Source organism: Pseudonaja textilis, chromosome 17 (assembly GCF_049901715.1).
Source record: "Pseudonaja textilis isolate UNSWEBS1 chromosome 17, rPseTex1.2, whole genome shotgun sequence".
Taxonomy (NCBI): domain Eukaryota; kingdom Metazoa; phylum Chordata; class Lepidosauria; order Squamata; family Elapidae; genus Pseudonaja; species Pseudonaja textilis.
The window spans coordinates 9,659,313-9,798,832 of NC_142006.1; the positions used below are offsets into that span (position 1 = coordinate 9,659,313).

At 48.9% G+C, this 139,520-nt stretch overlaps 4 protein-coding genes across 17 annotated transcripts in view; all 4 read left to right on the forward strand.

Annotated features, from left to right (window-relative positions):
* Positions 1–1,537: 1,537 nt before the first annotated feature.
* LOC113443951 (glutamine synthetase-like) lies at positions 1,538–9,590 on the forward strand. Its single transcript, XM_026712477.2, has 7 exons — positions 1,538–1,879; positions 4,546–4,720; positions 5,413–5,574; positions 6,393–6,539; positions 7,950–8,077; positions 8,540–8,739; positions 9,156–9,590. Exons 2-7 carry the CDS (start codon positions 4,555–4,557, stop codon positions 9,505–9,507), a joined length of 1,155 nt encoding a protein of 384 aa, XP_026568262.1. The 5' UTR covers positions 1,538–1,879; positions 4,546–4,554; the 3' UTR covers positions 9,508–9,590.
* A 3,229-nt stretch (positions 9,591–12,819) lies between these two features.
* Positions 12,820–34,036, forward strand: ARRDC1 (arrestin domain containing 1). The gene is made up of 8 exons (XM_026712507.2): positions 12,820–13,412; positions 21,750–21,860; positions 27,759–27,809; positions 28,794–28,948; positions 29,788–29,970; positions 30,599–30,775; positions 31,178–31,592; positions 32,457–34,036. The coding sequence occupies exons 1-8, from the start codon at positions 13,295–13,297 to the stop codon at positions 32,519–32,521; spliced, it is 1,275 nt and encodes a 424-aa protein (XP_026568292.1). The 5' UTR covers positions 12,820–13,294; the 3' UTR covers positions 32,522–34,036.
* Positions 34,037–37,735: 3,699 nt separating this feature from the next.
* On the forward strand, positions 37,736–106,800 carry EHMT1 (euchromatic histone lysine methyltransferase 1). Of its 14 annotated transcripts, none has more exons than XM_026712498.2 (28): positions 37,736–37,807; positions 68,626–68,713; positions 69,772–70,322; positions 70,737–70,896; positions 71,385–71,518; positions 72,685–72,870; positions 74,225–74,305; positions 74,539–74,685; positions 79,143–79,263; positions 81,222–81,353; positions 83,259–83,404; positions 84,739–84,882; positions 87,117–87,346; positions 88,089–88,262; positions 88,499–88,581; positions 89,494–89,600; positions 90,693–90,815; positions 92,026–92,127; positions 93,905–94,009; positions 95,669–95,823; positions 96,659–96,826; positions 97,277–97,421; positions 97,728–97,805; positions 99,184–99,299; positions 100,372–100,458; positions 102,254–102,332; positions 104,266–104,441; positions 105,205–106,800. In XM_026712498.2, the coding sequence occupies exons 1-28, from the start codon at positions 37,787–37,789 to the stop codon at positions 106,085–106,087; spliced, it is 4,722 nt and encodes a 1,573-aa protein (XP_026568283.2). In that variant the 5' UTR covers positions 37,736–37,786; the 3' UTR covers positions 106,088–106,800. The 14 variants fall into 14 exon arrangements, with proteins under 14 accessions (XP_026568283.2, XP_026568289.2, XP_026568290.2 ...); XM_026712502.2 differs by lacking the exon at positions 37,736–37,807 and adding an exon at positions 40,169–40,253; XM_087914642.1 differs by lacking the exon at positions 37,736–37,807 and adding an exon at positions 47,609–47,898.
* Positions 106,801–110,588: 3,788 nt separating this feature from the next.
* Positions 110,589–139,520, forward strand: part of CACNA1B (calcium voltage-gated channel subunit alpha1 B) — a 123,051-nt gene continuing 94,119 nt past the window's right edge. The window contains exons 1-4 of the mRNA XM_087914652.1: positions 110,589–111,594; positions 115,728–115,833; positions 116,445–116,584; positions 139,481–139,520. The exon at positions 139,481–139,520 is cut by the window's right edge and continues 52 nt beyond it. Of these exons, the coding sequence (XP_087770778.1) occupies positions 111,308–111,594; positions 115,728–115,833; positions 116,445–116,584; positions 139,481–139,520 (573 nt within the window). The 5' untranslated portion in view covers positions 110,589–111,307. The remainder of the gene's footprint in view (positions 111,595–115,727; positions 115,834–116,444; positions 116,585–139,480) is intronic.

The following is a 139,520-nucleotide window of genomic DNA, read 5'->3' on the forward strand; positions in this document are numbered from 1 at the left end:
GAATCAGCATCACACCTGCCTCCTCATTTTACCGACCTCGGAAGGATGGAAAGTCTCAACCTTGAGCTGGTCAGGATCGAACTGTCGGCAGTGGGCAGAATCAGCCTGCGATGCAGCATTCTAACCACTGTGCCACCCCAGCTCTCGTGGGAACTCAAGCTAAGGCTTGGTTCAAGCATGCAAAGCAAGCGGTCCACTTTATAATCCGTCCTACGGATGGGCCGAAGATCACTTAGGGATAGATGCAGAACAGCCGGTTTGGAAGGGACCGTGGAGGTCATCTAGTCCAATCCCCTGCTCAAGCAGCAGGCCCTATCCCATTGCAGACAAATGGCTGTCTCCAACCTCCTCTTAAAACCCTCCAGTCATGGAGCCCCCACAACTTCTGGAGGCAGGTGGTTCCACCAGTTAATTGTTCTCCCTGTTGATCAAACTTTGGCCAAAGACGGTCAGACTCAACTCTTTCGGGGAGATCAACTGCTCCGACGGACTGAAAGGGCAGCCGAGGAAGCAGCACTCCTTGCTGGCGCAGGCACCTGGGTCTGGCCATTGTTTCGTTGAACAATTCCTTCGGAATCCAAGCATCTGTGATGTCATTGGTGCCCAGCCTTTTGCCCTTGCTCTCTCTGCTCACCATCTGAGCCACAAGTTGACCAGACATCCATCCTAACACCACCCCACTACCATGAGGGAAGCTGATTAGAAACCCTGGTTGTCTGAACAACTGCCCCTTTGTTGGCAAGGAACATTCCCCCCCACCCCACCCCGGATTTCGGACCGTGTGAACAAAAGTGAGTCGGTTTGTGGGTGAGGTTGGGCGAGGAAGGGCGGGGTCTAGGGGAATATCTTTGTGAAAGAAAGATGCCTGAAAAGGTGTTTTAAAGGCCATTTGGGAGGGGCAGTTACCCGCCGAGCTCCGTGGGTAAGGGAGAGTTACTGACGGGACAGGATCTTTGTAGCTGAAGGTGGGGCTCTTTTGGTGATTTCAGAGACGTTTCACGACCCAACTAGGGAATATCATCAGTCGTAGAAGGGAGGATGTCTGCAGAGTGGAGGAGAACGAGAAGCAGGAGGGGGAGGACTCTTATTCTTATATACTAGTGGCTTGATGGTTCCTGGCTGCAACTGTACCCCTTCTTCAGTTTGGATAGAACCTCGTTTCCAGGTGGCCCCTTAGTGGCCCCGGCCCCTCAACTGCATTGCCAGAGTCTAACCTTGAAGTGGGCAGAACTGGACTCCCCGTGCCTGGTGTCATTTGGTAAACCAAACAAACAGGCTGGGCATCCTGGCTGTCCCCATTTCCGAGCCCATAGCGACCGCCGGTTTTGGCTATAGCTGGCAAGCCAAAAGGTTCACACACACACACACACACACACACCCCGCCTGAGAACTTGGTTGTCAGGTGCCTTATCAGCACCCAAGGTGCCACAGCCAAGGTGGGTGAGGCGCCATCTCCCATCACCCCAGGTCAGCATAGCCACGGCAGCGTCCCCTGACCGGACAGAGGTAGCAAGATCTGGAAAAGGGGTTCCCGGCAGAGGGAACTCTGTCGCTTTCCTCTTTCCACGCGTCGTAACGACTTCCTCTGGGCATGTCTAAAGCGCCTTTGCCTTCCTTAGAACTGAGGGCGCCCGGGGGGATTCCGAGCAGGGATTCCCCCTTCGCCTCTTGTTCAGGCGGGTCTAACCCAAGCGACGGCTCCGCCTTGCCTTCCTCCACGCTCCTCCTCCTCTTCCTCCTCCTCCGGGCGCGAGTGCCCTGGGTAGGCGGGAATCCCGCCCTATAAGAGAGGCAGCCGGTGCCGGGAACCGGCCGCTGCTCCGGACCTGGGCCCCGAGATCGCACCGCAGGGACAGCCAAAGGTGCCCTCGCCAAACAGGTAGGCGCATCACGCCGGGACGCGCGGGGTCTTGGCGCTCGGTCCCGGGGCGGAAAGAAGCGCTGGGCGGGTGCGCGACCCCCCCGCCCACATCCCCATCCTTAGCAAAGCGTTGGGGGTGGGGGTTAAACTCCGCGCAGGAGCGCGCGGTGAAGCCCTTGGAGAGAGGATCGCGCGCTTCCCTTCTGTCTTTTTCCCTCCACCTCTCCAAGTTAGAGCTTGCGTCCCATCGGGAGGGCAGGGCCCCCGCCACCCCTTCGCCAAAACCCGGGGGGCTTGCCAGCTTAAGAAGAACAGGGGAGGGAACGGGGGGCGGGGGGCTTCCCTCGTCCAGGTTCCTGCTTAGCCGGCCTCTCTGCCCGGCCTGAGCCTTTACGCAAATACCTTTGCTTTACTCTTTGCTCCACGTGGCTCCGGATGCCCGGAACTGTTTTCCCTCCAGCCTTTGGCCCACTCCATCCTAAAGAGCCCCCGGGCCGCCTCTTCAAAAAGATCGGTAGCCCCAATTGCCATGATGAGCAAACAGGTTACAATCCTGCTTTTCAGAGGAGTAAGAAAACGGAGCTAGGGAACTATGTTTAACCTGCAACAAAAGCCCATTTTTTAAAACACTTGCTTCTATCTAACAATATTGTTCCTTGCAGTAGCACTGATGATGTTACCTGGTCAGGTCATAAAAGGTCTGCAAGAAAATAAGCCAGCTCAAGAGAACGCCCACCCTCCCTTCCACCCCAGCTACAAATATTCTCCTTTATTAACTCTGTTCCTAATCTGTATCCTATTCCCTCCAGGGAGGGAGAGAGGGAGTCAGATAGCTTTTGGCATATGCTAAACAGGGTTCTCTTTCTTTCTTCTTCATTCTTGCATTCTCTCTTCATTCCTGCAAAATGAAAAAAAAAAAGGTTTTTTTGCAGCATTGCCAACCCGATGGTTAATTTTGTAGGAGCTCCAAGCTTGTTGATTTGCTCTGGGCTATTCCTATTGATTCTGACTTTTCTTGGCACAGCCGTTTGCCTCTCAAACAGATAATACTTACTGTTTGTTTTTCCACTTCCTGGTGCCGGCTGAATCACAAACCGCATCGCCTGGAATCCGAAGCAATAAATTTTGGGCTGGTTAACGTATATCTAACACGTCTGTCTGCCCATTTAAAAACGGCTGGGTTTGTACAACATGCTTATCCAAATCAGCCATGATTTTATCCCGGCTGGGATTTCTTTTCAAATATTCTTCGGCTTTGAACAGCTGGAGGCTTTGGAAATCGAACTACTGTAAGCCTCTTCGCCCAGAATGAAACTTCCATTCTGATGCAAAGTTGACAGATGTCTCTCTCTGCTTCTCTCTCTGTGTGTCTTTTTCTTCTTCCTCCCTTCCTTTCCTCTCTCTTCTCTCTCCCCCCTCTCTTTCTCTGTCTCTCTTCCTTTCTTCCTTTCCTTCTTCCTTTCATCTTTCTTTCTCTATTTCTCTTCCCCTCTCTCTCACACACACACTGGTATGCATTCCTTTCTTCTCCATTTATTTCTCTAGGCCAGTATCTAAAGGCTACTTCCTGAAACCTTCAGGCACATATTTTCTGCCTAATCTCTTCAAACTTAATAAGGTGGAGAAGGAAGCAACTCCTCCAAAGACAGGATTTTGTCCCCTGCCTGTCCCTGCCCACCCACCAACCCCCTTTGTTTAGAGTAATACTTGTAGTTTCAGTTCCTTAAGAGGCCTGCATAGCAGGGTATTCGGTTTGAAGAGCTTCTATAGCAATGCGTATTCCGTCTGATATCCAGAGCTATTTGTAGTAAGTGTCTGGGGTAAGGGATTTAGATAAGCTTCGATTAGAACCATGGGAGGCTGGCACAACAGGAACTGAAGGGCCGTTTATTTATTCTTTATTAAAGAAATTTATCATTCCAAGTGACTTGCATTACTTGAAGAACTCTGTTCTGGACCCACCTACAAATTCTCTCCATTCAGTCCGTCAATAAACCCCTTATACTGGTGCAAATTATACTGATATTGGTTTAATGGGAGGCCCGATGCTTATTTCCTTTTTAAAAAAAAGGGTTCTATTTTTAAAGAAGCAATTTAGGAAAACTCCACGCCAGGCATTTTCTTGAGAAAGGACATTTTGATTTCTAGAACGGGGGTAGACTTTGAGGAAAATTAGATTTGAAGCTTCGTGTCATCCCAAAGCTTTCCCAGGCTGACCTACTTCACTGGGTTGTTGTGAAAATAAGGCTGGGGAGAGGAAAGGGATTCCTGTCCAGCCTCAGCGTGACAAAGCCACCTCTTGAGTTAATGTGTGTTACCAGATTGTGTTGAAGGTCAAACTTGAGTAGATTGTCACCTTGCAGAAAAGCTGGTCAACCCTGAAGCTGGCCTGACTGAGGCCATTTTGAGACTCCAGTGCTCATACACCGGGGAAAGAGGGGCAGGGAGGGGCGGGGGACTAGAAATAGTTGGGGATTTGTAGCCAAAACACTTTCTTGTGGGAACCAAGGACATCCCTGCAGGTGCTCGGAAGGAGGGGACTGGAGTCACCTAGCAACTGCACATTATCCTGATTGGACCACGTGACCGATTGTTTTGGGAAAGCGACCTGATTCCTTGGAAGCCTGACATCTTCCTTGCCACGATCCTGACTTTCAAGGGGGGTCTTGTCTTTTCTTCTCCAGGTTGCCACCATGTCTGTGTCACACAGTTCCAAGCTCAACAAAGGGGTCAGAGACCAGTACATGAAGCTGCCCCAAGGGAAAAAGGCCTTGGCCACATACATTTGGATCGACGGAAGCGGGGAGGGCCTTCGCTCTAAAACCAGAACCTTACACCAGGAACCAAACTGTGTTGAAGGTGAGGTTGAACACGGTCCACCCTCATAGAACAGCACAGAATAAGGAACAGAATGGAATGGAATAAAGTAGAATAGGAATTCTTTATTGGCCAAGTGGGATTGGACACCCAAGGAGTTTGTCTTGGTGCAAAGGCTCTCCGGGTCCATAAAGGAAAAGGTACATTCTTCAAGTGTCAAGAATCATCAGGTACAACCCTTAATGACGGGGCCATAGGGTATGATGATCATCCTTCTCTTCATCCATTCTTGCGCATCTCTCGTTCTCCGAGGGGCGGGAACTTTCCCGAGTGCTCAAAACCCTTTTTCAGGAAGTTGTTTCAGGCAAACAGAGGCCGTCCTTGGCTTACGACCACAATTGACCCCAAAATGTACATTGCTAAGTGAGACAATTGTGAGAAAGCAGGGCCCCATGGGGTTTGAACAAATAATGTTGGCAAACCCTCTTGGGATTCTTTGGGTTAACATGTCGGCCCTCTCTTACAAAGTCATTCCTTTCTCTACAGTTAGAATAATAATCCTTCCCTCCAGAGAAGTTGTGAGTGCTTCAGTGCTGGAGGTTTTTAAGGGAGGGATTGGACAGCCGTTTGTCAGGAATGGTGAAGGGTTTCCTGCCTGAGCAGGGGGTTGGACTAGATGACCTCCAAGGCCCCATCCAGCTCTCTTATTCTGGTATTCTTCAACCCTCCTGCAGAGCTACCAGAATGGAACTTCGATGGCTCCAGCACGGGACAATCTGAAGGCTCCAACAGCGACATGTTCTTAATCCCTGTGAAGATGTTCCGAGATCCGTTTTGCTTGGACCCCAACAAGCTGGTATTGTGTGAGGTTCTTAAGTACAACCGGACACCGGCGGGTGAGTATTTTCTCTTGAACCTTCCTCCCTTCCTCCCTCTTTCTCTCCCAAGGGAGAGCGCCCAGGCCACCGGCATACCTGCTTTGCTTAAATAGATGGAACGAAATCTAGCCCTGATGAGGTTCCCTGGTCGGGTCATGGAACGTCTGCAGGGAAACCACCAAGCTCAGAGAGCCCCAAGGACTACAACTATTCTGCAGGGGTGTGGGGCCCTGGGTGCTCTCTGAGCTTGGTGGTTTCCCTGCAGACGTTTCATGACCCGACTAGAGAACATCATCAGGGCTAGAAGGGAGTGGGATTTGTGAGAGGAGGAGGAGGAGGGAGACTGGGGGGCCCTGGGTGCTCTCTGAGCTTGGTGGTTTCCCTGCAGACGTTTCATGACCCGACTAGGGAGCGTTGTCAGTGCTAGAAGGAGAGATGTGTAGCCATTGCAGATTGAACACCAGATTGTGTACGGCCTCGGGCCTCCTTTCCAGTTCTGTTATTCTGTCCTCTTATTCGGCTGGTCTTTCTTTGATCACCTGAATCCGCCCCGTAAAGGCCAAAGAATGTTGTAAGATCCCCTTCCATGGACAGAGGGGTGGGCTAGAAGGCCTCCAAGGTCCCTTCCAACCCTCTTATTCCACCTTCTGTAGGGAACAGCAGGACGGTCCTGAACGGTCTTAGTGGGGACCTTCCCATTTTAATTTTTTAATTTTTTCCCATTGGGGGCTGTTCAGTGCTTAAAGCTGCCCGCACAACCGGCTGGATTTTGGCCTTAAGGGAGGGTTCTCCAGCCTGTTCCAGGTTCAAATTCTGCATTTTCTCCCCTCCCACAGAGACCAATAATAGGTACACCTGTAAGCAAGTCATGGATTTGGTGAAGGACAGCCAGCCTTGGTTTGGCATGGAGCAGGAATACACCTTGCTGGGCATGGATGGGCGTCCATATGGCTGGCCCGACAACGGATTTCCGGGCCCACAAGGTAAGAGGCCGCCACGAAGAACGGCCGGCCGACCAGCCCCAAAGGCAGTGCTCCTCAACTTACGACCACAGCCGAGTCCAACGTTGCAAAGCGAGACCCTTGTCAAGGGAGCTTTGCCTTGTTTTACAACCTCTCTTGCCACCATTGTGGACAGAGGATCCCCGCAGTCGTCCAGTTTGTCCCATGGTCATTAAGCGAATCGGGCTTCCCTCATCGATGTTGCTGGTCAGAAGGCGGCCAGAAGGGAGTCATTCATCAAACACCGTGGCCATCCTAAATTACGAGCCAGCAGCCAAGAGTCCATATTTTGATCAGGTGGCCCTGGGGAATGCGGCCGTGGTCGTAAGGGGAGGACAAACGGCCGTCAGTCCCTTTTTCCAGTGCCATTGTCACTTCGAACAGTCACTAAATGAAGTGTTGTTGGTCAAGGACTGTCTGTATTTCTGGAAGACTTAGTTGGATTCCCTTCCCTGCTCTTCCTCCCTTCCTTCCTTCCTTCCTTCCTTCCTTCCTTCCTTCCTCTCTCTCTCCCTCCCTGACCAAAGTCCAGAAAGTAATGGAAAATTCTCATGCAAAATCCTTCAAGGACATTTACTTGTCCCCAGCATTGCACAAAAATGTGCTGCCAGAGAACTGGTTTGGTTGTGCAATCTTTTCTTCCTGGTTCTTTTTTTTTTCTTTTTTCCTTTGCTACGCATATTTTGATCCTGGCTTATTTTGTTTTAAACTGCCAGCAATGGGAAAACAAGAAGTAAATGCAGGTTAGAGTTGATAACATCCTGGGGGAAGAATGAACCCAGGTGATTGCGGGGACGGCAGGAATAGGTTTAAATCAAGGGATTCCTTTCCAGGAAGAAAGGAAAAAATCTGGAATCAATAATAACAAATGGTCTTTCTTTTTTGTTTCCTTCTTTCCTTCCCTTCCTCCCTTTCTCTCTCTGAATCTTTCCTTTTTCCCTCCCTCCCTATGAATCCTCCCTTACTTTCTCCCTCCCTTCTCTTTTTCTTTCCTTCTTTCCTTTTCCTCCTTCCCTCCCTCCCTTCTCTACAGTATTCTACTCTACTCTATCCTAACCCTTCCCTCCCTCTCCCTCCCTCTCTTCTCCTTTCTTCTTGAGTAACTCGTGTCATTGTAAAGGCGGGTGTAGGAACCAATACTTTATAGCCAGCTCTGAATGCTAAAAATACATTTCCGCTTGCTGCTCACTCATCACGGACGAGCCAGCTCAGCAAAAGAAGTCGAAACCCTGGTGTGACCCAGATCCCCAACCCTGCACAATCCAAACGGGCTGCAGGAGGACTCAGAAATCTCTGTGCAGATAAACAGCAGAGAGCTCACAGGTCTCAGGCAAGGCCCCAGAGGCACCTGGGAGCCTTTACTAACAGATGCAATCCTGCCTTTTCTCCCAGGACCCTATTACTGTGGGGTTGGTGCAAACAAAGTGTATGGACGTGATATTGTGGAAGCACACTACAAAGCTTGCCTGTACGCCGGCGTGGACATCGGTGGCACCAACGCTGAAGTCATGCCATCTCAGGTATTTGACAAGAATGCTTCCAGGGAAGATGTGAGGAGAGGGTTTGCCTTGTCATCTCTCACCCTGCCCGTTCCCTCTGGCATACCCTTTGCTGCATCACGGTGCATTGATGATGTTACCTAGCTGGGTAATGAAATGTCCGCAAGAGGGAAACCAACCTCACAGCTCCTATGTATAAATAGGAAGCAAGCCGTGTTTACTAGCACTGATGATGTTGCCTAGTTGGGTCATGAAATGTCTGCAAGAAAACCACCAAGCTCAGAGAGCACCCAGGACCCCACAATTTAACTTTGAGTTACAAATCCCTTCCGTTGATAATTAACCGGATCTAATTGAAGAGAGCAACTGCGGTTGAGTTTGCTGCAACTAGTTGCTTCCCCGGGTCTGATTTGTTGGGTTGAAGGGTTACTCAGGAGATACACCACAAAAACCATGTTTTTAATACCAGTTTTCTCCTTGCAGTGGGAATTTCAAGTGGGACCCTGTATCGGCATTGACATGGGCGACCACCTGTGGATGGCGAGATACATTTTACATCGGGTCTGTGAAGATTTTGGTGTTGTGGCTACCCTGGATCCTAAGCCGATGACCGGCAACTGGAACGGGGCGGGATGTCATACTAACGTCAGCACCATAGAAACAAGGCAGAAGGGGGGTATCAAGTGAGTAATTGGACTCGCAACGCTCGAGAACGACGAAAGTGGTTTCTTTTGTCTGGTTTAAAAGAAAAGGTGGAATAGGATTCATCTCCTAATACAGAAGATTCTCAAAAGTGAACACAAAGATAAAACCAGAAGCGTTTCTTTTGGGCTTAATGGAAAAAGACATTGTGTGTGTGTGTGTGTGTGTGTGTGTGTGTGTGTGTGTAATCTGGAACTTTTGTGTGCACATAGAACAGGGAGGGAAACGTTTGGAACCCCAGGACTGGTTGAGTCCCCTGGCAACTGGGTTTATCATCAAACCAACCAGAAATCCAGTCCAGTTGTCAGGACTCAACTTCCAGACCAGATAATATTAAATTGGTGCCACCTCCCTCGCTGTTGCCTGCTCTTCTCTTACGCTTTCTTGTCCTTCCCAGGGCCATCGAAGCCGCCATCGAAAGGCTGAGCAAACGCCACAAGTACCACATCCGGATGTACGATCCCCGAGGAGGCCAGGACAACCTCAGAAGGCTCACCGGCCAGCACGAGACCTCCAGCATCACAGAGTTCTCGGCCGGAGTGGCCAACCGGGGCGCTAGCATCCGCATCCCTCGCCAAGTAGGGCAAGATGGCTATGGCTACTTTGAAGACCGACGGCCGTCCGCGAACTGTGACCCCTACGCAGTCACGGAAGCCATTATGCGGACCACCATACTTGGGGAAACGGGAGATGGACTTGTAGATGAAACGGATGAAACGCGGCTGCTAAGGGCCACTCTCAAGGACTGAGCACCCCACGAACCACGGCCAACCAACCCCCCCCCCTTTTCCCAATTCATTCTGTACCTGTTAGTAAACATCTGGCAACTTTGGGTTCCGTGTTGACTTCCACATTCTACCTTTGAGAGACCGAATTGTGTTCTCCTCACCTAGCAGACATCACAAAGTGCTAAGATCATTCTAGTGAGGTTCCCCAAATTAGAGCTGCTTAGAAAATTGAGTTGGTGGGACAAACAGAGAGAAAACTTTCAAACTATAGATATATCAGAATAGAACTGGAAGGGACCTTGGAGGTCTTCTAGTCCAACCCTCTGCTCAGGCAGGAGACCTTAAACCATCCTGGACAGATGGCTATCTAATCTCTTCTAGAAAACCTCCAGGAAATTGGGACACCCACAACTTCAAGTTGATTTTGTAACAAGTTTGTGTGTGTGCGTGTGTGTGTGAGAGAGAGAAAGAGAAGTGGGGGGAGAGCTAAATGTCCGAAATGGTGCAGGGTCTCCTGCTAGGGCAGGGAGTTCGACTAGATGGCCTACAGGGTCCCTTCCCTCTGTTAATCTGTTAAAGATCAATGTTGGCGTCTCCTGAATGCAGCTGCAATCGTTCTCTCTTGCCACAGGAGGGAGACAGGTGTGCCTTGCTTCTTCCTGCATCTTGCCAGCTAACACCATCCTTTTGAAGACACTATAATGTGAATTATATATATATATATATATATATATATATATATATATATATATATATATATATATATATATATATATATAAATCAATCAGGGGATCTTGTTTCTGGGTATCAGGCAAGATTAGGAATGGTTGAAACTGGGAGTACGGCGTTTTCAAGGCAGCTGCAAAGCCAAGCCAAGTAGGAGTTTGCAGTCTGGTACCTCCAGATATCGGGAATCCAAGTGTTTGGACTGTGATGGTCTTGATGGAGGACATGACCAGCCCTCCTGGTATCCAAAGAGCTGTTTCCAGATAGACTACAAACACCTGGAGGCTGGGGTGGGACTATTCTCAATGTTGACTGCTAGTTAAAGCTATTTGAGTGAAAAGGCTTTGGAGCAGTGGTGGGATTCAATTTTCTTTTACTCCCGGTTCTGTGGGGGGCGTGGCTTGGTGGGCGTGGTAGGGGAAGGATGCTGCAAAATCCCCCTTCCGCCCCCACCCCACCCACCTGCTTTCCAGCTCCGTTCTCCTGGGCAGGGCAACCCAAGGAGACCCAGCTGACCAGCTGGGACTCAATGGGAGGCAGAGAAGAGATGAGGTTGGCAGGGCCAGTCAGAGGTGGGATTGGCCGGTTCTCCGAACGACTCAAAATTTCTGCTACCGGTTCTCCGGAACCAGTCCAAACTGGCTGAATCCCCACCTCTGCTTTGCAGGCACCCAACAGCTTCTCCTGAACGTCTTTCAGAATCTTCTTCTTGATGGTCTTCTGCGGCCAGTAGGTCTTCCTGAGTCACCCAGAAGGTGGTGGATTCCTTGCGTGTTCACGAGGGTGGCTTTGGGTCTCTCTTTTCTGGAATCCGATGCCACGAGCAGATCACGACACCGGACACCTGTCGGTGCTGCTCAGCACCTTGAATCACCAGACTGGATTGGCCGAGAGCTCCAGCTGCTTGACAACTTTTGTCTTCCCACCTGTGAAATGGGCATAGAAATATTTGCCTGTTTCGTAATGAAGAGCTGATTCACTGCTGGCCTTCCCAGTTTCTTACTCACAAATAGTATTTGATGACTTTTTCTTAAGAAAACCTGGGCTGACGCATTCCCCTTCTGGCCTTCCCTGCAGAGCCTTTTAAAAACACGAGTTTCATTTTATTTGGACAGGAAGTACAGATAGTTACTGAATCAGAGAGTTGAGCAATTTGTAGTTTAAACGAAGCACCTGTCAAGAATGTTGCTTCTAGGGCGAAGAATAAGATTTACAATCAGCAAAGGTACAAATATTGCTGGCTGGTCTTGAACTTCCCACCTAAGCTCAGACTTGGTTAGCTGTGTTTGAAAAGAACCAGGCCAAGCAAAACTCTTTTCCAGCGGGCCTCAACCCTGTGAATTGCAAAGCTTTCGTCCATCTCCTCTTCCTTCCCTTCCCTTCCCAATTAGAAGAACTGGTTTTCCGCAGCCTTGATTCCAGGCAGCCAATTAAATCAGCTGTTATTCCCCCTTACTTAATAATGGCTTCCACGGTGAAGTAATTTTAGACTTTGGACTGAAGGTTTGGCGGAAGTTCCCCTGGCGAGACAGCGAGAGGCCTATTCGCTCACAGGCGTGTGTCGTTTCCAGCTGCAAATGGGCAACCACACTTTCCCCTTATTCTGGGATGGATGCTGGGGGGGGGGCAAGAATGGAGAATAGGGCCGGGAGTCAGAGCTTCACAAACTGCGGGAGCATCTTCTTGGCTCCTGGAGAGACTGGCGTGTCTTCAAAACATTCACCCCCTTTGGCCTAGAAGAGCCATGGGGGGGAAAAGTCTCGGGGGGGGAGGCAAAAAAAAGGACACCACCTGCCATCCTCGCCAGGCCTTCTGAGCCGGCTACAAAACACTCCTTTCCCAACTCCTCCTTCCCTCCAAAGAACTTTCGAAAGACGGTGGGGAGGTGCCAACGGCAAACCATGGGGCGTAAGGGCAGCCTCTGCTGTCTCTCTTGGTGGGGATTTTCACCCCTTCCTTGGCTACCGAAGCTATTTATTCCCCCCACCCACCCCGTCACTGCAACCAAACACAGTCCATTTGGCTGAATTTCACCCTTGTTCAGTGTTTTCGCTCCTGGCGACCACCGATGGATTCCAGGAAAATGAGTCAGAGTTTGTAGCACATCACATTTTCAGTCTTGCAACGGCGGTATCCCGTCCTTTTTAAGTATACATCGTGTTGTACACCCTGGTTGTAATCTGTATTCTCTTAGTCATGCATTTATAGCCTCTTAACTGCATATTGTTGTACTTCATAGTTATAACCTTTATTTTCATACTTATACCATAACATTCTATATATTTATCTCACTCCTTTTCGGGTGTGACTCCAATCGAAGGGATCCCCAAAAATTTTTGCCTCTCCTTTTTAAGCATTAGCCTGCTCCGATCTGTTGGCCCAGCAGGTAGGAATTCAACCGATCAAGCTTCACTCCGGGCTAGGAAAAGGTATAAAATGTGCCATTTCTTGCCCTGATTAAGTCCCTTGAGCAGCCCACTGCTTTTTCCATGCGTTGTCTTGAGCGCGGCTGGGGATGATGGATCCCCGTCGCTCGGATCCACCTGGAAATCTCCACTTGGGGGCGATGGCCACGTTGGTTCGCCTTTCCAAGTTGAGCAAGCCTCAGTCTTATATCTACTGGTATAAACCTCCCTTCCTCCCCTCGAAACCGGGAGCTTCAACCCCCTTCTCAATCCGACAGCGGGGATGATGGGAACTGGAATCCGAAGCGTCAGGTTGGGAGAGGCTGATCCAAGCGCGCACCTCCAGCCTAGCCAAGCGCAGGACAGCTGGCACCGCTGATTCCGCCCCCCACCCCCGCCCCCCGAAGCGGTTGGGGCTGGAGGGGGGTTAAAGGGGCGGGGACAGGGGTGGCCCTTGGAAGGGGGCGGTGCCCTCGATGCCCCGCCCCGAGGCCGCAGGTAGAGCGAAGGAAGCGAAGCTGCGGATTCCGCAATCCAGGTCGGGCAGGAGCGAGAGAGCGCGGCGCGTAAAAACGCAGCCGCAGGAAAAGCCAAGACGCAACGGAGCCCGGAGCGACCCGGCTAAGGCAGGCCCTTCTCTCTCTGCCCCGCTCCCACTTCCCCTCTCGGCCCGGCCATGGGGAAGGTCCAGCTCTTCGAGATCCGCTTGAGCGACAGCCGGGTGGTCTACAGCCCCGGCGAGCCGCTGGTGGGAAGCGTCACCGTCCGCTTAGCCGGAGCTCTCCAATATCGCGGTAAGCCTGGATGGAGGAAGGCGGGGGGACCTGGCTCTCGTTGCACCTGGCCGAGGGGGCGTTCAGGGGGGTCGGCTCCTGATGGAGACCGGGGGGTTCCTTCCTCTCCTCCTCCCCCGGCCAAGGGTTCAGATGTTGCAGCTTCGGATTGGGACCCCAAGGAAGGCAGGGAGCGCCTCGAAGTCTTCCTACGGGGAGGGGGGGTCATCTTCCCCCACTGGGGAGGGGGATGGATGGGCGCCCCGAGACCTGCCTTCTTCTGGAACCCTGGAGCGGAGCTTCTCCTGGCCCCGAAGAAGGCCTTCCGTCTGCTAAAGCAGAAACTTCGAACCTGTTTCCTGTCTGAAGCAAGCCAGGGAGAAGCTCCTGCCAAAAAGGAAAAGAAAAACCTCATTTTAGCTAAAAGGGGTGTGTGTGTGTGTGTGTGTGTGTTTCTCCCAGGAAATCAAGGCGTAGGGAGGGTTCTTGGCTGGGGGGGGGGCAACCCTGTAACGCAGGGGACCCACCCTGGCCGAGGGGGTCAGACTGGAGCCTTTGATAGGAGTCTGTGAACCGCAGTTGCTTCCTTTTGTTGGACTGAAGCTCGGTTGCCATCCCAAGGGACAGCTGGGGGGTATGGCAATGAGTGGCTTCCCCACAACCTGTTGAGCACGGGGGGAGGGGAGAGAAACACCGGATTCCGTGGAGAGAGTTTTTTTCAGTGGCCCGGAGGGGGGCGTGGTCTCATGGCCTGCCTGCACCCCACCGATAGGGCCTTGCTGGGTTGTGTGGTTGGGATCTCTGGTTTCCAGACTGCCGTAAAGAGTCGCCTCTTCTGAGATAAGCCCTGGTCAAGCTACAGAGAGAGAGAGAGAGAGAGAGAGAGAGAGAGAGTCAGTCCTTGGCTTACAACCCCAAATGTCTCCTGCTAAGCGAAAAAGGGGGTTCACTGAGTTGTGCCTCATTGATGCCCACCTGTCCCACCCCCTCCCCCATTGTTAAGTGAATCACTGCACCCCAAGAAGTAAATTTTGGCTTCCCCAGAGCTTGTCCAAAGGTTCCCAAAGGGGATCGTGTGACCCCGGGATGCTGCGACTGTCGTAAATGTGAGCCAGTTGTCCAAGCACCTGAATGTTGGTCCTCTGATCGCGGGGAGGCTGCAATGGTCGTCCCTGTGAGAAACGGTTGTCAGCCCCTTTTTTTCAGCGCTGTTGTAACGTGGAACACACTGTTGTCAGTCGAGAACTGTCTGTGCATTACTGGCCCGCCAATTTCTGGAAGAGCCAAGGGCCGGGATGGCGAACCTGTGGCACGCAGAACCCTCTCTCTGGCCAGGCGCATCATCGCCAGCTGCTCTTCGGTTTCAGGCGCTGTGGGTGCGTTCTGGTTTGGCCACGATTTGCTAAAAAGGTGCGCCCTCCCTGGTCTAGGGCAAGAGACCGTTGGATGAGAAGAGAAGGTCCTCCCATGAGGCAATTGGGGTGGAAGCCCCAGACTTTCCTCGTCCTGTTTGGTATTTTTTTTCACAGGCAAGGCGGGGGGCGGGGGAGGGGGGCTTGAGTAGAAGGAGGACTGGGAAGAGAACTGGTTGACTCAACTGTTGTTAGAACCGTTGGAACCCCTGCAAAAACTCACCCCTGTCTGTCTCTTTTGGAGGAAAGAGGAGCTGGGACGTGCCGTTCCCTGTTCCTGCAGGTTCCCCACCGAGGAAGGGAGTTTGTGTTTGGGGTGAGTGTGATGGTTTTCTCGGCCCGTGTGAGGCATCGGGACCTGTGGATTGCCGGTTGTGGAGTCCCGATGAGCTCTTACGGTTTGCTGTGTCTTCTCAGGGTGGTGTGGAGTCAGCCACGAAGGAGAGAGCACAGTTTCTTCTCAGAGCTCTCTGACACTTTTGAAGTTCTCCGCTGGGTCCTTCAGTCCTAGAGATCAGATCTATGGATCCGCTTGAGCGAAGGGCACCCAGAGTGTGTTGGAAGACAACGGCTCTCGGAACGGAGTGCCATTTTCCAACAAGGGAGAATATTTGTAGCTCAGGGTTGACCCGAGGGGTCCTTGGTGCTCTCTGAGCTTGGTTGGTTCCTTGCCGACGTTTCCTTGCCCAACTAAGTAGCGCCGTCGGTGCTAGGAGTTCAGAGAGCACCCGGGACCCTTCACAAGTGCATTTGACACAACCTTCTGGCTGACCTGGCATCTGCTTGGCAGATTCTTTTCCTGGGCACCACTGAACACAAAGGGGTGTTTTGGAAAGAATGGGTGTGTGAACTGGCCAAGCAGACACTACTTCAAGACCTCTGCCAAGAATTCTTCAGGCGCCTTTGAATAAGAAGCGATTGGCAGCCAGTTAGCTGGTGCTGGACCTTTTTTCCCCCTTTCTCCTCACCATGAATCTGATTTTGATCTCTGGCCTCTCAGCTTCATTCACCCTAATGTTTCTGAAGTGAGAATTTGCATGGCAGGTAGAACATTTGGATGAACTTGGAAAGCTGGTTTAGGCCTTACCTGGATTTGGATGAGACACTAGAAGACCCTGGGGCTGCAACCTAGACAGAGAGCTGTAAACAAAAGAGACAATGGCAACTATTTCTGGGGGGGGAAAAAACTCACCAAGAAAACTTCAGGGCTTGGACCAAGCCTTCTCCAAAAACTGGACACAAATGAATCCTTTGAAAAAGTTTCTTCAAAGGACCATGAAACCTGATACGAAAAAAAACAACAACTGGTAAGATATTAGCCGGTTCCTAATGAGTCAGGCCTCTCTTGCTGTCTGTCTCTGTCCAAGAATGGGCTCGTGACCGAGGTCCTTCCAATCATGACGGGCCTTCAAGGCATCTGGCTGAGCAAAGCTCCCGTCGGCATTTTCATCCCCTTCTTACTCACCTGTTTGGGGTTTTTTTTTGCTAGTGGAAGAGATGCCAAATGGATGATAGCTATCAAAGGACTTGAGGGTGACAGGATAGCAGCCTCCCAGTATCTCAGGGGCTGCCCCCAAGAAGGGAAGGGGGTCACGCTGTTTTCCAAAGCCCCTGAAGGCAGGACAAGAAACACGGGATGGAAACTCGAGGAGAGAAGCAACCTGGAGCTAGGGAGAAACTTCCTGATATTGAGAATAATGAACCAGTGGAACCCCTTGCCTCCAGAAGTTGTGAATGCTCCAACACTGGGAGTTTCTAAGAAGAGATTGGGCAGCCATCGGTCTGCAGTGGGACCGGCCAGGTTTCCTGCCGAGGCCTCCAAGGTCCCTTCCCACTCGGTTCTTTTCGTTAGGCACCTTCAGCTCAAACAGAAGGTCTTTTCAACCTGACAGCAAATTCTCTGCTCTAGAAGGAAAAAGTGTGCCGGCCTGCGCATTTTGACGACGCAGTTAGGGTGGATTTGACGGACCATCTTGCGGTGGTTTGCATTCTGGCGTGGCCTGATAAAAACCTGGCATACTGTAGAAAACACAAATATCAGCCTGATTTATTCCTGGCTGTTTAGATGATTCAAACGTTGAAATTTCTTAGTGATCTTTTATTTCTACCACGTTCTCTGCTGGTTTGCTGTTTCAGGGTGACTTTTTTTAATTGTTGTTCGTTTTGTTTTGCTGCGAGTCGCTGGTCGAACTTTCTTTCCAGAGCAGAATTTAGCAAACGGGGTTTTGGGAAAAGGATGAATTCAGCCACTTCAGACCATACAGGGGGTTCGGCAGCTTATGACTAACATTGGGAGAAGAATTTACGTTGCTCGTCAAGGCGTTAAGTGAGTCTCATCCGATTTCCCCCCCCCCCCCCATTGCTATAGCTGTTAAGCCCCAGTTGTTAAGTGAATCCTTCGTTCATTAAAGAAATCTGACGTTCCCCATTGACTTTGCTTGTTGGGAGCCGGCTTGGAAGATCCCAAATGGCCATCACAGAACCCTGAGAGGCTGCCACCATTGTAAACACAGGTAGTCCTCGACTTACAGCGGCTCAGTTAGTGATGGTTCAACGGAAAAAGTGACTTATGACCATTTTTTCACTCTTACAAACATTGAAGCATCCCTACGGTCATGTGACCAGGATCAATTCTCCATCTCCCTCCATTACGGTACAGCGCCTAAGCAGGGGTTGGACTAGAGGACCTACAAGGTCCCTGTTATTCTACAACAAGAAGTACAGGTACGGTCCTTGACTTGTAACCACAATTAAAGACCCAACTTTTCTGTGGTTTAAGCATTTGTTCAGTGAGTTCCGCCCCATTTTACAACTTTTTCTCACCACGGTTGTTAAGTAAATCACGGCAGCCGTTCTGTTAGTGACGAGGTGAAGCCCCGCAGAGCCAGCCTTTTCCGTGCTGCTTCGTCAATCCCTCGGCCACCGGAAGGCGGGCAAAGTGCGGCCCGTTGATCCCACTTTTTCGGTGCAGAGCAGGAAATTTCCTGAAAAGCACTCAGAGAAGAAAAGCGGGACCCCCACCCCCCCATCCCCGGGGAAGCAGCAGCCGCGAATAATTCCCCCCCTACCACACACACACCCCTCCACTTGCACGCTCTCCCGCTCCCTCCCCAAGCACAGCCAAAGGCTAAAAGCACACCCACCCTGGCAAACCTCCAAGAAGCCACAGAAACCGGCCACGCCTCGGCCGAGTGTGCAACTAGATCGGTTTTTCCTTTTTCTTTTTTTTGCAAAAGGGTGGATCTGATTCCCGAAGCCGTTCTGAGAGGCTTGTGAAGGTGGCTTTCTGCCCAGGTTTGGGCTTAATGCCGTGTTTTTGTTTTGTTTGCGGGGGTGCACACTGCTCTGTCCTGTTTTATTGTGTTTGTTTTTAAATCTTGTTTTGTCTACCTTTTTAACTCTTCCAAGCGCGTATGAGGCGCGGCATGCTGCCTAGAATCCGTCGGAGTGGGCAGCCACACCACACAGAATGAAAAAAAAATATTATTATTATTATTATTATTATTATTATTGGGGTTGCAAGGATGGCAATTAGCCCGAACAGGCCCTGGGCCGCCTCCCTGCCTCCCCCTCCTTCCAACCTGACTTACTAGACAGGGGAGGTTAGCGCCCTTGAATGGCTGCCTGCTCGTCTTTCGCTCACAAGGCGAGCTCGTTTGCCCTGATTAAAATGCGAACTTGGTTTTCGAGGGCTGTGCACCCAGGCTATTAATACGATGCTTTGTTATTTGGGTTTGAAAAAGATGCCTGAGCTTCTGGGAACAGAAGCTGCCCCCCCCCTCTCTCTCTGTTTCTCTCCCTCTCTCTCTTTCACTCTCTCCCTCTCTTCCCCCCCCGTCTTTCCCTCCCTCTCTGTCTCTGTCTCTCCCTCACTTCTCAGTCATCCCAAAGGTGCTTTTTGAAAAAGGCAACTGGATGTTGTTTTTTCTTGAAGAGGTTTCACTTCTCACCTAAGAAGCTTCCTCAGTTCTGTCTGAAGACTGAGTCAGAACTGAAGAAGCTTCTTGGATGAGAAGGGAAATATCTTCAAGGAAAAATAAAGTCCAGCTGCCTTTTTCAAAAAGCTCCTTTGGGACAGTCTTCATCTGGAATGGGCCAACTCGCTGCAGGACAATTCAACCCATCAATGTAATTATTTAAAATACTTTAAAAATTCATTTAACAGTTGTCATTCACATTTCATTCTCTCTCTCCTTTTGCCTCCTTTCTTTGGTGGCTCTATTCCTCAATTTCTCCCATATTAGGGCAACTCTTGTCCCTTGGCAAGTTGGCCGTGGCAAGTTGTGGTTCTAACTCGAGGAGTCCCTGTGCTGTGTTTCTTCAACCCCTTGCGTTGCATTCTGCTTCCTCGCCCTCTGTGAAAAGCTCCCACCACCCAGCGCGCAGGGCGTCCCACCTAAGGAGAGTTCAATTGTCGTGCTGTCAAAACGGGCTTTGCTCCTGGAGCGTGGCGTGAACTTCCTTGATTGGGGCTGGTTCAGTAAACCCTGGTTAGCTCCAGCGGGCTGCAACGTGCAAACCGCATTGTGTGAGGCTCATCTTCAATCCCCAGAACTAGATTTATTTCATTTATTTTTGCTGACAGAACCGTCTGTGATTTGATGGCCCTGGGAATTGAAATACAATTCCTCTTAGTTGCTGCCTTGACGGATCGTAGAAGCATAAATCTCAGGCTCCAACCTTCGATGGGAGAAAAGGTTTAAAAATGAGGTTTCCGGATATAATTTACTCTGCTCTTTGCTTAAAAAGCAGCTTCTCTGGGATCGGCAGTGCCATTCTCCGTCTGTCAACAGCGGCCGGGGTCAACATTGTGGATTGCAGGGCTAAGGCCCCACCCGGAATACTGCATCCAGTTTTGGTCACCAAGGGTGCAGAGAAGAGCAACAAAGTTGATTTGGGACTGGAGGATAAAACATATAAATAATGATTGCTGGAATTGGGTATGTCTGGTTTAATGATAAGAAGGACTAGAGGTGACATGGTAGCAGTCTTCCAGGGGCTGCCCCAAAGAAGAGGGAGTCAAACTATTCTCCAAAGCCCCTGAATGGAGGCAAGAAGCAACGGATGGAAACTGATCAAGGGGAGAAGCAACCCAGAACGAAGGAGACATTTCCTGACTCTGAGAATAATTGATCAGTGGAACCACTTTCCTCCAGAGGTTGTGGCTGCTCCAACATTGGATGTTTTTAAGAAGATTTTGGATAATCATTTGTCTGAAATGGTAGAGGGTTTCCTGCCTCAGCGCAGGGGGTTGGACTAGAAGACCTCCAAGGTCCCTTCCAACTCTCCTCTCCTCTCCTCTCCTCTCCTCTCTTCTCTTCTGTTCTATTGAGTCTATAAAGCTGAAAACCAGAAGGAGGAAATAGAATGAAACTGGATTGCAACAGAAAGAACAGAGAAAGAGAAAGCAAGCGGCCAAACTGCAGTCAGTAAAACTCAGGAGATCCACAAGGAACATTACATTTTTTTTTTTAATGGCTGAGGAGCTTCCCATAGGGTGACGGGGGTTGTAGCTCAGGTGTGTAGCCCATGGTCATCTTTTTCCCTCCAAGGAGGAGACCCTCATTTAGCCCTTGAATGATGTGCTGAGATAGATATTCCAGAAGAGACTGGCTGGAGCCTGGACGAAGACTTAAATCTGATTTAATTTCCTTTCTATTGCAAGGCCATTAAAAACTAAGTAGAAGAAATCGCAGTTCCGCTCATGCATTAAATGTGGATGTTCCCCTTCGATCAGAGGAAAGATGGACAGTTTTAAGATCCCCCAATCTTTCGTCCAGGGGCACGCTCCGTACGTGGCTTGATTTTGGCTAACGCAGAGTAGAGGGTTCCCCCGTTAACTGTATTTTTAAAAAATTGGAGAAGCAGCCTGTAAGGGAAGTGTTAGCAGTTTCTTAATTTCCTGCCTAGTCAAAAGGACAGGAAACAAGAAGAGTTTGGCCTAATGATTAAGGCACCAGGCTAGAAAGCAAGAATCTGTGAGTTCTAGTCCTGCCTTAGCCACGAAAGCCGGCAGGGTGATTTGGGGCCAATCCTTCACTCTCGGCTCAACTTACCTCACAAGGTGGTGGTTGTGGAGAAAATTGGAAGGAAGTATGTTGGATAGGTTCCCCACCTTCAGTTATTTATAAAAATAATAAAGGTGGAAAACAAACGCATAATTTGAAAAAAATAAAAATGAAAAAGCCTAAAACATAAGCAGAGGATTCTGCTCCTGGGAAGAGACAATGCCATCTTGAACCAGAAATCTGCGTTTAGAATGACGAGCCATTGAGGAATCCTGGCTTAAGTGACATGCGATTTGCTCTGTATCTGACGCCTTATAACCAAAGTAACAAAATAACAGAGTTGGAAGGGACCTTGGAGGTCTTCTAGTCTGACCCCCTGCTTAGGAAGGAAACCCTACACCACTTCAGACAAATGGTTGTCCAAGCTCTTCCTTAAAACTCCCAGGGTTGGAGCATGTACAACTTCTGGAGTCAAGGGGTTCCCCTGATTAGATGTTCTGGCTGTCAGGTTGCTCCTCTCCTTGATGGGTTTCCAGCGAGGTGCCTCTTGTCCTGCCCTGGGGGGCTTTGGGGAATGGGGGTCTGTGGAGATTCTCAGCCATCCAGGTCCTGGTTATCCCCAAGGGGCTTTTTTCAAGAGGCAACTGGACTCTCTGGTTTTTCTTAGAAGACATTTCGCTTCTCATCCAAGAAGCTTCTCCAGCTCTTCTTTTCTCTTCTCTCTTCTGAAGAAGATGAGAAGCGAAACATCTTCAAAGAAAGTCCAGTTGACTCTTTAAAAAAAAAGAAGGCACCTTTGAGACTTTGGAGAATAGCTGGACTGCCTCTTGCTCAGGCACAGCACGTTTCGGGCTTCTGCGTGGCCTGGAGATTGGTTTGTTTCTTCTGCCGATTAATGAGTCGGCCCCAACCATTCATCCTTCCTCTTTCTGCCCTAGCCATCAAAGTGAGCTGCGTGGGCTCCTGTGGCGTCTCCAACAAGATAAACGACACTGCGTGGACCGTGGAAGAGCAGTATTTCAACACGACGCTGTCCCTGGCCGATAAAGGTAAGAAAGAAGCAATTCTTTGGGAGAGGAAGCTAAAGAAGAAATACGGGTTAGGTGGCTGTCTTGTTTTTCAGGCTCTGCTTGAACCAGAAGTTGCTTAACTTCTCAGTTTTCTTCCTTTGGTTGGCCTGGCTGGCAGAAAGAGAATTATTGGATGGCGAGCTGAGAGTTTTGAGGTGATGGGGCCAAATCACCAGGAGATGGTGAGTTCTAGTGCTGGTTTAGGCATGCAAGCTGGCTAATCACCAGGAAACGGTGAGCTCTAGTTCCAGTTTAGGCATGAGTGGGTAACCTTGGGCTAATCGTGAAAAGACAGTGAGCTCTAGTTCCATCTTAGATATGAAAGTCAGCTGGGTGACTTTGAGCCAATCACCAGGCGACGGTGAGTTCTAGTCCTGCCTTAGCTACAATAGCCAGCTGGATGACTTTGGGCCAGTCGCTCTCCCTCAGGCCAGCCCTCCTGACAGGATTGTTGTTTCCTTGACAGGGTTGCACAATTTGTCGACTCAGCCGCCCTTGGGCTCCCCCAACCCTTGTAAGCCGTTGACAATGAGAGAGTTTCATACACTCTACCATTAACCAAAGAAGGCGGGTTAAGATTTAGCAGGAGCTGTGCGGGAGAGAAGAGGAGGAGGAGGAGGAGGGAGAGAAAGGAGGCTGTCCTTCAGGGAGATTATCTGAAAGAACCAGCACAGGGAAACTTTCCAATCCTCTACCCAGCCAAGCCTCCAGCTGCAGCTTCCTCACTGGAAGAAAAGCAGACAAATTCTCTGCATAAAGTTCAAGGTGCCGAGAAACAAACCGGCTATTGTGGGATTCTGAGCAGGAGGCTGGGAGGGAAATCCCACCCTGGACACAGTGACCTCGGCTTCTTCGGGATTTGCCACTCCTCTGCCTCCTAATCTCCAGAGCCCGTTTCTGCCTCCCTCCCCGCCCCAACAAAGCAGGGCGCATCAGGGGCTGGTTTGCAAAATTTAACTTACAGAAAAGGGAGAGGAATTTTAAGATTGCTTGGGAGGGGGAGGAAAAACAGGAAGGAGAGGATGAGGAGAAAGGAGAAGGAAGAGAAAGAAGGAGAGGAAGAGGAGGAGGAAGGAGAGGAAAGAGAAGAGGAGAAAGGAGAAGGAAGAGGAGGGGGAAGGAGAGGGGCAGGTTGCACTATACATTCTGTAAGGGTAATAAATGAAGACCACCTTCCCGCAGTCGAAGGAATTTGTCACACTGTCCTCGTGAAGCATGTGGCGGGAGGAGGTGGCTCCCCCAACCAACCAACCAAGAGATCCAACTGGTTGAGGTATGAATGATTTCAGGCTACAAAGACCAGCTTGAAGAAGAGGCGTCTATAACGTTACGTCCTCCCCCACTCCCCCCCCCACTCCCTTCCCTTCCCTAAACTACAAACATTCTCCTTTATTGGAAAGACCAACCAAAAAGCCTGAGGATCAAAAAAACAAAGAGCCCGCCCCAAGAATTCAGGGCCTTGACCTGGAGGCTGGAAGACCTCTTCCCCACCACACCCCCCAAGGATTTCAACTCTGGCCGATCTCCTGCACGCAGAGAGGGTTCCGCCTAACTAAGGCATCCAGGCCACTTGAGGTGTTTGAAGTTCCTGCCAGGGTCTTCTGCTGAACCGCCAGGGACCAGTGAGGCCGATGTCCTCCATTTTGCAACCCAGGTCTCCCGCAGAGAGCAAAGACGGCACTCCCCACTTCCTCCCTCCCCCCCTCCCCCAAGCAGGAAACCTAAAAGCCTGAGCGCCCTTCGGCCCACACCTGTCGCCTCCTGGCTCCTGTTTGTTCCACTTGACGTCACCTTCCTCCCCATTTGCGGTGAGCTGAAATGAATCATCCCCCTGGCAACCAGGACTTCTTGGCCGTAACAGGAGGAGACGGGATTCGGGTCAGCACTTCAGCCACCCTCAGTTAGGTGGCTTTACATGCTCCGAAAGTGGGGGCGAGTTCAGAGAGGGGTCCCCGTCCTTCTGGAGGACGCCAAGCACATATATGTACATATATATATATTTTAGTCCGGCAACATGTGTCTCTGCAAGAGGCTGGCCTTCTCTTAGCTCCACGTTTGGGAGCAAAGCAGAGTTAGAGCTTGTGGATCTGCGGAGATAAAGAAGGAATTTCAGAGACGAAACACTACTCCTCACTACCACTGATGAGGTTACCTAGTTTGGTAATGAAATGTCTGCAAGAAAACATCCATGTTCACATAGTGCCAAGGACTCCCCCAATCATCATCTCCTCCTCCTCCTCCTCCCTTTTCTTCCTTCCTCCTCCTCCTCCTCCTCCTCCTCCTCCTCCCTAGTTTGTAATGAAATGTCTGCAAGAAAACATCCATGTTCACCGAGCGCCAAGAACCCCACCATCCTCCTGGACAACTAACCTGGAACTAAGGAGACATTTCCTGACCGTGAGAACAAGCAGCCAGCGGAAGAGAAGTTGCCTTCAGAAGTGGTGGGAGCTTCATCGCTGGAAGCTTCCAAGAAGAGACTGTCAGAAATGGTGTAGGGTCTCCTGCTTGGGCAGAGGGGGAGTGGTTAGACTAGATGACCTATAAGGTCCCTTCCAACTCTGTTAATCTGCAAAGGCTAGAAAAAGGGATTTTATTTTATTTTATTTTATTAGGGAGCGTTTGATTGCTGCACCCAAATGCCTTCTAGGGGCGGGTGAGGAATGAGGTCCGACTCATTTTGCCGGCTGGTGGGTCCCACATACTCCTACTACCCCCCGGGGCTTTTTAGAAAGACAGGGGGCCCGATGGACTCAGAACAAACAGGCAGGTTTTCAGCGAGGAGACCAGACGCAAAAGGGAAAAACGGGGGGAAAGAAAGCCGGAGAGTGGAAGAAACGCACACCCGCCCCCACCCCCGGAGGTTAGAAAGTCTGGGGCGAAAAGTAGCTCGACCGGTTTCTCCCGTCCAATTCTCTCTCTCTCTCTCTCTCTCTCTTGCTCGCTTTTCTTTTTCCTCTGATGACTCAGCCCCAAATTCCTCTGCTTTACACACCCCACTCCCCTGGTTGCTGAATGACGGTTGCAAATCAAGGACTATTTGTCTGTGTCTGTCTATACCTATCATCTATCTATCTATCTATCATCTATCTATCTATCTATCTATCTATCTATCTATCTATCTATCTATCTATCTATCTATCTATCTATCTATCTCTCTCTCTCTCTCTCTCTCATCTATCTTTTCTGTGTTTGTCTATATCATCTATCATCCGTCCATCCATCCATCTATCTTTTGCAACCTTCTGACAATCAGAGTCAATGGGGAAGCCTGATTCACTTAACAACCGTGTTGCCGACTTAATCAACTGCAGTGATCCACTTAACGGCAGCAAGTAATGTTAACAACACGAACTTGGGCCTCCATTGGGATCATAAGTCAAGGACCACCTACCCCAGCTATTTCTAGGACCACAAACCCACCTTAATCCGCCAGCCCCAAGTCAAAGTGTCCGTCTTTCCAGCCAAAGGGCAAAAGGCAAAATCGGAAGAAAACGAGGCGCCTCCTTTTCTTTGAATTCTTTTCCGTCCATTGAGCCACCAGCTTTTGGTTCGCTTTTTGCTGCGGGAAATCATACATATTTCTGCTTACGCCTGTGAATGCGTTCCTGCTCTTTTCCATGGACTTTTACTTCAACTGTGAGAGGCAAATCTGCAAGTCATGCTGGGCCGAGCCAGAAACTTAGGCATTGTTTCTTGCTAACGGGAGAGGAAGAGAACGTATTGGAAAAAGGAGCAAAAATGTCTGTGTGTCTCTCTCTCTCTCTCTGTGTGTGTGTGTGTGTGTGTGTGTGTGTGTGTGTGTGTGTGTGTGTATTTTCCCCCCCCTGCAAGGTTTTGCAGCTTGATTTTCTTCTCTTTTGTGTGCTCGGCCCCACTTTGCAAGAAGCTGGCAGGGTGAAATGTGTTTTCCAGCCATTTGGAGAAGGAAGGCAGCGGCTTTTCGACATAATACCTGATATATTTTTTTCTTTCTTTCCTTCCCAGAGGTATTTTTAGCTGGGGGGCGGGGGGAACTTTTGTGAAATTCTTCTGTGCAGGAAGACACTGGGCCCTTTGTCCCAGGGAGAATGACGTGTGCTTGGACTGGAAGATGGATTTAAGGCTTCTCCTCCTGGGAGCAAACAATAATTTGGGGGAAAGGGTATAATTGGGGAAACTGGTCTGGCACCTCTGGTTTATGACCTTCGCCAAAGCAAACTCAACAGGTGGGAAGCTAAGGAGGATCGGCTCAGGCTCAGGTTTGGATGGGGGACGGCCCTAAAATACCACGGCTGTAGACTAGGCTAGGAAGTCAAAACAGGGTCCTGAGTCACAGCAGCGGAAGCTCCTCTTGACCTGTGGCCAAGCACAGGTAGTCCTCGAACTTACGGCCACAGTTTGAGCCCCAGATTTCCGTTGCTAAGCGAGATGGCTGTTAAGTGAATTTTGCCCCATTGTACGACCCTGCATGCCACCGTGGTTAAGTGAATCCCTGCAGTCGTTAAATTAGTACACTGTCGCTAAGTGAATCTGACTTTCCCATTGTCAAAAGGTCACCAAAAGGCATCACGTGACCCTGGGACACTGCGACCATCATGCACACAGGTAGTCCTCGACTTATAATGGTATAATGGTTCCCTTAGCAACTAGCGATAAACCCCACGTGTCCTTAGTTGCTCCAGAAAAGACCAAAAAAAAAAATTCTTTATTTGGCAAACAAGCCCCCACATTTAGCCACTCTTGGACGGGCTTCAGCATTTCTCATCTTCTTCCCACATTGATACAAGAAGCAGCTGCGAGTCATCAACGCAGGGTTGGAAACAAAACCAGATGGAAAATGACCAACTCCTTTTGGGGTTTTTTTTGCAAGCCTGGACCTTGGATTGCAGCCCATGGCTAATTGATCCCCCTCTGCAAAAGATGAGCGTACTTCTGAACGATAGACGGTCTTCCCGGATCCCGTAATATTCTTTGGGTCTTTGGTAGGAAGTTGCCCCTGAGTTTTGGGGTACCTGCTGTCTGTGCATCCTGTGCAATTCTCCCCTGAATCTTAAAAGGCTTTTTGGATCGATGGTTTTATTAGCGAGGCTGATGGAGCTCTTCTCTACTGTCTTTGAGTCCCTGAGGTCTGGATTAATCTGTCTCTGGCCATTCAGTTACTCTTGATCTCCACCTCTTGGCTCAATGGATTCATCACACCTGAACTATTGGGGTGGGGGTGGGGGTGGAGGAGACGAAATCGCAGTTTATTGGACTGGTTCTCTCATTCTCCATCATCCAGCAAGCTTTAAATACGGCTAAAGGAGAATATTTGTAGCTCCGGGTTGAAATGAGGGCTCCCTGGTGCTCTCTGAGCTTCCTTGGTTTTCTCGAAGATGTTTCATGACCCAACTAGGTAGCATCGTCAGTGCTAGAAGGGAGTGAGGAGGTGGAGGAGGAGGATTACGACTGTGGGGTCTGAGCTTGATGGTTTCCTGGAAGATGTTTCATGACCCAATGAGGTAGCAATGTCAGTGCTAGTGGGTAGAATGCTAATAAGCAACAAATCCCACACTCACTAGCACTGAAGATATTATCTAGTTGGGTCATGAAACGTCTGCAAGAAAACAACCAAGCTCAGAGATCATCAAGGACCCCACAGTCCTAGTCCTCCTCCTCCTCCTCCTCCTCCCTCCTAGCACTGATGATGTTGCCTAGTTTGGGTCACGAAACGTCTGCGAGGAAACCACCCAGCTCCCAGAGCACCAAGCCCCCCTCCGTAACCGTTTCCAAGCAGAATGAATCTTCCTCCATCATTTCTTGATCTAAAACACCCCCAACAAGATGGATGGTTTGCTCATCGGATGGCTGACCAAATATCTGACTTTTTCCTCTCTTTTTTGCTCTTCTGTTCTTCAGGGACGTTGACCACTGGCGAGCACACCTTTCCATTCCGTTTTTTGCTGCCAGGTACTTGGGACTTTTCTTCCTGTTCTCTGGTACAGGTTTGTGATTATCCTGCAACTCCACACTTCTCCCCTTAACTCTCCGCATGCGGCCTAGAGGTGGAGCTCTCGCCTTACCATCAGGAGGCTGTGAGTTCGATCCTGGATCTCTCTGGGCACAATGAGAATGAAATAATTACTCTAAACCCCAGTCTGAAGTTGGATCATTGCTTGGTCTTCTGTTATCTTTCTTTCTTTCTTTCTTTCTTTCTTTCTTTCTTTCTTTCTTTCTTTCTTTCTTTCTTTCTTTCTTTCTTTCTTTCTTTCTTTCCTTTCTTTCTTTCTTTCCCTTCCTTTCTCCTCTCTCCCTTTCTCTTCCCATCTCCTTCCTTCCTTCCTTCCTTCCTTCCTTCCTTCCTTCCTTCCTTCCTTCCTTCCTTCCTTCCTTCCTTCCTTCCTTCCTTCCTTCTTCTCTTCCTCTCCTGAATGATAAGCAACAGCAGGATAAATAGCTCCTTCTAAACCAGCAAGTTTGGGAACCACAAAGATTTGCAAGAAAAAAGTTGATAGGTAAATTTTTCTTTTAGTAGTATAGTGTACACTTGTCCAGAGCTCTGTGCCCTCCTCCATGCAACTTGCAGAAAAGGCAAAGAGGTTGGGCATTTTATCTTCCTAAGAATATTTGACTTCATTTAAAAAAAAACAAAGCAAAATTCTTGGCCTTTAAACCACAGCATGCCCTTCGTAACTTCTTGTTATGCCTCACAAGCCGGTGGAATTAGAATTAGTTACTTGTACATTGCACACCGACTTTTAACTTTTGCAAGATCGATGTCCCTCTGATTTTTGGTGCGGAGCATGGCTGGGTTTTGCTGCACACACTTTCAGTCCTCATTTTGTTCAGGCTAGGAGAAAATTGTATCTTGTTATTTTGTTTAGAACAGTACACACCTTCCTCACCTTTCTTCCTGAATATTTATTCTTTTTTCTCGCCTTTCTTGGAAACCAGCCTCGGCCCCCACCTCTTTTGAAGGTCCATTTGGCAAAGTGATGCATCAGGTGAAAGCTGTCATCGAGACACCACGGTTTTCCAAGGATCATAAGTGTCACAAGGTCTTCTACGTTCTGTGTCCGCTGAATCTGAACGATATCCCAGATATTGAGGCAAGTTTGGGGATGGAGGTTGCTGACCCCAAGAGCTAACCCACTTGGGTTCTTTCTCTCCTCCCCACCAAAAACATTCTTTTTTTATTGATAAATATAAAAGACTCAATAACTATAGGAGTGCAATTACTTTTGGAAAAACCACTCATGCATCATCACGAAATCTCCAGAACCGTAAAGCCTACAAACGTGAAATTTGGCACGTAGGTTCCTCTTGGCTTCTAGGTGCTTACTAAGAAAGGATTATTTTTCAAAATGACCCTCAGAGCATTTAGAGTATTTCCTATATTATTATTATTATTATTATTATTATTATTATTATTATTATTATTATTATTATTAACATGCTCTGATGCTAAGGAGTTCCACTCCCCCTCCCCACCTGAAAAGAAATCTCTTCCAAGTGCAAAACACAATTGTTTCCTTGGACACCCAAGGAAATTGTCTTTGGTGCATAAGCTCAGTGTACATAAAGAAAAAATAAAATACATTTGTCAAGAATCATAAGATACAACACTTAGTGATAGTCATAGGATACTAATACGCAAACACAACACACAAGGAAAACAAATAAAACATAAGTTGCAAAGATACAAGCAACATGGTTATAGTCATAAATGGGAAGAGATAGGGAATAGGAAGGATGAGAAGAAGAGTAAGGCAGTCTTGCTCAATAGTTGGACAGTTGGTTGTTTAGCAGAGAGGTGGCGTATGGGAACAAAACCGTCCTTGTGTCTAGTTGCTCTGTGTGTCACCACGCCAGGAGGCAGTGCTGGGTTTCTTCAGCTGATGTCCACTCAGCTGACCCAGCCGTCCTCTTTCTGTTTCCCGCCCTGCAGCAATGCAACACCAACTCCATCACCAAGAAGTTCAGCTACAAGCTTGTCAAAACAGGAAACGTGGTTTTGACGGCCACCACCGATCTCAAGGGTTACACCGTTGGGCAGGTCATCCAGTTGCGAACGGACATTGAGAACAAATCTGGCCGGGACACCAGCACCATTGTGGCAAGCCTCATCCAGGTAACCGCATCTCTTGAAAGACGGCATTGCGGTGCCAAGTTGGGTTGGTCTTGAGGTGTTTGGCCCTGTGCTCACCCTCTCAGCTGCCTCCTTGATTCATGCATTAGACGAACATTGACAGGGATGGAGGGGTGGATGGAGGAGTGAATGGATGGAAGGAAGGAGGGAGGGAGGGAGGGAGGGAGGGAGGGAAGGAAGGAAGGAAGGAAGGAAGGAAGGAAGGAAGGAAGGAAGGAAGGAAGGAAGGAAGGAAGGAAGGATAGCTTCATGGATGGATGGGTGGATGGCATGAGATTTTATCCTAAAACTGCAAAGGCTGAGGGACGATGCCTAGTCCTCCAATATCTCCCGCGCTTCCTGGAGCTAAACCAGCTCTCCCTCCAATCCCTAAATAAGCCACTACACCAAACTACCCTGGGTTAATTCTTCATGGCAACTTTCTTTGGCCTGTCTGGAACTTCCCTTGGGTTCAGCTTCACTGAAGTTGCCCCTTGTGAGAGGAAACACAATTTCTCCCACAGCCCTTTCGGCTGCTTCTCTAGGGTTGGGGTTTGGAGAAACTTATCCATTACTAAACTATGTTCTTCTCCCCTTGACCTCTCTTGTCTCCCTCCTCCCCGTCTGCCAGAAAGTGGCCTATAAATCCAGGCGGTGGATTTATGACTTGAGGAGCATAGCAGAAGTAGAAGGTTCGGTGGTGAAAGCGTGGAAGCACGCCGAGTGGAAAGAGCAGATTCTTGTCCCTGCGTTGCCACAGTCCATCCTGCAAGGCTGCAGTCTCATCCACATCGATTACTACATCCAGGTGAGATCAGGGACTTTCGGCTGGGCCCCCCTGGTGGATCAGAGGATAAATGGAAAAGGCCTCCTAGGTGCTCTCTGAGCTTGGTTTTCGTGTAGATGTTCAATGGCCATAGCCCTTGGACTTATATACCGCTTCACAGCGCTTTCCAGCCCTCTCTAAGCAGTCTATAGAGTCAGCCTCTTGCCCCCAACAATCTGGCTCCTCATTTGACCCACCTCAGAAGGACGGGAGGCTGAGTCAACCTGGAGCCAGTCAGGATTGAACTGCTGGCAGTCGGCAGTGTCAGCCTGCAATCCTGCCTTCTAACCACTGTGCCACCATGGCTCTTTATGAAGTGCTTTAAGCGGGTGACTCCCTGTATTAATGAGAATGCCCCCACCCTTATTTTTTGATCTTTCTCAGGTCTCCCTCAAGTCCCCCGACGTCTCCGTCGCCTTACCCATTTACATCGGCAACATTCCTGTGAACCGGATCCCCTTAAGCCCCGCCCACTTGGCCCCCAACGTTCCCTCCCCTGTGGTTCCGAGCGCACCCCCCGAAGAAGAGGAAGCAGCCGGGGGTTACTCCCACCCCATGGACAATATTTCAATCCCGACCAAGAGCCATTCCCAGCAGCAGCCCTTCAGCTATGCCCCGGGATTGAGCTTCCCGGAAGCCAGAGTGGACCCGGAACAGATCACCTCTCCCAACCGGCCCACGCTTTGCTTGTCCACGGGGTCAACGGTTCCGTATTATGCCGAGGGGGCCGTTGTTCCGGTGGCCACGGCCAGTTCTTTGATCCTACCGCCCGAGTATAGCACTTGGGGTTATCCATACGGTAAGCCACTGCAGGGGTTGGAAAGGAATTACCCACGGGTGACAGAGAGCTCTGTTGGGCCCCCAAATGTAAGAAAGACGGGTTGAGGGTCTCTGAAGGCAGGGGTGAACTCGATGTCATTGAGGGCCGCGTGAGGGTTGTGTTTGACCTTGGGGGGTGTTTGGCCAGGGTGGGCGTGGCTATCACGCATGTCGGGGGCAAGCGCTAAGGCAGGACTCCCCTCAGACCAGAGGTGGGATTCAGCCGGTTCTGACCAGTTCTAGAGAACTGGTAGCGGAAACTTTGAGTTTGGGAGAACCGGCCCATCCCACCTCTGACTGGCCCCGCCAACTCCATCCATTCCCTGCTCCCATCGAGTCCCAGTTGATTGGCTGGGTCTCCTTTGGTTGCCCTGCCCAGGAGAACAGAGCTGGAAAGCAGGTCGATGGGGTGGGGAGGGAAGGGGGATTTTGCAGCATCCTTCCCCTGCCCCACCCACCAAGCCACGCCCACAGAACCTGTTGTAAAAATGTTTGAATCCTGATAGAGCAATCAACCAGTGGAACTCCTTGCCTCCAGAAGTTGTGAATGCTCCAACACTGGAAATTTTTAAGAGGGGATTGGATAACTATTTGTCTGAAGTAGTGTAGGGTATCCTGCCTAAGCAGGGGGTTGGACTAGGAGATCTTCGAGGTCCCTTCCAACTCTGTTATGCTATTCTATAGGTCGTCCCTCTCTTCTTCGAGACAGACCCTCCATTATTGGCAGACTGCTGTCATGTCCCCCTTAGTCCTTCTCTTCCTTAGCCTAGACGCACCCAATTCACCTCCAAACGGTTCCCCACGTGAGGGATTACAATGTCTCTTCTGCTTCCTTTCTCGCCAGAGGCCCCTCCTTCGTACGAACAGAGTTGTAGCAGTGCAGCCTCCAGCTTGAGCAACGACCACTAGGCAACGACAAGGATCTAAAGACGACCAGAGTGAATTGGGAGGAAGGGACGGTACGCAGCGTTGCTCGGAAGAGGGAGCATCCCCTGGCTGCGGGCCTGCTGGCTGCCACTCACTCACTCACGCTAGGGAGGCCTGTTTACATCCCACCTGGGAACTGTGCCGTCCTGCCACCTCCGTTGGCTGCTGCTTTTTACTCTCCAAAACACCTGTGATGCCTTATCGGGAATGCAACCAGGATCCAAGAAGGTGGGGTGGACCACGCAAGCACCTCTGTTTTTGGAGTGCTGCTCTTGAATTCCCACCCTGGGATTGACTGTCTGGACAGTTCCATGTTGACCTCCTTCCTTCCTTCTCCTCTGACGTCCTAGGGACGTTTCTAGAGAGCAGGGCAAACATTCCCATGATCCACGGACATCCTTTTTGCAACGACATAACGGTGTCAACAGGTTATCGGCAGGAGTTCTGGCAGCCTTTCGAACTCAGTGCCTGTCTATTGGAGCTTTTCCAAGGTTGGAGGTCTGTTGCCACAGGAGAAAGAGGGAAGATGGACTTTTTTTGTAGTGCCGAGCCAGCCTTGGGTAGAAGAAAGATCTTCCTTGATGTCAGCATGGTCCCTGAGACCAATGAGGTCCTCATGTGTTCAAGCCACTCTGCTTGGCCAGGATTCATTCCAGATAACGTCTTCGGGAACTGGGTCTCTTGAGCACGAGTAGATCCTTAATTTCTCCTCCTGAATCCTCCAACGTTGACTTTCCATCTGGTTGGTAGCATCTGACAATCATGGTTTGTGTCCAACTTCTACCTCGGCCTTCCTGTTTCCCATGAAACAAGATGGAACCGCAAGAAGGGGTAGAGGGAGAGAGAGAGAGAGAGAGAGACGCGGCTAGAATTTAAAGTATCTATCTAATTTTGAAAAAAACAAAAAACAAAGACCTTATATCTCAAGGACCTTTTGACTACACAGGACTTGGTCCTGATTGTCCCCCTTGCCTGCACCCTCAGTTTCTCTGGCTGGTGAACCCTACCCAGTCATGGCTGGTTAGTTATTTTTAATCATTGTCATTATTATTATTTTAATTTTCTTCTTCCAATGGGAGCTTCCCAAGATCTGCTTCCCTGACCCCACTGCCTCAATCACCTGTCTTCTCCCAAACCATCAAGGTAGCTCCAGGGGATTTGTCTGAGGAGCAGTGAGCAGGTTCCCTGTAGATGCATTTCCTGGGACCTAAAACCTACCCCCCTCCCAACCAACAGTCTGATTTTCTTTTCCTTTCCTGTTGACTGTGAGTTACCCCAGGGCTAAAACCTCCCCACCTTTTCACAGAGCCTCAGTCGCATGGACGCAGCCCACCTGGATGCCTAAAATCAACTCCTTTTTACTTCTAAGGTGATTGAAACCTCTCTCTCCCTCTCTGTCTGTCTCTCTCGGTTTTTGATTGACCTGTTTTTATTGTGACATTTTTTTAAAAAAGCAATTTTAATGTATTTAATAAATTATTCTGAGAAAAGCTGTCAAAGGGTTTGTTTCGGTGCTCCTTCTCTTCCTCCTCTGATTCAGCTTGTGGTTTGGCAGGTCGTGATGTTCTTCCCCTTAAGTCAGTTGCATCTTGAGAACCTAAAACCTTGGCCAGGTTTCACTTAAAGGCACACCTTCCTTCCTCCAGCAACCCCCACCAGCTCTGGAGAGTTCGTGGGAAGAAGAAAAAAATATTAATTTCCTTCCACCTGTCGGAAACGGCAGAATCTTGGTAATATTGATATAATCCCTAGACTTACAACCAACTTCATTTAGGGACCATTCAAAGATACAAAGGGATTGAAAAAAAATGACTTGTGACCATTATTCACACTTAACGACCATTCCAGAAAGATCTGCAAAATCGGACAGTTATGGATATTCCTTTCTGGCAAGCTAAACCCACAAATTTCAAAGGATTTCAGATTCCTGACACAGGTCCAGATAACGTTCACCGAGATGGAGAGGGATGGAATTTGGCTGTTCTGCGGGTACTTTTCACTACAAGGCCGAGTTCACCCTGCACACTAAGGGATAATGGGCTCCAGTTTTGACTGAGTAAGTTTTGTGAAGCCAGCAAATACAGCTGGTCGAGCAGAGTTTATACATTTCTGAGCCGCGTGAACAAATTCAGCTGCGACGGATGAGATCACCTAAGTCCAAAGCTTGAAGTGGGCAGCAGATTGCTCAACTATAGAAATAACTCAAGAACGTCAGAATAACAAGAGTTGGAAGGGAACTTGGAGATCTTCTAGTCCAACCCTCCGCCCAAGCAGGAGACCCTACACCATTTCTGACAGAGGGCAGTCCAGTCTCTTCTTGAAAGCCTGCAGTGATGAAGCTCCCACAACTTCCAAAGGCAACTTCTGTTCCATCCGTTGATTGTTCTCACTGTCAGAAAGTTTCTCCTTATTTCCAGGTTGAATCTCTCCAGTTTCCATCCATTGTTCTTTGCCTGGCCTTGAGGCGTTTTGGAGAAGGCGACCCCCCTCCTCCTCTCTGGGGCAGCCCCTCAAGTGTTGGAACATTGCTCTCATGTCTCCTGCCTTTTTCATGTAAATATTCAGAATGGGTTCATTCTACAGCTGGATATATTCAACTCTCCCTTATTTTGCAATTGCAAAATTAAGCCTCATTGCATAATACATCCCCTTGAGTTTTCCTTCAAGCTTATGGACAAATCCCACGTAAACCTCATAGGCTTCCCCAGTCTAAACTCATTCAAAATTCATCAGGCATGACTTAATAAATACATATTCATTTAAGCTCCCGTCTGAACTCATGGCAGGAAATGTCTGGTTTTCCAGGGTGGCCTGGCCTTGCTCCCCATGGCTTTTGGGGAGGGAAAGGGGCGGGCTTCTAATCTGCAAAAGGCCACTTCAGTCTTTCTTGATGGCTGCCAGAAGCTACAAAGAACGGGCTTTTATTTTGGAGGAGTTTGGGAGATGAAAACCTGCGGAGAGATCCGTTGGGGGGCAGTAGCGTTTCATTCCTGTCTCCCTATTTTTTCCCTCCTCTGCAAAAAGATTGGGTTTAATGGCCTACTTTGGCGGAACAAAGCTAAGGTTTGCAGTCTTGTGTCTTTTATTTATTTATTTTTTCTTCTGGTGCACTCAAGGGTTGCTACTTAACAATCCTGCTTTTTTGCTGGAGCGATCCTGGCCTCCTGCATCTGTTGAGGCTTCCCAAGGCTGCTCTGGCTGATAGACAACCGGAGCTGCTTTTTTGACTTTTCACCTCCACGGCGGAACTATCTCTTTACCTTGGACCAAGAACCGTTTGGAGAAGCTTAAAGGGGTTTCACGGTTTGGACAGATCCGTGGGCTCAACTGCTTGGAGGGAGATGTGAAGTTATATTGGATACTGAAAGGGCTGATCCAAAACAAGCCCTCCTCGGAGAGGCTCAGCTAGCTCTTCCGATCCACCAGGAAGATTTTTTTGGCTTTCCATCCATTCAAAGCCTCCTTTTGCCACCCATGGAAATTAGATTTTGATCCACAGCAGTGAGGTGATTCTAAAATTCCCAACCAGAATGTTTGGAATTTAAATTTAGATTTCAGAGTTTGATGTGTTTACAGCCTTGCTTGCTTCTCTCAATAGTTGTATTGCTTCTTCCTCCTCCTCCTCCTCCTCCTCTAACTAGACAATTGGATGCATGTATTTCTAAGCAATCCAGTAGTCTATGAATATAATTTTTTTAAAAAAACTCTTGCTATCAAAGTACTGTAATTAGGACTATTATCTCAGAGAAAATGTATTATCGTTAGGGTGCCATGTTTGCAGTGACTATTCAGGGATGATGAAACCTTTCCTTAGCTAATAAGCTCAGAGAATAACCTTCCCACCCATCACCCTTGCGAAGCAACACAGGTAAAATGATGCAAGAATTGCATGGGGAAGAGAATGGAGTTCTTGAGAAAAGTTGCATTGTGAACAAAATCAGGGACAAGCAACGGGCACGCATAAAGCCCAACTCTTGTTATGGCTAGTTTGGTCTAGGTTGAGTCTTTGAATAAACCCAGCTATCTAGAGATCAGGGTTCGACTTTGCACACAGTATGTGAGCAGTGCTGTGGTTTATTCAACAAACCATGATTAAAATCCTACCATTTAAAGTCTGTGTTCCTTTTTTAACTTGGCTAAACCCTCCTTCATCTGATTAGGTTTTTCTGGAACAATCTCTGCCCCACCAAACTGTTTGGAAGATTTCTCTTTACACCAAAGTTTTCCCTGATTTTTTAAAAAACTTCTGGAAAAAGATCGGTTTTGCAGAACCTCTAAAACATCCCTCTTTTGCAGAGAAAGTGCCTGTTTTGGATCAAAACGGTGCTCCTCTCAAAAATAGGGACGCCATTAACAGACAGCTCAGTTTCTTCATTAGTTTCCTTTTTCGTCAGGTACAGAGTTGCCTTAATTGTTCATTTAGTTGAAAGATGTCGCACCTTTGAATTTGCAAAAGAGAAAACTTTGTAGGAAAAAAAAATCTCCTTTAGGATTTGAAAAGGTTGATCTGGGATGATGTTCAGGGCCAGAGACGAATGACGTTAGCAGGCCCAAACCTATTATAGAGCCCTGAAAAGCTTGGAAATTAAGAGTTTTAACAAACAGTCATTTTAATCTGTTTGTTGGTTTTGTATTGTACACGTTTTGTGTTGTACAACTGGAAGGAAAAACTGTCCCACTTTGCATGAGAAATTAATTGCTTCCTGCATTTTCCCGATTGCTTTAAAGTCAGGAGAGCTTTCACTCTAGCAGGGCAAGGAATCAAAGGCCAAACGTGTCCCAGTGTTTAAATAAATTTTAACTTTTAGCAGGGTAAAAGAAAACCAGACCCAGAAGCCAGATGTTTATTTTATGTCCTGATTTTATTTAAAAAAAAAAGTTTTCAAAAATGCATTTCTTTCTGCAAAGATGCAAATAGCCCAAGGAGCTCCAACTTATTTTTAAATACGATTATTATTTATTATAGAGAAACATGCAATTTCTAGGGTTTTTTTTCTCCTGACTGCCTTAGCCAAGCCCCGCCCATTCCATACGGCAGATTTTGCTGCTGCTGCTGCTGCTGCCGCTGGGCGCAGCCATGACAGCCGGCATGAAGCCCCGGTCGGCTCCATGGTTGGCGGCGCCCGCGCAGGCGTGCTTGCTCTCCCCTCCTGAGCGAATGAATGAAGAGGGGTGGGGCCGAGGGAGAGCCGCGCGCAGCGAGCTTTCGAAAAGTGGGCGGGGCTACGCTTCAGGGCTGCTCCGGCCATGGCCACTGTGGATGCTGAGGTAAGTTTGGGCACCGGGTGCGTCCACCTCCCTTGTAAGGCGCGGGGGGGGGGCGAAAGGAGGAGACTAGCCTTGAGGTGGGGAGGGCCTCCAACGGCCCTTCGGAAGCCGAGCCGACCTCCAGCGCTGCGCCGGTCCTCGCGTTCCCCCTCCTTTCTTCCTTAGACCCTCCCCCCCGCTATCGCATGGTTTAGCCCAGCCCTCCCAATAGAAAGCATGAGCGGGGACGCTCCCATTGTGTGTGGAAAAGGGGTGGGTGAAGGTGGCGCAGAGGGGGCGGGGGCAGGAGGAGGAGAAGGAGAACCCTGGAACCTGTATAGCCATCCAGCACTCCCTCACAGTTGCTCCCCGAGCGCGACAGCTATGCAGGTTCCCGGGTTCGCCAAGTGGTGGCCGCTACCCAGAGTCCGGGGTTCCGGCGTGGCCGCTCTCCAGCCCAGTTGGCGCTTCGCCATGCTCGGTCTGGGGCCCGGGCGGCGTGGGCGGGGCCAAGCCCGGCAGCAGGCGGAGAAGGAGCGCATTAAGGCAGGGCTGTTAATGTCTTATTCAGAGCCCGGGGCCCAGGGGCTGTTATGAATTGCCCAGCCGGCGGGGCCCTGCTTTCCCTTCTTGCAAAGCACTCATTCATTGCTTTTAACTTTGCAAACTGTGCAATGGTCGGGAGGTAAAATGCATATTCATTTCACTCCCCCCCATGCTGATTTTAGCGTTATTTTGTTTGGAGCTTGGTTGCTCTAAGTTGGTTCCCCTGGCTGGGGATGATGGGGCTTGTAGTCCAATGCACCCAGAAAGTTGGTGGTGGTATGCAAAAGGAATGGAAATTCTGTGATTTACATCTTGCACAGCAGAGGGTCGACGCTGAAGAGCAGGGCCTGCTTCTTTTGAAAGCCTTTGCAAATCAGAGTTTTAAATCCCGCTTTCCTGAATTTTTTTTTTGAAAACTTCAGTTGAAGCTTCAGGTGAGGCACAAAAGCTGGTTATATAGTTGCAGCTTTGGGTTATTTGCTCTCCCCATATAAACAATTTAAAAGTCAGGCTTAGAAACAAGACTGCCACCTTCCTTCAGGATTATTTACATTTTAACCCAATACTTGGGGAAAAAAATCAGTGTTCTTTTCCACCGGTTTCTCTAGAAAAATGTGTGTTATGCTTTGCTTTGCTTGCTACTAAGTCAGATCCGCCATCAAATAGAAATTTGGATTGCACTGGCCTCTTTCCAGGCCCCCTTATAAAAAAAAAAAGGGTGGGTTTGCAGAGGGGTTGGAACGGGGTCCAGTGTTTCAACACAGATTAAAATTGGAATTTGGGGAAAAGGTCCTCAAATATAACAGAATAAGAGAATTTAAAATAAAGAGAACCCCATTTTTAATTCTCTGTGGGATTGTGGCTAACTTCCTTTATCTGTGGCAGGAATGACAAACGGAACAAAAGTAGATAATTTAGGATGACGTTTGAATACGGGTCATTCTCGACTGTTTAGTAACCATTCAAAGTTACAACGGCAGTGAAAAAAAATGACCATTTTCCACACTTTTGGATGTTGCAACATCCTCACAGTCACACGGTCAAAATCCAGGCGCTTGGCAACTGACTCACATTTATGACGGCTGCAGGGTCCCGGGGGGATGCTTTTTTGGGGACCTTCCAACAGCCAAAGTTAACAAGGGGCAGCAGGATTCACTTAACAACCAGGTCACTAATGTAACAATGATTCACTTCAGGGAGGTCATAAGACGGGGCAGCATTTGCTGAACAAATATCTCGCTTAACAACACAAATTTTGGACTCCGCCGCGGTTGCAAGTTGAGGACTGCCTGTATTGCAAATTCCTGATAGATAAAGTAATTTTTATTTTTCTCCCAGAAATAATGGGAGGGACTTTGTTTGGTGGCAACTATAAAAGAATTTGAATAGCCCCTTTGTTGAAGAAATATACTTTGCAGACTGTCTGAATTTTGACTTAGGGGAGAAATCTAATGTTTTGTCTGGAGGGAGGCAGGAAATTGGCTGGCTGTGGAATTTGCGTCCTATTAACCCGTTTGCAAATTTCCTGTTTTGAGGAATTACGGGGCGCATGTATATGCTTTCTAAATGTTCCCACTTGTACCGGGAATGTTAAATATTCTAAATATTCCCATTTATACACTCTGATACTGGAGGAGCTATCTCCTCCTAAGTGCCAAACATTTTAGAAGAAAACGGTGTTTGCCAGCTTCCTGGAAGGCACAGTGGCAATTAGCTGTCATATTCATAATTCCGAACCTCTCCAGAGATGGAAAAGGCACAGCTCCGTTAACGCACCACTAGAGACACCGGACGTTCGCTGGACGGAACGGTGCCGTTTCAAACCCTGCCTTCTCGTTGAGCGGAAGGCCGGGCCCTTCTGCCTTCAAGAAACTCTTGGACTTCCTTTCCTGCCTTTAGCAACTCCGCTGCAATCAGGAAGGTGAGCTGCAAACGAAGGCTGTATAGACAACATTGTGGAGCTGTAAAAAATTTGTACAAACGGCTGCGCGCCCTCTGGCCCTCCAGAGTTGAAAAAGAAAGGATTCATCCCGTTTGCATTTAGTGGAAGACAAAAGGCGATAAACCTTCAATTTCCCCCATTTAAAAAGAGAGAGAGAGAGAGAGAAAAAGTTTGGTGTGGTGTTCCTAAGGCGAGCAAAGTAATAGGCAGTTTTTTAAAGACGGTAGCTTCACATTTTCAGGTCCCCCCTGAGACGCCTCCAGTTCCATAGAGGCGTCAAGAGATTCATTTTAGCAAGACAATTGAACGAACTTGGGTGAACGTAGGAAGGCGCCACCCTGATCCCAATGCCTGTCACATGGACCCATCTTTTATCATGCAGATATCCCTCGACTTATGGCCGCAACGGAGCCCAAAATGTCTGTGGCTGGGCGAGTTATTTGTGAAGTTAGTTTTGCCCCATTTTACGACCTGTCTTCCCACCATTGTTAAGTGAATCACTGCACTTGTTGAATTAGTAGCAGGGTTGTTGAGTGTATCTGGCTTCCCCATTGACTTCGCTTTTCAGGAGGTCGCAAAAGGGGATCTCGTGACCCCCCTGGACACATGGCAACCGTTGTAAATGCGAGTCAGAGGCCAAGCCCCTGAATTTGGATCACATGACTGCAGGGATGCTATGATGGTTGTAAGTGTGAAAAATGGTCCTATCGCTTTTTTCCACGATGATGTAACTTCGAACTGTCACTAAATGAACTGTTGTAAGTCGAGGACTCTGTGGATTTTACTCTGGTGGTCGTTGCCGACTTGAGGTGGTGCTCATTTCTGTTTCAAGGCCGTTGAGCCAACTCCATTTCAGGAAAGGAAAATATAGTAAAGAAAAAATATGTTTGGTCATCCATATATTAACAGCAGCTAGAATTGTATTTGCTCAAAATGAAAAAAATTCCGACAGAGGAGAAGGAGGAGGAGATTGTGAGAATATTGGAATGTGCAGAAATGAACAGATTAACATTGGCAATTAGAGAACAAGAAGAAGCGGAATATGGTATGATATGGGATTTATTTTATAAATGGTTGGAAAATGAAGAAGTTAAATGATATTGTTATAATGATATATAAGATTGAGAAGGTTGTAATGTGAATGTAATCTTAATAAGCAATGTATATAAAATACAAACATTTGCACAAGATATATGTACCCAGCCGACACACTGTATAACTGAAATATGGATTTGTTTTAAAATAAAAAATTAATTTGTTTTAAAAAAGTTAAGAAAAATATTGCTGTCCAGTGGCGGGATCAGATATTGCGGCTTGCATGGTGGTGAGGTTGTATACAACCAGGCAGAGGCAGGCATTGACGTGGTTTGGCTAGAGTGGGGCTGTAGCCACGTGGGGTGTTCGTTCTTTGTGCAGTCAGGGGATCTTGTGGGTTTGGGCGAAGCAAGGGTTCGAGTGTTTGACTGGCCCCGGATCCAGGAGCAGACAAGGGGGAGGTCTCCCCGTCTTTGAATATTGTATACAACAGCAGCCATTGCGGTAAATGCCAGAGCCCAATTCAGATTTCTGCTGGGAAGATGAAATACTAGTAGAGGCTGAAGACAGCAGCTGATCCTGGTGGACATGAACACAGAGAGATGTTTGGATGGTGTGATTCACAGACTGCATGTCGTGTCTTGCGTGGAGTTAGAAAAACGGGGTGGTTCTGTACAGCAAAATCTCAGTTCTGTGCGTCTTTGGATGCGGCGAACAAAAATTAGTTTGGATTTTACTCCACCCCGTCCCCAAATGTTGGACCAAAGACCTTTGTTCGTGAAGCAGCCCATATCATTTGCTGAGTCATGTTTGCCATCAGTTTCCCAGTCAAAAATGGTGTCGGTTACATAAGGAGGTGAATTAAGTCAATTACCTGAAATTGCATTTAATGGACTTGTGGCTCCCGTAAACACTTTTCCCCTCGATTCGTCTGGAAAAGTGACTATAATCGAGCTATTCTCAGAATCCAGCCGCTCTCCCTCTGAGTTCGTTTTTGCATCTTCAGGGCTACAGGGCATTTTGGGTGTTCAGGTCCCGGCTGGGCTCTCGCAGCGAACGAAAGCTGTTTGACTTGGATTTGGCAGAGTGAAGTGCAAGGGTCTCCCAGCGTGGCAAGTTTAAGGCCTGTGGACTTCAACTCCCAGGATTCCTGAGCTAACATGACTGGAGGAGGAGGAATTGTGGGAGTTGAAGTCCACAAGTCTTAAAGCTCTCAAGTTGGAAGACCCCTGCTGTAATGTGTGAACCTAGCCATTGATTCCTGCAAATCATGGTTTGGGCCTTAATGTGTTGTGTTGTACCAGCAAGTTGCAGTTCACTGCTGCGACAGTCATAAGGCACTTTTTCCAGTGCCGTTGCAACTTTGAACAGTCATTAAGTGAACTGTTGTAAGGACGACCTATGTTCCAAAGGAGGATCTCATTTAGGTCCAGTCAGCGGGGGACCTTTCTCCTTCCTCAGCAAAAGTCCACGTGGAGTCCAGGGGAGCCACTGGGCCAGGTTGGAGGTGTGGGCTGCGTGTTAAACCCACCCCGTGCCTCGATGGAGCAGGGGTTGGTTGGGAACATAGCGGGTGGGGGGAGCAAACCACTACAAGCCTTTTTCTCCTTTCCATCTCCTCGGGGCTCTTCCAGGGAAGATGAAGTCCGCCAAATCTGCTGAAGTTTTGGGCAGTTTGGGCCCGAGCGCAGTCGATAGCCCCAGTTTTATGATTTTCCTGCCCGGCAACATTGTGGCCTAGTTTTTTTTACTCCTTCCAAAATGGGGGAGCAGCATATTGCTATTTTCCTACGTGTCTTCGAGGCGTGGGTACTACCCAGGTGAATAACATCCCTGGTTATTTTGCAAAAGGGTCTGGCTTCACTGGCTTGAAAAGAGATATTTTTTTGCTTTGCTTTGCTTTGCTTTGCTTTTGCCGCGGATTAATCAAGCGTTTTGAACACCCCAGCAGGCGTAATCATTTTTCCAGTGCTTTATAGTCTGCCTGTTTTAGCAGGCTGCATCTCATCCTTTCTGACTGCCGGATGGGAAGAAAAACGTGCGTGATATTGGTGGAAATTCAACAGACATGGGTTCCTCCCCCCAGAGTTGCTTGGGGCTGGTTTTTTCTGATCTGTGATACATTATACAGCAATAGAAGTCGACATCTCCAGGTAGATCTTACCTGCAGACTTAATCATGTCTTTTTTTTAAAAAAAGGATATGTTTTATGAAATGTCAATTTCATAAAGAAGACAAAAAGCAGGATGGCAAAAGAGAAACAATATCTTAAACTCCCCGTCTCCTGGTGATTGGCCCAAAGAGCCCCGGCCGGCTTTCACTGCTAAGCGGGGAACTAGAAGTCCCGCTTTCTAGTCTATCTCCTTAACCGCTTGACCTCTCTATGTCATGGAATCACATTTAGACACCTAGTAGAGAACTAATTCAGTTGAGTTGCTAACACGCTAGGTTAATAAAGTTATTTAATGCGGTTTGACCACCGTTCCTTGGCTGCCCAGCCCCCAAAATCAATGCTGCTCCTTTCTCCTTTTCCAAAGAAACCAGTTTAATGTACATCTATCTCAACTGCAGACCTGGGAGCTATTTTTAAGTTTATCTCGGTGGCTTAATAAGCACAGAATGACCTTAAGAGTGCACCGAGGGTGACTGGGCATAAAACAACAGGCTTCTCTTCTGAAACTATAAAGGCCGGTGTTTATTATGGTTAGCTCCTGGGCCAGGCAAAATTCTCCATTTATGAGTGCATTATCCCTGCAAAAGAGTTAAGAGTGCATCCTTACGAAAGACAGAATTCTGGATCGGTGCATGAAAGCTAAAAAAGATCTGGATTTATATCCCAAGGATGCGATCTGTCCTTGACCGTTCTCTAAAAGGAATTAGATGTTCTTATTTGAAGGACCACCTCCCCAAATTCCCCCATGACCCCGAGCAAGAAGGGCCGGGGAAGGAGGGCTTTAATTTACTGTCAGTTGTCATTACTTGTCTAATAAGGGCGATTAAAAGCCTTTTCTGCAGTCCCTTAACTCTTTTAGCCGCTCATTACCCAGGAGCTGATAACTTTAAATCCCTACATTATGGCTCTAAGGATTGTAATTACCCCCCTGTGATAAATCTCCTGTTTGCCAGGCAGGTGTGTGGGGGAGTTACTGGTATTTTTTTTCCCTTCCTTTATTCCTCAAGTTTAGAGCCTGCTAGCAAAGCCGCCATTCCTCAAACTGCTTTCGTGGCTGGTTTACTACTTTTAAAATATTTTGAGGGGAGGTTAAAAACAACATACAAGAAAAGTTATGCCTTCCCTTCTTTCAAAAATAAAAAATAAGACCATCAGCTCTGGTTTTTAGCTGCTGTTTTGCTCCTCTGAAGGTTTTACCGTAAAGCAGTGGTGGTATTCTACTGGTTCTGCCCCGCTGGAAGTGCCAATGAGAGCAAACGGGTCCTCTCCACCGCTCTGCTGTTGGGCCCGCCTGCCCGCCAGCCCGCCCAGGCTCCCAGGCTCGCCTTTAGTCCCTGCTTTGGAAGCGCAGCTGCTTTGCGCGGCACAACGGGAGCGACCGGGAGAGGGCAGGCTGGCAGGAGGCGAGTCGGAACGCCTCTGCGCCTGCACAAAGTGGGTTTTTCTCGCGCTCGCGCCCATCAAGCCAGGCCCACCGAATGGCGGTAAAAATGTTGGAATTCCCACCACTGCCGTAAAGCAAAATAACCAGAGCGCTCAGTCTTAAGGATATTGAATATTTCAGACAGCTTGAATTTTTGATCTTGGGAGTGTAGAGGGAGTCCTTGACTTAAAACAGTTCATTTAGTGACTGTTTGAAGTCCCTCAGAAAAGCCGTGACCATTTTTTTCAGACTGTGGCAGCATCTCCATGGTCAGGTGATCGAAATCCGAAGGCTCGGCAACTGGCATGTACTTACGTCGGTTGCCGTGTTCTTGGGGTGTGTGTGTCATGCGATTTCCCCCTTTTCCAACCTGGAAAGTCAATGGGGAAAGCAGATTCCCTTAACTTCCCCGTGACCCACTTAACAACTGCAGCAATTCAGTTTGGGGGCAAGAAAGGTCGTAAAGCGAGACCACACACTCATTTAACGACCACCGTGCTTTGTTGATGAGCAAGACAGAAACTTTGAGACTCAATTGTCATAAGTCAAGGACTAAGCCTTTTTTTTGCCTTCCAACCTGTAACTTCTCAAGATGTCTTTGGGCCGGACGGTTGGGCAGAACGGGTTGTCGTTGCTTGGTTGTTGTTTTTGTGTGTGTCTGCAGCTCCCAGATCTTTGCAGATGACCAGGTTTGTCTGGAATAATAATTCAGTCTGGCAATAATAATCAAGATTTGGCTGGCTTCCCCTACACACTTCCTTGTGGGTAGACTCCAAAGGTTAGCTTCAGTTACAATGCTTAGCCTAGCCTAACAGTTGCTTATGGTGTGTGTGTGTGTGTGTGTGTGTGTGTGTTGTGCAAAATCCAGGTCAAACCTGTTTGAAATGGCCCTGTGCTTCCTGCTGTCATAGAGAGCTTTTTGTGTTTGACAACAGGCAGAGGCTCTGTGCCTCCGAATCCACCATTTCGTGTTCTTATGTAGCCTGCGAGTTGTGCAGTGGGGATCCCTTAGTGGTCCTCTCGGTTCTTCATATTTTGGGACCGTTTAGGGCGAGTCCTTCCCTAGAAGGGGTCCTGGGTGGTCTCTGAGCTTGGGGGTTTTCCTTGAAGACGTTTCATGACCCAAACTAGGTGACGTCATCAGGGTTAGAAGGGAGTTGGGTTTATGGGAGGAGGAGGAGGAGGAGGAGTGTGGGTGGGGTCCGTGGTGGTCTCTGAGCTTCGGGTTGTTCCCTGAAGACCCTTCATGACCCAAACCTAGCTTGCAAGAAAGCCATCAAGCTCAGAAAGCACCAAGGACCCCACCCACACTCCTCCCCCCGTAAACCCAACTCCCTTCTAGCCCTGATGATGTTTCCTAGTTGGGTCATGAAACATCTGCGAGGAAACCCCCGAGTTCAAGAGAGCACCTTCAAGGGCCCTTCGCTTGGGCTCCCGAGCTACCAATCCTCCTCCTGTATTGGTTCTTTTTTCTCTTGGGTGCACCTGTTTCAGGCCGAGGCTTCCCCGAAATAAATCATGGTGGGACGTTGGTCCAGTTTCTCACACACAAAAAAGCCCTCTTTATTGTTAGCAGGGGACATTTCCTAAAGGAGGGGGAGCTTCCCTCCTTTTTTTGTTTTTGTTTTTACATTTTATTTACAGGAGGGGTCCATTGAGGGCTTTGAAACAAAAATGGCGTGGAAGTGATAGGATGGATATGCAAACCGTTTCCCGTTCTTATCTTAAGCCTTCCCTTCCCTCTTCACAAAGACCCATAAATCCATGTTGTCATAGAAACAGAAAAAAAAAACCCCAATTGAAGCGTTAAAATTTCCACACACGAACGCACGCACACACACACACACACACACACACACACACACACACAGAGATGTGTAATATCCATGGTCTAGATTAAAAAAAATGGGGGGGGCTACATTTCTCCCCCCATCCTCCTCGCTTGGGGATCCCTCTGCAGATGTTGGGGCCGAGCCTTTGTGTCCCGCCGCCCCACCCCAAATGTCCTCAGCTGGTATGACAAGCGGTTGGGGTGGATGGGCTTCCTTTGAGGAGGGTAAAACGCCTGTGCTTGCCTTGGATCCCTCCTCCTCCTCCTCTCCAACCTCTCTCTCGTTTTGCTCCTTGGAAAGATCTGGCTGCCTTGGAAATAAACGGGGACAAAATGGCGCAAAAAGCCAAGAGGGGGATCAAGCCAGCCTTCTGGCGTGCAAAGGGGGTTTGTCTTTGGGACACCTTTTCCTCCTTCTCCTTCTACCCCTTCTCCTTTTTTCTCTCTTCCTTTTCATCTTTCTCCTTCTCCTCTTTCTACCCCACCTCTGCCCCGTCTCCTACTCCTCCTTCTCTCCCTTCTCCTCTCTTCCTTTTTCTCCGCCTTTCATTCTTCTCTTTCTCCTTTTCTTCCCTTTTCTCCTCCTTCTCCCTCTCCTTCTCTTTCTACTCTGCCCCCGCATCCTTCTCATCTTTCTTCTCTCATTCTCTTTTCTTCTTTATCTCCTCCTTTTCATCCTTTTCTTTCTCTTTTTCTCTTCTACCTCTCCCTCTCCTCCTCCGTCTCCTCCTCCTTGTCATCCTTCTCTTTCTCCTCCTTTTCCTCACCTTCTTTTTCTCTTTTTCTCTTCCTCCTCCTCCTTTCTCTCCTCCTTTTGCTTCTTCTCCTCCTTCCTCCCTTCCCTCTACTTCCTCTTTTCTTTCTCCGGCCTGCAATGCAACAGCTGGGCCTCTGGAGGCGTCACGAGAAAGCTGGCCGCTGAGCATGCTCTCCTCCACCATCTACCCGTGGGCTTAAACTCGTGGAGAGAGTAGGCCAGGCCTCTCCAAAAGCCTTCCATGAAAGCCCCCAAGGCCAGCGCAGAGAGGCTACGGAGGTACGACCCCTTCCAAGTTCCCTTTGCAACGTTTCTTCCAGCTGCAGGTCCTTCCTCAAGGGCCGTTTCCAGAAGACCCGTTGGAGAGAAAAGGCTCGGTCAACCAAAATAGCAAAGCAGAGCTGTGTATGTTTGTCTCTCTCTCTCTCTCTCTCTCTCTCTCTCTCTCTGTTCGATCCTTTTATCTGTTCTTCTGGAGGCCAGATTTGGAAGGCAGCTTGGATTTACCCCAAAGGAAGCAATCCATTTTTTGCGTGCTTTAGTTTTTGCAGGCTGAGTTGACTCAGCTCTGAATGAGGGAGCTTTCTCATTCTCTTCTACCATTTTTTTTCCCTCTCTCTCTTTCCCCTTCATTAAATGGTGGCCAGCTTTTCTATTTTTATTTAGAATTATTTGCAGGGAATCTACTGCAGGAGATGGATAATATTAATGCAGTAAGAAAAGAGATGAACGTGATTGTAATATTTCTGTCTTGAATTATTCTTTTTTGTCCTTCCCCCTTCCAGAAATGGAGAGTTAGAGATGGCAGGATTGGGTGGGGTAGGACATGGACCAAAAGGATTGCAGGAAGATAGGAGGGGGGGGGGGGAAATCAGCTTTCTGGTTTTGTTTTGTCTTTTAACTGGACCTTCTTTCTCCCCAGTTATTTCCTGGAAAATGGGAAGTTTCTGGAAAGTTAGGAGAAAAGGGGTTCTCTCTGCCAGTTTCAGTTCTCTTTTAAAAACAGTCATAAGTAAAATGCTTTCCAGGTTTCTAACATGGCGTCTGCTCACCAGGTAAGGTTATTAGGAGAGAGTTGTCAAGATAATTTTTGGGGTGTGTATATGTCACATTCTGATGGTTTTTAATCCAAGAAGCAAAAATGGATTCCTTTTCCAGAAAAAGGGAAAACCGGGAAGAGGATTAAAAACTCTGCAGTACCTAATCTCATATAGGCAGTCTTGATTTTCAAATGACAAATGTTTTATGTACCGTTTAGCCTATAAAATAATACTTGGTATGTTTTGTTCATTTTTTAAAAAAATATCAATCATTTTAGACAGACAACACCTATTGATAGAACCGGTGGTCTGAGTGGGGCATCAGGTTGCTTCTAAAGCATTAAATGCATCTTGGTATCATGTTGGTGTCATGACTGGCCCTGATGACCAGAATCATAGTTTTTGGAGAAGTGGGTGTGGGGTGAAAATGGAAAGTATTTTTGCTCTGATGGCATGCATATTGGGGGGGAAAGGGGCTTTCTGGAGATCTGGTTTGAATCAAGTGAGTCTTTTAAGTTGCCTGAAAAACCATAAGGTATAATTCTAATTGATTTCCGAAGGGATATTTGCTGCCAAAAACCAAAGGCATTTATATTTCGATACCTTTGGGAATACCATCAACTGCCCGCTCTGTTGTGCGTTACCAAGTTGTAAGACAGCATGTTTGAGCTACATCGAGACTGGATTAAAAATATTGGCAGTTCTTGACTTATGACTATAACTGAGCCCAAGAATTCTGTCACTAAACAAAGCAGTTTAGGTGAATTTTGTCCTGTTGTTTACAGATACAGATTAACAGAGTTGGAAGGGACCTTGTAGGTCATCTAGTCCACCCCCCCCAAGCAGGAGACCCTACACAATTTCTGACAGGGGGCAGTCCAGTCTCTTCTTGAAAGTCAAGCGGTGAAGCTCCCACAACTTCCCAGGGCAACTTCTGTTCCATGGGTTGATTGTTCTCCCTGTCAGAAAATTCCTCCTTATTTCTAGGTTGAATCTCTCCTTGTTCAGTTTCCATCCATTGTTCCTTGTCTGGACTTTGGGGGCCAGTTTGGAACGGGATGGATGTAATTACATGATGACACAGGATATTTTTTCCTAAGAAGAACGTCACAAGTCTTTAATTCGCTTGAGTGTTGGGAAAAGTGACAAATAACTCCTGGCGTTTCCAACCAAGCTGCTCTCCATAAAAACCACCCTTGGTTTACCGACCTTTAGTGAATATTCTTGCTGAGTCTCTACCAGCCTCTCCCACCACCGCCAAGAGATGTCAGCGCCTTCCTCGCTTTTCATTATGGGATGGGTTGAGTTCTCAGCGTTGCGAGCACAAATGTCTCTTCCCTGTTTGCAACTAGCAAGAGGAGGAAAAACAGTTACCATTTTTAGCCTGGCCTTGTTAACAAGAAGGTCATAGCGGAGCAGCACATGTCCCTAGCCGTCTTCTACTAAAACATGTGACTGTTGGGTGAGGTGGAGGGGAAACGGTGATGTTGGCCTACCACTGGGCATTTAACTTCGTCCCGACGTCTTCTGCAGTAGCACGATACAATCTTGGTCTTGAAGAACCATTTCTGGATCTCAGAGGCAGCTCTGGAAGGCCAACATCTGTGGAGATTCTCTGTCATCCATCATCATAGTTGTGTCAAAGGTGCTTTTTTGAAAGGCAAGTGGACTGTTTTCTCCTTGAGAAGGAACAAGAAGAGGAAGAAGAGGAGGAGGAAGAGAAAGGAGGAGGAGCTTCGCCAATTTCTGACTGGATAGTTAGGAGATGGAAGGATTTAGGTCTTCCCCCCCACCATCCTGTCAGAACTGATGAAGCTTCTTGGATGAGAAACAAAGGTCGCCTTCTCCTTCTTCAAGGAATAAAACAGCCCAGTTTCAAGAAAGCACCTTTGAGATATGGACGAAGAAGTTCATTTCTTAAAAGCTGCAGCATTTGACTGAAGTTCCTTAGTCACTTTGATAAACTGCCTTGGCTGTCCAGAAAGAACCTGATGGCCTAGATTTTTTTAAAAGCAAACGTAGAATTTTGTATTACTCAGCCAAAGTCTTTAGAAAGAAAGACCTACAACATGTTTTGAGCATCAACATGGAACTGAGCTTGTGATCCTTTGGTACCAAGAACTTATTTCTGATTATCCTCATAATTCTTCACTGCAATTCTGTAGAATTGCAAGTCCCAGGTATTAGGCATGTCTACCAGCCAGCCAGATCTCGACCTGCTCCGTTCTCCTCTTCATGAATCCAAAACAGGATCTCTTTCAAGAGGTTGAAAACAATTTCACAATTTTAAATTCTTTGGCCTAGCCTAGGCGTTTGAAGTCGTTCCGTTTCCATTTTGAGTGCCATATTCTATTTTACTGAAAGGAAGATGGAGTCCAGCTACATTTTTTTTAAGGGATAGTTATTGCTATTATCTGTGACCTATATTTCTAGGTTATTACTGCCTGGCATATTCTGTCTTTGAATATGCCACTCCTTGTTTATCTCACAATATCTCTTTTGACTGAGGTGTATGATTATTTAAAGAAATTTCCTCGATTGTTGGGAAAACAGCTCAATTTTCACAAAAAGTGTGTATCCTGCAGAAACACAACAGAGCAAAAAAAGAAAACAAAGCCAACTGTAGATTTTAAAGGTTTCATGTTTGAATTGTTTGCATGAAGGTGATTCAATGCAGGCGGAATACTAATTCTAATGTAAATCACTTCCACTTTGCTTTTAAGGCGGCATAGCTGCTGAAGAAAAAACAGCAGCAAGTTTTTGCTCAAGTCTGCAATTGTTAAATGTCCTAATTAAAATATGAAACTTGTTCCTGAGAGCAGCCACTGTGCTGAAAAACAGCCTCTGCAAAGGGGGGAAAAAAGAGAGTAAATTTGGGATCCCAGAAAGTTAACTTTCGGAATTGGTAGCAACATGCTTAATGATCCAAAAATGAAGGACGCAGAGACAGAGGTTTGTTGAAGAAGAATCGATGTCTTTTCCTAGCCAGGACAAATCTCTTGCAAATATGATAAAATAGAGGTCTTTATTGGCCAGGTGTAATTGGACACACTAAGAATTTGTCTTCGGTACACATGCTCTCAGTGTATATAAGAAAAAAATAGAACACCTTCATCAAGAATCATAAGATACAACACTTAGTGATAGTCATAGGTTACTATAAGCAATCAAATCATACATAGGTTGCTAATATGAAATCAAAACATACTAGGAAAAATAATAGAAATTGTAAAGATACAAGCAACACGGTTATAGTCATAAGTGGGAAGAGATAGGTACTAGGAAGGATGAGAAGAATAATAGTAATGCAAACTTAGTAAATAGTTTGACAATGTTGAGGGGATTATTCGTTTAGCAGAGTAATGGCATTTGGGAAGAAAACTCTCCTTGTGTCTAGTTGTTGTGGTGTGCAGGGCTCTATAGCGTCGTTTTGAGGGTAGAAGTTGAAACAGTTTATGTCCGAGATGTGAGGGGTCTGTAGATACTTTTAAAGCCCTCTTTGTGACTCATGCAGTATACAGGTCCTCGATGGAAGGCAGGTTGGTAGTAATTGTTTTTTCTGTAGCCTTAATTATTCTCTGAAGTCTATGTCTGTCTTGTTGGGTTGCAGAGCCAAACTAGACCGTTATAGAGGTGCAGATGCCAGACTCAGTCATTCCTCTGTAGACTTGAATCAGCAGCTCCTTGGGCAGTTTGAGCTTCCTGAGTTGGTGCAGGAAGAACGTAAGAGATGAGGTCTCCAAGAATCTTCCTTGAGATTCAACAATGTACTGAACTAGTTGACTTGTTCTAAGAAGTGTATTCATTATCACCTCCAGCATGATGTGTAAATGGATCCTTTGAACAGCTGTTGGGATGGAGTTCTAGGGCTAAGTTCCCTAAAAAACATCTGGTTGGTCTTTCTTGGAAATCGGGGGCTAGGCCTTTAGTTGGTTCCAGAAGAATAACTCCCTCTTCCACCCCAAAAATTACTTCCCAAGTTCAAACTTTTTTCCAAAGTTTGTTTATTTGTTTATTAAATTTCACCTAAACTTACCACCACTTCTATAAAGATCCCAATTCTGTTTTCTCTCCTAACGCCTCCCTAATAGGCTTTGCAACTTTTATGGCAATGGATGTAATAATAGCTCTTTGGTGGTGCCCAAACTTCCATTTAGAGGTTTGATCGTTTTGGTTCCATAGAGAAATAGAAGTTGAAATGTCTTGGGGTGAAGCTAAAAGTCAGGAAAATTTGTCCTGATTCTATATGCCTATTATTTTGATGAAGCAAATAAAGGGGTTTGCCTGCCCTTGAAAAGCTTTCTTATTACGTGGACCTTTTTTAAATAATTGTAAAGAAAACTGAAAAATTGTAAGGTAGATGCACTGCTTTCATTTGGAAACTCCAGAGTTTTAATAAGGGGTTGTGTGGGTCTCATTTTTTAACCTTGTTTGACTGTAGATACTATGTTCTCACGAAGACTCGGCTTATTCAGAATTCCTTTGAATTATATGTGGGAGATCAATTTCCCAAATAAAAACGTGCTGAGGTCTAATAAAAGGGAATATCATGGAGCTAAATTTATAGAAGCAGGGGGTGGGGGAAAAATCCCAACCAACCCAGAGTTCTCTGGACAAACGTGAATGCCTGAAGAACTTTGCAAAGCCAAGGGAAATTCCAAAAACACACCTGAAGTCAGAAAAGGATTTTGCAGACCTAAAATCCTTCCTCTTGAATCCAGATAAACTGGACCTGGAAAACCCGACCCAACATTTTGTTGCAAGGGGACACACTTGCTTGTGGAAATTATCCTGGAGTTTGCTGCCAGTCTTTTCAGAACCACGCAAATCAGAAAGGAAGACGGGACGGGGTTGGAAAACCCCCACGGCTGGAAACGAGGCCAGCCAAATGCAATGGGAGTCTGTGGCAGTTTGTGTGCTGCCTGCCTGCCTGCCTGCCCACCTATCTGCGTAAATAATTTTGTGTGTGCTTTGTGCCGAGGACCTGCGGCCAGCTTTCTGTTTCTCTTCAGGCAGAGCCCATCCATGGAATTGGAGAGGGCCTGTTTGGCCAGGGAGGGTGAATTGATTCGCTGTTTAGATCTCCTGTGACACGGAGGGGTGGGGGGAAAAAACCCCATGGCACCTGGCTCTTTAAATACCGCTGGCACGTTCGTTCGATGAATGCCATCTGGGGAAACGAGAAGGTTGGAGAAGGGAAATGTGGCTTTGGAAAGAAGGGAAAAGCCCCCCAACCAATCCTGGGGGTCGGGGGGAAGGCTTCTAGGTCTCTTCCCACCCAACTGTAGTGGCACTCTCTTGGTATTTTTATTTTTTTGCATTTTGAGGTCAGCTTTCTCTCTCTCTCTCCTTCCTGAGCAGAAACGTTGCCTTGGGCCTTGTGGCCAGACTTTCTCTCCTGGAATGGAGCGATGCCAGAGGAGAGAGAGGTGGGTTGAATCCCCTGCTCTTCCAGCTAATGACGCTTCCTTGTGCTTACGTTTCATTAAACCTCCGAAATGGCTGAAGAGGAGTCAGCAGTGAGCATGCTCGAGTTAACAAACTGCACCCATAGAGGGAGATGGTGATGTGAAGAAGGGAGGACTTAATGGATGGAAAATCATGGGTTGTTTCCTCCCCCTTTCAAGACAGGACCAGAGGTAGGCTGAGCTGCCTGTCCCCTTCTGGATTGGGTGGAGAGGCGTCAGGAAAGGGCTCTGGAGCTTCCTGGCCAAAGCTGGCATGGGCTTTGCAAGGGGTGGAGAGGACAAGCTCCCTGGGTTGGCCCTTCAGACTTGGAAACCTGTCGGCCTGAATTTTGGGGCAGGGGATTCACCGCCAAAGGGAACGGACGTGGCTGGTTGGGCTTTGCGCCGGATTGCGCTTCGCCCATGGAGCTCGGCTCCATTTTGCAAGAACTTGATTTAGCTTTCACACCCAAACTGCTGGCTGGGGAGAGGAATGCAGTATGCAGCCCGTTTTTCCACCTCCTCCTCCTTTCCTTCCTCCTTCCGCCTTTTGGTTCATTGATGTGATATCCTTTTTGTTTGTTTGCTTGTTTGTTTGTTTGTTTGTCATGCAGAGTAGGGAAAATTAATCCGTTCCAGAAATGGAAAGACTGGGGGTGGAGTGGGGGGGGTGCAGGAAAATGCCTGGTGTTTTGTTGGGATCGAGGGGGCCTGCCCAGAAGAAAGCAGCCCTTGGACCCTTGAAGGTGTCTTGGGGTTGGGAGGATTGTGGTAAGAAGGTGTGTGAAGAACAGAAATGCCCATTGTGGCTGCTGGAGGGAAGCTGTTGGGCGTTTTAGGCTGGCTGAGAGCGGAGCAATCCCACGGTAGCTTTTTAACCAACACATCTCTTCTTTTGGGGAATCCAAGCCTTCTTGCACCTAAAATCTTTCTTGACTTGACTTGGTTTTGCGGCCTGCTCTGGGTGTGTGGCTACTTTCGCACACGGGGAAGTCAAATAGACCAATATTGATCCCAATTTGAAGGATTAATAATTTGGAAGAAAGTCTCCATCCGTAGAGAAGATCCGCCGAGTGAAACTTCTTCCCTTTTTTGTCCTGACGTCAATCTTGCAACTAAAAGTCTCTTCCTGATGAGGTCGTTCCCAGCAGGAATCATTTCTGAAATAGGAGGAGAACTGTCAGGAAGGGGGTCTGGTGTGTGGGTGTTAATTTCATTCATCTAAACTTTTCCTCCTTTTGTCAAGGTTTTGAAAATTAGGCCCCGTAGGGGGAAAATTGGCAACTTCAGCGACTCAAAACCTGTTGGGCCACACTCCCCCCCCCCCCGTGTGACTTTCCATCCAGATCGAAGTGGATAAAAGATCTGGCAGTAGAATGAAACGGGGGATCCTTTTAGATCGGGGAGTGTAGTGAGAATTGGGAATGCTTGCGTGAGATTTGATAAATTTGGAGACCAACCAACCAACCAAGTGGTGTTCTTGATGCTTTTTATTATCTCATCTTCAAAATAAACTGCGCTGTCCAACATTCACTGATGGTTGCCTTTAGGAAGACAGGTCGGTGAGGGTTTGGGGACTTGAATTCGATCAAGCTGTTTTGTTCTTCCTTAAATATAAGTGTCTCTATATTAAGGTAGATTGGTTTGTCGCCTGCCCGTTCTTCACCCCCTTAGCAGCTCCGTTTCCCTTCCGTGCCTCTGTCATTAGGAAAACCTCTGTCTCTGTGGAGGTCTGGGAACGTCTGATGCGCCCTCCTTAATCTGGCGATTCTTCTGTGGACCCGTCTTTGGACAAGGTCTGCCCTTAAAGCCCAAGAGGCAGCTGATGGTCATGGAGACAGTTGTGAATAAGAGTATTTTGGACCCCCAAAGCAGCTGGATCCCCAGCCCCTGGTGTGTGCCAGTATTGCCAGACAGAGAGCCCAGAAGATGCTGGAGAAGCAAGGAGGGGAAGCAGAACACCTGCAGCAGCTGCCGAAGGCACGCAGCCCGGTGGCAGCCATCTTATCCCACCTTCAGGGGCAGAACAACACGGCCACCATCTTCCCAACCACCTCCAATTCTTTTCGACTTTTGCCAGGGGTGAGAGGCAGGGGGAACTAAACCGCCCCCCCCGGGACCGAAGGGCGAGATTGATCTCAACCGCCGGCCTACCTGAAACGCGTTCGTGAATGTAAAAAAAGCCTTATGCCTGATTCAGAACACAACCTCCCTCCCTCCCTCCTTTTCTTCCCAAGCAAGATATTTATTCATACGGTCGCAGCTGCCACTGTAGAAATGAAGCCGGTTTTGCTTGATGGTTGCTGAGGGTCCGTCGGATTTGAATCCATGGTGGGCCAATCAAGGAGCTGGGAAATTGGGGATGCAGTTGTGTATTTCTTCATAGGTTTTAGCTGTGTAGTTGTGTATTGCTCATATGTTTCAGTCTCTGGGATTGATTAAAGGCCTGGAGACGAACACATAGGAAGAACGGATGCAGAAAAACTGGGTATGAGAGAAAAGAAGGACTGGGGTGGCAGGATAGCAGCCTTCCAGTATTTACAGGGTTGCCCCAAATGGCGGGGGAGGGGGGTAATTGCTTTTCAAGGCAGGACGAGAAGCAACGGATGGAAACTAACCAAGGAGAGAAGCAACCTGGAATGAAGGAGAACCTTCCTAAAAATGGGAACAATTAACCAGTGGAACTGCTTGCCACTAGAAGTTGTGGGGGCTCCATCACTGGGGGCTTTTAAGAAGAGACTAGGCAATAACCTCTCTGGAATGGGATAGGGTCTCCTGCTTGAGCAGGGGGTTGGACTAGAAGACCTCCAAGGTCCCTTCCAGCTCTATTCTGATTGAATTCTGTAATGGGATGTGAATATGTTCAAATGGTTTTTCGATTCAGCCCATATTTCCTTTCTTTGTGTGCGGATATTTACAGGGGCTGCCAATCTTGCTACGTTTTGATCTCCCCTATAAATGTTGTGTCTTGGGATTGGCATTAGGGATATAAAGCGAAATATTTTTCATCTAACCTGAAAAACTTGTAGACTTTTTTCCCTTTGAGAGCTCTCTGTCTTCACCAGACGCGGGTTAGCTTATACAGTTGAGAATCACGATAAGGCTGCACAGGTCCATTTATCCTCAAGGCAATTAAAATTAGCTCAGTTACATGTAATTCAGCAAAACCCTGGTGGAAGTAAGAGCCTTCTTCTTTTTAGGTAAAAGAAGGTTTTGTTCTTCCTAAGAACAGGACAAAAAAAACAAAAAATTCCCCCAAGAATTTCAAATGTCATTTGGAGAGAATTAAGCAAAGAGGAAAAGTTTTCATGACAACTGGGAGGACGCATTCTCTAAACCAAGAAGTGATGTTCTTGTCTAAGTCCAAAGAGATACCCTCATTCCCTTCTTTTGTCTGTTAATTTTATTGATTTATTTATTAAATTTATTTGTCACCTGTCTCGTATCAAAACAACTCTGGGCAGCTTACAGTATTACTGGTTGCAGCAAAAATAGAGGTAACCCTAAAAAGAACAGACTAGGCATAATCGAATCAAGTTGATTACAGCCAAAGACCACAGAGCAGAACAAATAAAAACACCCAAGGCCTATCCACTTTAAAATTCTAGAATAAAATAATAAATATCAGATAAAATCTAGGAATAAGTCTCTGATTTTTTTTCCTACTTGTTGATGACTTGAGTTTGAAAACATTGATGAAATAGATTGGGTGAGAGTTAGCGAGGTGGTGGAAATCACTTTGAACAGTGCTTCATGGTGAAGATAAAATAAATGCATATATTTTAGTCAGCCGTGCAGTGTTGTTCCACCATTTCATTCATCTGTGATTGAACCTTTTCTACTTTTGAGTCTTGAAGGTCTTCCCTTTGTACTTCCGTCTTATCATGTTGACGCAAAACTTTGGTTGTTCTTCGGCATCAGATTGGATATGACTTTTGATACCCAAATACTGTATTTCCCTGAAAATAAGAGCCAACCGGAAAATAAGCCCTAGCATGATTTTTCAGGATGCTCATAATATAAGCCCTATCCCAAAATAAGCCCCAGTTAAAATAGTCATCCAGACAGATGCATTTAGTACCCTATTTCCCCCAAATAAGACATCATTTGAAAATAAGCCCTAATGCATCTTTTGGAGCAAAATTTAATATTTGGGGGGAAATACGGTATGTAGACCGGTTGAGCAAGTCAAGACTATGAGTTCAGGAAGGATCTTCTGCATTTTTGTTAATCCTCAGTGAAGGCCCGCTGGAGAGCTCTGCAAAGCTCTTCCTTGCCCACGGCAAAGGCTACTCACACTTTGCGTTGTATAGGATGTCACCCCAAAGCTAAAGGTGCTACCAAACTGATGAAGTGTCTTGGATGGGAAACAAACTCCAGTTGCCTTTGGAAAAAGCACCTTTGGGGACAACCATGACCTGGATGACTGAGAATCGCCATAGACACTGAAGGTGCTACAGTAAGTCATCTCTAAAGGAAGAAAGTGGAAGTTAAGTGTCAATGTTCCAACTGATGAACCCAACCAAAGCAAACATACTTGAGACGTTCCAATCCCTGAATGCAAAACTTTATTGAGTGCATCATTTCCTGATGAAAGGGCAAAGCCAGCTCTAGCTGATTCCTGCACAAACTCACATAATTAAAGAATAGAATTCTCCCTCCCCCATTAGTGCAGGTCACATAGTCCAATCGAGTGTCATTGTATTGTTTTGAGAAAAAAGTCTTCGTCTTTGGCAAACACCTGCTGAAGTGTCCTTGTCTCTCACGGCTTGTATTCTTGATGTCTGGAGCCTACATTTCATCTCACCTTTCTTCCCTGGTTCAAGCTGCAAAGCAGTAATGTTGCCACATCATAAACGTGCTTCGAGCTTCTCATGAAGGGTTGATAAGAATGAGGCTTCTTCCCAAACCACATTTAAGGAGTTGCAGAGCGTCTGAATGCAGCCAGTGTCATTCTTCATGTAAGGGGTTGATCAGAAAAGAGCAAGAATAGATCTTTCTGTTGCTGAGCTATATTCACACATGCAATGGTGTACTCTTCTCACCCATCCATCTCTTTGTCCCCTTAGACCATTGCAATTTCCTGCTGGTTCTGCTTTAAGATCTAGGATTTGAGCCGATGACGCTCCTATCCTTCCTTCGACGAGTGGAGGGAATCGGGGAAATTCTGGAACTCAGCCCACTGCTCATAACCAGGAAGGAAGCAAGCTTTGCTGGTACAAACAGCCTTTGTCCTGTGTGCTGGGTAACAGATGTGGAAGGCCCTCTGGTGCAGAGTTGACAACCCAACTTGAGGATTGAGGCAGAGCGGTGTTCCCGAGGATCGCAGTCCTGAATCTTTCAGCGCAATCGTCCTTTCCCTCCACTGTGTTCCCCAAAACTTTGCCCTTTGGGGGGGGAGCTTTGGTAGCAAGGAAAGGTCAACAGCTTGGTGGACTGAGTCATATTTTCAGAGTTCTTGGTGAAACAAACTCCCCCTGTTCTAACGTTGTAAATTAAATTTCAAGGGTTGACTGTGCTTTCCATATCCAAACTTAGAAGTAAGGAGGAATTTCCTGACACCAAGAACAATTAACCAGTCGAACCACTTGCCTCCAGAAGTGGTGGGGGCTCCATCACTGGAGGCTTTCAGGAAGAGACCGGACAGCCACTTGTCTGAAATGATAGAGAGTTTCCTGCCTGAGCAGGGGGTTGGACTAGAAGACCTCCAAGGCCCCTTCCAACTCTGTTATTCTATTCTAAAAGCTTAAACCCGTCTTGCCTTGGAGTCTAGCTCCTCTCGGCCTCATGGGCAGTGTAGTCTTTGAATTGTGGCAACGTGGGTCTGCTGTGGTGTTAACGGGGTGGCTCTAAGTAGGAGGTGGCTGGTGGATTCAGAGCAACGAGGCCACCAAAGTAGCGTTCTTGTCCGGGTTGTTTTTTTTTTTTTTTAGTTTGTGTCTACAGCGGTCTCCATCTTGCCTTGGATTCCAGCTCCTGTTATTTTGAAGTTCTATACCTACTGTTGCTAATATTTTAATATTTATTATTTTTATTGTAAGCTGCCCAGAGTTGCTTTGCAGAGTGAGATGGGGGGAGATTCCTGGATCCAGGAATAAATTGTAGTGTGGCGATTTGAAATTGCTTTGGAGAAAGCCTCTTTGAGACAGGTACGCTGCCTCCTTGGCTCACCTCCTCATAAAGTTCCAGTGTGAGTTTAGAACATAAACCGATTTCCTTCCCTGAGATGGTGCCTTAAACTCCTGAGGTTTAGGAGAACAATGGAGGCTGTTTTTCCATTGTTCTTTTTTTTTGGGGGGGGGGGCAGGCCAGAAAGACCATCTTGGTCTACCGTCTTGTTTGCTTAACCTTTTGTGGTTCTTTCATTGGTGAGGGATGAGGTGCAGAGTATTCAGCAGGTTCTGACCGGTTCTGGAGAACTGGTAGCGGAAATTTGGGGTAGTTTGGAGAACCAGCACATCCCCTTTGTGACTGGCCCCGCCAACCCCATTTCTTCTCTGCCTCCCATTGAGTCCCAGCTGATTGGCTGGGTCTTCTTTGGTTGCCCTGCACAGGAGAACGGAGCTGGAAAGTAGGTTAGTGGGGTGGAGGGGCATCCTTGGGGAACCAGTGGGCTCTCACACTCCTAATTTCCTAGGCTTCCTTTTGGAAACAGCGACTTACGGTGGCTTGGCTGTTGCTCGCTTAAACTAAAAGACTTTTGCAATTTCTGGGGCCTGATCGGGAGGCTTGGAAATCTCCCCATGTCTGTTAAAAGCATAGCTTAGAGTGGTTTTATCAAAAATTCAGCAAAATGCCTGTGATATTTTCTTGGAACTGAAGCCTTCGGTGCCCGCCCCCCTTTTTTTCCCTCCTTCCTTTTAATTTGCCTTTTAGTGGCTCTCCAGGGAATGATTCAGTGGTTGGGGAGAAAATATCAGAGATCCTTTTGCTGATGCAGTTTAATTCTTCTTCTCCATTGAGGTGGTTGAATGGACACCATTCAATTCAAAATAGAACTGGAAGGGGCCTTGGAGGTCTTTTAGTCCACCCCACCTGCTCAAGCAGGAGACCCTCCATCATTTCAGACAAATGGCCGTCCAGTCCCTTCTTCAAACTCTTCAGTGATCGAGCCCCCACCACTTCCGGAGGCCAGGAGTTCCACTGGTTGATTGTTCTGACTGTCAGGAAATTCCTCCTTAGTTCTCGGTTGCTTCTCTCCTTGATGTAGAGTAGAGTAGAGTAGAATAAGAATAGAATAGAGATGGAATAGGAATGGGAGTAGAATAATTTTATTGTCACTTTAACTGTAGACAAATCAGCACACCTTTCTCAGGGCCTGATAACCTCTTCTGGAAGGGGCTTGTAAGTCACGGAAACTTCTCTCACCTGGCCCAACGCCTGGTAATTCTGACTAGCCTCAGAATGAAAATGTCTCTTTCCCGTCAACCAGGATGATAGGAAACAGGCACTACAACTTTGCCCATCGTTTTCTCTTTTTTGAAATCCATAAAACGGAAGGGATGAAATGACCTCTTCTAAAAAGACTCTGGCTCCTCATCTGGTTCGTTCAGATGATGGGAGAGCTAATTCAGAACCGTTTTCCCCCTTGCCCCTCTTCAGGGACCCCCCAGGTGAAGGAAAAGTCATAGTGGGCGGCTAGGAATAGCTGAAAGATTGATGCCAGGTTCAGGGTAGGCAGGAATGCCGAGAGACTCCATCCAGCCCGCTCCTTCTCTGCCGTCCCCTCCTCCTCCTTTGCTCCCCCATCGTGTTCCCAGCATTGGGCTCTTCTCCGGGGAGTCCTCCGCTCCCTTCCTTCCTTCTCACGAGGTGGCCAAAGCCTTTAAGATTCCTCTTCCGGATCTGGCCTTCTAAAGGGCAGTCAGGGTGGGTCTCCTCTGGGACCCACCGGTTGGATGGCCATGCAGTCCTGGGGACTCACAGGAGTCTTTTGCAAACTGCACCAGACTAGGTGTACCCGATTCCTGCAACCATTCGTGAGTGACGATATACATCAAGGAGCGCGGCTTCTCATGTCAAAGTCACCTGGACTTTCCCGCGCTCAGAATATCGGAGCCTCTTTCTTCCCAATTTTCTCCCTTCGGCTCCCCAGAGAGATGGATGTCTTCTTCTGACATCTGTGAGCCACTTGTAGCCATGGATTTGGGTGTCCTTGATGTGTTCGCCTTGAAACGGCTCACAAAAAGGGGAAGGAATTCCAGTGCGCCCCAAACATGGCGTGACTTGCAAAATAGAAGCTAACCGGGATGGGATAAAAGGAGAGAAAAAGAAAGAGGTAAATAGGTCTTCCGTTTATGGACTGGAAATTATCTGCCTTTGAGGGGTTTTTGTTTTTTTAGTTTTGTTTTTCCCTACTTGCAAACAAGTTTCTGCTTTTCTCAAACAGACGCATAAAAGGAAACAACAGATTTGGCTGATTGTAACCTCAAAGTTTCTTCTTTCTTGGGCGGAAGGCATCTGCCCATGTTTGCCTGGTGAGAAGGAAAGGACCTGACCGACCGAAGAGACTGGGGAGGGGAGGGGAGGGAGGGGTGTCATGACACGAAGGATATTCTTGGGGTGCCTTTCTACCAGGTAAGGGTGGGGGGTTCCTATAGTTTTGCTCTTCAAAAAGTCCAAACCCCAAATAAAAGGCTGGGTTTCAGCAAGTCCTTTCTTGAGAGGAAACCGCACCTTTCCTGGCTGTTTACCTCACTCGCCTTTCCTAAGCTCCAGCGTCCTGTATGGGGAGAATTGAGTCTTTGCAGCGGGGAGGAATTTGGGGGCTGCCCCGGTTCTCACAAACACCTGGCATCCTCTGGGAGTTTGCAAGGGGGACCGTTCAACTCCTCTTTCCTACTTGAGTTAGAGCTTTGGAGCACGGGCCTTCCAAGCTTTTCCTTCCTTCCTTCCTCCCTCCCTCCCTCCCTCCCTCCCTCCCTCCCTCCCTCCCTCCCTCTCTTTCTTTCTTTCTTTCTTTCTTTCTTTCTTTCTTTCTTTCTTTCTTTCTTTCTTTCTTTCTTTCTTTCTTTCTTTCTTGCCTTTCCCCTCCCTTTAAGCATTTCTAGACTGGTCCTTCTTCTTCCTTCCTTCTTTCAGGACGTTGCAAGGAAAGTTGCTAGCCTTGGGGGAGCGAGACATTGGCAGGGAGGGGCAGGGGCGGTGAGACCTCCATGCAGAGAGCCTCCCTCCCTCCCTCCCCTCCCTCCCCGGGGGTGGCAAGCCCCAGCTTCTGTTTCCCTGTCAAAGAAAGATGGCAGGTCGTTGTGAGCCTGTAAACAATGCAGTTATGAAATGGCAGAACCCCGGCGAGCTGAGCATGCTCAGAACCGGCCGGTAGGGGGAGGTGGTTGAGAGAGATGATCTAATTCGGAGCAATTTTGGGGGATGGAAAAGCAAGGCCAGGCGCCTTTCCTCCCCTCCACCCACCATGACAGAGCAGGAACGAAGCCTTGAAGGCCTCTTCTTCGCCTGGGAGATTGGCAAAGGCTTGCAGCAGCCCTTGGGGGAAAGCTGGACTCCTTGAGTTGGTGAAGAGCCCTTGACCGACGTTCCATTTCTCCGTCTTCTTTTTCCCCTCGTCCTCCTCCTCCTCCTCTTTCTGCATGCCCCTTCTTCTTTCTTCTCTCTCTTCTTGCTTCCTCGGGCCTTTGGTTCCCTCCTTGTTCTTGAGTTGGGCAAGGGGATAATAGGTTTCCTCCCATTCCTGCAGATCTCTCTCTCTCTCTTTCTCTCTCTCTGGTCTGTCTGTCTGTCTGTCTCTCTCTGTTGCATTGGTTTCTTCCACTTTCCTTCTGAAGACTTGGCTTTGGACAGGAGGAAGGCCTAGGAGGGAAGGAAGGAAACTGGGTCCTGTTCTGATGATTTGGCTCTGATTCTGTGGGGTTTGTGTGTGTGTTTGTCTGCAGGCCTACAGGATGGGACTTTAGTTTCTTAAAAGTAGGTGATTTTTTTTGGGAGGTGGGTGGAAGGGAAGCACGTCTGCACACCCTCTCTGGCCAGCCCTTTGGCCTCAACCATGTTTTCTCCTTGTTGCTCTTATAGATCTTCTTAGGGGACCAGAAATGCTAAAAAATGGGCTGCTTCCTGCTTTCAAGGGGGCGGGGAACCCGGTGCATTGAAGGATGCTAGTTTACCTAAGCATGTTTACGTTGAAGTAAGTCCCGTTTATTTCACTTTAAGGCTTACTTTGAGGTAAGTATGCTTAGGAGGATGTTTTAAACTCTTGCGTTGCCCCCTTCCCAACGTGGCTGCCCAGAGTGATAAAAAGACTGAAACGTCTAACAATCTTGCAATACATATCTCTATCTATATATCTATATATTTATATATCTATATCTATATATCTATATCTATATCTACCTACCTACCTACCTACCTACCTACCTCTCTCTCTCTCTCTCTCTCCCCCTATCAGGCTAAGCAAGGAAGTGTTTTGACTTGTTTTTGGTTGGGTGCAAAGCTTTCGGGATTTCTTTTCTTTTATTGTTGTTGCAATGGCCCTTTTGAAAACAATTCTTATTGTGTCTCGATTCTCCCTTCGCCTCTTGTTTCTTTTGGTGGGAAGTCAGCAGCAAATACTAGAGATCAAAGCGGGTAGGAAGAATGGGCCATCAGAGGTGGGAAGGTCTATTGTGTCGGGTTTAAAGGGTTACCCAGAGGACAGTGAAACAGTCAGCCATGACTTTCTGTCCCTTTGTTGCCTCCTTCAGTTGATGATGCACAAGGTGATTGCAACTTCCCCTGGGGTCGAGTGGAATAAGGACACTGTAGTCCCATTCTCCCACATTTTCCAAACTAACTTTTCTCTCGAGTCCAGGTGTTTGGGAGGTAGTATTTTAACAGAATGACCAAGGTGGAAGGGACGTGTGAGCTCTTCTAATCCACACACACCTGCTCAGGAAAGAAAACCTCTATCAGTTCCATGTCTTCAGAAAAACCTCCAGCGCTGGAGCGTTCACCACTCCTGGAGGCCTCTTGTTCCACTGGTTAATTGTTCTCACTGTTAAGAAATTTCTCCTTGCTTCTAGGTTGCTTCTCTCCTTGGTTGGTTTCCATCCGTTGCTGTTCTCCTGCCTTCGGGGCTTTGGGGGATAGCTTGGCCCCCTCCCCTTCTTGGTGGCAGGCCCTGAGATATTGGAAGGCTGCCATCATGTCACCCCGGTCCTTCTTTTCCTTAGACTGGACAGACCCAAGTCCTGCAACCGTTCTTCAGTTGCACCATTTGGGTGTCCCTGTTTCATGCCTCACCCTTGGCATCACCACATCACACCTGTTTCAGCAGTCCAGGGCTGTAGGCGAGCAATCGCTTTGGCAAGGCTCAGGCTGGTTAGTGATGAGAACCTGGTGAGGACTCCCTTGGCGCTGACGCTGGAAGGCAGAAGGGTTGAAAGGGGAAGATGGCGCTGCAGGGAAAAAGGAACGTGGCCAAGGAGAGGAAGACGCACCCAGTGGTTCTCGGGGTTCTAGTCAGCTCTAGTTTTGTGGGCCTCTTGAGATTCCTCCTTGCTCCTCGGTCTGTATGTAGAGGCTGCTCTAGCTGCAGAAGAACCAGCATTTTCCACAGTCAGAAGTTGACCTCTTCCTTTTGGGGAGGTGGGGGAGCGCTTGATTCAAATCTTGCCCAAAACTTAAGGGAACTTTAGGAAGGTTGCCATCTCAGGGTGTTGGTCATCAGGGCAGAATGTGGACTTTGTAGCCGTCCTCTTCAAGAGCACTGACCATTTGGAATCAGGGGTCTTCTTCACTGGACGTTACAAAGTCCTCATCCCGTGAAAGACCAGAAGATCAAAGCCAGAGCGTGCCGTCCAGTGATGCCGTCGGCTGGCTTGGTGGCTTCCATGTTGCTTGACCGTCTTTGGCTTTCAAAGATTGGTGGGACTGAGGATTTGCTGGGAAGCGAGTGGAGCGCCCAGGCCCCCTTGGTCCGAAGAACGTGTCCTTTCCCCATTTCCTCATTTCCAAACCGCAGGGGAGAGTTGAGCATCAAGTCCATTTTTTTGCCCCCCCCCGCCCCCTTTAAACCAGAGCCCCTCTTCCACCCACCCCCCTCAGTGTTGGCTTTAAGAAGCGTAGACTGTCTGCCTTGGGAGCCCTTCTCATCTGTCTGGCGGGTGCAGCTTTGGATCCGCCACCTTTCCACAAACCCTCTAGCGACCAAACGTTGGTATTAATCACTCACTCGCCATAGGCAGGAGAATGGAGACAGGCAGCTGCAGGAAAAAGGGGAGGAAATTGAAGGAAAAAACGAGGCTTTTATTCTGAAAGGACCTCGGCTGGGCTGTTGGCTTTTGTTGGATCTGCTGCTTAAGCTGACATCTCTTGGCTTGGGAGGGCTGGGTGTAGGGTTTCTCTGCCAATCAGAAGCGGGGCGATTGGGGCATGGAGGGGCCTGAGCTCCAGGAAAGTTTTAAGTCTTGCCTTTAAGTGGGGCGGGGAGGGCGGGGGGTGTAGGTCCTGCTAGGATCGCGGGGACTGCTGGCACGTTGAGGCTGGGGAAAGAGCGGGGTGGCCATTGCGGGAAAAATAATAATAATAATAATAATATTTGCTTCTGATTTGGTTTTCCGTGCGGGGGGGCCGGGAACTCCAGGAGTCTTGGGTTGAGCTCTTCATGGTTCTGGTTTGGTGTGCATAACCTTCCATTTTGGGCTGGATCCAGAAAGGAGGGAAAGGTTTCCTTGGGAGCTGAAGCCAGGTGGTTGTTCCCTGCGTTGTTTCTGAAATGCTTTAAAAAAAAAAACCCCAAACTTGGCGAAAACAGCGGGTGGGTAGGTGGGCTGTCTTTTCTCCTTGCGAGACAAAGAGCCAACGGGGTGAGGGGGCACTTCGACCCCTGGCCGTTGAGTTTGGGGGCTCAGCTGAGAGAGCTAAAGAGGGAAGAAAAACACGGTGTTTTGGTGGAGAGCCATAAGGGGCAAGACGGACGGAAGCAAAAGAAGAAAAAAAGGGGGGGGGTTGTAAAGGTTGAGCTTCAGATGTTGGCCAGGCTCCTTAAGAGCAAAAAGAGGCCCAAGCGCCAACCCGAGGGACGCTGGGCTCCCTTTTGTCGAAGGGTTAGACGCCCGTCTGGCATGGTTCCCTTTAGCCTTGCCTTGAGCCCAGGCTAAGCTTGGCTTTGGGAGGGTCTTCCTTGCACTACAGAAGTGAACAGGAACAAGAGCTGGTGTGTCTGTGTGTGTAATGGGATGCTTGCCCCAAACCCTTTTTGCGGGGGTTGCTGGGATGTAAGTTAAGGAAGTCTTCAGCCAAGGTTTTTGAAGGCCCAGGGACACAGGGAAGTTAGAATAGGGACCGGTGAAAAGAATCTTCAAAGGGGGGAGATAAGACATGTGACACTTCACAAGCTTAAAATCCTGCCCGTTCCTCAGGTTCGGTCTTGACTCCAGAGAGAAGGTCGCTTGGTTTCAACGAGGTTTGGAAGGTTTTTTGAGGCCTGTCCTGCTGCCGCTCCCTTCTCCGGATTCCTATTCTAGCTAATGGAACTTATGTGCACCAAGACAAAATTCCTCGTGTGTCCAGTCACACTTGGCCAATGAAGAATTCTATTGTATTCTGTTTAAACACCGTATCGCCCCTGAGACAAAATGGGATCATTTTTGATGATGTGGCTGGCCAGGCTTTAAAAAACTAAACTAAACTAAACTAAAAAAACATTTGTTCTTTGTGCATTCTCAAAACATATTCTGGGAATGCTGGTGTTGAGTGGTGCTGGAAGCCATGAGTTTAACTCTGATTTTTAGAGGACATAATCTTTCTTTATGATGGTCATGCTTTATTCGGGGTTGGATCTTTTTACTCCCACGCCCTCATCTAAATATTGTCTGGGTTTCTTAAAAATGGATTTGCAAACACATTTATGTTGCTGCGTACAATCCATCCTATGAGATATGACTTATATGCTGCAGATTGATCTAAAAAAATGTGCTAAGTAGCAGCTCCAGATTTTAGGACTTCTGAATCATCCTTGTTCCTATGACAGTCCCATAATTATTTCCACCTTTAAAAAAAACAAATAAACCCAGAGAATTTCAACTCAATATTCCAAGAATAGAGTATAATTATTTGTAGCTGGGGTTGAACTGTGGGATGATCTCTGAACTTGGCTCTTTGCTTGCAGACGTTTCATGAACATCTTGACATGTCTACAAGAAAACAACCAAGCCCCCCAAATCACCAAGGACCATTCAGAACCCAAATAAGCAAGACAACCCAACACGGCTGATTGCTTGTGAGATGCTGTAGAGATCAGGGTTGAGTTTTTGAGTCGTCTTTCAACCACCAGTGGATTTAACCAATTTGCCTTTCCTAAAATCGCCATACCGTGGAGTAAAATGGACCAATGACTTGGTTTAAATCATAAAGTGGACATTGACCTGGGGTGGGGTGTGGGGTGTGGGGTTGAATTCCCAGAAGGAAGAAGGTGAGTTCAGAGAAAGAAGGTAACACCCAGAGTTACCTTGAGGGAAGATGGGCGGCCTGTAAATTTTACAAACCAATTAATCTTTGGAGTCTAGACAGTCCACTTCCTTTCTTTGTGAATTGTAGAGATTAAAGTGCTTCTTGTTCAGCAGTGTGTGTTGCCTCTTCATAAAGCCAAACACTGCTTATTTGTTTATTTATATTCCCTGTTTCTTAACCCTTTTCTTCCTTCTCCCCTTTAGCAAGCTCCGATGAGTAAGGGAGAGACCAGACGAGAGAACTGTATGAAGACAGAGCTGTTGAAAGACATCACCAACAATAAAGAAGAAGGTGAGTCCATCTTTTAAATCCAGACTGTCCTCTACCTTTCTTGCATATGGAGAGCAATGACTGGACTGCCACAGATTCTCTTATCTCCAGTTAAAATGTTATCAGGGTAAGCATAATCAAAGTCCTTTCTTAAGATTACAACAGCCGAGGTGTGTTCTCTTGCAGATCTCTAAAAGTTACCGTTGGTGATAAATGCCAGCATTCTCCTTGGTCTTCGTCTGATTTGGATCCAGGCCTAGACAAAATCCAGCAAAATCTTCTTGCTCTAGATCTGAGAGCATTAACGCTCCGAAGTTGTGGGTGCTCCAACAGTGGAAGTTTTAAAGAGGAATTTGGACAATTGTCTGAAATATTATAGGTTTCTGGCTAGAGCAGGGACTTAGGCTAAAAGACCTCCAAGGGCCCTTCCAACTCTTGATTATTCTGTATTCAGTCTTTGCTGTCCATCACATAGAACTACACGAGAATATAATTCTTTTAGGAGTAAATTCTCCAATCCCATATGTGGTGTTAAAAACATAACCCATTTAATATTCATGGGCTACTATGATTCTCTGTAGATTTTTGCTACAGGTTGTAGATGCAGGAACCCCAAAGAGATTTTGTCTTTCAAAGCATGGACTTTGGGACAGGTGTGAATCAGACCAGGATAACACCGTCAAACAACGGCTTAGAGCTGTATGTAAAGCTGAGTTGACTTTCATCAATGAAACAGTACTCTGTACTATTATAGTGTCAACTATTTGCATTAATAATACCAGCTGGCATTATGAATCCTTGCCCTTACAATGAGGTGCTGTAGGAGAAGAGCAAGCAGAGCTTGGGAGAGTGGAATTAAGCATGTTATCAGCTTAGAATTGTTGCATTCCCACAAGCGCTCAAGAGTCCGTTTCATGGACTCTTATCTGGAGCCAATTCAGTGTTGAACTTGACCAGATTCTTGGGTATAGGCTTGAATAAATCTATGCTGCAACTTAACTGGTGGTCCTAATTTTTTGAGCCTACACCTGCAATTCTTTCCTCTTGGCTTCCCCTCATTTTCCTCTCTCTTTCTCTAGGATTTAATGCTATGGCCGCCGGCGATGGCGCCATAGACAAGCAAGTTGGGGAACTCAAGATGGCTCCCGATGGCGAGACCAATGGCCCCTTGGAGTGCAGCGAATTCAAGAGCCACCCCAGCGTAGCCAAGAACACTCAGGACAATGCAAAATTGAGCCAAGGGGACTCGGTGGCCAAGCTGAGCCGGATAGCAGAAAACGGATTTTCTGAACGAGATGGGGATGCCGGGAAGCCAAACCACCTCAAGGCCAACGACTTCACCCAGACCACGGTGACGGGCAGCAATGGGTACATTTTGCCCAAGCAGGCGGCTCAGGACCTGCCCGTCAGGACTTCGAACAGTGGCTTTGCTGCCCTGCCAGGACACGCCGCAAAGACCCTTCCCGCCGGAGGGAGCAAGGGGAGAACTTTGGGCCCCTTTATGCAAGCGCAGGGCTCTCTCCCGGCCAAGTTTGGAGACGGGGGCGGCAAGGACCCGGAAGCTAAAAAAACAGGCGGGATCAAGGTGCACCGAGCCCGGAAGACCATGCCCAAGTCTCCATCTCACCTGGTAATGTATATAGCCATAGCGGCAGCCCTTCCCGTTGCTTCACGGCCCTCTCTGACCGAGTCAGCCAGTTGCCCCCAGCAACCTGGGTCTTCATTTGACCCTCCTCGGAAGGATGAGTTAAGGATCGAACTGCTGGCACTTGGCACAGCCAGCGGCAGTCCTGCATTCTAGCCACTGCAACACCACGGAAGGAAGGGAGGAAGCAATGCAGTAGCCCCTAGGTTTATATGCCGATTTATATATGAAGTTCCTATTTGGGATCTGCTTCTATCCTAACCCAATATTCTTTCACCGAACGGATTTTCCTCCCTCCTCCTGCGTCCTTTTAAGTGAGGTTTCCCACTCTTTAATTCCCCCAAAATATATATATATATATATATATATATATATAACAATCCCCTTCCTGTTTTCCAGCATACCAACAAAGACCCCAAAGAAACACGGACGCCTAAGGAAGACGGCAGCAAAGCCGTTCTGGAATTCGGAAAGCCCGCCTCACTGTCCTCCATCCCCGGCCTTCACTCATCTCTACCTCAGAATCAGAGCTACGTGGGCGCCTCAAAATCACAGACAGGTAAAAGGAGGAAGGCTCAAGGGTTTTGGAGAGCTGGTGACCTGGGGTTCTTCCAGATCCTTATCCTCCCACATTTCCAAGTTCTGTCAGGTGTCTGAAGGAAGTGGCTCCCAGATTCTATCAGATCCAGTCAGAGGGTGGTCATCCTGAGAGCAGTTGGTATTAGATCTTTGGCACTTTCCCTCTGTGTAAGTGTGGGAGAGACAGAAAGGAGAGAGACAGAGAGGAAACAGAGATGAGAGAGGAAAGAGAGATGAGAGAGAAGAGAGAGAGACAAGAGAAAGAGAGGAAAGACAGAAGCGAGAAAGAGAGGAGAAAGAGACAGAAAAGCGAGAGAGAGAGAGAGAGAGAAGAAAAGGGAAGAGAGAGAAGCAGAGAGAGAGAGAAAGAAAAAGAGAGAAGGGAAGAAAAGAAGCTGCCTCCTGCCTTCTCCCTGCTCCTCCTCCTCCTCCTCCCTGACGGTCCTTTCTCTGTCTCCTCCTCTGCAGCTACTTCAGTATCTCGGAAGAAGAAACGAAGGATGGGAACGTATAGCCTGGTTCCCAAGAAGAAGACCAAAGTTTTAAAGCAGAGGACGGTGATTGAGATGTTCAAAAGCATCGCTCACTCTCCAGGCGGCAAGGTGAGAAGCGGGAAGAAGGTGATCAGATGCATGAACAGGTGCCGTGACGTGGGATCTGCCGATCCAATAAAGCTCAGAAAAAGGACCGAGGGATTTGTCTGTCTTCCCCTGCCGCCCCTTTCTTCCTGATTTGCGGAGAGAGAGAGAGAGGTAACTTCAAACGGCCATTAAACGGACTGTTGGAAGTCAGGGACTACCTCTGCTCTCCGTCTCGGCTGAGCCCTGGCTTGGTTCACGAAGGCCCCCTGACCCTCATGGGCTGGGCCGGCAGAACACCCGGAGCCTGAGCCAGCAAGCCGTCTTGCGAGGGCTCAGCCTGAGAAGAGGCGTCCTGGCCTTCTCAGGTGCCCCTGGGAAACGCCCACCTCTTGGAGCCTGTCGAGAGCCATAGCTAATCCCTGGAGACACCCTGGAACTAGAGGGGCTGCTTAGCGAACGGAATAACAAGAGTTGGAAGGGGCTTTGGAGGTCATCCAGTCCAGCCCCTACCCCCATGAGGGCGAGCCTATGGCACGACATCCGTTGCCAGGGGCTCTTCTGGTTTCTGGCACGCACGTCTTCTTTGCGGTCTCCGGGGCCCCGGACAGGCCATTTTTCAGGCCGTTTTCCAGGATATTTTTGGGGCTGTTTTCAGGCTGGTTTTTGGGCCCAAAACGGCCTGAAAATGGGCCTGAAAACAGGCATGAGCACCATTGCCAGCTGGTCTTTGGGTTTCCAGTGCTCAGGATCGTGCATATATGCACATCCCGCGTTCCAGTTTGAGCCCTTGGAGCCGAAAAGGTCTGCCATCACTGCCCTACAGCGTTTCTGACCGAGGGAAGTCCAGCCTTTTCTCGGAAGCCTCCAGGGATGATGATGCTCCCACCACTTCCGAAGGCCACTTCTGTTCCCTTTGGTTGATTGTCCTCACTGTCAGAAAGCTTCTCCTGTTTTCCAGGTTGAATCTTTCTCCTTGTTCGGCTTCTGTCCATTGTTCCTTGTCTGGCCTTCGGGGGCCTTGGAGAATAGCTGGGCCCCCTTCCTCTTCCCCGGGGCAGCCCCTCAAATATTGGAAGGCGGCTAATTTGTAACCCTAATGTCGTCACAAAAGTGTCCCAAATAAAGGGCCGTGGGAATGTCCGGGAGCTCTGGGCTCACCGTTGACTCTGGTGTGTGGGAATCTCCAGGCTGAGAAGGACGAGGGCCGCCCCCACATGAACGGGGAGCGATTGGAGGTTGATTCCGAAGAAGACGACTCCGATGAACTGGAGGAAGAAGATGAACGCGGAGCTGACCAGGTCGCCACGTTTCCCATGGAGGAGAACAGAACCGCTAACGAAAGAGACTCGTCGGACCTTAGCAATACCAGAAAGGTGATCTCTCTTGGTCCTCTGGTGAATGTGGCCCCTTGCGTGGGAGGATGGTGGCTGTGGGTGCCCTCCAAGGTTTAGTTTGTGGCACACCTTCTCGAAACCAGCATCCCCAGTCCAGCTGAGGCATTATGCGAATGCAGACAGGAGCTGGCCCTTTGGCCTTTCAACTTTCCTAATTTAGGGAGATACCAGGTTCCACCTCGTCACGTAGTAATAGCCCCAAAAGTGCAGTTTCCCCCCCCCCCCCCCAAAAAAAGTGCATCTGGACTTCCTTGTGTTTTTTTTCCTTCTTGAAAGCATTGCGCTTCTCATCAAGAAGCTTCTTCGGTTCGGTTCTGACCTAGGTTTCCCAAAAGCATGAAGCCGACTCCTCGTACCGACAAAACCCCTTTTATTTAGGTTACAGCGAATTCCTCTCCAGCAAAGTCCTGGCAAACAGCCTGTCAAGAGATTTTACAACTCCAGACCTTTATCAGACTGGGAGAGCTGCCAGGCTGATATCTTCCAAACGCCACTCTGTAGCAGCAATTACTTGGCAAGAAGTCAGGAACAGATCTTCACCCTAATGAATCGAACTAATTGTCTCCTGCAAACCCCACTCCCCTTTCACTCCCCTTTATTCCCCCTGGGAGGGGCCATTCACCGTCCACCTGTGCCTTTACTCCCGAGTTGAGCCTTGTTCCTTAGCTGTTCCCTTCTCCTGGCGGCTCTGCGCATGGGCATATTGGGAACAGGCTCCAGCTGTTCTTCTGCCTCACTGATCTCCGACTCCGAAGGCAGCCGATAACTGTCGGAGGGCCCTGGCCCCATCTCTGCCTCCGAAGCAGAGCCCTCGCCAGAACCTCCCCCAGACTCCAGGACTGGCCCAGGTTCCTCCCCAACCTCCCCACTGTCCGAATCTACTGCCAGCTCTGCTGGCTCTGGTGGGCCACAATAGGTTCAGAATTGAGGAAGCTTCCTGGATGAGAAAAGAAACGTTTTCAAGAATAAAACCCAAGGAAAGTCCGATTGGCTTTTTGGCAAAGCTCCTTCTGGGAAACCATGACCTGGATGATGGAGAATCTCCATAGACATACAGGCCAAGATAGTGGACTCCACAGCCTACAGATCTGAAAATGTAATAAAAAAAATATTAGAACGTGCAGAAATGGATAGATTAACACTTAAAATTAAGGAGAACTCAATACTTTTTCACACGGTATTTGTTCTATCAATGGCTAACTAGCAGAAACAGAAGTTAGAAACGTGAAAGCGTAAGAGATTGATTAATTACATAAGGAAGGTTTGCTCCATCCTTTCACCAGCAGTTATTGCCTTCTCTGTTCTCACGTGAACTCCTCTTTGTCCGTCGCAGATGGTGGACGGAGAGTCGGAGGAGGAACAAGATTCTGGGGACTCTGTTGAAGAAGAGGAAGATGGCGATGAATCGGACTTGGTGAGTGCTCCCTTTCTCGCGCCATGCTCCCAGGAGGAGCCCAGGCCCCTGCAGGCCCAGCAAAGGAACCCAGAGGCCGATGAAAGACCCCCGTCTGGTTTGCCTTGTCTCCCTCCCTTGCCGGTCCAGTTTGCATCCACATTGCGGTTGGTTTTCTTGTTCCTTGTTTTGCTCTTTTGTTGGTTTCAAGGGGAACGGTGGATTTCCATTAAAGCCTGTTGCTTTCTCGTCAGGCCTCAGCGGAGGTCTGCTCCTGGTTGCCAGGTGCCAAGGCCGAGGTGCGGTCCAGACAGGCCTGGCCAGAGCTGGAAGAAGCAGGAGAGAAGCAGGCCCATAGCCCAGACAAGCCCTGCCCAGGGCCGAGTTCTGCAGGAGGCAAGGCAAGACACGGCGCAAGGCTGTTGCTGCTGCTGCTGCTGCTGCTGCTGCTGTTGCTGCTGCCGCTACTGCTGCTTCCTCGTCATCGAGAGCCAGGGCTCAGGCTGGGGGGCTCCCTCCCCACCCACTAAGCCGTTAGCCTGGTGTGTTGGGCTACACCTCGCCTCATGCCCCTGCCAGAAGGGCTGACCAGGCCAGGTGGAGGAGGCCGTAGGCTACCGCAGGGCTTTCCAAGCTTGGCGGCTTTAAGGCTGGCGGACTTCCAGCTCACTCCCTGAAATCCTCAGCCCGCATGGCTGACTGGGGGAACTCTGGGAATTGAAGCCCACACGCCTGAAAAGTGTCCGTGGTTGGAGAGCCCTCGTTTATGCAGCCAGATTTGTGGGACTTCAACTCCCAGAGGTCCTCAGCCCGCATGGCTGACTGGGGGAACTCTGGGAGTTGGAGCCCACACGCCTGAAAAGTCACCAGGGTTGGAGATCCCGGGGCTATTGTCCTTGAAGGATCCCGGATTAGGCAAAGTGCTGGCTTGCGCATTGATTCTACGCTTCTCGCAGCCTCGAATTCGTGGCAAGTGGATCGGTAGGAGAGCTGGATCGTCCGTGGTGCCGCGCTGAGCTCTCTCCGCCCTTCCCCTCCAATGACTTGGGAGGACTTGGGAGTCCTGCTTCCGGGGGGGGGGGCTTTCCGTCGCCTCCTCTTCTGTCGTTCTGCAAACTCTGGCTTGGATTTCAGATCCTGCTTTCGTCTCCCTTTGTTTTCCCTTGGGCCCGTCGTCTTCCTCTTCCTCCTCCTCCTCCTCCTCCTCCTCCTCCACCCAGGCAGAGCAGGAGTTGGCCTCAAATTCTAAATGACCACACGGCTGTCCCCCGATTAACTTACATTGTGTAATCCCAGTTGCAGGAATCTTTCAAAGTTTGGGCTCTGTTGGGGGGGGGACGCTGAGGTTAGGGCTTCTTTTAGACCTGTCTGCAAATGCGGCGATTTGGCCTGTCTGGAAAATCCAGTCGTTATGATTTGTATCGTATGCCTGTAAGACAAAAGTGCAGAAAGAAAACCTTTGGGGGGAAAAATCAATGATTCAGAACGAAGGGGCCGAGAAGTAATCATCCTAATTGGCGTAAGAGATTTAATGTCCAGTTATTGAACTGCCTTCTCTTCGAGGATTTTTAATTGGCTGGTTGTTGTTGGTTTTTCCCTTTTGAATTAAACATTCATGACTGTCTTAAACCTTCACCTATTAGGAAGTAGCCAAAACAATTCATGGGGCATAACAGCAAAATTAATGTTGCAGTGGCTTGATAAATAAAAACAACCCAACTTTCTAGGAGATGCACGCAAACTGAACTCTTTGTACTCTTGTTTTCTAACTGAATTAATAGTTATGTTGCCACGGTTACTCTTCTCTGCCTGGCTTACAAAATAACTCAGGTTTGATCGCAAGAAAGCTTCCCATCAAGTTAGGACTGACAAGCTGGGATGGGAGGCATCTCTGAGTCCGTGACCATGAATTACAGTTCAGCTGTGGTTTACAGCGCTCCCCATGGTGTCCTGGGTGCGGTGTAACTACAGACTATGGCTTAATCAGTGAGTATTTATGTGTATATAGACACTCGCTGATTAAGTGTGAGATATAAACACTCGCTGATCTCTTCTCCTCACACAGTTTAGTGGATTTATATATGTCTTTTGGAAAAAGCATCTTGGGGGGGAGGGTTGAGTGCGTTGTGGTTCATCTACCGCTGGCTTCTGGCCGTGAACATATCCTGACTTGGTTGTTTTCTTGCAGGCATTCGATTGCCCAAGCTAGATAACGTCATGAGTGAAATCCCTCCCAAGAAAACGGCCAAGCTCAGAGAGCGCCAAGGACCCTTCACCTCAACCCTGAGCTACAGATAGACTCCTTTCTTGGCATATCTTAATCTCAGGAAGGCGGGATATCTGTGCATTGTCCCCTCGTGCGAGGGCCTTGGTGCAGCACAGATGGAGCAGTGGTGTCTTATCTCAGTTGCTTCTCCCAAGCGTCTTCCCATTCCAAGGGCAGAAGATAATAAGTCTTGGACTTTCCCCACTCTCATCAGAATCAGAATCAGAAGCTGGAAGAAACCTTGGAGGTCTTCTAGTCCAGCCCCCTGCTCCAACAGACAAGCGACTGTCCAGTCTCTTCTTAAAATCCTCCAAGGATGGAGCACCCAGAACTTCTGAAGGCGACTTCTGTTCCCCTGATCAATTGTCCTCCCTGTTAGGAAGTTTCTCCTCAGTTCTGGGTTGCTTCTCTCCTTGGTCAGTTTCCACCCGTTGCTTCTTGTCCTGCCGCCTTCAAGGGCTTTGGAGAATAAGCCGACCCGCTTCTTCCTTGGAAGGCTGCTATCATCTCACCCCCTAGTCCTTCTTTTCTCCAGGTTGGCCAAAGCCAAATCCTGCAACCGTCCTTCATATACTTTAGTCTCCAGGCCTTTAATCATCTTAGTTGCTCTTCTCTGCACTTTTTCCAAAATCTCAACCTCTTTTCATCATCATTTCATGCAACGGAACACAATCCATCTATTAGCATATCCTAGCAAACTTGCTATTGTGGTTTATCCCGGAGTCTATATAACACGACAAACGTAGCTTTTTGAAACCGTGGTTTGAAATCTAGCATCCATACATTCCTATCTGGGTTTTTTTGACTTTGAGTCTGGTTATAGAAGGTTGTAATTTGGAGCGACGTCCTTAATTGAAGGCCTTCTCAAGTTCCAAACATTGCATTGGGTTTTTTTGGTGGTGGTGGTGGGGTCTATGACTCGATACTGGGCCCCTGTGACATGTAATGCCCAGAACAACGAACTGTGGTTTCAGGTAAGTTTTACTAACCCAGGATCCTATTCAGTGATGGTTTCTCATTTCGGACATAATAGCAGAATGATGGTTAATGTAAATCAGGTTTGGTTCTCCAAAGGGGCCGAAAGATGAACGTGTGAATCCATCCCTTGTGCCAAGGGCCTTCCAACTTGGCAAGTTTAAGACGTGTGGACTTCAACTCCCAGAATTCCTGAGCTCACATGACCTGAGGAACAAGTCCACACGTCTTAAAGCTGTCGAATTTGAAGGCCCCTGACCTGTGCTTTTATGGTGACCAAACCAAGATTGTTGGCTCCAAGCCAGCCTGCGATATGCTTTAACCTCTTACCGGGGTTCTTTTTTGTCATTCCTGGTTTGTTTAGACTTACTTCTCTCCCTGCTTCCTATAACCTCCCTACCCCTCTTCCCAAGAGCGGTTTTTTATTCCTTGTTATCGATCTGCTGCTAAGAGCTGTTGAAAGGCTTTGTCGTTCTTCGTCAAGGTGGATTTCTTTTATAATTCATTTTTTAGATAAATAAAAGGCAGGGACAAAATAGTTCATCAAACCCAACGCTTGCTAGCTGAGGCCTCAATTACCCTCCTACGCTACATCGATAGTCTTCGGCTTCATTGGGAGCAGAATGGGCTGCGCCAGGTGCCTGATGCGCTCAGGCAGCCCTGGGATGCTCCAGCCGTTGCAACTAGATACGGGGGACGGGGGGACGGGGGACGGACCATGGGACTGCTAAGGGGCTGTGGCGACTCTGAAGGGTCGCTAAGACATCGTTGTAATTCAAGGACGGCCTGTGGGCTTCTGTGACAGTGGGGGCTGTGCTGGGAAAAGAGGGAAAGACACAGGAAGAGAAAACGGCCACTAAGGGAAGAGAGCCAGGGTTGCTTAAGTGGGTAGTTTTTAAACAAATGGATTAACTTTAGCAGTTGGGTAGCCTGAATCTATCTTTCTTTCTATCTATCTATCTTCTTTCTTTCTTTCTTCTTTCTTTCTTTCTTTTCTTTCTTTCTTTCTTTCTTTCTTTCTTTCTTTCTTTCTTTCTTCTCTCTCTCTCTCTCTCTCTCTCTCTCTCTCTCTCTCTCTCTCTTTCTCTCTCTCTTTCCCTCCTTCTTTCCTTGTCCCTTCCTTCCTTCTCTTTCTCTCTCTCTTTCCCTCTTTCTTTCTGTCTCTCCTTCCTTCCTTCCCTTCCCTTCCCTTCCTTTCCTTTCCTCTCTCTCCTTTCCTCCTTCCTCTCCTCCTTCCTTCCTTCCTTCCTTCCTTCCTTCCTTCCTTCCTTCCTTCCTTCCTTCCTTTTTGTTTTCTGTCCTATTTTGCTTGTGGGGAAAGCTGGACAGCCACCCGTTGAAAGAGAACGGGGCCATTATTATCCCCCCCACCCACCCACCCCTTTCCTCCTGCAGCTACCAGCCCTGACTCCTTGGCCTCCACCGTCTATTACGTGATCTTTTCCGAGAGCAGCTTTGTTGCTAAATGCCGCTCAACTGTGCTCTTCTGGTCCTCGCCACTTTCAAGAAAAGGGGGCGTGGGGTGCGGGGTGGGGGGGGTTGAAACCGGGACCACCGTAACCATGGCAGGCCGGGCCTCCCTTCTCCTAAAGCCGACGGTTCTGGTGGTTTTTGCAGAGCTCCGAATCCAGCCTCAGGAAGAAAATGATGAAGCGGAAGGGGAAAACGGAGAGCCCCTGGTTGAAACCCACCCGCAAGCGGAGGCGGAGAAATAAAAAGAAAAAAACCAACTTAATAGGTAACAGAGTTGGACTGCTGCTATTGTTGTTGTTATCGTCATCATCACCATCATCATCACCACCATCATCACCATCATCATCACTACTACTGCTGCTAAAGTGCTTCTTTACCCCAAGGGAAGAGGGCGGATGATGAAGGTCTCCAGGAGGATAGGTGTGGAGGTGCTGGTTGGCAGAACACCTGGAGCATACAAATCTCCTCCGGTCTTGGCTTGGAGCGAGACAACTTCTGTTCTGCGAGTCAGAGGTGGCCTTTTTGGTCCCTCGGTCTATGGGTTCGGTGGGCGTGGCTTGGTGGGTGTGGCAGGGGAAGGATCTTGCAAAATCCCCATACCTTCCCCACCCCACTAACCTGCTCTCCAGCTCCGTTCTCCTGTGCAGGGCAACCAAAGGAGAACCAGCCAATCAGCAGAGACTCAATGGGAGGCAGAGAAGAGATGGGGTTGGCGGGGCCAGTCAGAGGTGGGATTGGCTGGTTCTCCAAACGACCCAAAATTTCTGCTACCGGTTCTCCAGAACTGGTCCGAACCGGCTGAATCCCACCTCTGAGCTGCTCCCGTCGATATTTCTGTAGCTGTGTTGATGGGAGAAGCGACCAGTTGGGTTGGGTTGGGTTGGGTTGGGTTGGGTTGGGTTGGGTTGTCCTCCATCTTGGAAGTTCTCGTTCCGAGATGAGATGCTGGTGGTTTTGCTCATTCTTCCTCCAGGAGAAACTTGTGGTCTCTGAGACGATTCTGGACTACAGCCGAATACTAGGACCGCTTCTTAACGGCCCCCTCCACCCACAGGGGAGGCATGGAGGGGCCCACAGGTCAAGCGTCCCCACTCCCGCCAGAGGCTTTCTTGCTTTCTAAACTCTGGTTCCCGACCTCTTGCCCTCCCTGGTTGCTAAAGTATAATTTTATTTTTTGGAAGAGTGATAATTGTGCCCTTGTGGGGATTTTCGACCTTTCTGCCCTTCGCCCCAATGGCAGCAGGAGGGGGCAGAAAGAAGGGCCCAACCCCTCGGCTGGCCCTCGAGTGCCCTTTGCTTGTTCCCCATGGGGCGGGGGAGGTGAAGGGCCCTGGGCCTCTGTGTGTGTGTGTGTTGGAACCTGCGTGTGAGGGAGGTGGGAGTGCAAGTGGAGAAGAAGCCTGAACTGGTTTCCCACATGTTAGTTTTGATTAGTAGTTTTGATCTGCCTTGCTGAAGAGGGAGGCTGGGATCGGCCTGCCGCAGTCCCTGGTGCCTTCTGCTCCGGGGAGGGTTGGCTAGTCTGGTCTGGCTTGGGCTCTCCCAGGCTTTTGGCATCTGAGTAGGGTGAGCCAAGAGGAAACCAGCTCCCTCCCTCCCTCCCTCTTCCTCTTCTTCTTCTTCTTTTTCTCTTCCCTTCCTCCTTCCCTCCCATCCATCCTTCTCTTCCTTCCTTCCTCTTCCCTCCCTCCCATCCATTCTTCTTTTCCCTCGCTCCCTTCCTCTTCCTCTCTCTCTTCCCTCCCTCCTTTCCATCCTTCTTTCCCTTCCTTCCTTCCTTCCTTCCTTCCTTCCTTCCTTCCTTCCTTCCTTCCTTCCTTCCTTCCTTCCTTCCTTTACCTCTTCCTTTCTCTTTCTCTCTTTTCCTTCCTCTTCCCTCCCTTCCATCCTTTCTTCTTTCTCTTTCTTTTCCTTCCTTCCTTCCTTCCTTCCTTCCTTCCTTCCTTCCTTCCTTCCTTCCTTCCTTCCTTCCTGGGAAGGAAGCTACCCCCCTTGAAGCTTAGCCTTCCTGGTCACTAAGAACTTTCCCACGCGAAGCAGGAGGTCGGCCCCAGAGAGCGGAGGGCCCAGGGTTGCCTCTCGATGGCTCCCTGCTCCGCACCTGCATTTACCGATCCCTCGGCGGGTGTAGCCTGCCTACTGCCTGTGAAAGCGATGAGTGTGGCCTTTCAGGAGAGCGAGGCACATGCACGCTTCTTCCCTGGCGTTCTCTTCCCACCCCAGGTGCTGACTCTTACAAGCCCCCTTCGGGGAGCGAGGAAGGAGCCGGGCAGGAGAGCAGCATGGAATACCTGGAGGTGCCTCTGCATTCCCTGGACCTGCGGGTGAAGGAGGCGCTCTCTTCGCCCTCCGAAGGTGAGGGGTGCGCGTGTGGGTGCGTGTCTCAGGTTTCTAAATATGGCCATGTACCATTTTGGATCTTTGTTTTCTTGGGATTCATTTCTCTTTATTAAGACGATGCCCCCTGGTGGCTGCTTAGCCGGAGAAGGAGAGCAGGCTGGCGGCCCTCGTAAAGAGAGACGGGGTGTGTGTGTGTGTGTGTGTCAGTGTGTCACACAATGGACCCCAGCAGTTGGGGCGAGGAGTCAGATTCCCTCGGCCTCAGGAGAAAAGAGGGAGGTGGGGCGGCAGATGATCTGTTGGGAAGGACCCTCAAGGCATTTAATGGCCGCCTGCCTCCAGGAGTTGTGGGAGCTCCATCACTGGGGGCTCTTCGGAAGGAAGGAAGGAAGGACAGAAAGGGGGCAGCCCCCCCCCGTCTGAAATGCTATGGGGTCTCCCTGCTTGAGCAGGAGGTTGGACTAGAAGACCTCCGAGGCCCCTCCCAGCTCTGCTGCAGAGCCACTCGCTCCCAGCTCTGGGCTCCTCCTGTCTCGGCTTCCCTGCTGTCCAGGAATGGGCCGCCTGGCCCAGCTGAGCTCAGGTCCCACGAACTTCTCCAAGCGTCGTCCTGGGAGGCCTGTTTGCTTTGTCCGAGGGAGCAGATCCACGGTGCTGCTCGACCCGGAGAACCTCGCCTGGCTGGTCCAACAGAGACCTCATTTCCCAAGGCGCCGTAGCTTCTGACCTTGGTCTGCCCTGCTGGCAGGAGGCCCCCCAGAGCCCACCGGGGCCTTAGTCCTTGTTCGAGTTTCCCTTCGCTCCCTTCCCGCTTGTTGGAGCGTTGGCCAGGCAGAGTTTGAGAAGCTGCCACCCACCCACCCACCCACCTTGGGGATCTGGCTCAAGGGTTCCACCCTTCTGAGCGGCCCCCGGGGTTTCTGAGTAGCCAAACGCCCAGCCCGGCTCCGGTACCTGGGCTGAAATGCAGAGGTTGCCTCCTCCTGTCCCCTCTGGAAGGCTGCAGATGGGGGAAAGGTTTGGCTTCGGAGAGGACGGGCGCTTGACTGGGCCATGGGGTGGACTGGGAGGGGGCTGCAGGGGGTGGACCTTGGATTTTCACCTGGGGAAGGGAAAAGCCGGAAGTTTCAGGCTCAGGTGGTCCCAGATGTGCCTTCTTGAAGAAATTCCCACTTGGGTGGGCTTTGCCTCTGAGTGCTGAATGGAAATGGGAAGTTTCTCTGGGATGCTGACCGGTGGGATGGGTTGGCGGGCAATTCTAATCTCCGAACTGCTGGAGGGCGGCCAGGCTAAATCAGAACCTCCGAAGGTGGAGCCGACGGGCCCTTCCTCCTCTAAAGGACCTGCGGGGGCCATCCAAGGGCCCTTCCTGTTTCCTCTGCAGCTGTTCTTCTGACACGCACGCTTGGCTAGGAGGGCAGCGTGGGTGTCCCACAACCCCACCATTCTCCAAACAAAGCCGCCCCCCCCCGTTCCCCTTCCGTCTTCGCCCTTTACCCAAGAGAAGCACAGTGTTGTAATTCTTGGACCTTGGAGGTCTTCTAGTCCAACCCCTTGCTTGAGAGGAAACCCGATACCATTTCCAGTCTCTTCTTGGAAACCTCCCGTGGTGGAGCAGCCGCAACTGCTGGAGGCAAACCCTCCCAGCGATTAATTCTTTGAACCGAGGCGGTTCTCCTTAGCTCCAGGTTGCTTCTCTCCATGACTTGTCTCCATCCGTTGCTTCTTGACCTGCCTTCAGGGGCTTTGGAGGACGGGCTGACCCCGCCCCTCTTCTTCGTCCCTTGGGGCGGCCTGGCCTGCCTTCACCTTCTGTCGGAATCCCTTGTCCGTTTCGTTTTTCCTCCTGCGGGTCTTTCTGATGCTCCCGGAGCAACGGAAACAGCTTTTTTCTTCCTCTTCCTCTTCCTCTTCCTGCAGGTCTTTCTAACGGTTCTGGGGCAACGGAAACAGACGGTCTTCAAGAAGTGCCTCTCTGCAGCTGCCGGATGGAAACTCCGAAAAGCCGGGAGATCACCACGCTAGCCAACAACCAGTGCATGGCCACGGAGAGTGTAGATAAGGAGGTAAGGCCTCTTTATGTCTCCTCCTCCTCCTCTTGGACGGCTACTTGTGGGCGACTGTTGTCTGTCTGGTTCACCTGCGCATCTGAAGGAGACGGACACATGTAGGAACTCTGGAGCGGTTCAAGCGAAGGGAGGTCACAGCAGGCTAACACTCTCTGTAAGAACCTGGACTTGATGCGGTGGTCAAAGCAACTTGGAGATAGATACGAATCAGCAGAACTCAAGGTGGGTTGGGCTTGGTTCTCTTGTGGGTGCAAACGGACTCGAGACTAATGACACACTTGACTCCTCCCTCGGGTTGGTTATCTCCTACAGACACGCCTGTGGAGATCCTCCGCCATCCAGGTCACGGTTGCCCACAAGTCCAGTTGCCTCTTGGAAAAAGCACCTTTGTCCCTCCTGCAGACCCCTTCAGTCTTGCCTTGGGCCCCTGAGCCTCTGCTTCTAGCCCTTAAGCTCCTGTGCGGGGGCTTAGGAAGTAGGTTTACCTGTGAGGTACCCGAGTCGATCCGGCGCTTCCCCAAGCCTTCCCTTCTGGTGGCTCGTCTGGAAGTTCCTGTTTGTCTTCGGAGGAGCGGTTTCCAGAGGGGGCGAGTTGCGGTGGTGGGGGGTTCACATAGCGCTGAGAAGCACTACTTAGGAATCCCCTGGGGGATGGGCTGGGTTCACAAGGAAAGGGAAGGAAAAGAAGGAAAGGAAAGGATTGGAAGGAAGGAAGGGAGGGAGGGAGGGAGGAAAGAATGGAAGGAAGGAAGGAAGTAGGAAAGGAAAGAAGTAAAAGGAACAAACAAACAGGAAGGAAGGAAGGCAGGAGAGAAGGAAGGAAGGAAGGAAGGGAAAGTAACAGACAGAAACAGGAAGGAAGGAAGGCAAGGAAATGGAGGGAACAGAAACAGGAAGGAAGGAGGGAAGGAAGGTCTTTCTCAAACAAAGCCAAGCAAAATTTTGATATGAAATCTCAGCAAAAACCACTCTTTTCCAATCCATTTTGTGTGTGTGTGAGAGAGAGAGAGAGAGAGAGACTTTTTGCACTTCAATGAGGCTAAGTTACTCCTTGTGAGGCTCGCTCTTCCATCCGATACCCAAGCGAGAGGCAGAGATGTGACATCCATGGATGGTGGAACAACCCCCCCCACCCCCACCCCAAAGGCATCGCTCTCTGGGTATCGAATAGTCTCGGGCGACTTGCAGCTTGCTGGCCGTGTGAACAATGACTCCCAGGGCTCAACGAACGTGGGAGAAGGCCTTCATGCGGTGCTCTCTCGTGCGTCCGTCCGTGTGCACACTAGCCAGAAATCTCTCTTCCCTCCCTCCTCTCCCCTCCCCACCCTCAGCTGAGTCGATGCACCAACCGCGTGCTGAAGTACGAGCTGATGCGCGCGTCGAACAAAGTCCAGCTCTTGGTGTTGTGCGAGGACCACAGAGGGAGGATGGTGAAGCATCAGTGCTGCCCTGGTTGCGGCTTCTTTTGCGTGGCGGTAAGCATGACAAGGGAGGCTGGACGGCACTCTTGCCTCCTCCCCCAGGGGCAGCGGCCCCCTGGGTTCCCTCTTGATTTGGGCAACAGATAAAATAAGAACTGACGGTTTGAAGAATCGACATAAACCCTGGAACGTAGGCAGGCCGAGCGGATGCTGGCTCTGAGGCCCCCGGGCCCCGTGGAAGCCAGTCTTCTCTTCAGAGAAGGCCCCGGAGCCCTTCCCCACTGGAAGAGGAGGAGGAGATTCTGCCCCTCCCCTTAAAACAAACACTTGGGCGGAGAGAGCCACGGTGAAACGTTGGGCTCTCGAGTTTGGGCGCATCGAAGGGGGCCAAAAAACGGGAGCTCTCTTGGCGCGGATGGGTCAGGGACGACGATGCAGGAAGAGTCGGCCTCCCAAAGTTGGAATGTGGGTCCCACAGGAATCCCAGGCTTGAGTTAGGAGTCAGAAAATGGAGGCTCCGCCTCTTCCTGGTTCTCTCTTTTATTTCTTCCCTTTTCAAATACATTCTTCCTCTCGGCCACCGTGATGCCATAGTATTAGGAGGGCCAGACTGCAGGACTGTGCCTTTCCTGCCCCATTCCAGGAGGGCATCCTGGGGGATTCTCTGGCCTCAAGTCCGGTCAACTCAACGTTTCTTACAGTCAAAGGCCAGGAGATCCGCTCTGTCATCCAGGTCACGTTTGTCCCAAAGGTGCTTTTCCAAAAGGCAACTGGACTTTCTCGGTCCAGTTTTTTTCCTTGAAAATGTTCTTCTTGGACAAGAAGCGAAACGTTTTCAAGGGGGAAACCCCCCCCCCCCAAGAAACTAAGGATTCTGGGTGCTCTCTGAGCTCCCCTGTTTTCTTGCAGACCAGGACTAATAACGTTACCTGGAGGACGGAGAATCTCGACAGACTTTGAGCTATGCCGTTTGGGATGGACACCCTTGGAATGGCGCGGGGGGAGGAGCGGATTTCCAGAGAGGGGCAGAGAGAGAGAGACTTGCAGACTACGGGGCCCATTTGCACTCCTCCAAGTGGCCTCAAGGGCCCTCGCAAAGGATGCAAACGACCAGCTGTCTGCAAGGAATGTAAATACCTCCCTTTCCCCACCACCCAGTCGGAGCTGAAGAAGCTTCTTGGATGGGAAGCGAAACGTCTTCAAGGAAAAACCAGAAAGTCCAGCTTGCCTCTTGGGAAACCCCCCACCTTTGGGTGCAGCTTATCTCTCACAATCCGACAACCCCGAGGCAGGAGAAACGGGCGTCCTTGGGACATTCTGGGCTCCCCCTCTTCGCTGGTGGAGCCTGGGTTGCATCTGTTGGCAAAACCCCCCTGCCTTGCAGGTCCTTCACAGGGGGGGGGGGGGGGCAGTTGCACTAGAGGCCTAGAAGTTCTCCTGCGAACCGTTCTGATCGTTTTATAGGTGCCGTCGTAAGCGGGTCAGGCTAAAGTTCTCCCCCCTCGAGTCCTGCCAGCCCTCCATCTATCCCCGTCTCCCTCCTCAGCCCCTAATGGGAGACCTGTCAGACTTCCACATTGAGACACATCAATCACTGTCACCCTTGACCCTGGTTTTCCCCCCACGCTCCCTGAGACGGGTCCATAGCCCAGAGTCATCAATCGTGTTCTCCAGTTAGATATTTGCGGGGCAGAAACTTCAGGCATCTTCGAAAAACTATGTATGGAATGCCCTTTCAATTTCCAAGCTGCCGCGCTGCTCTTTCAAACCCCTTCTCCCCGCCTCCCTTTCTCTTGGCAACTCTAAAAAGACCATAGAAATGTTTTATGAGTTGACATTTTGTCACTTCCCCGGGCGACGGCCTCTAGCCTCTGCACCTGGCAGTCCTGGACTAAACCACCGTTCATTTAGTGTTCTAAGTTAAAACGGCCCTGGCGAAGAGCAGCTTGCGGCTGTTTTTCACACTTAACGTCGCGGCATCCCCCTGTGGTCACGTGATCGGAATTCACCCTCTTGGTGACCGACTCACGTTTATGGACGGTCGCAGAGTCCCCCTGGGGGGGCCTTGCGTGATCATCTTTTGCCTACCGAGTCCCCCAGGGGAAGCCAGGTGTGCTAATTTGACGACCGTGGCAGTTGCCTTCACTGCCGTGGCTGAGGAAAGGTGTCAAAGCGGGGCCAGACTCACCATAACAGATGCCCGGCTTAGCCACCCAAACGTTGGTCGTTGGGTCGAGGGATGCATTTCTTTCTTTCTTCTGCCCTTTGCGCCCCCCCCCCCCCCGCAGGGCACCTTCATGGAGTGCCAGCCGGAAAGCAGCGTCTCCCACCGGTTCCACCAGGACTGCACGTCCCACCTCAAAGGCATGAGCTACTGCCCCCACTGTGGGGAGGAGGCCTCCAAGGCGAAGGAGGTCACGGTGGCCAAGGCGGACACCACTTCCACCCTGCTGCTGCTGACCCTGGAGCAGAAGAAGCCAGGTGCCTTGGAAGGCAAGGCCGACACGACCACTGGAAGGCAAGTCCCAGCTTTTCCCTCCCCTGTTTGATCGGCCCCTCCCTCCCTCCCTCCCTCCCCCTTGCAGAGCAGACTGATTGGAGAGGAAAGGATTGCCAGAAAACGAGCCCTTTGCTGCTCTTCTTCACGTCAGAAGCAACGGGATCGTGCTGGGGAGTCTGGGCCCAGGAGCCCCACACGCCCCACGCAAACAGCTTGCAGTGTTACCTTGAAATCTCCTGGGTCCCCGCTGTGTCCATGGGGTGAAGGATGCGATTTTTGTAGGCAGTCTCTCCCTTGTCTGATTCCTCCCCTTCCCAGTGCAGAACAGGGAAACTGGGAAGGGATTTCAAGGGAGTAAACGGCTTGTTTCTCTACACATTGGGAGCAGTGCGGTTGCCCCAGCAGCCGGAAAGGAAAGGTGGCCTACAGGAATGGCTTGCTTTGGTTCCCCCAGCCCGGCTTGCAGAGGGAGAGATTGGAGAGAAAGGGATTTCAAGAAACCGAGCTGTCCGCGTGGGGCCCCTGTGGCCCCAGGCTGCCAGTATGATGGGCAGAAGACAGCAAGCGGGCCCTCAAGCTTCCCAAGGGTGGCGGGGTGGTGGGGAGGCAAACAAAAAACGGAAGCGTGAAACTGGGTAGCCTTGTATCCTTCCAGTGGGAAAGTAGAGTTGTGGTCACGTGATTTCCCACTTAAGGACTGCTTCGCTTAGCAAAAAGACGTGTGTTGCTTGACGCTCGGGTTTTCTTGTCTTGGGTTCAGTTTCAGTGGGCCTGCAACCCAGCAACCCGAAGAAGGGAGAGCGGAGAACTTGCCCAGCGAGATCTTCGATTTGGCTGGGACGTCGCTGTTCCCTAAGCCGCCTCCGGCTGGCTTATCCCAGGGGCCTGTTAAAGAAACCTTGGAGAGCGCCCTGATCGCCCTGGATTCAGAAAAGTAAGAGCAGCCTGAGCGGGCGGGGCTGAGAACTCGGGTGCCGCTGGCGCCACGGAAGGGGCCAGGATCTACCGCCTTGGCTCCTCCTCCAGGCTGCCCTGACTAAGTTGACCGCGTCCAGCTCAGCCAGCCCAGAACCGTCGCTTCCTTGGTGGGAATCGGAGGGAAATTCTTTGGCGGGAAATGGCAAAATCCCGTCTTTCCATGTGACAGTCACTCTTCCTCTGCTTTCGCAGGCCGAAGAAATTGCGGTTTCACTCGAAGCAGCTGTACTTCTCAGCCAGGCAGGGGGAGCTCCAGAAGGTCCTCCTTATGTTGGGTGAGTAAAATCCCCCCCCTCCGCTCCGCCCCCCAGCATTTAACAACACACACCGCAGCTAGTAGAGATTCTCGACTTGAGGAATGAGGTCCTTAGACTGCTGCAGGGGGGGTCAAGATCCAGCCCCAAACAGGGAGAACAAGGACTCAGTGGAAGGGCTTCTCTCCGGAGGCTGCGGGTCTCAAGAAGAGGCTGGAGAGCCCTTGGCCTGGAATGGGATAGGGATGGAGTGGTATCTCCCTGCCTGGACAGGAGATGGACTGGGGAGACAGAGGTCTTCCGATCCAGCCTGTTGAAGCAGGAGACCGTCTACCATTCCAGGCCGAGGGTTGCCCAACCTCTTCTTGAAAGCCTCCCGGAACGAGGGTCGGTCCCTTCCAATCCTGTGATTCTGTGTCCCTATGCAGTATCCTCTACCTATGTGGAATTACAACTGTCCTAGTTGTCATCCGGCCCAACCCATGGCTGTGTCAGTGGGGTTGCCTTCCGAGCCTTATCTGTGGGGTTCTAGATTGAGGAAAGCTGGACCAGACCAGGAAGGGGAAGGTACTTTGCAAGAGAACACCCGAGCCAAGGACTAGCTGGAACTGGCAACCAGGGGAGCCCTCTGCTCTTTCCCTCCCTTCTCTAGTTCCCCCCCGTGGAAGCTCCCCCTCCGTCCGTGGAGGCAGCCCCCGGCTTCCGGCTGCAGTTGAGCCCGGAGTTACAGTTGTGTATCGTGCCGGTTGTTATGTGGCTCCTCCCACGTCTCACCCAATTTTACAGCTGTTGGAAGTTTGAAGCCTCGCGGTCACGAGTGGCTTTCTTGGGAGTGGGGGCTTCGAACGGTTGCTAAGCAACCGGTCGTAAGTCAAGGATTGCCTGTAAAGGAAAACGGGTTTTGTCTTCCCCCTCCTTTTTTTTTTTGCTCAGTGGATGGGATTGATCCCAACTTCAAAATGGAGCACCAGAGTAAGAGGACGCCTCTTCATGCAGCCGCAGAATCGGGACACGTGGAGATTTGTCACATGCTACTTCAGGTTCATCCTTAATTCCCTTCCCCCCCCCCTTCCTTTAAAGGTTATTTCCCGACCGGAAGGGTTAGGGCTACGCTCCCTTCTCTTCCTAGAGAGCCAAATCAGTGGGGGATAGTGAGTGTCTGTTTATTCCATCAAGCAGACGCTGAGTCTGTTCTAAAAGCAATCAACGTGACCGATTCTAAGCTTCCTCTAGATCAACTTGGCAAGTTTAAGTCTTGTGGACTTCAACACCCAAAGTTCCCGAGCTAACCTGACTGGGGGAGGAATTCTGGGCATTGAAGTCCACAAGTCTTAAAGCTGTCAAGTTGGAAGACCCCTGCTCTAGATCCATAATCCTTGTCTTGGCTATTGGTTCAAAGGATGAGGAAGTTGGAGTCTGGTGTGGAATCAAGTAGATTGCTTTGGGTTTTCTGCATGGGGGGAAAATGTAATTTGTCTGTCATTGAACGAGTTAAGAGTTTACTCATAAAGGAGAATATCTGTAACTCAGGGGTTGACGTGAGAGGTCTGTTTTCATGACCTGAACTAGGACTAGCACTGATGATGTTACCTAGTTGGGGTCATGAAACTTCTGCGAGAAAACAAGCGAGCTCAGAGAGCACCAAGGGCGCTCCAGCCAGCCTGATGTCATGGTTGGGGTCTCAGATCAGGACCATGGAGAGCTGCCTTTGAATCCCCAGCCAGCTGCCAAGCTCCCCGAGGATGGCTTGGACTGGCCTACTGGGTAGACCTGTTGGGGGGGAAGAGGGGAGGTCGGAGGATGCTTTGCATCTCTTGGGCTTCTGGGGGGGTGGGCGGAGGGGGGAAGCGAAAGAAGAGATAAAAAAGAGAAAAATTCCACAATTGCAATGTCGTCATGGGTTCTGTGCAGCCCCAGAACCCCTAAGTGTGTGTGTGCGCGCGCGCGCGTGTGTGTGTGGATCAGGTGGTAGGATCTGCATAACATCCCTAAGCCACAAAGCAGCATCCTAGCATGAGGCATGGACCTGACCAGAATGTCAGGTTTAAGCAACTGGCCTCTTGGCAGTATTAAAAAAATGCTAACCGTGGTTCTTTCTTTGCCTTCTGGGTCCGAACGGTACCTCTGCACAGGCTGGTGCTAACATAGACACCTGTTCTCAGGACCAGCGGACTCCCCTTATGGAAGCAGCAGAGAATAACCATCTGGAAACTGTGAAATACCTCATTAAGGCTGGAGCGTTGGTAGACCCCAAGGTAAGGTTTGGTTTGTTTTCTTAAACTTAGTTTCCAAAGGAGCCACCCTGGGTGCAAACTCTGGTTTGCAAGTCAGAAAATGGTGCATTCTCAGAACCCACCAGGCCAAACACTTTTCAGGTTAGCATCAAGTAGGAACTCAATCATCAGTTGGATTGAAGATCTCACAGTGGCATTGCTGTTGGTGTAAGTGTTCAGCCCTAAATTCCTACCATTTGTAGAGTAGAGTAGAATAGAGTAGAGAAGAGAAGAGAAGAGAATGAACGGGACATGTCAGAATAGAATAGAGTATAGAATAAACTATAAGATAGAATGGAATGGAGTGGAATGGAACAGAACAGAACAAAATAAAAGAGAGTAGAGTAGAAGAGAATAAAATAGAAACTTTATTGTCACTTTAAATGGACACTGATCAGCATATATTAAAATGAAAATTTGAGGCACTCCGCTCTCACAAGAGAACCATAATGCCTATATCCACACATACACGCATAGCGTTGGGGAAGAATCCGGCAAATGTAGAAGACGAATGGCCTAAGGGACGAAGCTTTTACAGGGTCTAGTAGTCCTGCTATAGATACTTTGAAACCCGCTCCCAGAGGAGAGGAGCAGAAGCAGGCCAGGAAGTGGGTGTGTTGGACCTCTATCAATGCTTTGGGCTCTCAGCACATAGCGCTTATCAGCAGCATCCCGAATAACGGGAAGCGAGCTTCCGATAATCTTCTCCGCTGTCCTCACCGCTCTCCGTAGGGACTTTCTATCTGAGGCCACCAAACCAAACAGGGAGGCAGTTTGATAAAATGCTCTCAATCGTGCCTCTCTAAAAAGTGGCCAGGACAGAAGGGAGAAAGATGAAAGTTTGGATGTGCAGCCAATGCGTTCGAAATGGCTTTGCAGTGCCACTTAGTGCTGTTGAGTCAGGAGCTTGGAGTTTGGTCTCTTGACTCTCCTAAAGGGGGCATTGACAGCGTCCTAAAGATGCTATTGTTAAGCAGCAACAGAGCACTCCTGCTGCTTAGCAGAACAGCGGTGAAATTGCTCAACCAGCATGAGATGACCAGCCCAGAATTACGCGGCCCAAATCCAGAGGGTTGCTGAGCTGATTTATATCACACCACCATCCATGGTGAGGTGAGGTTTTCCTCACCTTCTAAACCTCCCTGCCCTGGTTCCACTGACATCTCCACCTGATTACCTGTGTTTGGTTTAGGATGCTGAAGGATCCACCTGTTTGCACCTGGCAGCGAAGAAGGGCCACTACAACGTGGTGCAATACCTCCTGTCTAATGAACAGACGGACGTCAACTGCCAAGTGAGCGACTTTGCTTCTGACTGGGACCAGCGTTTGTCTGGCCATCCGTCCCTCTTTTGGTAGAACGCTAAGACTTGACTTTTGAATAGAGCTGGAGACCTTCCAGCTCGGCCCCCAGCTCAAGCAGGAGACCCCCTACCATTGGAGACAAGTGGTTGTCCAATCTCTTCTTCAAGACGTCCAGTGTTGGAGCATTTACAACTTCTGGAGTCAAGTTGTTCCACCGATGAATTGTCCTCCTTAGTTCCAGGCTGCTTCTCTCCTTGATTAGTTTCCACCCGTTGCTTCTTGTCCTCCGTTCAGGGGTTTTGGAGAATAGCTTGACCCCTTCCTCTTCTTTGGGGCAGTAGCACTTAGACTATATACCGCTTCACGGTGCTTCCCAGCCCCCTCTAAGTGGTCTACAGGGTCAGCCTCTTTTCCCCCAACAATCTGGGTCCTCGTTTGACTCACCTTGGAAGGACGAGAGGCTGAGTCAACCTGGAGCCTGGTGAGAGTCGAACCGCCAAACTGCAGGCAGCTGGCAGTCAGCAGAAGGAGCCTGCAGTATCGTACTCTGACCACTGCGCCACCGTGGGTTGTAGATATTCAAAGATTGCAATCACGGCACCCCCGTCCTCTTCGTTAGACTAGCCGTACCCAAATCCTGCAGCCGTTCTTAGCACTTCTGGATACCCATACAGCTGATGTTCCACAGGGTTCTGGTGGCCGGGACTCCAACCCCCATATTCCTTTCCTGATTGCCCGGCTTTCAGGAGGTCTTCTGGGATGAAGAGCCTGCCTTCCCTCTCCCTGTTCTGCGATCCGTTCTAGCCAGAATTAACAGAGCCCACGCATCCTTCTCGTTCCCTCATGCTCACGGTTGCCTTGCCACCAAGCCATTTCGAGTTGTTCTCTGAGTCACCGAAAGGACATCTCTCCTCCCTCTCCCCTCCCCCCCCCTTTCTTCTGTCTGTTTGGCCTTCTCTAGGCCTCTCCGCCAGAATCGATGACAAACACCCTGGTGTGGTTGCAGGAGAGGAACGGGCTGGCCGGCCATGTTCGATCCTCAACTTCCCAGCCCCCCCGTGTGGGGCCTCCTGAGCCCTTTTGCAGCGTGGGATGGGCTGAAAATGGGCTGCCTGTGTGCAGAGTGGTTGCCATGGATGGCACAACACACACCTCAGCAGGCAGCTAGAGATGGAGAAGCAAGCAGTGCGCCAGCTAAGAAACTGCAAGCTAGCAGAAAACGGCAGCCCAATCGAGCAATCACCAAGTCCGTTCCCACCAACATCTGACAGGGCACAGAAAATGAGAGCACACCCTCCTACTCCATTATTAGCACTGATGATGTTGCCTAGTTTGGGTCATGAAACGCCTGCAAGGAAACATCCTAGCTCCGAGACCCCACAGTCCTTTTCCTCCTCCTCCTCCTCTTCCTTCTTCTTTCCACAAATCCCACTCTCTTTTGCATTGATGATGTTACCTAGTTTGGTAACGAAATGCCTGCATGAAAGCAGCCCAGCTCAGAGACCATCAACCACCCCACACCTATTGATCAGAAAGATAATGAGAGAGGGATCCCTTTTACTTTGGTCTTCTTTGATTGGCACCTGAATGTCCTTCTCGACAAAGAGCTGATGGGCTTTTTAGTTTTCCAAAAAAGAATGTCAGGACCCATCTAGTCTCTTGCAATCCCCACCCCCACCCCACCCCGGTGCCATAATATTCTCTTTCCGGGTAGGCGGTGCCGTGTCAGGCTTTGGCATCCGCTCAAGTGTTACTCCTTTCTTCCCAGGATGACGGAGGCTGGACGCCGATGATATGGGCGACGGAGTACAAGCACGTAGAGCTGGTGAAGCTTCTCTTGGCCAAAGGCTCTGACATCAACATCCGAGATAACGTAAGTTGGGTGGGGCGGATGCACCTCTCATTTGAGGGACCGGCGGGCTTAGATGCAGAGAACCTGGATTTCATCAGAATCTCTGGAGGCTCCCAGTCGTCCAAATCATGGTTGTCCCAAATTTGCTTTTCCCACCCCCCCAAAAGGCAAGTAAACTTGGTTTGTTTTTCATTGAAGACATTTCCCTTCTCGTCCAAGAGGCTTCTTCAGTTTTGACTGAATGGTGGAGAATGGGAGGATCTATATCTTGTGCAGTCGTCGGGTCGTTAGCGCTCTCTCTGAGAGTCGTTGAGGCCACCTGGAGGTTTATCTCTGCCCTGAGAGTCACGCGAATAGTAACTGGGTGTGGCTGAAAGGACTGTGTGGTAAACAACAGATCAATGGTGTCTGTTGAGAGAGAGGGGGGGGGGGCTGTTCCATTTTAACGTAGACGGCCTCCTTGACCCCTCTCTCAAGCCAGCTGCCTTCTCTCTCCAGAATGTGGGTTTTGCTGTATCTGTGGCAGGGCTACTAGATTGTGTGACAGCTTTGCTCCTTATGCCATCCATCTTGTAAAGGATTCTCGGGATTCTATTTATTTATTTTTTTGGTCCTGTATATGTATAGACCAGAACTAGACCGTGATATTTCTCTGTGTGATAACATGGGGGTATAGGCATAAGGTGGTCTTGGGAGAGCTGAATGCAGCGAAATTTCATTTTAATACCTGCTGCTTAGGGTACCTTTAAAGTGACCACAAAGCTATATTTAACTCCTCCTCTACTCCTTATTCCATCCCTTATTCTATCCTGTCCCGTTCCCTATTTCCATTCCCCATTCCATTCTTCAAAATAGCGGTCTTGGTGGTTGAAATGCAGATGGGCGGCGCTTGGGCTTCTCCTGATACCTCTGGTTCCTCCTGCGCTGTTGGAGGGATCCAAGGGACGGAGAAAGGAAAGTTCTCTCGGTGTTCTCCAGGGTTACAATTTCACTCACGGAAGGGGAATCAAGAGAGGCTCTTGCCCTGTCCTACCCAAGAACATTTTTTCCCCCCGACCGGCCCTTCTTCTCAAGGCGTGAGAGAGAGAGAGGCTGAACTTCGGGCAAAGCCAGAAGCGAGACTCCTTCCGCTCAGGAATAAATCCTTTCTCCGCCCAGGCGATCAGCTCTTGCGACTTGCAGGGCTCGAGAGAAAGAGGAGAAGCAGGAGGGCGTGTTTTTAACGGGGGCCCACAGGCAGCTTCCGGCCTGGAACCCACCCCGGCCCGTGTTCTTCTCCCCCTCCCGATCTGTTTAGGCTGCCCCCAGGGATGTGTCATCTGGAGATCTCCAAGGGCTTCCCTAACGCTGAAGTCTTTCCCTCCGCCATCTGTGGCATTTCCCCCATGGATGCACCCTGAGCCTGCTGTGCCTCGCAAACAAATGAATCATCTGTCCTGGGGGGGGGGGGGAAGATCAGGTCCTCCCCCTCCTCTCGGGGAGTGTGGAGGTGGCTGTTGCCGGGATCTCCCTCTCTTGAGAGGCAGAAAGCCTTGCCTTCCAAAGACGGGAGCCCACGGATTGTGGAGGAGGGAGGGAGGAGGAGGAGGCCTTAAAAATAGGGGGTGCCGCCCCCACCCCCGCACAAGTGTCAGGCAGTCTGGATGGCCTCTTCCACCTCCCCCAATCTCTCTCTTCCAGGAGCAGAATATCTGTTTACACTGGGCTGCTTTCTCTGGCTGCGTCGACATCGCCGAGATTCTCCTGGCTGCTAAATGCGACTTGCATGCGGTGAACATTCACGGAGATTCTCCGTTGCACATTGCAGCCCGGGAAAATCGCTACGAGTGTGTAGTGTAAGTACAAATCCCGGGGCGTAGCTTCTTCCCTTCCCTTCCCCTCCTCGTTGGTTTATTTCCAAATTAAATTATATCGTCCATCTCAGCTCTGGGCGGTTTAATGAAACGGTGGAAATGCACAGAGCCCAAACTTTACAAGTAAAGATCAAACATGCAAAGGTCGTGAGGTTATTAACAAGGCGGCGGGAGGGTCCTCAGGCCATGTCAAGCGTGGAAAATCAGGAGCCAAAGTGGTTCAAATTGGCACAGGTTTCTGGGGCGCTATAAAAATCTGAACGACTAACAGTCAAAGCAAATTGGCGGCAGATAAGACGGAGCTCAAGGCGGGCTGGACTTAGGTCTCTTGTGCGCGCAAAGGGACTCGAGACTGATGAGGACCATTCATAGTTCAGGTTACGGTAGAGAGAATACAGGCAAAGGTTTCCCTGTCCAGTCATATCCGATTCTGGGGCTCGTCTCTGTTTCTGAGCATTGTCCGAAGACATCTCCTGTGGTCCTGTGTCCGCCATGGCTATACGCCAAAGGCACCCAGAACGTTGTTACCTTCCCAACAAAGTGGTACCTATTAATCTACTTGCACTTTCAAACTGCTAGGTGGGCAGGAGCTGAGGTAAGGAACGAGAACTCACCCCTTACACAGCGTTCGGGTCTCAAACCTGGGTCGTCAGCTTTCCAGCGGACAAGCTCAGCGTCCTGCGCACCCCGTCAGCATACAATAAACCTACCTATCCATTTGAACCACCTGGACTCCGGATTTCCCATGCCTGACCCCAGCCAGATACGTCCGAGCTCCGCCCCTTCCTTTCCCGGTGACTTTCTCCTTTCCTTGCAGACTCTTCCTCTCGCGCGGCTCCGACGTGGCCCTGAAAAACAAGGAAGGCGAGACCCCGCTGCAGTGTTCAAGCCTCAACTCTCAAGTCTGGGTCACTTTACAGATGAACAAGACCCTGAAAGAATCAGCTCCAGAGAAACCCGCCCAGGTGGAGAAGATACTAAGCAGGTGTGACCACCTGCCTTAAGCAAGAGAAAGTTGCACTGCCTGCTTGTCTCCCCATTCTCTCTCCCCCCACCCCCCCATAATTTTGGAGAGGAGACCCCCATCTTCTTAGGAGAGATGGAGGATGGGGCCGTTAGGCTTCCCACTCCGATCAGGGCAGGGGAGCCTCTCCCACGGAAGGGAGATTTGGAAAGGCCAGGAGCATCCCTGGCCAAGGGGGGCCAAGTCCTTCCAAGCAGTTTGGGGTGAGGAGCTGCCCAAGGGACCTGGCTGCATGGATGGGCAGGTCTGAGACTCTGGACTGAGCGGCCTGGAGGCTCCTTGGCCCTTTTCCTGACTTTAGAAGGCAGAAAGCCGGCCCAGAACGGAGCCTCTGGGTTGGAGGTGCCTGTCCATGGCCTGGGCGGCTTCTCGCTCTTAAAGCCGTTCCTTCTCTTCTCCCTGCGGTGGCAGAGACATTGCCCGGGGTTACGAGCGGATCCCGATTCCCTGCATCAATTCGGTGGACGGCGAGCCCTGCCCGGTCAACTACAAGTACATTTCCCAGAACTGCGTGACTTCGCCCATGAACGTGGACAGGAACATCACCCATTTGCAGGTGGCAGGCTGGGGACAGGAACTGGGGTCCTTCCTTTCCCTCCCTCCCTCCCTCCCTCCTTCCTTCTGCTCCTCCTCTTCCTCTCACTCTCCTCCTCCCCTCCCTTCTGTCTTCTGCATCTCCTCCTCCCTCCTTCTTTGCTTCTCCTCCTTCTTCTCTTCTGCATCTCCCCCCGGGTCACAGTTTCCCCTTGGTTCAGCTCTGCTCCTGTGCCTGAATTGCAGAGCTCACAGCAGCCTCCTCCTCCTCCTCCTCCTCCTCCTCCTCCCCCCCCAGTAACTCTGCTCCTTGTTCCTTCGCTTTCAGTACTGCGTGTGCATAGACGACTGTTCCTCCAGCAAGTGCATGTGTGGACAGCTGAGTATGCGCTGCTGGTATGACCGGGTAAGGCCCTCTTCTCCTCCCGGGAGGTTGCGGGGCCGCACGATGCCTCTCCCCCTTCCAGCTGGGCTGCCCCGCAGCTCCTCCTCCTCTCCGGGGGAGGGGGGCAGAAAGCGGAGTGCAGGGAACCGGGGCTAAGCTAGGGCCGACTTCCATTTGTTGTCCTGGCGACCGAAGAATCTTGGAGAAGATCTCGAGGAAAAAATCCAGGCAATTAAGCAGCGAGAAAGCCGGCCGAGGGGAGGAACCGATCCGCTGGGCTGGGGGAAAACATCCACGTTAACTTTGATATTTTTTATTTTTATTTTTTTGTAAAATATTTGGGCCCTGCAGCCTTGATTGGGTGGATTGTTTGGGTAGAGTTTGTGCCCCTCGTTTCTTTTCTTTAAAAAAAAAGTGTTTATAGCAATTTTATTAATTTACGCTATAACATACGAACAAAATACAAGAGCAAAAAGGAGGAGGAAATGGGGGGAAGGGAAAAGGGGGGGGGGAGAAAGAAAAGGCACTGACTTCCAACTCCCTCCCTTCGGTGTAGTAGAACAGGCTCAGGGCATCCAACCACAACCTTTAAGTCACACATAGTAGTTTATACTAACCATTGCAGCAACACCGTGTCTATCTAATCGGTAAACCCCAAAATCAAAGCATCGTTTCCCCCCCACCTCAAGCACAAAGTCCAGAAGTGGTTTCCAGGGTTTCTGTTGGGCTTTTTCCCCATGACCAAAGCAGCCAATTTGGCCGTCTCTGCCCCTCATTCCTCAAGCACCTGCAGAAGCACAAATCGATTGGCCTCCTTCGGCCAGTTACGGATGTCGGTCCTGTAATTTGATGACACCGTTGCCCAAATGATGTCAATAACCTGCAGCTGCATCGTTTGGCCTGCTTGGGGGGGGGGGCCAGGGGCCTTGCTCTTACAGGTAGTCCTCGACTTACGGCCGCAGTTGAGCCCCCAAAACATCCGTTCCTAAGCGAGACATTTATTAAGGGAAAATTTTGCTTCATTTTACATCCTTCCTTTCCACGGTTGTTAAGTTAATCACACGGTCGTTAAGGGAATTGGGCTTCACCCATTGACTTTGCTAGTGAGAAGTTTACAAAGTCTGCATGAGGCCCCAGGACATCGGCAGTCGTCCTAAAGAGGGGCCAAACACCTGAATTTTGATCACGTAACCAGGGGGGTGGTGCCACGGCCGTCAGGCTGAGAAATGGCCCCCTGGTCATTATTAAGTCCCTCTTTTCAGTGCCACTGTGACTTCGAACTATCCCTCAGTCAACTGTCATAAGTCAAGGACTGCCTGTGCTTGGGGATGGACAATGTCCAGTTCAGGTGCCCCCCTGAGATGCTCGGCTACAGCCTCCCTTTTCCCTCCGGGCGCAGGAAGGACGGCTGCTGCCAGAATTCAACACGGCTGAACCTCCGCTAATCTTCGAGTGTAACCACGCCTGTTCCTGTTGGAGAAACTGCCGGAATCGGGTGGTGCAAAACGGACTCCGGTGAGATGTTCAGATCATCCATTCGCGGGCAGGGGTGGGTGGTGTTCAGCTGCTTCGGACCGGTTCTGGAGAGCCGGTAGCAGAAAATCTTGAGTAGTTCAGAGACCCCGCCAACCCCAACTCTTCCCCACCTCCCATCGAGTCCCAGCTGATTGGCTGGGTCACCTTGGGTTGCCCTGCACAGGAGAAGGGAGCTGGAAAGCAGGTCAGTGGGGTGGGGAGGGAAGGGGGACTTTGCAGTAGATCCTTCCGCTGCCACGCCCGCCAAGCCAGGCCCACTGAACCGGTAGTAAAAAAACGTTTGAACCCCACCACTGGCTAGGGGTGACATGATCGCAGTGTTCCACGACCTGCAGGAGGGGAAGAAAAAGAAAAAAAAAGAGAGAAATGCACAAGAGATTCCTACAGGAGGTGAAGACGGGGACTCCCACAAGGAAGGAGGGCCGTGTGTGTGTGTGTGTGTGTGTGTGTGTGTGTCAGCTCATCCCCCAAAGCCCCTTCAGAAGGCAGGACAAGAAGCAACGGGCGGAAACTGATCACGGGGAGAAGCAGCCTGGAGCTAAGGAGGAACTTCCTGACAGAACAGTTAGTGGAACAACCAAGTTGTGGATGCTCCAACTCTGGAGGTCTTGAAGAAGAGAAAGATGTAGGGTCTCCTGCTTGAGCATAGGGTTAGACTAGAAGACCTCCAAGGTCCCTTCCAGTCTATTCCACTCCACTCCATTCCACAATCCAGTCCTTCTAATATTATGATAAGACGTTCCATAGGATCGGGGCCGCAGCTGAGAAGGCTTTTCTCCAAGACCCAGTTAGCCAGTTGCTTGGGGTGGGGTGGGGTCTCCTGCTTGAGCAGGGGGTTGGACTAGAAGACCTCCAAGGTCCCTTCCATCCTTGTGTCCCTTCTATGTTCTTTGAAACTTGTAAAACATGCCCCCTGGGAGAGCCACGGACCTGACTCTTCTATAAATTAACCCCGTTTCACCTTTGGTTGGAAACCTCACCTGTCGAAATCCAACCCACGGGCGGAGGGGCTGGTGGAGCTTGACGGGGCCGCTTCTCTGCTCTTTTCCAGGACAAGGTTGCAACTTTTCCGGACGAGGAAGATGGGCTGGGGTGTGAGGACGATGCAAGACATTCCGCTGGGGACCTTTGTGTGCGAGTGAGTGCCTCGGGGGCGAGAGAGCAAGGGCCTGAGGTTGGAGGGGCAATTCCTCCCTCCGTCCAGACCCTCCTAGGACAACCAGCTGTCTTAGGCCAAATGTGACACACCCTTGGCTCCCCAAAAGCACGAACCCGGCTTCTCGTACCGACAAAACCCCTTTTATTTAGGTTACAGTGAATTCCTCTCCAGCAAAGTCTGTCAAGCGATTTCACAATTGTAGACCTTTCACAACTATACGCCACTCTGTAGCAGCAATTACTTGGCAAGAAGTCAGGAACAGATCTTCACCCTCGCGTCTTGAACTAATTGTCTCCTGCAAACCCCACTCCCCTTTCGCTCCCCTTTATTCCCCCTGGGAGGGGCCATCCACCGTCCACCCGAGCCTTTACTCCCGAATTGACCCTTGTTCCTTAGCTGTTCCCTTCTCCTGGCAGTTCTGTGCATGCGCACACTGGGAACAGGCTCCAGCTGTTCTTCTGCCTCACTGATCTCCAAAGGCAGCCGATAACTGTCGGAGGGCCCTGGCCCCATCTCTGCCTCCGCCGCAGAGCCCTCATGAGAGCCTTCCCCAGACTCCAGGACTGGCCCGTGTTCCTCCCCAACCTCTTCACTGTCCGAGTCTGGTGCCAGCTCCGCTGACCGCTGGCTGGCCACAGAGGCCAGAGGGTGGATTTCTCCCTCCGTCCGGACTCTCCTAGGAGAATCAGCTGTCTTAGGCCATGTGCAACACACGGGCTCTTCCTCAACTCCTCCTGATTGGTCCCTCAGTGGCTCCTTTCCCAACACGTCGGTGTCTCAAGCCAAGCAGTGGATAGATTGATGCCTTTTGGCTCTCGTCCCTGGGCTTCACCCAGATAGATCGGGGTTGGCTGCCCGGACAGTTTTCGGCCGGATTTCAAAGCCTTTTTGTGTGTGTAAACGGTGCAGGTCTCTGGAAAGAATTGTCCAACCCTGGCTTGGCAATACGACGGGGGGCTAATTTCGATGGTTTGATTGATGGGTGTCCTGATTTAAAAAGCCTTGGCTGAATGCACGAGACAGATACCTCAACACAGGTAGACCTACCTCAGCATACGGCCACAGCTGACCCAACTGAAAAAGCTTCTTGGATGAGGAGCGAAGCGTCTTCAAAGAAAAACAGTTGGGACAAGGACCCTTAATCTTCCTAAGTTATTTTCCCCAATACAAGAATGCTCCCGTAGCCTGCAATTATTATTTTTTTCTCTGGAAATCCACTCCTATTCCCACACCATTTGAGGGGGGCTCATCCCAAGATGCCTAGTTAAAAGTTCATGGAGATTCTCAGTCGTCCTCCAGGTCCTGGTTGTCCCAAAGGTGCTTTTCCAAGAGGCAACTGGACTGTCTGGGTTTTCTTTGAAGGCGTTTCGCTTCTCGTCCAAGACGCTTCTTCAGCTCTGACCGGATGGTGGGGAAGGGAAGGATTTATGCTCCTTGCAGACAGCTGGTCCTTTTAGCGTGGCGTTGAGCCCACTTGGAAGTCCAGTTGCCTCGGGCGAGGAAGACGACCTGGACGATTGAGAATCTCCGCCACAGATCACGTGGGTTTGGTCACCCAGCTACCATGTGGAAAAAGCTCGTCTCTCCAGACGCGTCGTCCACTCCCTGGATCCTCCCCAGCTCTTTCTGAGAATTTGGGGAGTTGAAATCCGCAAGCGTTGCCAAAACTGGGAGACGCTGCGTTCCTCTGCAAAAAAAAAAAAAAAAACCACGTATTGGATTCTGCACGTTATACCGACTTTTCGGGGTGGGGCGGGGTGTTGTGTTCCTGCAGATACGTCGGAGAGCTGATTTCGGACTCGGAGGCCAACGTTCGTGAGGAAGATTGCTATCTTTTCGACCTTGGCAACAAGGTAAGCGGGGGTGGGGTGGGGGGTGTTTCTGTTTTCTTAATTGCGAAGGATTTCAAGGGCGAGTGGAAGTGCTAAAACGAATTCCCGGCCACCCTCCCCTCCTTCCCTCCTCTTCCACCCCACTGAGCAGAACACGGTCTTGGAACCGGCGTGTGAAGCTCTTTTCACCTTTTGAGCCGCAGAGCCCTGTGGAAGAGGGGCCGGCAAGCTCCAAGGGCCTCGGGTGATGGGGGGGTTGGGAGGAGGGCACCCAAGCAGGCCAAGCTTTCCCAGGCTGCTTGAGTGGGAACCAGGAAGCAGACCAGACCAAGGGAAGAAGCGAAGCACCTTCTGGGCGCAGGGCTGGATTGTCCGATGACTCTGACCACCTGCAAGCCTGGCCTGGGGCCCTCCTGGCTTTGGAAGATAAAGTGGACTCCATTCGATAGGTCTATGCCGGTTCCCGTTGGGCTTTTAATCGAAGGAAAATCTCTCGGGGATCTCTCTCAGTCGAAGAGAAGATTTGCAGCTCAAAAGAGTTGGAAGGAGGGGTCCTTGGTGCTCTCAGAGCTGGATTGCTTTCTTGCAGACGTTTCATGATCCCAACTAGGTAGCATCAGCAGTGCTAGAAGGGAGTTGGGGGTTTGCTGTCTCTGGAAGGGAATGAGATTCTTGCAATATTCTTCTAGCACTGATGAGGTTACCTAGTTGGGTTATGAAACGTCTCCAGGAAAACAACCGAACCCAGAGACGCACCGAGGACCCCACCGTTCAATCCTGAGCTGCAGATATTCTCTTAGCCAGCCAGATGTTTAGCCTGGATTTGGCATTTCAGTCCACCTGTCGAGTCCTTCCGAAGAACCTGGCTAGACAGGTGGTGTTTCTTGATGGCTTTTCAGGTATCGTCCCAGGATGTCCAAGTGAAGCTATCTTTTGCAATTATTGTTCATTATTTTATAAAATGTATAGACTGCTTTAGCCCCAACACGTGGAAGCAGCGTGCATGGTGTAGAATAGGATGGCTACTTCCTTTCAGGAGATTATCCCTCCTGGAGAATGGGGTCAATTATTCTCACTCCAGGATAACCTGGAGAATTATCGTGATGGAGAAAAATTGGAGGAGAGAGCGTGTTTTACGCTGCCCCGAGGAAACTCGGGGCATAAAATAAAAATAAGTTAATGGGAACCAGGGGAATTTTAGGCTGGCCGGGAAAAAGAATCCAGTTCTACTGAGAAGATAAAAACAGAGTTTCACATTTTCAGACTGTTTACCTGCATCAAAGCAGAGGAGAGAGAAAGGGGGAGAGAAACTCTGGGACAATCCGCAGGTTCTAAATACGACACTGCCTGCTGTTCCGTGGTAGAAACACTAAACTGCCGTTTGATCATCGTTGCTTTGATTGCGTCGTCGCAAACTCATTCAGACAAATTGCTACCAAGTGGAGGAGGAGGAGGAAGTGAATAACTGCAGCAATCAGAAAGGGGAGGTTTGACCTGGTGGGAGTCCCAGCCGTTTCTCCCCCTCCTCTCCTCTTCCCCCCTCCCCCTCCTTTTTCTCCTTTCTTCCTCCTCCTCCACTTCTGCTTCCTCTTCCTCCTCCATCTCTGTATCCTCCTGCGTCTCCTCCTCCTCCTCCCCTGCCTTCCTCCCCTCTTCCTTTGCCATTAGCTTGGGTGGTTTCTGCTCAGAGAGATTCCATATCAAACTTCTGGTTGGCTTTGAGTCCTTCCTTCCTTCCTTCCTTCCTTCCTTCCTTCCTTCCTTCCTTCCTTCCTTCCTTCCTTCCTTCCTTCCTTCCTGTCACTTATTATCCTACTCTTCTATCTCCTGGTGCATCAGGAGCCAGATTGATCACCCTTAAATCCGGCCACGGTGCCAGGCGTTTCAAAGCCTCCTCCTCCTCCTCCCCCCTCCCCTCCCCCGGGTAACACTCCTCCCGTTTTCTCTTCTCCAGGACCAGGACGTCTACTGCATCGACGCTCGCTTCTACGGCAACGTCAGCCGCTTCATCAACCACTTCTGCGAGCCCAACCTCATCGCCGTGCGAGTCTTCATGTCCCACCAGGACCTGCGCTTCCCCAGAATCGCCTTCTTCAGCAGCAGACCCATCGAGGCGGGGGAGGAAATCGGGTACGGGCGCTCTGCCCCAGGTCAATGGAGGCGGGAAGAAGAGGGAAACGCTTGTGCAGCCCCTCTTCCCGATTTCCCTCTTGGGAATGGCGGCATCTGGAGGCCCCCGCGGGGTCCGGAGGGATCTGCCTCTATCCCGGCACGCCCGTTCTCCCACCGCTTCGCAAAGGAGGAGCTTGCATTGCTAGTCCTCAGCTTACGTCCTCCCAGGGAGGAGGAGCCTTTCCATCGCTGAGCAAGCCCATTGTTAAGTGAGTCGCCCCCAGTTTCAGTACCGGTCGTCCTTGGCGTACAATAGTTCGCTTAGCGACCAAAGTCACAATGGTACTGAAAAAAATGACTTAGGGCCATTTTTCACACGGCCGTTCCAGCTTCCTGCGACTTACATTCATGACGGTCGCAGTGTCCCGTGTGTGTGTGTGTGTGTGTGTGTGTGTGTGTGTGTTTAAGACGCCATCCCCTTTTTGCCACCTTCCAACAAGCCAAGTCGACGGGGCAGCCAGATTGCGCTTCGCCTCCCGGGCGGCTTCCCTGAAGGACTCCAGGGGCTCCTCTAACCGTTTGGGAAGAAAAGGTGCGACGGAGAAGAGCAGCGCCCCCTAGAGCACCTTCCCCTTCTCCTTCAGAGAAAAACAATGCAGAGAAGAAGCGGGGAAAATAAGGATGTGAAGAAAAGGCAGGAAAAGCAATTCCTCCCCTAAACAAAACACACGCAAACCCTCTTTGGCCAGTTGTCACTCACTCCCCATTCCTTTTTCCGCAGGTTTGACTATGGCGAGCGATTCTGGAACATTAAAGCCAAATACTTCAGCTGTCTCTGCGACTCAGCAAAATGCAGGCACTCGAGCGTTGTCCTGGCTCAGCGGCAGGCTAGCATGGCGGCTGCCGCTGCCGCTGCTACCACTGATGCCGCCTCCTCACAGGAGACCCCCGAGAACAGACTCCCGGACACCAGTTCGGCCGCCTTGGCGTCCCCCCCGCTTTGGGGAGCCTTCCCTGAAGAGCCTGAGCCCCTCACCCGCCCCCCAAGCCAGGCCGTGACATTGGAGACGATGCTTTGCGTTGGTTTCGTTCTGCCCTTTTCCCGGCGAGCCCCCATCCGCCGTAACTGGTTCCCCTTCTGGGGGTGCAGACAGTGGTGGCGCGGCGCCCAGCTCCCCTCCTTGCCTCCCTCTCCCCTTCCCTTCCCTTCCCTCTCCCAACGTGGCAGGAGGAAGGCACCTTCGCCATGGCACACACCGGGGTGGCAGAAGGAAGATTCTCATTCTCTCTCTTTCTTTCTTTCTCTCTCTCTCTCTCTCTCTCTCTTTCTCTCTCTCTCTCTCTTCCCCTCTTTCAATGTGATAAGTGTTCTCCAAGCCCCATTCCTTCCTCGTTGGAAACAAGTGACGTTGAAATGGCTCGCAAACCTGTCGGTGAGCAGGCGACAAACTGCGGAGAGTCTCGGAGAGATCCACCGGCTTTGGCACGCATCCGGGAAAGTTTGGGGGGTTTTATTTTTGCTTGCTGTTCACTCCTCCCTCCCACCCCCTCACTTGCTGGCTGTCGGGCCTTTGGGGCAGGGATCCCACCAGAGGCCGAGTCCCATCAGTTCTCGGTTCCTCGCTCGCTCCTCCCATCCACGTTCTCCCAGGTCAAGGGAGTGAGATGGTCTGGAATTTCTCCGTTAAAACCCCAGTCCTCGGGTAGAGCTCCTCCTTACTCTATCCCCGCAGCATTGTTGTTATTGTTGTTATTATTATTTTTATTATTTTTAATGTTTAATATTATTTTATTTTTTCCTTCCTCGCCTCCTCCCTCTCGTGTACAGAAATCCTGTTTCCAATGACACTTAACTCCAAAATCAGAAGAGGAAACTTTGGGGCAGGAGTCTCGGGAGAGGGGGGGTCTTCAGGGGGAAAATAAACGGATATTCTTGGAGTCCGTGAGGGGCGGGCGGGGGGGGCGTTTCTTAAGTCGAGGCTGGAGGATTTTGCAAGTACCAGGAGGTTTTTGTGCCATTCCTGTTCTCCTTGAGTCCAGCTCTGCTCCCTCCTCTTGCAAAGCGACCCGTTTCTTGAGGCTGAAGTTTGGATCGGACCGAGTTTGTTTTGTAATTGATTGGGGTGGGTGGGAGGGGGACAGCGGGGGGACCAGGGTGTTGGGGTGTTGAACGGACAAGTCCCCTTCTTTCTCCCCCCACCAGCCGCCGCCTTTTCCTCCTCCTCTTTTTCACCCACCTAACCCTGAGCAACTTCACGGTGCTGAATTTTCTCTTTGCAATTTTTACTCACTACGTGAATATAAATTTCAGTTGTATAATAAAAAGGACAAAAAAAAAAACACACAAAAAGAGAAAAAACAAAAAAAAAAGAACAAAGCAATTTTAGTATGAAATGCAGCGACAGGGGAAAAAATAAGGAAAAAAACCCCAACCCAATCTACCAGGATTCCCCCTTTTTAAGAAAATCAAAAAAAAAAAAAAAAATCCCCGAATAGGTCGTACGGTAGTGAGCATAAATGGGTCGTCACCTTTTGCGTGATCACCGAGCAGGTCATTTAATTATTATTTTTCTTTTTCTTCCCCCTCCCCAATATATCTTTCAATACTTTAATTAGTGCAGTATCAGGTTTGGGGGCCTCTTTGCCCCCCCCCCTCTCTTTTTCCCCCCTCTCTTGGTGCAACTCTTCTAAACCGTCCCTATGGCTGGGTGTTATTTCTTTCTCTCTCTCTCTCTCTCTCTCTCTCTCTCTCTCTCTCTCCCTCCTTTCCCTCCGTTTCGTTCGTTTTCTGTTCAACGTTTGGACAAGTTTTAACGGGCACCCCTGCCTTTCAGCTCTGTCATTTCCTTGTTCTGTTTTCAATGAGATCAATAATAATAATGATAATAATAAAAAGTACTTTAAAAAACAAAACAAACTCCATTCTTTGCTCGTCGTCTCGAGCGGAATTAGTTTTGGAGCCGGAAATGCAGTCAGTCCTCGGACTTAACGACTGGAAGGGAGACCCAAATTCCCATCGGGAAGCGAGTCATTTGTTATGTGAATTTTGCGTTCCCGTGTCACGACCCGCCTGGCCACCGTTGTTAAGTGAATCTCTGCAGCTGTTAAAGTCAGGAACACGGTTATTAAGCGAATCCTGGCTCCCCCGTCAATGTTGGTTGCCCCAAGCAGCTGGATTTTGATCTCGTGACCCCAGGGATGCTGCATGTGGAAAACGGTCCCAAGACTTTGTTTTCTGTGCCATTCTATCTTCGAATGGTCACTAAATGAACCGCTGTTAAGTCAAGGACTTCCTGTCCAGATAGTCCTCAACGTATGACCCAAATTAAGCCATTGTGGTTGTAAAATGGATTGTGGGGCTGGTTTGGCAACTTTTTTTTTTTTTTTTTGGCAGTCGTGAAGCATACACAGCCGTCGTAAAATATGCCACAGTTTTTGTAAAGCAAACATTTTAAATTTTAAAGCAAAAACAGTCCTTTGTGTTGATGGAAATCAGAAAGAAATGCCCGTTTCCAGAGGAGGGGAAGAGTCGTACGGTTGTGGGAGGCACTAGAGGCAAATTGGACCCAGTGGGCATTTGGGCAGACAAATTTGGGCAGCTTCTGAGGGTCTGCCCTGATTTGGAATGGCTGTTAGCGTTCGTAAGCTGAGGCCCCACCTGTGCAAGGCACCGGGGTGCTGCAGTTCCGTCGCTGGCGGTTCCATCTTCGTAAATGTGTCCAAGTTCACAATTTAGTGGATCTCGGCACCAGCAATTCAGGAATATCTCCTTTTGAAACAACCGGTTCCAATCCAAAAAATCCGGGCAAAGAAACGAGCTATATTTTCAATGGACTCTGTATTTTGGGCTTGACAATAATGTGAAACGGGTGGAAAATGCATTGGGATGATCCAAGCTTTTTAACATTCAAAACGATCAAATTTGCCCTGCACCAAGGCTGTGTGGCTCTGCCTCTCTGAACAGACCCCAAGGGTCAGGATTAGGCCTGCTGGCGGCGAAGAGTCCTATTTGGTTATGGAATCACTGTTTACTGGTCTGCTTCTCTCTTCCCTCCCTCCCTTTCTCCTTCCTCCCCTTCTTTCCTTCCTTCCATCCATCCCCCCAATGCCTGAGGGGCCTGGGACAGCATCGTCCTCAACCACTGGCCTCTCCAAGCAGGAGTCGTGCCGTCTCTATTGGACGGTCCCAGTTCCCACTTCTCTTCCAAACCGGGCTCCAATGGGGCGGAGAAATGGCCGTTATTTCCTTGCTGAGGGTGCTGTCTTTGCTGAAAATTGTGTCTGCTGGAAGTTGTCTTATCTCCAACTGGCCCAGATGGACCTGCAACTTTTGGTCTCTTTTATTTTGCTGCAAGTGATGAGAAATGGGGCAAGTTGGAGTTGTCCGACCTGCCTCGATAGAGGTGTGCCATATCCTCACTGCGGAGGCCTCGTCTTGCAAGGGAATATTATTAGCTGCTCATCTTTCTGATAACGGTTCGTGTTCCATCTCCGCAGCCCTGGGAGACAAAAGCAACACTCGCGTCTTTTTTTAATTTCCTTTTGGGTGTTTGTGCCTTGTCTGGAGTGGGGGAGGCCAGATCCAGAGACGGTTATCTGGGAAAACTTGAGAGACTGCCTTGAAGCAGGGGCAGGCTGTAACCGAAGGCAGAGTAATGTGCCTTCATATATTGGGTAATAATAAAAAAAAGTTTGGGGGTCTGACCCTTCATGTAAGTCTGCTTCAAGTTCAGTTGCCGAAAAAGGCCTCTCCGAAGGTCCAAGGAGACCAATTATTTTGCAAAATCATGGCCAGGTGGATCCAAACAAACTTTAGGGTGTCCCAAGCTAGCAGGATGCCAAGCAGGGAGGCCAAAAATACGGGGCAAAACACACAAAGTTGTGCCTACTGGGAGCAATATTATCGGAAAGTGGCATGAATTCCCTTAACAACCGAGTTGCTGACAACTGCAATGACAACGGCAATGACTGACTTAACAACGGTGGCAAGAAAGGCCGTAAAATGGGGTGAAAACAAACATTTCACTTAGCAACGGAACTGAATGACTTTGGGCTCAATTGTGGTTCTAAGTTGAGGACTATAATTATACGGACAGAATCGGGTTCGTTATTGATTAGGCCTGAAATTAGGCCATTGACTTCATTAAAAAAAAAATTGTATCTGTATGTGTAGTGTGGAAAAGGGATAAAAACCTTCAAGATTGACCACAATTCCCAGCAAAGACAGGCATAATTCTACATGCCAATGACTAAAAGTCTTGTCAAGAATGGGAAGGGTGGATATTTTAAATATCAACAATTTGTCGACAAGATTCACTCTTCTCGCTCAATTCTTCGTGAACCTGTTAGGTATCGGATCGTAGGAAGTTGAGGGCCTTACAAGTCTGACTTCACAATGCCAGGCTTCTAAACCTGTCTCCTCTAGGGCTTTGTGCCAGGGTCAACCCTGGTCATCGTAGCTCATCACCACCCCCCCACCCCAAAGCGCGGTTCAAGCCAAACCAAGATAACCTGGCCAGACTCTTCAAAGGGGCTTGAGCATTTTCTTCAGAACTGGCTGCAAATGAAAGGATCTAAGAGGGTTTGGGGCCTTCCTCCCCCGGCACTCTAGGAAAATCACATTTTTAGGAAAGCTGGGAAATCGAGAGAAAAAGTAGAAAGGCGCCTGCTTCCTTTCGGGAAGGGCGGGCATGCGCTTGCGAGCTTTCCGTTTCAGCACCCGGACAGCTCCCGGAGTCCAGACTCCCATCCCGCCAACGTCTTCCAAGCCAACTGGTTCTTCCTCCGGTTGTCTCTTCCCTTGGTCCTTCCCTGAGGCGTCCGTGTCCCATCCTCCGTGGGTTCCCCCCCACCCTTTCCAGCGTCCCAACGCCCACCCCAGGGCTCCTTAAAGGCTCCGAGCTTAACACACAGGCAGGTGGGAGAAAGAAAGAAAAGGGATAGGGATGGGAGGAAGGAAGGAAGGAAAGAAGGAAGGAGAAGCTGGCTCTCCAAAGACGTCCCCCCACCGCCCCCCCGTTCGATCGCAGAGCCTTTGGAGAAGGGGCGGGTCCTTCCTCTCCCTCCCCCGTTACTGATATGGGGCTTCGTTGGGTACCCTTGCGGAGTCGGGTGGAGCTGGCATCGCTGATTGGCTTCCCGGCTGTCAGCTGGCTGTGCTTTTTTTTGCCTTTTTTTTTGGAGGGGCGAGGTTCACTAACCGGTTGCTTTTGACGTTTCCATTTCGCTCTCTCCGAGGCTGACGGCGACCCCCGCCCAGCCGCCCAGCCGCCCAGCCGCCCCCGGCCAGGAGAAAAACCCGGGGAGTCGGAGGAGAAGAGCGTCTCTCGAAGCTCAGTGCCGGGAAAGAGGAGGAGGAGGAGGAGGAAGAAGAAGAAGACGAGGGAGGAGAGAGAGGCCCAGGCAAGCTAAGTAGCTTCCAAACCCCTTCTGGGTCTCCCCTCGCCAGGCTCTGCGGCTCGCCCCCCAGCTCCGGCGGGGGAGCCCCGGCTGCCTTCCCCGCGCCTCGCCATGCTGGGGTGGAGGAAAAGAGGCTCCCGGGTGGGAAGTTGATACGGATCGGATCGGCTTCCAGCCGCAGCTGGGAGACCCCAGCCTCGCCTCCGCCTTGGGCTCTTGGCCGCCTCGCCGAGCCTCGCCCCTGAGCGGCGGCGGCGGCAGCGGCGGCGGCGCCTTGCCTCCTCCTCCTCCTCCCCGCCGCCGCTCCCGAATCGAGCCGCAGCCCGCCCGCCTTCGCCACCCGCCAGAGCAGCCAACAGCAGCAGAGCCGCCCCGCCGCCAGCACTACCACCCGAAGCCCCGGCTTCCTCCCTCCCTCCTGGCGCTGGGATGCGTCTTTGCAGCTCGGAGGGCCAGCACCGCGCGCTTGGAGAAGGGGCACCAGCATGGCTCGCTTCGGAGAGGACCTGCCCAGCCGCTATGGAGCTGGCGGCGCGGGGGCTCCCTCGGGGCCCGGCGGGGCCCGGGGCGGCAGCAGCCGGCAGGGCCCCCCCGGCCAACCGGGCCCGCGGCCCCCGATATACAAGCAGACCAAGGCCCAACGGGCCCGGACAATGGCTCTCTACAACCCCATTCCGGTCAAGCAGAACTGCTTCACCGTCAACCGCTCCCTCTTCATCTTCAGCGAGGACAACGTGATCCGCAAATACGCCAAGCGCATCACCGAGTGGCCATATCCTTGGCGGGGGCGAGGTGGGGGGCGCATCCCGGGGACCCTCCTCTACCCCACCCCGCGGGACGCGCGTGGAGGTGGAAAAAGGAGGGCCACCAGCGGACGGCTGGCTCTTTCCTGGGGGTGGGCAGGAGGGGCTCCAGCCTTGGAGAGGGGCGTGTCGGCAGGCTCGGCCGGAGGGGACCCTTCCCTTCCGCCCTTTCGGGACGCTTTGAGAGGGGTGGGGTTCCCTCCAAAGGAATGCTTTGAGGGGAGGGGAGCAGTCGAGCTTTCGAGGGGCGTCGGGGGAAAGGGGGGCCAGGAGGGGCCTCCATCTCTTCTCCAGTCCCCGAGCGACTCTCTAGAAAAATGGCTTTGGTGTCTCTTTGGTCAGCTCTTCTGCTTTGTTTTGCACGGAAATCAGTCCCCCCCGTCCCCCGAGGGTGAGGGGTCTCCACTCCCCATTGGCCAGAAGTCCACTTGGGTTTTGGGAATTGTTCTCACAGATTCAAGTCTGCCATGTGGCTGGGTGGGCGTGGGTGCTCCTGCGAGCTCCGGCTTTGACAGGGTTGCCCAAATGCCCCTAGAGAGGCCCTTTCCCCATCCCCGCTTGCTTTGGGAGGAAGGGCGCTCCATCGACACCCTGCCAGGGTTTCTTCCTGAGCTCTTCCTAGCAGGCCAGGTCAGGGTGGTCCAGATGATCCGCTGTCTGGTATTCAGAACAGCATAAGAGAGTCGGAAGGAACCTTAGAGGCCTTCTAGACGCCCTAGGGGGCTCAAGCAGGAAACCCGATAACATTCCAGACCGATGGTTGTCTACTTTCTTCTTGGAAACCTCCAGGGATGGAGCCCCCACAACTTCTGGAGGCAACTTCCGTTCCACTGTTGGATTGTTCTCACCGTCAGGAAATTCCTCCCTCGTTCTAGGTAGCTTCTCTCCTGGGTGAGTTTCCATCCATCGCTTCTTATCTGGCCCTTCTGGTGCTTTGGAAAATATTGTTTTTCCCTTCCTCCCTTGGAGTTAAGGAAGAAGCTGGTTTTTTTTTAAAAAAATCCTTCCTCCTCTGGTGTCAGTTCGACCTTTCCAGTTTGTTTAGAAAGAGAGGGGAAGGGTCTTCCCATGGTTCCCATTACTGTCTGGTTACTGACAAAATCTTAAGCATTTTTTTTTTTTTGCAAAAATCAATTGCTACAATCTTACATTTGCCCGTGATGAGCTGCAACGCGATTTGGGTTTGCTGCTGCTGCTAATTGTTGCAATCTGAGCTTTGCAGCTTCCTAAACCTGAATTTGTGGCTTAATGCAAGGTGGGAGCGCAACCACTAGCGCCTCAGCTGAAGAAACCTAAGGCTCAAACATCCACTTCATGCGGGAGGCCATCAATTAGAGTTTGTACGCTGTGGTTTGTTTGTTGGTAGGATTCACAGTTTCTGTCCATTGTGATCAATGGTTTGAACAGTTCACAATTCAGCCTAATAATTAAATCCAGACTTAATTAGGGGGGTGGGGGAGAAGAAATGGGGGGGATGGAAAGATGATCTCTTTAAATTGGCTGCATCCTAACCATAAAATCTATGCCCGCTTGAAATTGGGAACATCCCATTTATAGCCAATTCAGAGGCCGGCTGATATTTTTGACCCGTGAGGATTATTATCCATGCCAGTCTACATTACCCAGAGCAGAATAATGCAAAATATCTCAGAAGTCTCCTTTCCCCTTTACAAAAAAAGAGGCTTCTTTCTACCTCTTTCTACCTGATTGAGAATTTCTGGTCCAGTTTCTCCAGCCGGCGTTTTGATCGGATCTTATTGTTAAAGGAAACGGGGGGTGGCCTGGGGATGGTGGCGTTTTCGGTTGTGGTTTTCATCCCTGGCAGCCTCCCTGGCTCCACCCTTCCACCCGATCGAAATACAGGCTGCCCTTGACTTATGACCACCGTGGAACCCAACCTTTCCATCGTTAAGTGAGATGGTTGCTAAGTGAGCTTTTTGCCCCGTTTTAAGACCTCGTTTGCCCCCGGCGCTGAAGGAAGCGCTGCTGTTGTTAAGTTGGGAACCTGGCTGTGAAGGGACTCCGGCTTTCCCTGCGGACTTTGCCTGCCGGACGGTCACAAAAGGGAAATTGCGTGGCTTCCAGGACGCTGTGACCGTCATAAACATGAACCAGTTGCCAAGCCTTGTAAGTCGAGGGCTGCCTGTTCTTCTTTCCTTAAGCCTTTGGGGTTGAGTGGAAGCCGGGGAGTCTCCAGGTGGCCCAAGAGGGGTTTGTTTGTCCCGTCTCTTTTTATCTTGCCTACTTGGACTAACTTGGGGAATCTCCCTTCGTTATTTCTAAATCTTTAAATCGAAATGAAGGACGGGTAGCCAGAGAATCTCCCTCAATGAAAAGCAGCTTCCTTCGTTCGTGTCTTCTTGTCTCACTACTGGATAAATACCAGGCTGTCTCCTAATGTTGCCCTCAAGCCTTTCCCAGAGGTCATCCCTCCTTTTGACCCCCATGTTAAATCCAGATGCTCTTTTGTGGGCTGCAAAGAGACATTTCCTGCACTTATCTTTCTGCCTGGATTTTGGGCAGCGGAAAGAGCTAGGAAAGGTTATTTCACGTCTCTCTTAGCTAGCCAGTTTTTGAAGACTGTCCACTCCTTTACCAAGGAGGACAGAGGTGGTCTCCTTGAAGGCAAAATTGCAATCCGGTTTGGCTACCATACAGCAAAAAAGACACTGAGGAGTTTGGGGAAAAAATGTGCAGAGAAGAGCAACTAAGATGATCAAAGGCCTTGAAGACTAAACCATATGAAGAACGGCTGCAGGATTTGGGCTTGGCTAGTCTAAAGAAAAGAAGAATTAGGGGTGACATGATAGGAGTCTTCCAGTATTTGAGGGGCTTCCCTAAAGAGGAAGGGGTCAAATTATTCTTCAAAGCACCGGAGGGCAGGACAAGAAACAATGGATGGAAACTAATCAAGGAGAGAAGCAACCTGGAATTAAGGAGGAATGTCCTAACAGGGAGGACAATTAACCAGTGGAACAGCTTGCCACCAGAGTTGTGGGTGCTCCATCACTGGAGGTTTTTAAGAACAGGCTGGACAGTCACTTATCTGAAATGGCCTAGTTTCTCCTGCTTGAGCAGGGGGCTGGACTAGAAGACCTCCAAGGTCCCTTCCAGCTTTACTCTTATTCTTATTGTAAAAGGAACTTCCAAGATTGGGGTTAGGTTGCTAAGGAGCCTCTTCTCTCTGTACATCGTTTGATCTGCACGTGTAGCACGAAGCAATTCCCCAGGAGGGGCCTGTTGTTTTCCTTTGATCTGAAATCACGGAGATAATAATTCTCTCACCCGACCAGCAACAGGCTTTCCTCTTAACAACCCGGTGTGTTTGCAGGTTGCATCCTCCGTTCTTATGCAGCCGAAACACTGGGGATATAAGTGAGCTCGAGAAAGCATAGCTAAGCCAGCTGGTATTCACAACAGCTAAGAGGATGGTCAAAGGAGAAAAAATAGTAGGGACATGTCTACGGAGATTCTCGGTCATCCCAAAGTGCTTTTTTCAAGGGGCAACTGGACTTTCGGAAGAAACTTCTCGGATAAGAAGCGAAATGTCTTCAAAGGAAAACCAGAAAGTCCAGTTGCCTCTTTGAAGAAGAACTTTTGGGACAATAGTAGAGGACAGGTTCCAAAATGGCTTCAACCCATTTTGAAGTAGGATGCATTAAGATCTCGCAGCAACTAGCCCAGTCCTGCCTCTCCTCTTTTTAGAGTGGGGAAAGCGAAAACGGGTTGGATAATCCAGACAATATCCAATCGATAGAGTAGAAGCTGGAGTTAGTTAGAGAGCAAGGAGATACATTCTCCTTGGTTGTCTTCTGCTCTCTGCTCCTCTGCTTAACGTCATGTGAGGTTCCAAGTTGGACTGTTCTACCTGGACAAGAAGATCCAATGGGAAAGCCATGGCTTTCCCTTTTACAAAATTGGTCTTCTCTTCAAATTGGATCCGAAATGGATGCCTTTTTTTCTCTCCAAGCTTCACAAGTTTAGTTTTGTGTTGTGTTGTGACCACTGATTGAGATTCAGTATCAGGAAAATTAATGCAATTGCTGCTGGTGCCTTTATTTAATAATGTCTTTATGAGTTTTTCCTTAACCGTTGTCTTCACTCCATTTGAATATATGATTTTGGCTACGATTATAGCCAATTGCATCGTTTTGGCTTTGGAGCAACATCTCCCTGATGGAGATAAGACACCGATGTCAGAGAGGCTGGTAAGTATCTAATATTCTGGTGAGAGAAAGAAATGTTTTTTTCCTTCCTTCCTTCCTTCCTTCCTTCCTTCCTTCCTTCCTTCCTTCCTTCCTTCCTTCCTTCCTTCCTTTCTTCCTTCCTGAACAAAAAGCAAACAGTGCAGGCACCCTTGGCCACAGTAGCAATTGACAAAGAACAAGACAATCTGAGAATGAACTATTACACTGAGAGCTTACGCTCTTCTCTTCTATTCCATTCCATTCTGAGCTGCGATGGCACAGCGGTTAGAATGCAGTATTGCAGGCTAATTTTGATGACTGCCAGGGGTTCAATGCTCATTGGCATAAGGTTGACTGTTTTCCATCCTTCCGAGGTCGGTAAAATAAGGACCCAAATTGTTGGGGGCCAGAGGCTGCCTCTGTAAACCGCTCAGAGAGGGGTTTAGAAAGCACTGTGGTCTAAGTGCTATTCTCTCTTCTCTTCTCTTCTCTTCTCTTCTCTTCTCTTCTCTTCTCTTCTCTTCTCTTCTCTTCTCTTCTCTTCTCTTCTCTTCTCTTCTCTTCCATTCCACCCCTTTTCCTGCCAATCTATAGACTGGTAACACCGGTGTCCTATCCTTTCTCCTTCCCAGGATGACACCGAACCGTATTTCATTGGAATATTCTGCTTTGAAGCGGGCATAAAGATTATTGCGCTGGGTTTTGTTTTTCACAAAGGATCTTATCTCCGCAACGGCTGGAACGTGATGGATTTTGTGGTTGTGCTTACGGGGTAAGTCTATTTTTTTCTCTCCCTCCCTCTCTTCCTCCACCTACCCCTCTCTCTTTCGCTGCTCTCTCTCTCTCTCTCTCTCTCTCATTCCTGAATTTGAATTTAGCAAGCGCTCCTTTGCTTTGGCATTTATGGGCCTCAAAAGAAGGATGGGAAGGGATTAGATGGTTACAGCAAAGCTACAAGCTCTGTTTAGATAGCTCCGCTTTACGATTGTCACAGAGAATGTCGAAAGGAATACTTTGGCATTTGTTGATGGGGAGGGGGGCACTAAGGGTGAGTTGGTGTGGCTTCCTCAAGAGAAAAAAGGATGGTTATTTTTTTAATTAACACACCCTTGAACACGACATGATGGCTTTGTACGAGGAAATCGTAATGAGCAGGGGGAAACCCTAGCTTTCATTAAAATACAATAACAAAGTTGGAAGGGACCTTGGAGGTCTTCTAGTCCAACCCCCTGCCTAGGGAGGAAACCTTACACCACTTCAGACAAATGGTTATCCAACATCTTCTTAAAAACTTCCAGTGTCGGAGCATTTACAACCTCTGGAGTCAAGTTGTTCCACTGATTAATTGTTCTCACAGTCTGGAAATTCCTCCTTAGTTCTGGGTTGCTTCTCTCCTGGATCAGTTTCCGCCCGTTGCTTCTTGTCCTTCTTCCCTCAGGGGCTTTGGGAAATAGCTCTCTTCTTTGGGGCGGCCCTCAAATATTGGGAGACTGCTATCATGTCACCCCAGGTCCTCTTTTTTTCATTAAAGTAGACATATTTGATGAAAATTCAGCAACCGTTCTTCCTATGTTTTAGCCTCCGGTCCCCTAATCCTCTTCGTGGCTCTTCTCTGCACTCTTTTCTAGAGTCTCAGCGTCTTTTTTACATCCTGGCGACCCAAACTGGACACAATACTCCAAGTGTGGCCTCCCCAAGGCCTTATAAAGGGGCATGAACACTTCACGTGATCTTGATTCTCTCCCTCTGATGATGCAGCCTAGAACTGCGTTGGCTTTTCTGGCAGCGGCTGCACACGGCTGGCTCCTATGGAAGTGGTTGTGCATTAAACCGAGCGCTTTTATTTTTCCATGCCAAAAATCAACTTGGTGTTGGTGTGTAAATGAGTAGAGGAACTGAAGGATGAGGAGAAAACAGGGATGAGGTTGGTTTTGGGAAATGCAGGCAATCCTCGATTTACAACAGTTCACTTAATGACCCTTCAAAGTCTCCACAGCACCGGATAATGTGACTTATGGCCCCCTTTTTCACACTTACGAGGGAGGGATTATACTCCTTGCAGACATCCTTTGCGAGGGCCGTTGAGGCCACTTGAAGGTTTATCTGTGTCCTCTAAAGGATGCAAACGATCAGCTGTCTGCAAGGAATATAAATCCTTCCATTCTCCACCATCCTGTCAGAACTGAAGAAGCTTCTTGGATGAGCAGTGAAACATCTTCAAAAGAAAGAACAACAAAGTCCAGTTGCCTCTTGAAAAAGCCCCTTTGGGATGACCGTGACTGGATGACTGAGAATCTCTAACAGACTTTTCACAACAACCGCAACAAGAAATGGAGACAAAAACTCAGTTTAAAAAAAGTCTCGCTTAACAACAGAAATGTTTGGCTTAAGTTTTACTACGGTTGTAAGTCGAGGACTGCCGGTATTAAGGTTGGAAGTCAGAAGGGCTGGATTCTCACAGGGGTCTTGCCGATTTATGGAAGGCGGTGGGGCGGGGAGGTTAAGCTACAGAATCTGAGAAACGGGATGGGTGTGTGTGTGTTTAGCATCAACTGATCAGTAAGTTTGTGGCAGAGAAACTCTTTGATCTGCTGGCTGTTTCCCTCTTCAGCCTGTGACAGGTTCACATGCAGCAGGCTGGTGCCTGTGAACCTGTCACACTTGGCAATATTACTGCAGAGACCGTTGTGCATTGCAACGCAGGGAACTCCTCGACGTTCGACCACAACGGAGCCCCAATTTTCTGCTGTTAAGTGACACATTTGTTGAGCAAGTTTGTTAAGCCCCAAGTTCCGACTTTGTTAAGGGAATCATTGCAGCTGTTAAATTAGTAACTTGCTCCTTAAGTGAATCTGACTCTGCCACACACACACACACACACCCATTGAGTTTGCTGGTCGGAAAGTTACCCAAGTAAGTAACATCACCAAACTCTCTGGGCTTGGTTGTTTTCTTGTACACATTTCATTGCCCAACGAGGTAACATCATCAGTGCCAGAAGGGTGTGGCATTTGCATTTCTAGCCCTGATGATGTTACTTCGTTGGTCAATGAAACATCTGCCAGAAAACCACCAAGCTCAGAGAGCACCAAGGACCCCTTCCCATTTCAGCCCTGAGCTACAAATACTATCTGTCTGTCTGTCTGTCTGTCTGTCTGACTATCTACCTTTGTTTCTACTATCTTTGCTCTATCGCTATTTGCTTCTACTTGCAAATTCTCCAAGCAGAGCACAGAATCAATAACCTGTTGCCATTCAAATTTTCAGGAAATGGAGAAACGAATTATTTTTCTCAGATCCCGGGGAGCAATCTGTAGAGCTTTTGTGACTGATTGACTTTCTCTTTCTTTTGAATTTGTTTAAACCCAGATAAATGGTTGATGGATTGAAGCTGTATCTCAGGTGCATTGGGGCTGCAGGTTGCTAATGGCGAAACCAGATTATTATATTTTTTTAAAATAAGATTTATCAAAAGGGAAGGTTGCAGGCTAGGCTTTAGCAGAGACCCACAGAGGGAATTTATTGATGCACATCTTTTGACCAAAGCAAAAGGCTTAATACTTTTCATCGTTCATAACGGTGGATTTCCTTAACTTCAAATTCATCCAGGCTGTGTTCTACTAGTACCATCACAATAGCAATACGATCCCAATTCCTCCTACTCAAAATCTTGTGGGAAAGTTCACACAGAATTTGAGAACCTTAGATATCTGCTTGAATTCATCTGAGATTCAACGAAGGCATCCCTTGTTGAAGAGCTGGACAGGTTTTTCGCTGTCTAAGATTGCTCTTAAATGGGATTGGAAGGGATTGGAAGACTGTAATGGACGGGTGATGTCTCAAAAGGAGAATATTTTTTAGCTGAGGATTGAAACGAGGGGACCTTGCTGCTCCCTGAGCTTGGTGGTTTTCTTGCAGATGTTTCATTACCAAACTAGGTAGCATCATCAGTGCTAGAAGAGAGAGGGGTGTGTGGAGAGGAGGAGGAGCAGGAGCACAATGACAATGACTGTGGAGTCCTTGGTATTGTCTGAACTTGATTGTTTTCTTGCAGACATTTCATTACCAAACTAGATAACATCATCAGTGCTAGAAGAGCATTGTAAACTGCTGTAAGCTGCTTAGAAAAGCACCGTGAAGTGGTATATAAGTCTAAGTGCTAGTGTTATTTTCCTTTGTATGCTGCTTTGTCCCGTCTGGTGCCTTTGGATAACTCTTTGACTTTTGGTGAACAATTATCCAACAGTTTTCCTGGGGGAAAAAATATTTGGAAGTGGCTTGTCTTTCCCTTCTGATAAGGTGCAGTTGGCCCCAAATCATCCACTGGACTTGACGTCCAAGGCGCCAAACTAGAATTTCAGTCTCTCGTCTGGTGCCTTGAAGCACTGCACCAATCTAGCTTCTTTGGAGTCATAGATTTCCCAGGTGTGTTTGTGATCACCAGGAATCAGGAGGTCTGGATTTGGGCCTGGTTCAGGTGAAGCCTCACCCGCAGCATTCGCATCAAATGAAAAGCTGGTATCCCACCCAATCAGGGTGGATTTGATTTAAATCAAGGCAATTTAAATCATGATTTACCGTAAATCACTAGTAAAAAGGCTTGATTTAAATCAAGGTGATTTAAATAATGACTTCAATCACTAGTAAAAAGGGCTTGATTTAAGTCAACTCGATTTAAATCAAAGTTTTTAAAGAGCACCTGTCATCTCTGCTGTGAAATGGTGTGAATGCATGAATGCAGCACATGCGATCTCAGCTTGCAGTGGATTTGTTGAATGGATTTGCCAAAATATTGCAGAATAGACAGCTTCCTCCTTCTACATAACTAAGCTCCATTTCATGCCGAATAATCTACATTATTAATGTATTTTAAATAGAAAATTACCTTTAGATAGATTTTTATTCCAAAAGCTTTTTATTAAAATAAATTTGAGCAAAATTTAAAAAAAAATTCAATTTAAAAATTTTAAAATATCTGATTTATTTTTTAAATCCGATTGTCTTAATTAAAAAAAAAAACATCGATTTTTATCCACCGTGCATCTGATAAAGGAATAAATGAAATATATCTGGATGCCTGAAACACCGTCACTCATCCAACCAGGTCAATGTTCCCCATGGAAAATGTATGGTACCTTCTTCTTCTTCCGGTTTCCTTCCATAAATTCCAAGTTGAAGTTGAACCGCGCTGGCAGAATCAGGGATGGGATGTTAATAATAGACCGGTGGGCGATGTGGGCTACTTGAACGTTGTTTTCTACCCTTGCCTGGGCAACCTTAAAAGTGTTTTGATCAAAGGTAGAATTGCATCGAGCTTGATTAAGTGGCTGGTATAAGAAATCCAGGCTCTGCATTGCTGATGATACGAGTATAATTCCTTTGAAGTCCACGTCAGTTAATGCCAGGACGTTGGCCTCTCCTGGCGCCTCTAGCTGAGTTGCATTGAAATTGTCTTGTATACGAGGTTCCCGCTAAGGAACCAGTGGGAGGAAAACTGCTTCCCTCTTTTATCTACTTTTATTTATTTTTTTGGTGGCTGCTGTGACATTTCTTGACAATGAACCTCCACGGGGGAGAGGTTGTCTTGTCAGCGCTAGACTGCTTCCTTTTCAGCTTCTGTTCAGATGGAAAGCGTAGGGAAACGTCTCCTGTTCTTCCTCTCCTTCCGTCAGGGATGGGTGGGAGACCTGGATGCAGGTGGCTTCATTCCAACTTGGGTTGAACCATGCTGAGTTTATAAGAGGTATGTGTGATGTCTGAATGGTTTAAGATGCTGGGATTGTTGACCGGAAGGTCAGCAGTTTGAGGCCCAAGCACCACATTGACAGGGTGAGCGCCTGTTCCTGCCTCAGCTCTTGCCAATCTAGCATGCAAATGCCAGTAGATAAATAGGTACCACCTTGAAGGATTTTTGGTGCGCTCTGAGCTTGGTTGTTTTCTTGCAGATGTTCATTACTCAAACTAGCCAATGTCACCAGTGCCAGAAGGGAGACAAAGCAAAATCCACTATCTTGTAGCACTGATGATGTTCCCTGGCTGGGTAATGGAACGTCTGCAAGAAAACAAGCAAGTTCAGAGAGTACAAAGGACCCTATAATTCTCCTCCCCTCTCCCTTCTAGCACTGATGATGTTACCTAGTTTTGTTAATGAAACATCTACAAGAAAACAAGTGAGCTCAGAGAGTATCAAGGACCCCACCGTCCTCTTCCTCCTCCAATCCCTCTCCCTTCCAGTGGGGATGGGGTTCCCTAGCTTGGGTCATGAAACACCTGCAAGAAAACCACCCAGCTCAGAGAGCACCAAGGACCCCTCCTTTCAGCCCTGAACTACAAATATTCTCCTTTGTAGATACCACCTTGGTGGGAAGGTAACAACATTCTGTGCTCCTCAGCATATAATCCGGCCAACCACAAGACCGCAGAGAAAAGCTTGAGCAATGATTTGCCTTAGGGCCTAGGTGGTATGAGGACTCCTTCTTCGGACAAGCGGTTGGGCTAGAAGACCTTCAAGATCCCTTTCTAACCTACGATTTTATGTTCTCATCATAATTTAGGTTTGGTGGACATCTAAGGCCTAAGGCAGTAACCTTGCAAAGCTAGTGACAAGAAGCCAGGTCTTGGAGGGAGGCAGAGGGAACCCCAACGAAGTCCTAGCCAACTCTTTTCCATTCCCTTCGCTACCTCCATCTCTTACTCTCCAGTAAAACTGGAAAGATCCAAGAAATCCCTGCTTAGCGGTCTAGTGCTGTCAGTTTTCATACTTTATTTATTTATATTTTATTTTATTTGTCAATCGCTTACAAGATAATGGGTATAAGTATAAACCTGAGTTAGAATACAGGAAATAGGTACAAATAAACGGGGACAATAGGACAGGGACGGGAGGCACGATGGTGCACTGATGCAGGCCCCTTCACTAAATATCCCTGCCTGTTTTTAGCACACAGCCAATGACCAGCCCGGCAGGAGCCAGAAACGCTGCAAAACCTCTGAACAGAGGAAGGTTCTGCAATGGTCTGGTTGCTCTTGGCCCTGAAATATGTTTATGGGGCTTTCAGCTATGAAACGATAAATAAATGATCATTATGCCACAAAGCCCAAGGAGTGAAAAAGGGTTCCTTCCACACAGCACCTCCCCCACCTGCCTCTCCCTCTCCTTGTTCTTCTGCTGGGTTTCTTAGGAGCAACTTTAAAGCTGCCCTTTCTTTCCTGCCAGTTAATTTAAAACAGGAAGCAGGTATCAGTGTTCCGGCCACAACCAAATTGGAGGAAGGTTATCTTGAGGTTCTGCTGTCTCCGAGAGAGAAAAATGATATAGGAAACGGGATAGAACGGGGTCCTTGACAGCGCTGGTATCTCCTAATAGGCTCATTAATCTGGCTCGCACACTTTAGGGGACAATTAAAACAGAAAGACTGGCAACGGAGCATTCGGGGAAGAGGCTAGCAGACGGACTTTGAGACAAAGGGAAAAGTTTCCCAGTTGGGTCAAACTCTAGGGGAGGGCGGTTGTCCCTTTCCAGAGGCACAAGTGCGTGCGTGCGTGCGTGCGTGTGTGTGTGTGTGTGTGTGTCAAAAGGGCATTCTGAAGTCCAGTTGGAGAAATCGGCTAATTGGGCGGCAGATGCAGAAAGAAACTGTTGCTGCATTAAGAGATTCCTGGCATTCAGAGAAAACCTTAATGCCTTCTGAGGTTGGCTTTTAGGGCACCAAAGAGAATTAATGGTTCCTTCTTTCCCTGCTAGTTTTTTTTTAATGTTTGGGGGGAGGGGTGACATCTGACAGTGCAACGACTGGAAAAGAAGGAATAAATTGAAAAAAAGAAGAAGGAATAAATTAAATAAATAAAAAGAAGGAATCTATCTCTATAAAAGCGAAAGATCACTCACTCATCGCCACAAAGTCTCCAGAACTGTACAGCCTACAAACTTGCAATTTGGCACGTATTTTCCTCTTGGTTTCTAGGGGCTCACTAAGAAAGGATTTTTCAAAATGACCATCAGAACATTAGTATTTCCTATATTATTATTATTATTATTATTATTATTATTATTATTATTATTATTATTATTGTTGTTGTTGTTGTTGTTGTTATGCTCTGATGCTAAGGAGTTCTACTCCCCCGCCCTAACCCCAAATAAATCTCTTCCAAATGCAAAACACAAGCCGAGGAGAGGAGGTTCACTTTCCGGTTCACAGCAGCCCCAAGCAGCTTTAGTACAGAACAGTGGAGCTGAGCCACGCCGGGGCTCCGTTGCTGTTTTCAAAAAACGTCGGGACGAACGGTGACTTGGATGATTGAGAGTCTCCATCCACCTGAAGGGTGATTACATGCCCAGGGCCCCTGTAGGGCAAAACGGTCTCCTCCAAGACTTGAATGGAAGGGAAGAGAAGCTGGAAGGGACCTTGGAGGCTTGCTAGTCCAGCCCCTTGCTCAAGCAGAGAGTCTAGATATAATCTCAGACAAATAACAATCTAATCTCTTCTGGAAAAACCTCCAGCGATGGAGCGCCCATGATTTTTGGAGACAAGCTGTTCCACTGGTTAGTTGTCCTCACTTTTAGGAAGTTTCTCCTTAATTCCAGGAATTAATTCAAGAAAATGCATATAAAATATGGACAGATATTCTTGAATGTTTTTTTTTTCCTGAATCGAATTTAAAAGTGGACAATCACGAGTTGAGATTATTGGTGCGTCGTGCTGACTCTGCCTTTAGCCCACTGAAGGCTCGTTTGTTTGTTTGTTTTTTAATAAATGAAGCCTGGTAGAGAGGCTGCGTGCCAGGGTTGGCGTTATCCAGCATTTATATATCTTGCGAGATAATATTTTGACTGTTTGTTGTGGCTGTGTGTTGTGGTTGTGCTCTGGGAGAGTGTCCTGCCAATGGTTTGGGGATGTGTGCAAAACACAAGCTCCGGAAATGCAGCAGATGGCAAGAAGGAGAGGAAAAAGAAAGAAAGAATGGAAGGAAACAGGTTGAGGAGAGGAGGGCCTGGACTCCAAAGGAGCTGCTCTCCCTGGAAGAGTCAGAAGGCGTCAGGGGGGCAGAATTCTGTAACAGTTCGTTTACAATGGCATTGAAAAAAGTGACTTATGACCGTTTTTTGCACTTATGACCATGGCTGCATCCCCATGGATGACGGGATCAAAATTCAGACACTCAGCAACTGACTCGTACTTATGACGGTCGCAATGGAGTCCTGGAGTCACATGATCGACTTTTGTGACCTTCCGACCAGCAAACTCAACGGAATTCGAGGAAGCTCACCGGCTGGGTTCCTTCAACCTTGAAGCATTTCCTTCTGAGTAAACAGAGCTACCGCTGGGCGGCCGAACCTATTCCTGCCCCGCTTTGTCTCCAATCACTTTCAAGGTTTGCCAGAAACTCTTTCCCTGAAAGACCGAGCTGGATCTTTGAAAAGGGAACGGTTGTGTTTCTCTCTCTCTCTTTCTCTCTCTCTCTCTCTCTCACTCTCTCTCTCTCACTCTCTCTCCCCGCCCCCAAACGGACATAGAAGGATGCCTTCTCGGTATATTTAAAGCCTGCCTATTTTTAACAAGGCACACTGGCAAGATTAGCGGGTTTGATCATTTATGATAATTTCCTCATGGCAAAAATATCTTTCATTAGCGCTGCCATTCAAGGCAGGGGGATATTAAATTGCCCGTTCCCGATTTCGTCCCCTGCTTTGGTGGGGGAGACAAATTATTTTTCTGAATCCCCGGCAGGCGAGCCATTTTTGCACTGAAGCAGAATCTGGGCCTTGCCTATATTGATCGGTGGAGGTATTTGACTTGATGGAGAGAGGAGGCGGTAGGTCGATAGGGGGACCTTAGATCACCTTATTAAGGCAGCCGCCTCACCCTTGGCTCCTAGAGCCTCGCGCTGCTTCCCTTCGAGGCTTGCTTCGAATGAATGACGCCGGCCTTGGGTGCTTTGTGAAAATGTCTCCCCTCGGCACGGTAATTATACAGCAAGTGATACTTACCTTCCAAGCACTGTCAAATCCCGCACAATTAAAAAAAGGAGATTTTACTTCATTTCACTCGAAGAGCACGGTCAAGGCTGCCAGTGCAGCTGGCTCAGACACCAGCCGCTCTGGCCTCATTTCTGCCGCTGCACAAACAGCTGGAATCGTCCCAGTTCTCTTGACCTTGTGCCCTTTGTCCTGGAAAAGCCAGAGCCCTTGTCTGCTTGGAGAAGTTTGGGGGACAAGTTGTTTGTGAGAGATCTTCATTGGTTGCCCAGAAATGCACTTTTTTCCAAGAGGCAACGGGACTTTCTTGTTTTTCTTTGAAGACATTTCGCTCCTCATCTTCTTCAGCTCTGACTGGATGGTGGGGAACGGGAGGATTTGTATTCTTTGTGGACGACGGGTCATTTGTATTCTTTCGGAGAGTCGCTGAGGCCACTTGGAGGCTTCTCTGTGTCCTCAGGGCCACAACTGTGTGTGGAGCACAGGCCTTTCAGCAGAATTCAAGAGGGGTTGGACTGATGTCCAACCTGCTTTGACTTATAGCTCTTTCTGAAAAAAAGGGGCCCTCTGTGAGCTTCAATAGTACGTTCTAGGCACAAGTCTCTTCTTACTTAGTGAGCGGAGAGAGGGAAGAAACGTACTGTCACCCCATTCTGAATCTCACGGAGGAGGAAACTCCAAAGAACTATCTGTTTGTTAGCCAGAAGACCAACATGTCCATGAGATCTCCAGGGTAGGGACCAAAGGCTACAGAAGATAGCAAGAAAAATGATCAGGGGGCTGGAGGCTAAAACCTATGAGGAGCAGTTGCAGGAGTTGGGTCGGTCTCGTCTGATGGAGAGGAGAACTCGGGGTGACATGATAGCAGACTTCCAATCCCTTATCAAAGAGAGAACCAGCCTGAGGAGAAACTTCCTCACACGGAGAACCATCAACTAATGGAGCGGCTTCTGTCCCAGGGTTGTAGGTGCTTCATTGCTGGAGGTTTTTGAGCAGAGTCTGGACAGCCATTTGTCTGGAAATGGTTATCAGGTCTCCTGCTTGAGCAGGGGGTTGGACTGGAAGACCTCCAGGGTCCCTTCCAACTCTGTCATTCCATTGTTCAAATTCTGGATGGCTCCAGAAATGGAAAACTAAAACACGTGTAGCTTTTATCTTTTGCACACGATGCTTTCCTCTCGTGATGCTTTCTGCTGGTCTGTAGGAAATGGCTTTTCTCCAGCTTTCCTGAAGCTCCCTCGCTATCTCTTTACAGCTCTGGTTACTCTTGGAGTACAAATGATCAGTGGAATTTTGGACTGAGGATGTACAAAGCCCTGTGGAACGGCTTGTTGTTTTTTTAATTGATTTGTAGAGGGAGGGGACTGTGACTGTGTAGAGACAAGGTGGCCTAGGCATTTAGCTTACACAACAATTGCATCTGATGTTGTAACGTGAACTGGGTTTTATAAGGCAGCCTTGTAGAAAGGCAAATATTGGCAAAGGGAACCGGTTTCTGTGCAACTCCTAGAAGGGGGAAACCATCTGTTATGGATTCGGTCTCCCTTACACATAACAGGAGCTTTAGGCTGGGTGCAATTTAGGGTAAATCAATAGAGGTGCACAGTACTGAAGTTTGAAAATCAAAGGGAGTCGGTTTTACTATTCCCTCCAACCCTCTTTTGATGTTTCAGTTGCAACCTCCTCTTTTCGGGTTGGCTTTTTGATCTTCTAGGATTCCTGGGAATTAAACTCAGGGAATAAGAGAATAACAGAATTTCAGAGTTGGAAGGGACCTTGGAGGTCTTCTAGTCCAACCCCTTGATCAAGCAGGAGGACCCTATGCCATTTCAGGCAAATGGTCATCTGATCTCGTCTTAAAATGCTCCAGTGATGGAACACCTGCAACTTTTGGAGGCAAGTTGTTCCACTGATTAATTCTTCTCGCTGTCAGGAAATGTCTCCTTAGTCCCAGGTTGCTTCTCTCCTTGAGGAGTTTCCACCCGTTGCTTCTTGTCCTGCCCTCAGGGGCTTTGGAGAATAAGTTGACCGCCTCTTCCTTGTGGCAGCTCCTTAGATATTGACACATTGGTACCATGTCACCCTTTCTTTTCATCAAACTAGACATAATTCCTAACTTTGTCCACTTGCTTGAAGAGGTCAAGGTCTTAGGAGGGAGATTCCGTTGGGTGGAAGTGTTGATGCCTTCCTGACTGAATATTCAAAGAGGCTTATGCACAATGTCATTTCTGGAGGGGAAGCGAGGTTTTAACATTTGAACATGAGGCCTCACAGCATGACATTTGGGCTACAGATTGACACAGCGATCCAACTCATGGGAAAATGAGCTTCTTGGCAAAACTTGGCCCACCCATGGTGAACATCCTTGCCATGTTCCATAGGAGGTGGCCTCCAAGAACATATTTTTAAATAGAGACCATTAGTTTGAAGAATCATCTTTGATAAAAAAAATTTTTAAAGAGATTGGTCAGCAAGTAAACACCATTAAAGAGGTATGTGGCACGCAAAGAATTCTGCTGACAGCTCAATTGTGAGTAAATTAATATCAGTGTCACTTTGTAAAGCCTTAGTAAGGCTGCACCTGGAGTACAACATTCAGTTTTGTTACAAAAAAGATCAAGGGTTTGGAATACAAAATACAAATACAAAAAGAATACAAAGAAAAGCAACTAAGCCTCCTCTCTGAAATGGTATAAGGTCTCCCTGCTTGATCTGGGGGTTGGACTAGAAGACCTCCAAGGTCCCCTCCAGCTGTATTCTGATTGATTGATTAAATGTGCCTAGAGATCTAAAAACATGATCAACTAGGTAGCGGATTTGTATGATGGGAGTGAAAATGGATGCATTCATTTAACCATGTAGACTGTTAGGACTGCAAAAGCAAACATTGTTTTCAAAAGTGGCATCTTCCCTTCTCTCAGAAAATATCTGAATATATGCCCTTCCTTCCTTCCTTCCTTCCTTCCTTCCTTCCTTCCTTCCTTCCTTCCTTTCCTCCTCCCCTCCCCTTCCCCTCCCCTCTCCTTCCCTTCCCTTCCTTTCCTCCCTTCTTATATTTTTCGTCCAGGGATGTCAAATATAGTTAATGCGTTTGGGTGCTGACGTCAAACTGTAGCCAGTGAGTAGGTGGAATAGCAAATGTGTGATCTAATCACTTGGGTAAGGATACATTTCTCCCCCCGCCCTCCTCTGTTTCTCTTTCCTCCTCCTCTTTTTAGCAGAGGGGAAATGTTTTAGAATCACTACAGTCGTCCAATGTTTCAGTGCAACTGAAGATGGAGTTCGTCCTGTGTAAAAGGGTCAGCATCAAACCCTGAAGTTCCATCGCTCACTTTGATTTTCTGGTAGAGGATCATCTCAATTTTCAGATTTGACGGGATGGTTGGCCTGTTCTCAGTTCCGTTTTGAAACTCTCTCTCTCTCTCTTTAATTTTTTTCATGTTTTGTGTTAAAAACCTTGGAGGAGAACAGCTATTTCCCAAAAATGTTTTTACTATATTTACTTTATTTTCTTCTCCATCATGTGTCAGTGAAAATAACTTCCCTTCTGCTTATATTTATTTAATTTATTTATTTTGTCAAGCAATTATAAGATAACAGGTATACGTATAAACATAGTTATGGATACATGAAATGGATGCATATAAGAAAATAAAAAAGAAACAATAGGACAGGGACGGTAGGCACTTCATTAACACCACCTCTGACTGGCCCTGCCAACCCCACCTCTTCTCTGCCTCCCATTGAGTCCCAGCTGATCGGCTGGGTCTCCCTTGGTTGCCCTGCACAGGAGAACAGAGCTGGAAAGCAGGTTAGTGGGGTGGGAATGGAGATTTTACAGTATCCTTCTTCCCCTGCCATACCCACCAAGCCACACCGCATCCACCAAACTATGCCCACAGAACCAGCAGTAAAAAAAATTTGAATCCCACTACTGGTCCGCAGGATAAAAGGCCCACCCAAATACATTTCTGGGGACTTATTGTGATGGTGTGTGGGGAAGACCTTGTAAGGCCATGAGAGGAGTCCATCCCGCCACAGTAAACATCTAGAGAGCAGCAGCAGGTGGCAAATGGTTGGCCGTCCCTCAGAAGCAGAGCGGGTTTCGGAAGAGGTTGGCTGGAACAAGCTTTCTGAAGAAGATCGGGTAGTCAGAAACTTGGAGGTAGGAGATGGCAATTAAGCCACCCATTCCCAAAATGAACATAATTAGCATAATTAACTGCCTCTGATGGTAATTAATTGCTTTGAACAATAATTTCCGGGGACGTGGAAGGATTTATAAAGCCATTGGCACATCTGTAAGTCAGCGTTTCAGGATCCAGAGTAGCACAGCTGGCCCTTTCAGAATAGGGTGCTTGAGTCCTTGGGCCTCAGGTGATCCTTGACTTAACAATGGTTTGTTTAGTGACTGTTCGAAGTTACAATGAAAAAAAAGTAACTAATGACTGTCTATGGAGCTTCTCCGTCATCCAGGTCATGGTTGCCCCAAAGGTGTTTTTTCAAGAGACAACTGGACTTTCTGGTTTTTCTTTGAAAATGTTTCCCTTCTCATCCAAGAAGATTCTTCAGCTTCTGAAGGAGAATTGAAGAACTTTCTTGGATGAGAAGCAAAATGTCTTCAAAGAAAAACCCAAAAGTCCAGTTGCCTTTTGAAAAAGGACCTTTTTCCGTTTTTCACTTATGACTGTTGCAACATCCACATGGTCATGTGATCATAATTTAGACGCTTGGCAACCGACTTGTGTTTATGACAGCACTGTTCCAGTGTCCCCTTTTGTGACCTTCTGACAACAAAGTTAATGGGGAAGCCAGATTTGCTTAATGATCACATCATCATCATCTTTTAACAACTCCATGATCCCTTGCGGTGTAGATTCTGGGCAACTGAATGGAGCTAGCAGAGTTTATGAATGACCGGATGCCCTTCCTGTCACCAATGCGGAGTTTTGTTCAGCAGATATATTCTCATTGTGTGCCCAGAGAGAGAAATATCTGCCTTTACCTGGGATCGAACTCACAGCCTCCTGATTGTGAGGCAAGAGCTCCACCTCTAGGCCACCACATCACTCCTTGCTTAATGGTCACATGATTTGCTTAAAAATCACAGTGATTCACTTAACAACTTATCAAATGGGGCACATCACAAATGCCTCACTTCACAACAGATATTTGGGGCTTACTTGTGGCCATAAGTCAAGCACTTCCTGTACTTCAAATCAAATCGAATTTATTAAAGTCCAAGACCAAAGACCAAAACAAATAAAACCACTCAAGGAACCAGTTAAAAATTCTAGAATAAAATAATAAATAACCTATAAAATTTATATTAAAAATCCCAAGTTGACCTCCCTTCAGTCAGTTACACATGGATTAATTATACTTTCATATATCAATCCTTGTTCCTGTAGTTCCATCACTTGCTGTTTGCATCAGATCTTGGATGCGAGGAAGGGGTGGGGTCTCTGCACAGCCTGCTAGGGAGACTTTCCGAAATTGGGTTTATTGATTGCTAGGCAATGTCCTTGAATCACAATTGATGGTAGGACCTAGCTGACTTTGGTTGATTCTTCTCCAACCTAAGCAGGGTTGGCCTGATTCATATTTGGATGGAAGCCTATCAGAAAAAAACAACAACTCAGAGCTGGAATGGAAAGAACATCAACCTGGAAGAAAACAACAGTAAATGGCCTTCATACTCCTGCCAATAAAATTATGTAGATGTGTCTCCACAGTCGCTAAGGGCTGGGCCCAACTGGACAGTGTGTCAGGATTCTGGCAGTGACCCCCAATTACATTACGAGTCTCGAGCCAAACTTCCAAAATTCAAAAGGATTTATTGGGAGTTGAAATGTCCGGCACTGCCTGGGGGTATCCAACTCTGAGACACATCGTTCATTGTCACCCTGGACCCTGGTTTCCCACCCCACCCCCTGGGTGTATCGTAATTCCTGTTCTCCAATGGGACCCGTCCATAGCCCAGAGTCATCAATCAGGCTCTCCAGTTGGATATCTGCGTGGCAGAAACTTCAGTTGCCTAGTTACTATCTAGGTGAAAAACTATGTATGGAATCCCCTTCTGCTTCCCAAGCGAACCTCTTTCCCGCCTCCCTTTCTGTTGGCAACTCTAAAAAATGTATGCTCAGAACCATGGGACACAAGGCATCTCAGAACTTAGTCTTTAAGATCAGACAAAGTCCTTTAACCTAAGATAAGATGAAGACCTCTGACATGATACCAGATTTGTCCTTCTTGTCTCTACGTTGGCTTCCCCTTGGGTCTAAAACCCAACTTCACAACCTTGTTCCATGACCAGAAAAGAGCTACTTAACCCATAATACACTATCTTTGTGAAATCAAGTCAAAGGAATTTCGTGTAGCAATGTGTTGCTTTTTTCTCTTTCCTCTGAAGGTTCCGTCTCAAATAGTCCTTCTTCCAATTTTCTACTAGGATGGTGATGATGAGATGATGATGGTGGTGCTGGTGTCGATGTTGGTGTAATGCATGTGGTTGTGTCTGACTCTTGGCAATTCTGTGGGCCTCTCCACATCTTCCAATTTTGCACTACTTTTTTGAGTTGCCCCAAAGATGCGTTTTCAAAAGACAACTGGACTTCCTTTGTTTTTGCTTGAAGACATTTAGCTTCTCATCCAAGAAACCTCTTCAGCTTCTTGTTCCCTAAACCTAACCTTAGAACTGAAGAAGCTGCTTGGATGAAAAGTGAAACCTCTTCAAGCAAATAAATTAAAAAAGCACTTTGAAAAAGCATCTTTGGGACAAACACGACCTGGATGACGGAGAGTCTCCATGGACCCTTCTTTGAGTCCTCCTATGCTCTGGCTGGGAAGATGCATTGAATGTGGAAACTTAAAGTGTCATCCCTGTAGGTTCTCTGGTGCTGTTTCACAAGCTTTGCTCCTTAAGAAGGGAGCAGCTTGAGCAACAGCCAAACAAACAAACAAACAAAAAACTCCAACCAACACTCTACCACGAAGTGGAATGGAAAGAAGAGATGATTACTTTGCTAATGTAATTAATGTGCAGTTGACTATCCTTTTCTTTCAGCGCATGCACTTCTGGGGCTTAATCCAATAACAGCCCAGGGTTTACATTTATTAGGTTATTATCAGTTGCCCAGAGCAACTGAAACCTGCTTTCAGAGCAGGGGGTGGAAATGACAAACCAAACTCGTGTGTGTGTGTGTGTGTGTGTGTGTGTGTGTGTGTGTGTGTGTGTGTGTGCATGCGCACACACATGCATGTTGGAAAGCCACAGTGATGGGGAACCAATGAAGCCAGGAGGCTGGTAATTGTCTAGGTTGATGGCATAACAAGATGAGATAAAATGGACAGGAAAAGAGGCTGACTTGGGATTTGATATTCTGGTCCTGTTGCCTTTGAAGATGCCAGGCTGTGACTGGGCACCCTCAAAGTTTAGGGGACTCAAGGCTAAAACACACGAAAGGTTGCGGGAATCGGGTATGTCTAGTTTAATGAAGAGAAGGACCAGGGGAGACATGATGGCAGCCTTCCAGTATTGGAGGGGCCGCCCCAAAGAAGAGGAGGGGGTCAAGCTATTCTCCAAAGCCCCCGAGGGCAGGACAAGAAGCAACGGGCAGAAACTGACCAAGGAGAGAAGCAACCTGGAACTAGGAGGAAATTCCTGACAGTGGGAACTGTTAATCAATTCCCTCCAGAGGTTGTGGCTCCTCCAACACTGGAGGCTTTAAGAAGAGAGTGGACAACCGTTTGTCTGGAAGGGTATAGGCTTTCCTGCCTGAGCAGGAGTTGGACTAGAAGACCTCCAACTCTGTTGATCTGATTTGGAGGACTGAGCTGAGCTGAACACGAAAGAGGGAGGGAGGGAGGGAGGGAGGGAGGGAGAGAATAAGAAAAGCAGGTAACTTGGCAGCGAGTCGCCTCACCTTGAAGCATCTCCTGGCTGCTTTGCTTTGCTGAACTTGGGTGGCCTGGGAGCCTTTTGTAATCCCCTTGGATGGCTTTCCCTCACCTTGATCCCTTTGTCCGGTCCTGCCAGGGTAGGGATGGCATGCCGAGGCTCTTGGCTTCAAGCCCGGCTCGGTTGTAGAAGGAAAGCAGAGGAGGCCCTTCCTCCTCCTCCCCAAGAGGAGACAAGCTGGTGACCTTCGTCTGTTTGGCCAGCCTGTCATTGGTTCCTACAACAGAGAGATTGTGGGAGATTTTGGAGAGCACCTGGTGGCTCTCTTTCCAGCTGTCCATGAAGACTTAAAAAGAAAAGCAACAATTTATCCCCATGATACCAATATATTGGTAAAAAGTTCACTGGTGTAGCAATCGAATACAGAGTAGTCCAACCCTTTGCTCAAGTAGGAGGCCCCATATGCACAAATGGCTGTCCAATTCTTCTTAAATATCTTTGGTGATGGACTGCCCGTAACTTCTGGAGACAAGCTATCCCACTGATTAGTTGTTCTCACTCACAGAAAATCCCTCCCTCCCATTTTCCTTCCTTCCTTCCTTCTTTTTCTCCTCCCTCCCATCCATCCATCTCAGAATCGCCTTCTACTCCTTTCCGCCTCTTCTGCCTTTTGACCCAAACCCAGGGACCATCACCACCGCATCGACACAAGCCACGTTTCCATATCAGCCGAACTAAGCCATGGTTCCCTTTTCCCCCTTCCTGGCTGTTTCCAAGGGTGACGGATCCTGCTAAGCTGGCGGCAGAGACTGTAACAAAGCAAATGTCAGGTTAGCTTAGAGGGGAACAGAGGTTCTGCAACCAACCAAGGAGACTCCTCCCATCCCTTCATCTGGGGACTTCCGTCCTCCTGGTCTTTTCTCTCCGTTCTGCCACATTGCTGAATTCGCCTCGGGTTTTGGCTCCGGCTTTTCTGCTTGCTTGCAAAGCTAAGGGGCGGATGCTTCGCTAAATCTCACTTTTTGCTCTGCCCTTCCTGGTTATTGAAACAATTTTAATAGGTGAAGGGATGCAGCGGCTCAGGGGCTAAAATGCTGAGCTTGTCGATCAGAAGGGTGGGCAGTTTGGCGGTTTGAATCCTCAGTGCCGCGTCACGGAGTGAGCTCCCATTACTTGCTCCAGCTTCTGCCAACCTAGCAGTTCGAAAGCACATAAAAAATGCAAGTAGGAAAACAGGGACCCCTTTGGTGGGAAGAAGGGAACAGCGCTCCATGCGCCTCCGAAGGCGTTGAGTCTTGTTAGTTAAAGCTTATTGATTTTTATTTTTTGCAGGCTTGTTTGTTCTTTCTTTGAAATGATTTAAGTTATTGTTTGAAACGGTAGCTGGGTGGGTTTCACATAGCTAAAGCGAAGCGTAGTGAAAAAGAAGTTGAAGTGAGGTGAAGTACAGTAATAGAGCTTCTTAGTCAGACGTGTGCTGGTCTTGCCATTTTCTATTCCTTTTTTAACTTCAGGGAAATTATTTCCTCCCCACCTCCCTCCACAACTAGTATTATTTTCAGGATTATGAATACTACAAACTCCATGATTCATAGCCCTGTTACGTTTTGGTGACTTAGGGAGACTCCAATATGCTTTTCTTCCTGAGAATTTTTTTCAGCATTTCTAACATGGACTGATGATGTTCGGGGTTGGATGAATAGAGAGTTGGTTGTTAAATTTCTTTTTCTTAAAATCTCCAAGAGTTTTAGCTGTTTAAAAATCTGCAATGCAGTTTTTTTAAGCAAAGGTCAATTCTCCTTCAAGCTGAGTTCAGTTCCTGGTGACTATGTGAACAACACGTCAACTGAATTTTCCTGCCAGCAGTGAAGGAGAAAAGAAAGTTATTCATCCTTTCTTTCTTTTGGGAAATTTGGGTTTTAAAATTCCCAGTCTAGTGACCTGTCCTGTGACCTCTTTACTACCGGTTCTGTGGCCGTGGCTTGGTGCATGTGGCGTGGTTTGGTGGGCGTGGCAGGGGAAGGATCTACTGCAAAGTCCCCCCTCCCTCCCCATCCCACTAGCCTGCTTTCCAGCTCCCTTCTCCTGTGCAGGGCAACCCAAGGAGCCCCAGCCAATCAGCTGGGACTCGATGGGAGGCAGAGAAGAAATGGGGTTGGCGGGGCCAGTCAGAGGTAGTATTCCAAACTACTCAAAATTTCCGCTACCGGTTCTCCAGAACTGGTCAGAACCTGCTGAATACCCACCTCTGGCCAAAACCCACTTATAAAGTTCCATATTCTAGGAGAAACGCATACAGAACATTTTTTTGCCTCCACAGCTTTCTTATGCTTTTGGAAAATGGCCAAGAAAAGCTAAAATAGGCAATTTTCCTCTTTTTTTTTTTTTTTTTTTTTTGCACAAAGGGAGCATTGCTAAGGATTTGGGGAATGACCTCTCCTTTGAGAAGAAGAGTTTCAAAAGTTGTCCCGTGTTTTTTCTTTTTTTTTTAATCTTCATGTCCTGGAAAGGTTCACGTAGCTCTCCTGGAGGGACAAAGGAGGATTTGGGCGGTTTCTGTGAAAGCTGAGCTCATTATTTGGCAAAGCAGAATACATCTTGCAAAGATCTTGCTTAAAACGTTAGCCATGATGGAGAGTAACACCCCCAAAATAATCAGCGCAGGCAGATGGAAGAGAATTCGTGGAGAATCCATCCCGGGCAGGAATGCATTGCAATGAGCGGAGAGGGAAGAGGGAAAGGGTCGTTGAACTAATTGCAGGGAGGGTTGGAACCCATTTGCGGAATCATTTTTCGTATGGGGTAGGTTTTGGAGGTGCTTGAACCCGAGTTTGAAGTGGAAACCTTCAGCTTGAAGAACGACCAGAGAAGCCAAGAAATCCCAATTTTGTGGGGCGGGGGGGCGGGGGGGGGGGCTTGTCACATGTTTTCATTAAATTGGTAGAGTTTTGACGTTTAACTTCCTGAAAAATCACTCCCAACAGCTCCTATGCACAAAAATCACTCCCAACAGGATGGATCTGCTTAATTTTGATGGTAGAATCTTGAAGGAGGAACTGGGTGCCACACTCAAGACAAATAAATGTCTTTGTGGGAGCAGGCAGGTCCATCCTGCTATACGTAAAACAAAGAGAGTTTTTAATGAGGGGTTTGTTTGTGTGTCCAGAAATCCTTTTCCTCCCAGGCTCAGAGCCTCGGACGGGTATTGGGTATCATCTTTGCCTGACCAGCCTCTGGTCCATGGAGGATTGACGTTCAGGATGATGGACCTTAGGCCACCTACATTTTAGAAGAGAATCTTTGTAGCTCTGGGGTTGAAATGAGGGGTCCTTGGTGCTCTCTGAGCTTGATGGTTTCCTTGCAGACCTTTCATGACCTAACTAGGTAATGTCATCAGTGCTAGAAGGGAGTGAGGTTTGTGGAGTGGAGGAAGAGGAGGAGGAGAAGGAGGAGGCCTGGAGTCCTTCGTCCTGTCTGAGTTTGGTGGGTTTTTGGTAGACATTTCATTACCCAACTAGCTAACATCATCAGTGTTAGAAAAGAGTGGGATTTGTAGAGAGGAGGTGGAGGAGGAGGAGGACTTGGTGCTCTCTGAGTTTGATAGTTTTCTTGCAGACATTTCATTATCCAAGTACGTAATGAGTTGCCTTATAGAGGAGATGGGGTGGGGTGACATCAAAATTGAATAAATGAAACTAGGTAAAATCATCCGTGTACTCTCTTCTAGCACTGATGGTGTTACCTAGTTGGGTAAAGAAACGTCTGCAAGAAAACTGCCGAGGTCAGAGAGCACCAAGGACCACACAACATACATTTTGTAATGGCTTTGTTGTTAAATAACCGTGGCTCTTACTTGTTTGTTTTGGGTATTTCATTATTGCGAGCTTTAAAATGGCTTTTAAGTCCCTTGGAGTTTCAAAATATTAGATAGATACAGATCTAAATCAAATAGCTCCAAGAAAAGAAAAAAAAACAACCCATCACCCATCACTTCACAGTTTTAATATCACTGTTCAAATGTTCTCCATCATCTATTTCCTTCTCATCTCCGTAAATTCTATTCCAGCAACATCTTTTTTGGTATTTGAAAACAGTGACCTGGCCTCTCTTCTCTTCTCCAGACTAAGCCTCTTAAAACGTTTCGTGCAGGACCGTCCACCATAAAACCATTTGAGTGAAATCCAGGAGAGAATAAGGTCTATTTCCAAGGGTCTCTTGTGACAAATTGCACCCCCCCCCAAAAAAAAAGATCAGTTAGATGTAGCAGGCCCTTCTTTGCAACTGCGAATGCATTTCCTGTCTGTCTTTTAAGATAATACTTTAATATTTAAGGCAGGAGGCATCGCCAACAGGTGTTGGCTTTCTATTTCTCTCCACACCTCTTGAGCTGTCACTTTGATCTACGCCTTTACAGCGGTTAATAAACAGAGTCAAAATACCGTTTTGGACCGGTTTCATCTGCCCTTCCCTCCAGCAATTTACAACTTCTAATTTTATTCCTGGGCCACGTCTTTTTTCCCCTATTGCTGGATTGATGGCTTCTGAACTCTTTGCCAATGAGGGAAATTTGGTTGATTCATTTTTTTTCATAAGAACTTGAAAGGATAAAATCTCCTTTGAGTAAAATTCAACTGCCGGTGCCTTGACGGATGTGTCCACGTTGTGTTCTTGGCAACAACAGAAAAACGGTGGCCAGATTTGTTTTTGTCCTGCCCGTGTGTTCTACTTTTTGAGATTTCCTGGTGGTGTCTCATTCAAAGCCTTCCAACTTCAGACAAAGTTACCTGCCAAGACCACAAGTTTCCCCTCCCCTTTTCAAAATAAGAATCCTCTCAAATAAGAAAAATGTTTAAAGTTGAGTCTCTCTGTGCTCGGTTGTTTTCTTGCAGACTTCGTCACCCAACTATGTACTTTCACTGGGGCTAAGTGATAAAGTTACCTAGCACTGATGGTGCTACCTAGTTGGGTAACGAAACGTCTGGAAGAAAACAACCAAGCTCAGAGGGCGCCGGGGGCCCTCATGTCAGTCCTGAGCTACGAATATTCACCTTTATTGGTGAATATTCATGCAGGGCAATATCACCCTTCAGGCCACCTGAGAACTCCTGGGTCAGAGATGAGGCAGTTTGACGAGGAACATCTGGACCATGGATGTTTTGATATCCGCCAGCCATTGTCAGTCCCGGTCCACCCACGAAGGTCCAATTAAACCGATTTATTTCTAAACAGCCTATGCATGGGAATCTTCTCAAGTAAGGGTTGGTGCCTGCTGGGCATTAGAGAAGGACCCACGGAATTCAGGGAAGGTTGGAGTACACCATAAAGTCCACTTGTGGCTATGTAGGGATTCTAAGCTGATTTCTCTTTTGACTCTACCCCCAGTTTCTGCCATTCCCGTTTTACAAATGAGCAATTTAAGGTGATGACTACGGGGAACTTGTCCTGGGGGGACGTTTGAGATGAGTTTTGTTGGAGCAGATGGTTGCTACTGCGCGAATAGATGCAAGATCTTTAGTCCCAAAAGATGACGCTCTAATCGCCATGCAGGAGAGAATCAGGATCACATTTTATGTTGCAGTTCAGCTGCTTTATTGCTCATGGCTATACACAGGAATCTAGCCACCTACCAGTCAGCATGAAATTGGTGCTAGATAAGAACCAATAGAATTCAAGAGGGGTTGGACTTAGCCCACTTCTAGGCTGATTACTCTCTTGACTCCCCCCGCCAGCTCTGCCTCTCCTTCTGCTACACTAATGCTATTTCCCCTCTCTTTCTCTCTTGTCCTTGGTAGGATTCTGGCTACAGCTGGGACCCAATTTGACCTTCGAACT

Coding starts and splice junctions, on each gene's coding strand:
- LOC113443951 (XM_026712477.2), top strand. CDS start 4,555: ATGTCTGTGTCACACAGTTCCAAGCTCAACAAAGGGGTCAGAGACCAG. Junction 5,575..6,392: donor GTACAACCGGACACCGGCGG/GTGAGTATTTTC, acceptor CCCCTCCCACAG/AGACCAATAATAGGTACACC. Junction 8,078..8,539: donor CTGAAGTCATGCCATCTCAG/GTATTTGACAAG, acceptor TTCTCCTTGCAG/TGGGAATTTCAAGTGGGACC.
- ARRDC1 (XM_026712507.2), top strand. CDS start 13,295: ATGGGGAAGGTCCAGCTCTTCGAGATCCGCTTGAGCGACAGCCGGGTG. Junction 30,776..31,177: donor ACATCGATTACTACATCCAG/GTGAGATCAGGG, acceptor GATCTTTCTCAG/GTCTCCCTCAAGTCCCCCGA. Junction 31,593..32,456: donor CACTTGGGGTTATCCATACG/GTAAGCCACTGC, acceptor CTTTCTCGCCAG/AGGCCCCTCCTTCGTACGAA.
- EHMT1 (XM_087914641.1), top strand. CDS start 54,125: ATGGAAAATCATGGGTTGTTTCCTCCCCCTTTCAAGACAGGACCAGAG. Junction 72,871..74,224: donor ACCTTAGCAATACCAGAAAG/GTGATCTCTCTT, acceptor TGTCCGTCGCAG/ATGGTGGACGGAGAGTCGGA. Junction 94,010..95,668: donor ACATCAACATCCGAGATAAC/GTAAGTTGGGTG, acceptor TCTCTCTTCCAG/GAGCAGAATATCTGTTTACA.